The 144,179-nt window shown below is 45.1% G+C and overlaps 1 protein-coding gene across 1 annotated transcript; it reads left to right on the forward strand.

Moving 5' to 3' along the window:
* Positions 1-28,567: 28,567 nt before the first annotated feature.
* On the forward strand, positions 28,568-107,390 carry PLPP3 (phospholipid phosphatase 3). Its single transcript, XM_036257398.1, has 6 exons — positions 28,568-29,190; positions 70,113-70,270; positions 85,464-85,744; positions 86,353-86,410; positions 94,766-94,942; positions 105,469-107,390. The coding sequence occupies exons 1-6, from the start codon at positions 29,052-29,054 to the stop codon at positions 105,589-105,591; spliced, it is 936 nt and encodes a 311-aa protein (XP_036113291.1). The 5' UTR covers positions 28,568-29,051; the 3' UTR covers positions 105,592-107,390.
* Positions 107,391-144,179: the final 36,789 nt, after the last annotated feature.

Genomic DNA, 144,179 nt, shown 5'->3' on the forward strand with positions numbered 1-144,179 from the left:
GGGCTCTAAATTCACATGAGCCTAAGTTGAAAGCACTTCACCTTCTAACCTTGCTTTGTATGTCTCTCCTCCCACCTCTCACCTTCCTACTAGGGGTCTCTATGCACCCTGACATATGCAACCTGGAAATGCAGATCATAGCCAATGAATACACTTTCTTCCTAAGTGGGCAGTCCCGAGAAACAGCATGTCCTAATTGTTAAGAGCAATCTTTGGAATCTAGCAATCACTCCCACTTTGCAACAGCTAACATATAATGTCCTCACTTTGGCTTTCCCGCCGTCCTTACTTCACCCTCCTGCCCTTCACTCTTCTTCCCTGGGATTGCACTCCTTAATAACGTAAGAGCACACATGCCCTCTGCGTCAGGCTCTGCTTTGGGAGATCCAGGCTAAGACATAAGTAAAGTGGAGAATGAAACCCATTTTCTGGTTCTTTCAGACCAAACTCTTGCATAGATCAATTTGGATTAATTCACAAGACAGGGTGCTTGATACAGAAGAGCAGCAATATTGCCAAGGGACAAGTGAAATGAGCTGTCACCACGGTCCAACCAGCATACTCCATTTCACGTTCTCTGAGACATCTGCTTTGTAGACTCTCTGTCCTCATACTTCTGATTCCCATCACCATCACCTTGAACTAACAACCTCACCTCAAAGTTAATTGGGAAAGTAGGAACTATCAGATGGGCACTCTTTCATCATCTTATCAGTAGATCAGCAACCTGTCTGTACCGGCCCTCGTGTCCTCCTTCTCCCCTATTTCATCCGATGAAGCAGCCCTTCCAACTATCAGCCAGTTAGATCTGATTCCTCTGGCCATCTCGGGGGCTTGTGTCCTCACTTCCCTCTTCTTGCAGCAATAATCTCTCTCTCTACTGCATGGATCCCATCAGCATTCAAAATACTCTCCCATCTTTTTCTCAATGTTTATTTTTATTTTTTATATTGTTGACACTATTACAGATGTCCCCCATACCCCCTCCTTCACCCAGCCCCTGCCACCCCTCCCCTGGCCTTCACCACTCTGTGGTCTGTGTCCATGGGCTATGTATGTATGTTCTTTGGCTACTCTCTTCACCTTCTTTTATCCAGTCCCCTCTCCTCTCCCCTGACCTCTGTCACACTGTTCCATGTATCCATGCCTGTGGTTCTAGTTTGTTCATCAGTTTTTGTTTTTCAGTAGATTCCACATATCCTCTCCCATCTTGAAAGGTCCTCTCTACACTGCATACTGTCGACCAGCTCTTTCTACACTTCTGCACTTCCTTTCCCAGTCAAGCTTTGCTAAAGGGGGAGCTGTCTCACCTTTCTCTCCTACTCACTCCTCAACTCACTTTATTTTGTTTTTCTTTATTTAAAAATATTTTTTTTTATCCTCACCTGAGGACATTTTTGCATTTATCTTGAGATAGAGCAGGAGGGAGGGAGAAAGAGAGAGAAACATCACTGTGAGAGAGACACATCAATTAGTTGCCACCCACACAACCCCAAGCGGTGCCAGGGACAAACTGCAACCAAGGTACGTGCCCTTAGCAGGAACCAAACCTGGGCCTCTCTGGTCCGCGGGCCAATGCTCTAACCGCTGAGCCAAACTGGCCAGGGTTCAACTCACTTTAAATTGGCTTCCATCTCCACTACTCCACTGAAACTGTCCTTATAGAAGTTTCTAAAATGCCCTGGCCGGTTTGGTTCAGCGGTTAGAGCATCAGTCTGCAGACCAGAGAGTCCCGGGTTCGGTTCCACTAAGGGCACATACCTTGGTTGCAGTTTATCCCTGATCCTGGTTAGGGTCATGTGGGTGGCAACCACTCAATGTGTCTCTTTCACATCGATGTTTCTCTCTCTCTCTTCCTCCCTCTCTCTTTCCTGCTCTATCTGAAGATAAATGAAAAAATGTCCTCAGGTGAGGATTTTTTTTTTTTTAAAAGAAGTTTCTAATGAGTTCTCTGTTGTTCAATCTAATGATCATTTTTTATGGCTTCGTTTTAACTCTGTCTCAAGCGGCAATCCACACAAGTAAGCATTCTCTTTTTCACACATGCTGCTCCCCACTCACACCTTGTGATTCCTCTATTACACTGGTATGCTCCTCCTCCTCTTTCTGGCTATTACGTCCGTCCTCAGGACTGAGTCTAGGCCTCTCTCCTCTTCGTTACATACTGAGGCCTGCTCATATACACCCATGATTTCAAATTTCCTCATCGCAGAGAGATGGTGCACAAGGGCACACATCAACCCAGACCTTTCCCCTGACCTTTGTTGCCATCTGGTGCTTACTGTCTTACCTCAGAATTTCAACTGAAGCTCAGTCTCAACATGTTAAAACAACAACAACCACTCACTGTCTCGAACCTCCCTTCCTCTCTGCCCAACCTGGCTGTGTTTCCGTGCTTGGTATCACTGCCCATCAACACGTAGAGGAAAGAAACTTTTAAAAATATTTCTCAAACCTGCCACTGTGCTCACTGTGCTACCTGCACTGCAGGCAGAGTGCGTCCGTATCTCTAGCCTGGGGCATCTCTGTATGCGTTCACCCCGCAGCCAGAAGGACATTTACAATCCCCAGATCTGATTGTGTCACCCCGCTGCTTAAAATCTTTAAATGGTTTCTATATATTTTAGAATAAAATAAAAAACTCTTAATCTAGCCTAGAAACCCTGCATGTTCTGGCCTCAACCTACCTCTCTAGTTTATTTTCTTTTACTCTTTGTGCTTCTAATTCATTGGTTTTCTTTCCATTCCTCTTACCCTTTGTGTACCCTCCTACCACAGTACCTTAAGCTATGCTTTTCCTCTACTTAGGATGCTCTTTCTCTAGTGAACACCCATTCAGTCCTCAAGTAGAAGTTTAAGAATACTTTTTTTTTTTTTTAATGCAAACATTCTCTGACCTTCCAACCAAGTCAGATGCCTCTTATGCACCAAGACACCAATAATATGATGTAAGAGCGCATGTCCAAAGAGTGCACAAAGGCGGAAGTTAAAGCAGTGACTTTAGGGATTAAAAGCCAGAACCCACTTTGAATCATCCTTAGGAGGCAAATTATTTTAATTTTGTGTCTACTTTGATGGTGGCCGGGAATAAAAGAAAAGTTGGAGGAATTTTCGAATGTCTCACCTGTTTGACTTGAAAAAGACAGGCTCCTTGAAGGAAGATGGCAAATCAAAGAGCAGAAATGAGTTTAATGGAAATTGAAGAATGAATGCCAGTTAATATTTAATCAAATCACATATTTATTTTTTTGCCTTAGTAATTATATATTTCTAAGACTTTATCCTAAAGATAAACTAACAATGAAACTCTAAAAACAACCCAATGTCGTCAATAGGAGAGTAGATGAACACACTCTATACATTCATGTAATAGAATACCAAGCAAATATAAACCAGGAATAAAGATTTCTGTATATTACTACAGAGTTATTTTCCAGATATAGTGTGAAGAGTAAAAAGCAAGGAAGATAAAGCATACATAGTATGTTACCACTTATCTAAGAAAGGGAGGGGAGCATATATATGTATATTTGCTTACATTAAAAATAACAAAAATGACAAACCATAGATATTTTAATGGTAACCAATAAAGGGAGGGCATAAGATTGCAATGCAGATCCGACAAAACGCTACGGCTGGGTAGCTTATGAATAGCGGAAATTTACTTTTGGAGACTGGAAGTCCAAGCTCAGGGAGCCAGCACAAGCAGGTGGGCCCTCTCCTGGGTCACAGACTGCATGCTGTGTCCCACATGGAGAAATGGGCTGGGGAACTCTGTGGGGTCTCTTTTATAGGAACACTGATCTCATTCATGAGCACTCTACCCTCATAATCTAAGACCCTCCTCTTCCTGACTTAAGCACCTCCTAAAGGCCCCACCTACGAATCCTATCACATTGGGCATTAGTATTTAACATATGAATTTGGGGAGACACAAACATTCAGACCATAACACCTTCATAAATAGGTTAGAACTTTACCATCGGAATTGGTGGGAGGAGGACACAAACATTCAGTCCATAACAGACAGCCACTGTGCTTAGTCTTTGGCTTGGGGTTGCCTAAAAAGTAAGAGCTCAGTTCAAAAACCACAATGAATCCTGAAGGCACTGAAAATGGAGGTTGTCAATTGACTTCACTCTTTGCAGCTGTAGCTGGACAGCAAGGTCTCCCTGGAAGGAATAACTAACCTAAGGGGCTACTACAGTCCACTTGTGTGCCATGCATCCCATTTCTCTCTAGGGAGTATCTCCTCCAGGGATGTTGGGGGATTTCAGATACCTGATTATGCAGTTCACTCATGCCCTTTGGTTCTTACTATGTTTGATTCCAGAGGAAGATGTTGAGTGCCATGTTGAGCACATTGCTATGGGAAATGGGATGCCAGTAACCCATGCATGCAGTGGTGCCACAATTAATCACGCTGTGGTTGACTGTGACAAAGCGCCAGGAGAAGCATGTGCCTCGGGACCTTAAGCGGCTGCTGTGTTTGCACATTTTGGCAGTCAGGATGACTATAAAGGTGGTACGTGACGGATTCTTTTGAGATCACTTCAGTACTTACAGAAAAATAAATGACAAACTCAGGCCCATTAACTCTCAGCTCCTTTACCCATAAATGTCACTTTCTCCGACAACCTGTGCACAACCACTGGTTGTATCTCACCTGTACCCCAGAGGGTTACTTCCTGCATGCCCAGTGACTATGGCTCAGCTCTGGTCTGAAAAACCAGAAAATTTTTTAATCATCTAGTGGGCTGCTATACCTTCTCCAGCTTGGACCATGTTTGCTCTTCCTTGGTTATTCTCCTCAACCCCAAGGAATATTTACTATGCTTATTCTTTTATCATAGCTGGATAATGTTTTATATTGTACTTGCCTTTTTAAGTCATAGTGTTATTCCCGTCTCCTGACTGGACCAGTCTGAAAGAGATAGAATCCAGTTTTGGTATTTGACGCATGTCCAGACACTTAAACAAATGATCATCAACTTTTATTGTGGCAACTGTTCTCAGCTCCCTTCTTGCTTTCTTTTGGTTAGACATATAAAGCAGTCTCTCTTTTTTATTTTATTTTTTTACTGTTTTTGTTTTCCCCCTAGAGACACTATGTTCTGTCCACCACCTTTACAACTCTGTGGGTCAAGTCCTTTTGAATGACTTTGCTCATTATTATAATTGGACCCCTGGGTTTCTTGTGGTTATAAACACGACCACTTGGCCTCATCCCCCTTCTTCTCAATGAAACAAGTTCTGCCTCACCTACTGTCAGACCTGGCCTTTGGAAGAGAGCTACCACCAAACTTCTGAGTGATGCTTGCCTCTCTCATTGATCTGCACCTAAAGACATTGGTAGATTGGGTGATCTTTGGAACTTTGACGAAGCAAAATCCACTGCTGGATTTTTTAGCCTCACGTGATATGTCTACTCCAGCATGTCCATTGGCTGAGCTTTTCATCCTCTGTCCACTGTCTGCCACGTTTCAACTCAGCTCAGCATAAACCAGTGTTTTCTTCAGACAGCCTTGCAGCGAGTTTGCACTTGTCCTCTCAAGGTATTGGAAGAGTGCTAAGTCCATCATCTCAGAAGAGTTCCCCCAAGTCCACAGATTCTCTCTTATTCAATCTTATGTCTCAGCTCCTTTGATAAAATGTTCTCAAAATCCAGTCACACAGGTTCTTCCCCTTGGCTCCATCTGAAACATGCTGACTGATACAGCTCATGTGGAGAACAGATCCTATCCATCTTAATAATCAGGCTCAACAGGAACCTGGCTGGATCATGCTACTGACTTGGCATCTCGAGCCAAGTTGAACGATGGAGGAGAGGTCTCTAGTGTGTCTTCTTCCATGAATAGAGTGCTAGCTCTTACTGAGGAGAGGCAGGCCACCTCGGCAGGCTTGGAAGGGTTTGATAAGTCTAGGGAGCAAAATTATTTAAGGGCATCTATACAGTAATGCCCATCCCATGTTTTCCCAACCTGGGCCCTGACATTGGAATAATAGACCTTCTTTGGTTATGTATTTAATTGTCCTTGAAGCTAGAAACTCTATTCAATTTTGCGTTTGGTTTGTAGCTTTTCCTGCTACTCACTACAGGAGGTAAGGGCATCTTTCTAAGATATCACAGAGGCTTTCTGGTCTTCACAATTAATTTTTCATTGTTAACTGCCTTCAGCTTTTCATTATCCATCCCTCTGCTAGTGATCTTTTCCTATTTAGTTCCCTCTGTAAGACAAAGGATCTATAAGATACAACGTAGTAACAATTAGCCAATTCCATTGTCCTTATATGCATTGCCTCTCGCTCTCACCTGGGTCATCACACCAAAGAAGGTGCCCCCCTTCACCAAAATATTCTTTAAATCACCACCTGAACATTGTAGCAATTAAACCACCATCATGCATCAGGGGCAATCCAGGCCTCAATTTCCACTGGTATGATTTTCCTTCAGCCTGAAGAATTTCCTTTATTATTTCTTGTAGTGCAGGTCTATTGGCAATATATTCTCTCAGGTTCTGTCTGAAAGAATCTATAGTTAACCTTGATTTTAAAGGATACTTTATTTTGATCTATAATTCCAGATTCACATTCTCCTCTAATCCCTTCAATATTTTAAATATATTGATTTTTTTTTCTGATAATGTCCCTTATCTGTAATGTTTCTATTTTCCTCTGGATGCATTTATATATATATATATATTTTTTTTTTGTATCCTCACCCGAGGATATTTTTCCATTTTTTGTACAGACAGAGTGGGAGGGAGAGAGAGGAAGGGAGAGAGAGTGAGAAACATCGACGTGAAGGGACACATCGAGTGGCTGCCACCCGCACGACCAACCAGGGCCGGGGACAAACTGCAACCGAAGTACGTGCCCTTAACGGGAACCGAACCCCGGTCTCTCCGGACCGCAGGCCGATGCTCTAACCGCTGAGCCAAACTGGCCAGGGCATTTAGATATTTTTTTACACTGCTGTTAAGTACTTTGTTTATTATGTGCCTTGGTTTGGTGTGTGTGTGTGTGTGTGTGTGTGTGTGTGTACATGTATTTATTTTGTTTGGTATTTGTTGAACTTCTTGGTTCTGTGGTTTTATAGTTTTCATCAAATTTGAAAATGTTTCAGCCATTACTTCCTCTCTCCTCTGTGAATTGAAATACACGTATGTCGTATGACTTGACATTATCCCACAAGTCGTTATAACCGTTCATTCTTTTTCAGTCTTTTTCTTCTTTGTGCTTCACTTTGGATATATTTCAGTTTACTGTGTCTCTGAAAATCACTCATCTTTCTTCTATACTACCTAATCTGCTAAACACATTCAGTGAATTTTTTATTTGGGATATTGTACTTTTTAACTGTAGAATTTCTATTTTTTTAATCTTTAGTTTTCTCTGTGTTACACTTAAAATTTTCTTTAAATCCTTGAACTGCTTTAAAGTTCCTGCTACATCTATCATTTCTGATTCACCAGTATTAACTTATTTTTCTCCTGGCTATAAATCACATTTTTTCTGCTTCTTTTTATGTCTAGAAATTTTTCATTGGAAGCTAGACATTGTGATATTATGGTATTGGGCATCAATTTTGATGTCTTTTTTTTTTTAAAGAAAAAAATAACTTACCACCTTTTTTTTTAAAGGGTGGTATGTTATTTTTAAATTAGTTTAATACTTTTGAGGCTTGATTTTAAGTTTTATTAGGGTTGACCCAGTGTTGCCTTTATTCTAGAACTAATTTAGTTATATTACTATAGTGTGACTTTTTTCAGGTTGTATTATATGCTGTAGATATTCAATAGTCTCTTTCTCTAGCTTGTTTGAACTTGAATATTGCTCCACGCTTCGGTGAGTTCTGAGTATTGTTCAGCTTGCAGGCCTCCGTCATTCTTTGCATTCACAGCTTAGTATTCATCAAGGCTCAGCGGTTTCTACGCAGCTTACTAGTGATCTTTTCCCATTTAGTTCCCACTGCTCTGGTGCTGGGCTCTGTAAGTTCCAGTCATCTCAGCCTCCCTGACCTCTGGTCTCTTTCTCTTCTCATTTCAGTGAGACTGCTGTGCTATTTATGTTTTCTCTCAGCACCACATTCTGTAGCGTGACTTCAAGGACAAAGATGGGCAAGCATAGGGATTTTCATTTGTTTCCCCTTTTTCAGGGATCTTTGTTATGCCCATTGTCCAAATTCTGAAAACAATTTACATACTTGTTCATTTTTCTAGTTTTTTTTTATGACTGGCAAGTCTATTCCATTATGATGGAAGTACAACATTTCATACTAAATGTTTTGATACATGTGAGCACACTGTAGACTCAAACACACAAGTATTATAGTAGTTTCCCAAAAAGACCTTCCAGAGAATGCAATACCTCTTCTAAAAGAGAAGCCACAAATAGAAGGGGCAACGTATGTTTCACATAAGGAACTAGCATGAGCAGAGGCAGAGAAGGATTCTGGAACTATCAAAAGTGTAGCTGAAGCCTGGAGTAAGGCTTGCAGAGAGTGGGGAAGAGAAGTATACGTTACGGAACAGAAAGTTTGTCTACCTGGTGCTAGCAGAGCCAAACACTAGACACAGAGAACCGCAGTGGAGAAATATCGGCTGTCTTAGTATGAATGGTGCCATCCAAATGAACAGGAAGCTAATGCTCAAAAACTCGGATTCTCCAGTGGTGTGGAGGTTACAGATTACATAGGGCAAAATCACAAGACACTATGGGCTAGGGGTTTGGGGGCCATGCTGACAGCTGATTAGTCAGAAGTGAGATAAGGGTAATAAATCATTTCTTCAGGTCTTGAGAACAGCTCTTTTCTAGTATTCTTTAGTCTGGTTTCATGGGAAAGTAGTCAGGGTGTCATTCCATCTTAGGGCTCAAGAGTTGAAACATAAGTTAGGTCAAGATGCTATGTTTAGCCTGCTAAAAGTCTGGGACCTGGACTACTGTCTTCTGATGCCTCTGGGGTTGCTGATAGTAGGAGATGGTGGAGGGGGCGGGACTAGGTCAAGAGAGGGAGAGAGAGAGGCTTTCTAGAGCTAGAATTTAATACAAAATTTAATCAAAGACATAAGGACCCTCAGCTTTTCATATATGAGATTATTTAGAAGAGAATAAATCATAAATATTCTTCTCATGCATTTAATGAGTGAAGAATGACTAACAAATGATGTTTAATAAAATTATGATATAGTCACTAATTTGAACACTATAATTTCTTTAAAAATGATGGTTATAAAGATTATATAGCAGTGAGCAGGTGCTTATAATATGTTAAATAAAAATTCAGAATATAAACTTACATTTGTGTGCATACTATTATAATCATGTTTACAAGTCAGATGCATTAAAAGGAAATATGTAAAAATATGAAAGGTGACTAATGTGGTGAGAAATGGATAACAGTCCCCCCTTTTTTTATGCTCTAGATATTCTGTAATTTAGTATTATAAAATTTTCATTATAAAACTATCATTATATACATATATGCATACACACACACACATACAGGTCTTTGGTTTTCTACTTCAAATGAAATTTTTGATTGTAGTTATCTTACTGATTTATTGTGTAAATTAAGTGGAATATAACATATAGTAGCACAATGCCTGGAACATGGTCAATACATCATTTTCTTTTCTAACAGAACCACTATTGCATTTGTGCATGACAATTTATTATGCTGAATTCTACCACACTTCTGAGTCCCACACACTATACATAATATATAGGTTGGTACCAAGTCATAGTGACTACTAATATAAAAATCATTCCATGTTTTCAAATATTTCTGGTTGAATGTCATATGTGTAAGAGTTACAGATTAGGAGGCACAGGAATAGACATATTGTTAGTGGCAAAACATCACCAGACTATTATGGGGCATTGGTTCACCAGCCTTGGTATTTGAGTTTGGCAAAGAAGGAATTCAGAACCAAGGAACTCAAATTATAAGAGAAAGTTTATTGAGAAAGTCACAGAGGTAGGAAAGGTGAGCCAGCTGTGCTGTGTGGGCTCAGGAAACAAGTTACAGAGGCAAAAGAAGGGCCCTTGTAGCTTAGGAAAAAGAAAGGCAGAACACCAGGCATGTTCCAGAGCTGGAAAGAGAGTGCACAGAGTCCTTTGTCTTAAGGTGTTTTATCTGGAGTTCTCAAGGGAGTCATCAGATTTTCAAATGTGCTCTTTAAGGGTTGTGGTCTGTCCTGGTTGGTTGGCACCAGGGCAGGAGTTCACTGATCATCACAGCTGGTCCTGATGTCAGCCATGGCTCTGCCTGTCTGGCCTTGCTGCTCTTCTGGGCCTGGAGCTGAAACACAGCTGAGGCCTAAATATCATCTCTAGGGCTTAATGTTTAAGGGAGTAGTTGTACAGGGAGTCATATGAAGCTATTCCCTAGCCCCCTTGTTCCTCCTCTAAGGCGACCTACCGCATGACTTGCGATTTGAAAGGTCAGGGGGTCTTTACCCCTTGACCACCAATATGGTAGGGGAGGAGAGGTCACCTTGTGGACAAGGTCCCACCCTACAATTGTTCATTGCTAGGCAACTGAGGCTTTCGACCTGGTGACCTTTCATACATGGCCTATTATTCCTACTCTGCCCATGCCTGTCTAACTGCCTACTGTAATATGACTGTAATGCTCTTTCTTTCCCTAATTCTTTGTTGAAACATAATCCTTCACATGCAAAAAAACAAAACAGAACAAAGCAGAAACAATGTGGTGTAGTAGTGCATGCACAGGAGGAGGGCTGAGATCTGGGATCGCCTTTGTTTGTTTATTTCTGTTTTAAGCAAGACGCTTAGTCTCTCTAAAATGAGGTCCAAGCTACAATAAAGAGTCCTTTTGGCTCTAAGGTTTAAAGATTTTAATGCATACAAGAAATAATTCTGGTTTATCTCTTCCCCACCTTCTAACCCCCTTCCCTCTGAGGATTGTCAGTCTGTTCCTTACTTCTGCATGACCAGTGGACACAGACAATAGTTTGGGGAAAGCAGGAATGGAGTGGGAGCAGGAAGGAGGAGGTCAATGGAGGAAAATAGAAAAGAAACAATTCAGCTGAAGTGCCTTCTCTCTCTAGCAAAGATGGACACACAGACCGGTTTTGCAACTTGTAAATTACAGAGGCAGGGGTTTAGATTCTATCACCCTTTCTGCTATTTAGATTGAATCAAGTAATCTAGAGGTCAGATAACAAAGCCTAGGAAGAATGTAAACAGCCTACCAGGCTTCAGGTGAAGACTTTTACTGGCCTACCTGATGTGAGCTCGTAGTCTTGTGTTTTTGTCTTTAGCTGTTTCTGTCTGGATGCGTCTCTTTGCCTGATATAGAATATTAAACTTGTTTCCTTATTTCTCTGTACATTTTAGAAACCTGTGCATTTCAGTTAGTTACCAAACCTGAAGTATTAATCCTCCAAAAAGCAATGTCGTTTCTAAGGAGTAGTCCCATTTGGTGGCTGAATGATAAAAAGTTACCATGAGTAGAGCATTTTATTTAACATTTTATGTACATTCTTTACTTAACCTGCACAGGAACACTGTAATGCAGCTATAGCTCACTTACGGATCAGAAAACTCAGAAAGTAGCTTGGCCATGGCTGGTAAGGAGTACAGCCTGTCTGACTCCACACTATCACCGTATTGAGATTAATCAGCTGAATCATTTCGGTAATTTAAAAAGACATACGCTTTTCTCCAAAATTAAACATTCAGAAGCATGCTTATTGAGGGTTAAGAAATTACCTCAAACATTAGCCTTAATGTATTCTCCTGTTTCCTGTTCTGTTTTAAGAGAGCGTGTCTATATCAAATCCTGGAACCCGAATAACTACAGATTATCCCAGGAGAATGATTTCGAAAGAATGCTCAAGGGCATCCATAAGATTACTTTGGGGTCATCGCCTTGATCTCTACTCCAGCCCATAGGTTGAGCTTTGCCCAGATTCAACTGTAAAATAATGACTTCTTTATCACTAAAATACAAACTGAGTTTAAAAGTGAGAGGAAAATAAATTTCCATAATATTGTAGAAAAAGAAGGTTCATTATTTATTTAATTTATTTTTAAAGGATAAATAGGCTTATCATTTTTGTTAAGAGACTGAGGGACAACAAAGTCCCTTTGTGTGACCCTTTCTTCTTGTTACTATGGGACTACCTTTAATATCATTAAACTTTCCCAGGAAGGTCTCTAGGACCCCAAGCCCCCAAGTGTCTGCCTTTCCCCTGGTCTATGGCTGCTCCAGGAGTCCCTGCTGCTTGGGGAGGTGCTGGGCTCGCTGCAACACTGCGCTCTGCCTTACCGCCAGCCCTGCGCACACCTGGCCATGGCAGGTCTTCCCCTTCCAGCGTTTGCCCTTGGCCCACAGGGAGCTTTGTAAATTCCTCCCTGTTGGCTGCAATGACACATTTGATGGTGAGTCAATGTTCTACTTGACACAGTTCTTAGTCAAAAGATCAACTTGAGCTCCAAGCTGACTCATGTGTCTCCATTCTTTTCTACCAAGATAATTTTACCCCATGCTAATTAGGGGTGATCTTTATTTCCCCACCCCACCCCTTTTCTTGAGCTTAACCCCATGCTGGATTCCACACAAATCACATTTTAAGTTTACTTCATGGTCTTTCAGGAGCCCTAGGAACTACAATGAGTATCTGTGAGCCTCTTGAGGACCATTGTTTTGTTCCTAGGACTTAACAAGAGTCCATGTTCAATTATATTTTTTGAAACATAACCAAGTAAGCATAACAGTTACGTTACATGAGAAAAGTTGTATAGCACAACATTTATGTATTTAAATATACCTATGTAATATATTTGCCTATCTTTTTTAGACATTGTGATCTGTTTACTGGGATATATAATTTTTAACAAAGTATAACTGTGCCTTTGTATGGAAACACTTCTTATTGGAGGATGGTATCCAGACAGACATTAATAGAGTGATGGGAAGCACTGAGGCCAAAGATGAATTTATAGCTGTACCTCCGTGTCTGTCCAGTTAGCCACACCCTCTCCACGTCATCTCTTTTCATATTTGTCTCAATGCTTTTTCTTCATGTGTTTAGTAGTAGCAATAATAAAGACTGGCGTATGCAGTTTAAGAATTCATTATGGCCCTGGCCAGTTTGGCTCAGCGGTTAGAGCGTCGGCCTGCGGTCCTGAGAGACCCGGGTTCGGTTCCCACTAAGGGCACGTACCTCGGTTGCAGTTTGTCCCCGGCCCTGGTTGGTTGTGCGGGTGGCAGCTACTCGATGTGTTCCTTTCACATCGATGTTTCTCTCTCTCTCTCTCTGTTCCTCTCTCTCCCTCCCACTCTACCTGAACAAAAAATGGAAAAATGTCCTCAGGTGAGGATTAAAAAAAAAAAGAATTCATTATGAATATGTCTCCTAAAGCCCTCACAGAATGTCTTAGTCTGTACGAAGTCTCTCCATTCTTTCTGGGACCGCATGGCTGCTCCCGGGACCACTGTGCCGCACGAGACTGGGGCCCCCTGGGTGTCCGTGTGATGGAAATCCCAGAATCGTGTAGCCACGTGTGGTGGCCCCAGGATACATAAATTTCCAAAATTTTTATGAACGGAATTCTGTCCATAAATAATATATAATTATATACAATGTATATAAACATTATATTAATATATTCATATTAATAATAAACATAATTTGAAAATTATAGAGCATGCCTCTCAAGTCAAATCCCTGTCAAATCATCACATTAAACTAGCAGTTATTAAAGTATTTCATTGAAGAATTTTGATCATTTTAACAATAAAATATAGTGCAATAATATATCTTCTCAGAAATTATTTTTAAAGGTAATTTTTATAGCATCATTTCAGTCTACCAAGAATTTCCTCATTCATTATCTCATTGTATTCCTATATCAACCCAGTGTACAAGGTCTGTTTCTCACTATCAAATTAGAAACTGAGGTTTAGGAAGAGACAGCAACTTGCCCAAAGTCACACAGCTACACAGTGACAAACTTGGGATTCATTTTGCTGATTTTACTTGCACTAATATTTTCACTGTGCTACTTTTAAAAAAAATCAGAAGTACCTTGCATGTGCCAGAGAGAATTTCATGACCTCAGAGGTGGACATAAAATTGAAGGAGGTATAATGATATTACATAAAAGCTCAAAGGAGCTGAAAAACCACCCACAGACATTAGAAGGGTCCTTCTGGAAAACTTAATTTTATTGTGTCTTAGATTTTTAAAAATATATTTTATGATAGATGGTTTATTGACTCACTTACTAATTCAGTATACATTTTTGGGGTGTCTGTGATTGACAAGGCTATGAGAACTGTAAAAATGAGTATGACGTAGTCACTGATCTCATGAAACGCGTAATCCCCAAGCGCACAAATAACGATAGTAGCGGGCAGAATGTTTAAATACCACACCAGACGTGTTGGTATAGTGTTATGAGACATCAGCAGAGAAAAAGAGAAGCAACATAATTTAAAATTTTTATCTACATTGAAATGGTATTACTCTTGTAATAACAATAAAGAAGATTTTTTTGTTTATTTTTTAACGAATAGAGATTGCTAAGTTCATGGAAGAGAAATAAAGGCATCCAAGTGGCCATGGAAAGTCCAGAATATAGACACTAACTTCTTTTTCTTGACCAGTGATTGAAGGAGAAGGAAAAGTAGCTGCCTTCCCCAGCAAAGTTCCAAGGAAATGATGTTACTTGGGAAAAACTAGTTTTCAAGTAAGATAAACAAGTGGAAGGATTTTTAGGGCTGGGTGGGGAGTGTGTGTGTGGGGGGGTGATCTCGGCTATTATCTTGCACAAACCTCCATTTTAAAGTTTAAGAAACTGAGGCACATACAAGAGAGGATACTTGCCCAAGATCACAAAACCAGCTGGAACAGAGACATAACTAATATTCATGTCTCCTGACCCCACACTGTGCTCACTGATTGCTGGCAACATGTAGAATACTGTCTGAGGCATAACCAGAGTTAGATTGTCTTTATCGAATATCTAGTTATGCCTTATACATAATGGGCATTCACTCATTCTTTACTGAGTGAATAAAAAATTAAATTAGTATACAAGTCATTTGATATAAGGAAAATGAAATTACATCTATACTATATATATCTGTCTGTCTGCTGGATACCCTGAATAACTAATATTCAAATTTTACATGTCCAAAGCTGAACTGATCTGCCCTCCCCAGACCTCCTTCACTCTGTCTTTCTCATCCCTCTAGATGGCAACTCCATTCTTTAGTTACCAGGCTAAAAACCTGGCAGTCATCTTTGATGTCTCTCTTTGCCCCCTTCCACATATTCATTTTGTCAGCAAATCCCATTGGTTCTACTTTTAAACCTTTACAATATTTCCAGAATCTGACCTCTTTCACCACCTTCTCAGCCACCACCACCTTACACCAATCCACAAGTGTCTCTCTCCTGGATTATTGCAATAGTCTCTGAACTAGACCCCTGCTTCTACTCTGCCTACCCTTACCCTATTTTCAAAACAGCCAGAATATTCTTTTAAAACTTAAGTCATCACTTCTCTGATCCTAGCTCTAAAATAGAATTTTGTTCCACCCCGAAAAAAGGCTGAAATCCCTTCAACATGCATTGTTTATAGCAGCATTATTCATAATAACCAAGAAGCAGAAACAACCCAATGTCACAAGTGGATGTATAAACCAAAAGGTAGGATAGCCATATAATGGAATAATACCTGATAAAAAAAAAAAAGTCAAGTACTAATATTAGCTACAACTTGAATTAACCTTGAAAATATGATCTTAAATGAAAGAAACCAGTCACAAAAGACAACATATTGCATGACTCCATTTCTATGAAATGTCAAGGATGAGCAAACCCATAGACAGAAAATAGATGGGTGACTACGTAGGGCTGGAGGGATTGGAGGCAACAGAGAGTGAGTGCTGATGAGTACAGGTTTATTTTGGAAATGATAAAGGGGTTCTAAAGTTGATTTTGGTTATGGTTGTACATCTTGGTGGATAACGTAAAACTTTTTAAAACATTAATTAGTTAATTTAGTTATTTTTATTGTTAAAAGTATTATAGATGATCCCCCTATTTTCCCTTATTGACCCCCTCCTTCTCCCTCCTACCGCCTCCTGCTTTCCCCACACTAATGTCTGTGTCCCTGGGTTGGGCACATATGCATAGAAGTTCTTTCAAAACCACTTTAAATGGACGTATTTTATGGTATGTGAATTACATCTCAATAAAGCTGATTTTTAAAAAATTGAAGGCAATAAAAGAGAGGGAAAGAATATAATAAAAGAACCAATATATGTAAGGATCACATACTGGGGAGGAACTCAATGTCTGTGAAGAACAGAGGGACAGCCAGGGCTCCTAGAGTGGATGATCAAGGTGAGAAATCAGCTGGAGAGTGAGCTAAAGGAGAGAGTTTTAATGGAAATTAAGTAGGTACATGACATAAACAAATTTTCATTAAAAACAAAATCATCTTGGCCGGTCTGTAGAGAATTGGAAGTGGACAAGTGTAGACATAAGAGAGAGCAAATACAACATTATTACAGTAGATGAGGAAGAAAGGATGGTTGAATTGAACACAGAAATAGATTGATTTGGGGGCATATTTTGGAGGGAGAATCAGTGAAAGGTGGTGACTGGATGTAGGGCACGAAGGATGGAGTAGATGAGTAGATGGAGACCTGAAGGAAAAGTGTGGTGTTTGATGGTGTGGTTCTGGATATGCTAAATTTGAGATGCATTAGAAAACAACCACGTACATACGTGGTATGATATGGAGTTTAGATTGGGTTCAAATATTGGCTCTGACCTTTACTAGCTATGTGACATTGAGAACGGGTATTTTTTTTCCTGATTCTTTCATTTATATCTTAATGAAGCTAGCAGTAAATTTTAATAGGCAAATAATAACCTACTGGGTTATTACAGCTTGCTGGTTAAGAGCACAGATTTTGGACCCATTGCCTGATTTGGATCCTGGCTCCACCATGACTCTTGTTGTGTGGCCCTGGGAAAGTTAACCTCTTCGAATCTCATTTTCTTAATTCCCACATGGAATAATAGTAGCACCTAGGTCATGGGGTTGTTAAATAGCATATGCATTAAATAATACAAGTGCTTTGGGCTTGGCATATAGTAAGCACAATGTAAGTGGGAGCTATTACCCTTATGTCCCAGGGTTAAAATGAAGAGATGATACAATACATAGGAAGGGAACCAGTGTGTAGTAGACGTTCAAAGAATGCTATTGAATCTCCTTTCTTATTTTTCCACTTGAATTCTGTCTTAATGAAACTTTTAACTTTATCCAAGTTAGATGAACTCTGAGACACTCTCTGAATAAGGAAAAAAACCCTAAACTGCTCACAGTTCAAGATGGGAGATAAAGGTCAGTTAACATTGCCCGAGGAGAGGATAATGAGGACAAGATTGTCTGAGAGGAGAGGGAGAAGCCAGGTTGGGCAGACAGAATGCAATCCGCAAGTGTGGAATTCAGCATAGACAGTAAAATTCCTGAGGAGAGTGCACGTCCTGGGGGATTGTGACTGCTAAGAGAGGAAGCCCCAGAGCTGTGTCTTTGATCTAATGAATAACAACGAAGTATGCTTCCTCCAGGGAGGACTCTTATTCAATAGTATCTAAAACTATCATTAACTCTCCCTGAAGCCTTCCCATTAATTCACTCACTCACTCACTCACTCTTTTATTCAACACGTATTTGCAAAGTGCCAGGCACTTATTAGATTAAAGGGCAAAAAAGACAAAAGTCCTTATTCTAATAGGTTTGAGATCTGGTGAGGAGGACAGAAAGGAACAAGTGAAATGCATACATTCTCTGAAGAAAAATGAAGCCAGGTGTCAGGAGGGCTGTGGACACGGTGAGTGAAGCAAAGCCTAAGGAAGAACATTGGCCCGGAGGGAGGGAAGGAACGAGAGAGCAAAGGCCGGACGTCCTGCCCTGCCCTTCATTACCCCGCTCTCCCACCCCTACCATTTAAAGAAAGGAACCGGTTCTGTTGAACCGAAGGAAAGAACGCACTCAGTAACTCAATGTATTGGTTTCTTAGGGCTGATTTAACAAATCAGGGCAAGCTGGGCGGCTTAAAACAACAAAAAATATATTCTCTCACAGTTCGGACGCTGGAGGTCCAAAATCCAAATTCGGAGAGTGGGGCTCTGGGAGAAAATGCATTCCTTCCCTCCTGGCCTCGGTGCTCGCCCAGCCTCGCTGGCTGCGTCCAGTCTCCGCCTCCGCCTCCACCTGGTCTTCTCTTACGTGTGCGCATGATTTCTCTTCTGTCTCTTACCGGGACATTTTTTTATTAAATTCAGGTCCCACCTTGGTAATCCAAGATGATCTCATCTCAAGACCCTTAACCACGATATCTGCAAAGACCCTTGTTCAAAATGAGGTTATAGTCACAGTTTCTGGTGCTTAAGACATAAACATATGGTGTTTTGGGGAGTGGGTGACCATTCAATCTACTACATTCAATAAGTATTTTAGATCTTCTTTGCCTTTGATATAGAGTGCCACACATTCCCCATCCTTTATTCCTCCAAGTTGAGAGGTTGGCTTTTAGAAGTGTTTGGGGGCGGGTGGAGGGCAAAGAGGGGCACTGGCTATGCAGAACTAAGGGAGATAGATCATTAAGAATTATCAGAGGTAGCCCTGGCCGGTTTGGCTCAGCGGTTAGAGCGTCGGCCTGCGGTCCAGAGAGACCCAGGTTCGGTTTCTGCTAAGGGCACGGACCTGGCTGTGGTTGGGTCATATGGGTGGCAACCACTCTATGTGTCCCTTTCACATCGATGTTTCTCTCTCTCTCTCTCTCTCTCTCTCTCTCTCTCTCTCTCTCTCTCTCTCTCTCTCTGTCTCTCCCATAGGGCCATAGCCATTAATGTGGTCCAGGAGCAAGGAGGGACTGACATTTATTTTGGAGTTGAGACAGTGAAGTAGGTTAAATTTCCAGAATAATTATTAACTCTGTCAGCTAAATATCAAATAGGTACATTTAATCAATATTAACAATCTGAAAAACTGAAGAAATTCACCCTATTTTTCCCTTTTCCAATTAATATCATACATAACTGTTTTCTTCCTCATTCATACTTTTGCTGCCTTATTATGGTTTAAGTTTTATTGTGATATAATATACATGCAGTAAAGTGAAAACCTTTCTGTTCACATATTAATTTCACACTATTACATTTTATACATGTGTATACTCATATAAGTACTCAGAAGGCTTCCTCTTGCTTTTATGCCTGGTCACCCTCCCCCATAGGTGACCACCAGTCTGAGTTCTATCACTACGGGCTAATTACTTGTTTTTCAATTTCTTATAAAGCAATATAGTATGCACTCTGATCAATATCATTTTCTAACATTATGATTGAGAGATTCATCCTTACTCTTCTGTGTAGATGTAGCGCATTATTTTTCATTGCTGCATAGTGTTCCACCGTCCGAAATATAATTTATTTATTCATTCTCCTTTTGATGGGAATTTGTGTTGCTTCCATTTGTGAGCTATCATGAGTAAAGCTGCTATGAAGCGTCTTGTACTTATCTTTTGGTGAATATATGCTCTCATCTTTGTTGAGTATAGCCCTAGGAGTGGAACTGCTGGGCCATAAGGTATGCATGTGTTTAGTTTTAGTAGATATTGCCAAAGAATTTTCCCAAGTAGCTATACCAACTTTCAACTCCAGTTGGTTCACACCTTAACCAACACTTGATACTGTCAAGATTTTGAATTGTAGCCATAAGTATATAGTATTTTATTGTGATTTTAATGTGCATTTTCCTAATGGCTAATAACGTTGAGCACCTCGTCCTATACTTATTGGCCATTTGTATATCTAACTTGTGAAATACCTATTCAAGACTCCCTCCTCCCACTCTCTTAAAATTTTTAGGGGATTGTCTATATATTTTTTTATTGATTGGTAGTTCTTTATATATTCTGAATATAAGTTTTCTTTGTGGATATAGGTATTTTCCTAATCTGACCTGCCTTTTTCTTTCTTACTTGTGTATTTTTGGTGAAAGCCAGATAGTAAATACTTTAGACTTTGCAGGCCATGTGATCTCTGCTGTAACTACTCAGCTCTGCCATTGTAACACACAAGCAGCTGCTGACGGCCATATGTTAAATGAATAAGCATGGCTGTGTTCCAATAAAACTTTATTTTTGGACAATAAAATTTTGAATTTCATATACATTTCACATATTACAAAATATTATTCTTCTTTTGATTTCTTTTAACCATGTTAAAATGTAAAAACCATTCTGAGCTCACAGGCTATACAAAGACACGGAGCAGGCTGACTTTAGCCCACAGGCCATGGTTTGTTACTTCGAATGTATTTTATAAATTTAAGTTCTTCGTTTTAATGAATTCCAATTTATATCTTTTTTTTGTCATTAATGTTTTCTATTACTATATAAGACATCTTTGTTCTCCTTTTTTTCATTCTAAAAGCTGCATTTTATCATTCACACTTATGTCAATAATGTATCTGGGATTAAGTTTTGTGTTTGATGTGAAGTAGAGGTTTTACACTTTTGTTTGTATGTACTGTATTCAAGTTACTATACACCTGTTACAACTATATCATGAGTGGCTATGACTTACCGGCTCTGTGAAACTTTTCCTGACAGCCTGTGTGGAACTTACAACTCTCTGCCAGTCACTCATTCAATGATTACTTTTGGAAGGCTTATTATGTACCATGCGAGGCACAGAGGTTTGTCTTTTGTCTGCAGGAGTTACAGTCTTTTGAAGAAAGCAATGAAGTCTTTACAGTAAAATGTGATATGTGCCATGATAATGTGGCAAATAATTTGTTTACATTTTACTCATACTAAAAATGAGTCATTTGAAAAAAGGGATCATAAGCTTAATCTTATTATTTCTAGCACCTAACATGAATTCTAGTATGCAATAGGTGCTCATGAAAATTTCATGAGTGATTAAATGAGTGAATAAATACCCATACATATTCAGTAAATAAAACACACATGTATACACTGAATATGTATAAATATGTATATGTGTACATTTAGTGAATAATACACATGAATGTATATATATATGTGTGTACACATACCCACATACACCTAACCTTCCTCCCAGACACACAGCTAAAGTTCCACTGGGGAAATCACTAATCTTTCTCTTATGTACCTTAGACAGGGGACAAAGTTTACTAGGTCTAGATCAGTGATTTTCAACCTTTTTTAAATCTCATACATACATAAACTAATTACTAAAATTCTGTAGTGCATCAAAAAAAATTTTTTTTGCCGATCTGACAAAAAATAGGTATAATTTTGATTCATTCACACTGGACAGTTATTGTGTTGGCTGTTGTCATTTTTTTATTGGACAATCTAAAGGGAAACAGGTCAGCGCCTCTGACTAAACAGTCAGGTATTGCCTGTTTTAGAAGTTCCTGTGCCCTCTCCCACCCCCCATTGAAAATCACTGGTCTAAATAAATGATTCAAGTCCCGGTGGCTCTTACATCACATTCAAACCCAGGCTCTATCACTTAGTAGCCACGTAATCTTGGACCAGTTACTCAATCTCCCAGTGTCCCAGTAACCTCATTTATAAAATGGGGAAGCCTTCCTTGTAGCGTTGTACAGACCATCAGATGAAGTCGTAGATCTAAAACGACGAGAGCCCTAACAGCATGGCGAGGACAGGAGTTTTTCCCTGCTTTGTTCACTGTCACGTTCCTAGTGTTACCAGACAGGGATAGGGCCTGGAGCGGATTCTGGACTTCGTGCAGAAACAATTTCACAACATGCGTCCAGGTCATTCTGAGAGTATGTTTGTTGAAGCCGGAGACAGTGAAACAGGACGGGCCTAGGGCAGCAGTAACAGGAGAGAGCCCAGGCAGGTGGCTTTGGCTCCTAGAAACGTTATGGGAAAGAAGGAGCAAAGACGGGGCTGCTGTCAGCTCACTGCCTGTCAGAGTAAGGGGGCCTCGGGGACAGGTGCAGGGGTTAGCCTGGGACAAGCTCCGCTGCCCTTTGCTCCCGGGACGCAGGTCTCGTGGGGACCCTCAGAGTTTAGGAGGTGCGTGCCTGTGGGGAAGAAAAGGGTAAGGCGTGGGCCTGCTCCCAAGAGGGGGAGGTGAGCTGGGTCCTTTGTCTTGAGGGTTTGAGGACTTGAGGGAGATTTCAATAGCCTATTCATCAGCTCTTCCAGGTGTGCCATTTCAGGGTCGAGGTCTCTACTGACTGGTCAGCGCCAAGGCTGGGGTCATTAGTCACTGCAGCTGGTCCTGGCACCAGCCACTTTATTTTGCTGCTTTTCTGGGCCTGGAGCTGAAACACAGCTAAGGCCTAGATGTTATCTCTAGGGAGGAAAGTCAGGAGGTCTAAAGCGCATGGCCAGCTATATGCCAGGGGAGTGAAGGCCACCGTGGGATGAGGTCCTACGTCAGCTTTGCCCATTTCTAGTCACCGGGGGCCTCCAGCCCTGGTGACCTGTATCTGACTGTAAATTACTGGACCTGTTTGTTCAGCTGTCTCAGTTTCCCCATTCCATTTGCCAAGGAATTTTCCTAGCTTCTTACTAACCTGCTTCATTAGCTCCTAGAAGAATGCTTGGTAGATAGTAGGTGCTCAGTAAATACCTGTTGCATGAATGACAAATACCTGTATCAGGAAAAGCTCAATAACTGTTGGCAATTATTATCTCATGTATGATATAAACGTTCTGAGTTCTTATTCCGGCCATTCCCCATACCTCAATTATGAGTTTTCACTTTAGGAGCCATAGCACTTTTCTACAATGACACAAGGTGGCAGCATCGGTCTCCCTTTGAATTATCAGCTGCGCTCTAGTTTGACCCATTCTCCAAACTGAAACATCTCTATACGCCAATTCATCTATTCCAGATGGTTTTTTATTTAAATAAACAACATTAACTGTTTGAATTATCGTAAGTTTATCGCTTACCTGCTCCAATTTCTAGCTAAAGAAAGGATTACTGCTTGTAGAAAAGTAAAAATATTCACATGAATGGAGGCTGTTTTATACTGACACTACTGTTTTGTGTTCTTAAAGGTCCCTTTTGGTAACAAATAACTGCTTGGTAAATAATGAACCCAAATCTTCCATTTCAGTGACACAAGATGCAACAATGTTGTTGCTTTCCAAGTCTATAAGAAAAGACAAAACATAATAAAACTTTTTCTCCTCTCCTCTGTCTTTTAAATAGACTTGAGGCTAATTCTGTAATCCTTCTGAATTGTTCTGTGAAACCACTGTAGAGAAACAGAAATTTCTGAGCACCTCTGAGGGTGAGACATTGTGGTGTAAAAAAAAGAATCATGTTTTTTGTTTTTTTTTTTAATCCTCACCTGCAGATACTTTTCTATTTATCTTCAGGTAGAGAGAAAGGGAGAGAAAAGGAGAGGGAGAGAAACATCGATGTGAGAGGGACACATTGACTGGTTGCCTCTTGCAGGATCCCGACCAGGGCCAGGGACCAACCACAATCGAGGTACTACCTTGGCAGGAATCAAACCCCGGGACTCATTAGTCCGCGGGCCAACACTCTACCGCTGAGCCAAACCGGCCAGGGCAAGAAAAGGATCTTGGTTTAGAAATTGAGAGACCTGAAATCCTGATGGTGCTTCAGGAATCTCCTTATCTCCAATTTTAATCTCCTTACCTTGTATGTTTTCAACATTCAGTATCTTTATTTCTAAATAATAATCTCTGCCTTACCTATTGAAATGAATTCAGTGAATGTAAATTCTTTTTTTTTTTTTCTTTTAATCCTTACTCGAGGACATTTTTCCATTTTTTTTGTTCAGCTAGAGTGGGAGGGAGAGAGAGAGAGAAACATCAACGTGAAAGGAACACATCGAGTGGCTGCCACCCGCGTGACACGACCAGGGATGGGGACAAACTGCAACCGAGGTACGTGCCCTTAGCGGGAACCGAACCCGGGTCTCTCGGGACCGCAGGCCAACGCTCTAACCGCTGAACCAAACCGGCCAGGGCAATGAATGCAAATTCTTTATAAATTGTAAAGGGATCTATTTTATACTATGTAAATTTTTTATAAATTGTAAAGGGATCTATTTTATACTGAGTGAACTAATGTTAGAATCATTTCCATTTCACCTATGAGGGAAACCAGTTTTAGCCAGTTTGATGGGCTTGCCTCCGTTTTCTCATCTATGAAATGGGCTGATAATAGCAACCCCACCTACTTCAGTGAGTTTTAAGGATACATAAAATAATAGGGGTGAAAGTGCCTTTAAAATGAAAGTGCTCTCACTTGCCCAAGATGATTAGTTGAAGCAAATGGCTTTTCTTGAGTTTCACAAACAATCCTAAAGAAAATAGAATGTAACTAAGTTGTCCAAAAAATAAAGTATGTTTTATTCACTACCTTCAGAAATCTCAAGAAATTGCACATTTAAAAGGAGACAGAAATAGCCCTGGCTGGTTTGGCTTAGCGATTAGAGCTTTGGCCTGCGGACTAGGGAGCCCCAGGTTTGATTCTGGCCAAGGGCACGTACCTCGGTTGTGGTTTGTCCCTGGTCTCTGGGGCCATGTGAGTGGCAAGCAACTGATATGTCTCTCTCACATTGATGTTTCTCTCTCTCTCTCTCTCTTCCCCCTTCCACTCTGAAGATAAATATAAAAATATCCTCGGGTCAGAATTAAAATAAAATAAAAAAAGACAGGAATAGAGATACTGAAGGTGTTATTGCATTCAGTGAAGGATGAATAAAATTAAATGGTCAGAGTTATGTGGAGTATGGAGAGTTAGTAGTTGATAAACACTTTGAATAAGTTAGGTGTCTTGTGTGCCTCTGTAGCACACATACTAAATTAGGTGTATTGAGAAACAAAGTGCTCATTCAAAATATTAACATTTAAGTCACATTTGTCAACTGCTTGTTGTGTACCAGCTATTTTCAAATGTATTACGTATTTCATTTTGGATGTTATAGTTCCCAGAACCAGAGAAAAATGTCAGCCCCGTTTAAAAGTCAAGGAAGCTGAGATTCTGGGAAGTTGTGTGGCTTGCCTCAAGTCAAACAGCAGATCTAAGATAGTCAAGATCCTCTGCTCCGCCTGCCTTTTATCAGGAGTGTTAACCGTGGAGGCCTCCAGTAGTCCTCCGGAGCACCTCGGATATACAGTCCAACAACAGCAGCTAGCCAGCAACTCTTATGTAGTAAAAACCAGAGGTGGAATGTAAATGTAAAACCAGAGATTTTAAAGAACCTGGATAAATGGGTGCTTAGTAGCCCAAACTCATCTGTCTTCTTAAGTGAATTTCAATGGCTTGGGAAATTTGGGCTCTGACCTTTGGACTATGCACCTTTACGTAAAGGGGACTTAGTTATCTCTCCCTTAAATATTTCCAGAGCCAATTCATGCCTTTTTGAAAAAAAAATTTAAAAATGATTAATTATTGAATGGTAGGGGTTAAAAAGAGAGAAATAAAATTATGAGGTAATAGGAGATCTTAGAAATGAAGGCCATTTATGTCTCTTGGGAGGTGTCAGTTATTTAAGAATGATGGGCTGTTGTTGCCACACATAATAAGTTAATCTTAAAAAGGCATTTACCTCGCTGTGCAGTAGTTTTTATACAGACTAGCTGAGTGATCTGGGTGTCATTTTAGGTGTGAATTTAGGTAAGCTACATTTACTGGGAATTTTAATTACTTAATTACTTAGAAATGACACATTTCTAAACTATCAAGTTTGTTCTGTGGCATTTTACTTGCTAGTTAGATTGTTCAGTTTTAGGGTTAAAAGCAAAGAGGCCTTCACATTTATATATCTGGTAGGCTGTTTTATTTCCTATTATCTAAAGAATGATATTGACACTGTATTTATTACTTGTTCAAGTCCAGTTTAATGAGTCTCTGTAGTGTTCTGTTCCCTTGAAGAGTCATTCAAATATACTTGTTTGCATATAGCTACATGCATCAATTAACACTATGATCTTTTTGTTATGAAAAAAAAAAAGGCCCACAGATCCTTGTAAATGGAAATATAAAACTCTCATTTGAACGTCCATTGATTTTCCTTTTCCTTCGCCCCTGGAATAACTGATTTTTATTCTTCTTAATAATGATCTGAGTTTAGTCCAGAGAACCTTGAAGCAAAATGGGTTCTAGAATATTCAATCTAGTGCCGGCTGAAGTTAACAATCTCACCCTGTAACTTTAAAGAGACCAACAATGATTGCTGAGTTATGATGCCATTTAATTTCAGTAAAAGTCTGACTTTTAAACATGTTTATTCCTAAATTAAGAAAAGTCATTTCACAGTTAAGGTGAAGGGAGTTATCTATGAAATTCAAATAATAAAGCAGAGTAGTGGTATACAGTGGGTTATCAGTGGCCTTCTGAGTGGCAGAGATGCCCAAGGACTTCCTGAAATCAAGAAGGAAAAGATCAGAGTGGGCTGTAGTTTCAAGAAGGCTAGTACTTTTAAGTTGAAATTCCATAGATACCGTTTGGCGACTTAGAACTTGAAGGATGACTATAATTTCAAAGAGGGCTGCATGGTCAAGGGAGAGACACCGGAATCCCTGAATTCCTTTTACAATGTCAATGATGGTGAAATAGGCCTTGTATTGTTTCTGCTACTTTAACATTTCAAGAAAAGGTATTTATTTCTCACTGAAAAGCTATCTAAGGAATCTGTTCTGTTAGTTACCCTGGCTTTTACTTACTGCTACATTTTTTTATTTTTTTTTTCTTCTTATATACTGTGCCCCAGCTTCAGCATTGTCTTGGAGATTCATTTACTCTTGCTTCCAGAAGGCAACAATTTTGCCTTTCTTTGTCAACCCCATTTATTGTTATCCAGTCTGGACTTGAGCTTAATACAGCAGCCACTAAGCTGTGTGCCAAACACTGGGGAGATGCTGTGAAGTTGATAACTTACAGAGTGGACTAGGCTAATAACAGCAAATCAGACAGTGATAAGTGCTACCAGAGTGTTATAAACAACGTGTCGAAGGTGAAGTTAATTCTGTCTAAGGTCAAGAAAGGGGTCACAAAGAAGGTGACCTATCAGAGGACCCTAAAGCAAGAGAGCATTTTGGGAGCTAGAGAAGGGATGGATGTGCACTGTAGGCAGAGGGAGTAGAAGGGCAAGGGTGTGGAGTGTCAAAAGACTGTTTGAGAAAGAGCAAGTAGTCAGTGTGGCTTAGTTGGTTAGGCATCATCTCATGCACTGAAAGGTTGCTGGTTCGGGTTTCAGGCTCAATCCTTGGTAAGTAGAGGGGGCGTGCAGGAGGCAGCGGTTAGATGTTTAGCTCTCACATCAATGTTTCTCTCTCTCTCCCTCCCTCTCTCTAAAAAATCAATAAAATAAAATAAAGGGCACAAGTCTGATAGACTGGATAGAGGGTTATGGAACCCCATAACAAGTCAATGCAAATGTATTAAAAAGGTACAGGATGCATAAAAAGGGACATCTAGAAGAAATATTCATTTATTGCTCACTGTGTGCTTAGAGCTTTGCTAGGCACTATAGAAAAATATAAGGGAAGTCCCTTGCCCTGGGAATGTTTATCTGAAAGAAATATTAAGTGATTAAGTCACATTAAATAATTTAAAAAATAATATGAGAGTTCTGAGGCAAAGCATTAGATTGTCCCCAGCTCCAACTAAAGATGATACCTCCAGTGAGTACTGCTGCTGCTGGCAGGGGCTCCCCCCACCCCCAGCCCGACTTCCACCCATACCCTCACAGTGGTACAGGCAGACTGAGGCCAGCTGACCTAGCACAGGGGCTTGAGACTCCTTCACCCCAGAAACAAGAATAAAACTCATGGAACCCATATAGCACTTCCTATGTACCTGGCATTCTTCTAGGTGGATTAACTAATTAAATCTCCACAATTACACTATTTGGGGAAAAAGAGTTATCATTCAAGTGTACATGTGGGGAAACCGAGGCACAGAGCCACAGCCAGGAATCAAATCCACGGGAGCTAGCTCCAGAGTCCTGTAGTCTTTTTCATGTTACTGTCTTCGGAATCTCTAGCACAGTATACAGTGCTGGGTGTTAGGATCGTCCAAAAGCCTAAGGTAGTTTTCCTTGAATACTCTCAGGATAATGAGATTCAAATTTTAAAAAGTCTTGGAGGGAAAAAGACTTGTGAGCCTTACATTTGTGAGAAGTGCATTTTAGCTATACAGCCTTAACTTTTGCCTGACCCAAGGTCAGCAAGAAAATGTTTGCTTTAAAATTTACATATATATATATTTCTTTTATTTCTTTTCTTTTCTTTTTGTGACAATCTGATGTTTCTGAACGCTAGGGGCTCCCTGATTCTCTGGTTTGAGAGTAACTTTTCGTTTTAGAATTTTTTTTTTGAAGGGGGTGGGGGAAAATGTGGCCTTAATTATCCTACGTCTTAGGCAGCTTAAGGAAGGGGCTGTACTTTCTGAATCCCTTCAGAGCCAAGTGAGGAGGTCCCTCTCGTTCCCTCTCTCTTTTTAAAGGACCTCGTGAAATAAAAGTGCAGAAAACAAACCCGAGGCGTTCACAACAGCAGCCGCGGCGGCGGCGGCAGAGGAAAAGTTGGAGCCGGGGCAGGCGCTCCGCAGTGGCTGGGCTCTGCGCAGCTCCCATTCATTAAGTCACCAGCTGCGGAGGAAGGTGGCCGAGCGCCCGCGCTGCCCACTCGCTCGCTCGCGCTCACGGACACACGCCAGCCCAGCGCGCCCCGAGCAGCGCCGCTCTGCAAAGGCTTCTGCTCGGGATTTGGCTCTCTTCCCCTCGGACTTTCGAACGATTTGGGGTTGAGAGAGGAAAGAGAGCAGAGGCCCCCGGGGGGAGAAGAAAACGCCGCCGTCTGCGTCGGAAGCAGGCAGCGAAGCCGCACTCGCGCCGCCGCGCCCCAGCCCGGGCCGAGCCGCCGCTCTCCCGAGCAGCCTCGGCCAGGAAGCGACCCCGCGCCCGGCTGTGTGGCTGCCGTTGCGGGCGTCTTCGCGGGGCGGGAGGCTCGCGCCGCAGCCAGCGCCATGCAAAACTACAAGTACGACAAGGCGATCGTCCCGGAGAGCAAGAACGGCGGCAGCCCGGCGCTCAACAACAACCCGCGGAAGGGCGGCAGCAAGCGGGCGCTGCTCATCTGCCTCGACCTCTTTTGCCTCTTTATGGGTGAGCCCAGCCCCGCTGTCCTTTGGCCCCCTTGCCCCGCGGCCCCTCGGGCTCGGCGCGGGTCCCAGCCCGGCCGGGTGCCTGCGCGGGGCTCGGCACTTCCTCGCTGGCGCGGGGCCGCCGGCCGGCCGAGTCTCCGAGCACCGCCGCGCTGTCAGCCCCGGGAGGCCCCCGCAGCCTCTCGGGGAGCCTTCGCTCCCCTTCCGGCCCCCTGCCCCGCGCCCTGCCGGATCCCACCGACTTCCTGGCCTGCGCGTGAAGGTTTAGGTGTGCTTGGGCTTTCGCGGGCAGCTGTAGACCCGCTCCTTACAGGCGGTCTCCATTCGGGAGCCCAGGTGGAATCCCTTGGAAGATGGGGTTCCTCCTTTTAGAATGGGGGGAGTTAGTTGAACCATGATCGAGAGCCAGCACATAACTTCTTGCCCTCCATCCAAGTAAGATGGATCTGCCCGAGCGCCGGGCTCCTGCCTGGAGCCGAGCTGCCTTCCCCTGACTGTATGTAAACATCCAACCCCTTCCGCCGCTGCTGCCCGGGCCCCGCCAGACCTGCCAGCCCGCCTGTGCGCGCGCTCCCCTCCTCAGCGCCCCCCGGGGTTTGGAGGTGCTCTCTAGCGTCTTGCTGCGGGGTACCCATTCTGCTATCACTTCTTAGGCGCCTACTGTGTGCCAGGTGGTCATTTTAGCCAGCCCTCTCCCTGACTCGGGGCAGTTCGCGCGAGGACCCCCATTTCACCGATGAGGAAACTGAGGCACGGGGAAAGCAAGCTGTGGTCAAGTTTTGGGACCACAATTAACGCACCCCAGAAGGTTGTGGCTATAGTCCACGTCTGTTTATCGAACTAGTTGGAAGGGCTGTGGGAGGGAAAGGAATCGGAGTGGAACAGCAAGGGTTTATGAACTCCGTGCGGGGAGGTAAAAAGCTATTGACACGAATCTACAGGAGTTCCAAGGTTGAAGTCAGCGTAGTTTTTTTTTTTTTTTAAGCGAATCATGTGTAATGGAAAACGCACAGGACTTGTCATCAGAACACTGCCACTCTGCCACTAGTTGGGTGTGCCACCTAAATACTACCTTGGCCTCAGTTTCCTCATCAGTTGAGTGAGTGGGTTGAACTAGATGCTCTCCAAGGCCCCTTCCTGCATGAACTCGGATTTGGTCCAGAAGCTCTTCTGCCAACTCTGCTAACTGAGGAACATCTGTGTTCCCGATTCAGTTCCCTTAAAATAGAATTCCTACACTGAGACTTAAGTCCCCTTTGAAATGGATTTGTCCAGGCAGATTGTGCAAACCAGAGACTTCTGGGGCTGGATTTACATTACCTGTGTTGATGACTTTTGTAGCAGAATCCTTACTGAGGTCCATTGGTCCATGGCTTGCCTGTCCATAGTAAATTCTGAGAGTCACGGAGTTTAATAGTAAAAGAGTTTAAAAATAAAAATAAGAATAGCCTCCTCTAAATACAGAGAAAGAGAGTTTAGGGAAAAACTGTGCTCTGTGCAAAGGAGGAAAGATGACTGCAAATCCCATTCCCACCTCTTCATGGAAATTCAATATTAAGATGCTATGTAAAGGAATTGTCACTGGGGGGCCTACCTTCCTGAACGCGGCTGGCTTATTATCATGCACAGTGGAGAGATTAGTACTTTCTCTGCCAAGCTGTTGAATTATTAAAAGACCCTTCCTGGTGGTGGGGGAGAATCTGGAAGCGCTAAACACATTGAAGCTGTTTGCTGTTTGCTGTAAACTTGCCTGGAGCTCCCAGTGTTTACTGGCTGTGTGGTTGGTAGTAGAGGGTGAGCTCTTCCTTGCCAGCCGGTGCAGTGTACCCTTCTACCTCTTACTTGGTGATTAGGAAAGCCCAGCGAGAACCCCTTGACAGCCTTTGTATAGCCTCATTGCTCTCCTCCAGTCCCAAGAGATGGTGTAGTATTATTAAAAGAGAGTGTGAAGGAATTTGTGAAAAGACACTCCTATCAGCTATATTGCAGGCAGGGACACAAACCCCAAGCTGCTCTGTTGCGCATGGAAGGTGTATGTTTCATCTGCCCCAACTCTCTGCGTCCCTCCCAAAAGCTAATACCCTAAACCTAGTTGTTTATTATCTTTACTCACTGTTGGCTCATTTGAATCAGTGAGTTTATTTACCTTAAAAAAGTATTGATAACAGGACCTTGTATTTTATTATAAGACACACGTAGATATCCATTTTATGTATGTGCCTTGCCATTAACGCTATGTCAGCTGTCATTTTCAAAGTGACTTATTATCAATGCCAACCCTATGCATAGGCCTAATTACAATACCACTAATTTAATGCCTCTAGCAACTTTAATGGGAAAAACTGTAAGATAAATATTTACTAGAGAAATTTGTGCAAGAGAACTCTTATTTGGCTTCCAAAAGAAAATTAATAACACAACATGTGATTTTAATATTCCACACAACACATTCCAAAAAAAATAATTGCTTCTACTTGCTTCGTTTTTTTGCCTAAGACTGTCAATATGATTTAATTTTAATGTAGTTTATTGATCATATGGTCTGCATTACGGGGTACTAATATATTAAAAAGAGAGACATAGTTTTCTGTGTATTCTCTCACAGGAATATATAGCAAGCTTCATCTTGTATCTGGAAAAAATAAAAGCTCATGTGTTTTGTAAGTGGAAATATACAAGCAGTTTAACTTGTTCCACATACCTTTTTGGAATGTATCATTCTTGGTGAAAAAACAAAAGTCCACTCTTATTTGAAGACCAAGAGATTCTGGTGTCAGTGAGCTCCCGTGGGAGTTGACCTCCCATTGAACAACTATTTTCGCCTTCACCAACTAATTGCTTTTAGAAATTCAGTTATGAATTTTTGCATGGTAGTTTTTCTGATGATTTTGTTTTCCTTGCCATTTAATAATACATATGCCCCCTGTTTTCTGTGCCTCCTATGTACTCTTCACTGAAACCCTCATGAAGAGATTATCCCCACTTTATAGATGAGAAAACCAAGTGTCAGAGAAGGGAAGGACTGAGATTCATACTGAAGCTGATTTGCATTGATCCCTAATTCTCAATGAGCATGACTGGAGTCCATCCCCCTTTCCTGGCCTATCTGAAGAATCCTGAAACTCAGATTTCTCATCAGAAAATCCTGAAGCTCAGTTTGCAGAAAATCCTGCCTCTCCACATTCCCTAGTGCCCCATCTGCACGTAAGCAGATGGATAAAGACACTTAAGCTCTTCTGGTCAGTGGTGTGGCCTTGTTGCTTCCTGGTGGTGGTGTGATTTAGGGATAGTTCTAGTACTAAGCGATTCCCAGATTTTGAGGGCAACTTTTACCCTATGAGACAATGGTTCCGAAAAGAGAACACAACACAGTACATGGCTGCAGCAGAATGCAGAGATGTGGTAAGTCCACGTTGAGCTTCTTCTACCTCTGTGGCCTACCTTCCCTCTTCCCTGTTCCCCTCCCTAGATATGTATTGAGTTCCTTCTTCCAACCCACGTGCTTTGCTGGGTGGACAGTTTTCAACAGGTGCAGCTATTTCTCCTGAGACCCTGTTCGGTTATCCTCTGAGATCGGTTAGCTCATCTGCATAACGGTGCTCATCACAGCCACTAACTACGCTGCTATGAGGATCAGAAGAAATATTGGATATGAAACTTATTTTGTCATATCTCAAGACTTAGACAAAAACAAAGGATTCATAATATGGAGCCCTGGGTGAGGTTTTGTGATTGTCTTCATATATTGTGTCACATTGGTAGATGAGACCATGAAATAAATTCTCAGTAATGATGTTATAGTGAAGACCATAAACCATTCACCACAAATAGCAGAATGGCATATTTGCCCACTATGTTGAGGACAGATGCTTTCCATTCATTGTTGATCTAAATGTTAGCAGAATTCTTGGGTCCTAGATTACCATCTAATTGTCTTTTTTTTTTTTTTAAGGCAGATTCTTGAAATTATTTATTTATTTATTTGAATGGAGAGGGAGGGAGAGAGAGAAATTGAGAGATTTGTTTCACTTATTTATACATTCATTGGTTGATTCTTGTATGTGCCCTGACTGGGAATCAAACCTGCAACCTTGGCTTATGGGGATGACACTCTAACCAACTGAGCCACTCGGCCAAGGCACCATATAATCCTCTTTAGAGAAAGAACTTTTGTTCAGAAAGACTGTTCTTCATTTGGCTTTTGATACCAGGAGGTAGGTTAGCTGATGGTCAGGTTGGTCTGGAGGTCCCGAATCCTGTTCCATTCCCCACCAGAAAACAAAGTCAATGGGTGGAGTGTCATGAGGCAAAGGAAAAGAGGTTTAAACAGGTAGAAATGTTGAATTTGGATAGTCAGTCACCCTGCTATATAGTTTATTGGCTCCAGAATGTTTTTGGGCACTTCTCAATTTGCAATTAACTGGTTGAAATTTAACTCTAGCACTGGCTGCATATATGGGATACATAAAATCATCATGTGTTATTAAACTATTCCCTTTTAATAGTGAGAGGGAGGCAGTGTTGCGTAGTGAAGAGAATGGGAGATTTGGAGGCAGAAACTTCAGCTTCCAGGCATCTAGTTTTGTAGTTGTGGATAAGTAGGCTTTCTGTGGATCTCAGGTTTTTCTCCATTGGTATAATGGCTGGTTAGGTGAGATTATGTCTAATGTGTAAGGTTGCTGTGCAACATTCTGTGACCGATTTCAAGAAGAGAGCAGTGACACTCAGCATTTTTTACCCTCTACCTCACGCATGCCGCCTGTTTAGCTCTTCGTTGAATCTTCTGTTGTTGTTGAGTCCTCACAACAGTGAGCCTAGAAAAATGATTTCTGGCCTTGTACTGCCTCTGCGTGCTGTGTGGCTTTGGGAAATTCACTTGACGTTTCTGAGTCTTTGTTTCTTTATCATTGCAGCAAAAGGAAGGGACTAAGTCATCTCTCAGACCCTCTCTAGCTCTAACAATTTTAGGGGGTCTGTGCTGGTAGGTATTGTGAGGTAGAAACCCAGTCATTACTTCTCTTGTAATTATTTGTTACCTTTTGTACCAAAGAACTGGTGCGGACAATTTGCTTTTGTTGGTGTGCATTCAGGAGAGATAGTAAGCACTGTGCTCGAGTTAATCCAGCGTGCTGAGAAACTGGGTAGCTTTTTCCTTGGCTGGATGTGCCCTTCCAGGGCTCCCTGAAAGTTATAGTCATCCCCAGCAAACAAGTAAACACCGTGACTTTCTTTCTTTCCGTTGCTGTTATTATATTCACGTAAGTATGTGTTTTTAATAACTCAGTAGGTTTTGATAATTGAATCTACCATGTGAGCCACAGAATATAGAAACAGATTTTCATTCATCAGCTGGTGAACGACCTACCTGGGCGTCCTGCATGGATGGAAATAAAGCAGGGACCCTTCATTTAGTACGTAAGCCCCTCTGACTTTCCTATTTTCTCATTGTCCAGAATGACTAGTCTTTTTCTTTGCTTCTTCTTCCCTAACTCTCTCATATAAATACATACATACATTATTTAACCTATCCACGGGGGTTGGTGGGCGGACTGCTAAACCCAGAGTAGGTGGCCTTTTCCCCTTTTAGCTTTTGCTTTCCTGTCTATTTCAGACTCTTTCCTGCCCCTTCCTGTGCAGTTGTCTGGGCTGGCAGGCCCAGTTGGTCACAGGATGATGCTAAGGGGACCATAGTCAAAGACTCCTTTCCTGTGTAGGCAGTTATATTTACAGAGAAACCCTTCATGGTGTGTCAGTTCAATCCAGTACACATTATTTGAGGAGTAAGAATCTATTTTGGGGGTACTTACTAGGTCATATACACACATTTACCCAATAAGGAGACCCATCTCGTGTGAAATACAGATTCTCAGACCCCTTCCTGGGAGAGTCAAATTCGGTAGACTTTGGGCCAGTGCCTGGGATTCTGTAGTTTATCAAAGCTTCTGGTGATTCTTGCCAGGCCAGTTTGAGAACTATTATGCTGTTTAACAGCTGATGTCTTAAGGGCAGTTGACTTATGTAGAGGGTTTTTTGTCCCTGCACTGAATGTTCTGTCATTTTCCACATTGTTAGATTGTACATTTCCCCCCCATTTGTGACCAGTGTACCTGTCTTACTCAGAGAAGACAATGAAGCTTGTTACAGTTCTTTCAAAAGAAAAAATTACCTCTGGATGCCACCCTGAGGTCTCCTGTGATTTTTAGTGCCAGGACTTGGTGGTGTCTTCTGATTGCTGAGAGGCTGGGATTTGTTTTTTTGTTTGTTTTTTTTAAATCCTCACCTGAGGATATTTTTCCATTTATTTTCAGACAGAGTGAGAGGGAGAGAGAGGGAGACACAGCAGTGTGAGAGAGACACATCAGCTGGTTGCCTCCTGCACGACCCCGACCAGGCCTGGGGACCCAACCGAAACCGAAGTACCTGCCCTTGACTGGAATTGAACCCGAGACGCTTTGGTTCGTGGGTCAATGCTCCAACCGCTGAGCCAAACCAGCCAGGACTGGGATTTGTTTTTATTTCTGGGTTCCGAAGTGAGTTCTACGGAGTCGAAGTTGCCAGCTAACTGACCACTTTGGATAAATGAGGTGTTAACTCTATAAATATTTTCTTTTGAGATACTGAAGTTTGTGTATGAGTAAAAAGTGAATGGAATAAATCAGATCCCCCCAACAGAGCCTTTCAAGATCAAAGTGAGCTTGGCAAAGTATTGTAGACACAATACAAGCTTTGGACTCACGCACAGATGGGTTTGCATCTCGCCCTAGAGCTGAGGTAGGTGTGCCGTGGGCAAAAAGAGTTTAACCGTCCCATGCTTCAGTTTCCTGATCTGCAAAAGAAACACGCAAACCTAGTGACACCCGTGTGTGAGGACACTCAGATGAGGTCATGGATCTGCAAGGCCTTTGAAAAGTTCAAAAGCACGGTATCATCTTCAGGTACCATGCTGCTAATAGTGTTCATAGTCATAGTAGCAATTTCCCTTCCCTCCCAGTGCCCTCCCTCCTCCATGGTCCTATGGCATTCTCTTTCATTTTTTTGGCAGCAGAGTTGCCTGAAATATACGAGGAGAAATCGTGAGGAGGATCCTGAGCAGAAACCAGGCAGCAGGAACACAAATGTTTCCCATTTGCTGAAGAAAGAGCAGTGGCAGTTCTGTGGTCTGGGAAAGTTATAGTGTAGGAACCTCAACAGCCTTGGGGGCTACATCCGCCTCCTTTGAGAGGAAGATAGCCTTATCCTCCTAAAAGGACAGTACACCTTAGAAGGGTGGGAGGGGATTTGGGCAAATGGTCTGTTTCAGCTTCAGCTCTTCTCTGTATCTTTCGACAGCCCAGGGAAATACCCAACTAAATAAAACAGCTGTGATTGAAAATGATCAAAATGCTTGTTCTCCAGGGCACTCCGCTTATTTGTTGAAGAAGGAGTAACTGTTTTGGTTGTCATATGTATTACTCATGCTAACCATGTGGTACAGATATCGGATCCCTTATATAGATGAGTCAGCTGCAGCTCAGAGAGGTTAAGTAACTTGCACAAGGGCACCCAGCTACCATGTCCTCACCAGAGCTCTTGTCAGCTTAACTTGTTGCCCACTTTTTAATGCAATTACTGCAAAGAAGACTATTTTCTATTTCATTTATTTCAACTTTATTGAGTCTGAATATGTTCAATATGGTCTGTAGGGCTCAACAGAGGACCCAGATAGGAGCCTTACCTCAAAGATCCTTCAGGGCAGTGGAGGCGGAAGTGTTTTACGTTAATAATTGCAAAATAGCCTAGAGTGTACTGAATGAGCATCTCTGGACATAATAAAGAAAATAGCCTCAGAGCAAGTCCTCATTGCTGAGATTCATGGGATTTGCAAGTACCTTGGAAATGCCATTATTAACAACACCGAGGTCATTTTTTATTTTAATCTCAGTCACAAAAACAGGCCTCTCTGAACAGGGGACGGTTGGGAGGTCTGAGGGGCAAAGCCCAGGCTTGAGTCAGACAGATGGAAGTTTGCTTACTGTTTTTAGCTACATAAGCTTAGGCAAGTTACTGAGTGTCTCTGAGGCCTCAGTCTTCTCGATTGTAAGGGGATAGCGTGTGCAGGTGAAGTTGTGAGGATACGCCTGGTGCAGAGCGTGGTGCGTACACACTCAACACGGGGTAGCTGCCGGCGTCCCTGGTATGGAGTCCTACTGAGTGCCCTGCCTTCACACATGGGGACCTGAGGCCTGGGTTGCTTAGTCATTAACGTCCAGCCTCAGTGCAAGAGCAGGACCTACAACCAAGGTCTTGGCTTCCTACCCTTTTGCTTTTCTGGTGTTTACTTGTCAGTCTGAAATGTGATACCATTTATGAGGCAGAGCTGTCCAGAGACCTATGGCCTCGTCTTTCTCTTGTCTGTGTCAATTGAAAGAGGAACAAGGCAAACAGGTTTAACTTTTGATCCAGATCTGTGGGTGATAGTTGAGTGAGGCCAGAGATACATGGGGCAAATTTGAAGGACTGGGCTATTTCTGATCTATTACTTTTCTTCAAACTGGCACACCTTTAGGAGGTGTTAATTACCAAAGCGAGCTCTGATTGATGGGAGCTTGACTAGGCGCCATCTTTTTCAAATGATGTGTGTGGGGAGAGAAGAAAGAGAACCCATGCTTTTGAAGTTCTTGCTTTTCAAAAGCTTGCCCACTTCTCAAGGGAGAAGTTATTCTAATTTGACTGAGGAGGAAACTGAGTCTCAGATTCAATAATTTTCTCAAGGTCATGCATGAATTGGAGGTCATTCTGAAGAATTCCTCATCAGGTTCTCGAACATCCTCGTGAAACTATTCTTCCCTTAGGTCCAGATTAAATTCTAAATTACGATCTGCATTAAAATCCCCAAATTTAAAACAATCCAAACTAAGTAACACACATAAGACCCAGTTGGAAACTTTTGAAAGGAACTTGGTGATTTCTATGTGCTTTGAAAGTATATATTGCAATCAGAGTATTGGTGGTAAGTGTGTTTTTGAGGTTTGTCACAAATTAACAAAATTATATGCCTAGAGAGTTCTGTAGAGAAATGCAAATCAGTATGAGCGCCTTGTCATAATAAGCACTGTGCTTTGGTTCCTGTTTATGTGTCCCTAAAACATATAATACACATGATTATATTGACACGAAGGAAGCCGTTCTCATTGATGGTTTCTTTCTCTCTGGCCCCCAAATTAGTTTGCGGTATCAATCATATAATTTCTAGAGAGTCTATTTAATTAAGTCTGTGTTGTATCTGTCTTTTCAAGTGTACATCTTTTGCATATATCTCTTGACCACTTTCTATATGCTAGATCCAGGGGGTTCCATGCCCTTTAAGAATTCCCAGGCTAGTAAATGGGAAACTTTTGCACGATTTTACACACACACAGTGCTGCTGACTTTGTAGTGGTAAGGAAAGGGTAGAGCAACTTGATGAAGTGTGATGAAGTTTGTTTAAGGGCATAGACCTGGATTTTGCAAGAGAAATAATAGCTTACAAGCCATGAAGGGCAGAGGGTATTGCAGCCCAGGGAAAGCAGTGCTGAGACGTGGAAACACACCTGGGAAGGGCGAGTGGTGGGCGTGTAGGTATGGCGGATTTGCACTGAGTGGGGCAAAGCTGAGCCGGGAGATGAGGCTGGAGAAAGAGGTTGGAGCCAAATTATAAAGGCAGACTGTAAATGGCAGGCAGCTAAGGAACTTGAACTTTATTCTGGAGGACCAGCCGAGCAAATAAAGTTTTATTTTTGTTTTCGTTTTTCTTTTATTATGGAAAATTTAATATAGAAACTAAACACAATATAGAGTGAGGAGTGGAATTGCTGGGTCATAGGGTTAGCTCCATGTTCAGCTTTTTGAGGAACTGCCAAACTGTTTTTCCACAGTGGCTGCACCATTTTAGAAGTAACTTAAGGTTAGTTAAAATATGTAAGAGCAAAATACAGAAGTTTTATAGACAACGTTTAGATGAACATATTCATGAAAAAAAACAAAAAAAAAACGTGAGAAGGGAGACCAGTTGGGAAGCAGGTGAGAGGTGAAGCGAAGGCATTGAGGAGCGAGAAGGGAGGGATGGGCAAGAAGGCTTACAGGTGGCTCCTGATCTCCTGGCTGGGAACTTCTGAGCTGTGGGGCTGCTGCTCCCTCCACAAACATGTTGATAGACTTAGAAAATCCATACTGTAGGGTTAGCAAACGCTTCTTCATGTTCATAGCCTTATTAGAAAGATGAGGCTGTCAGTTATCTTTTTAAATTTCTCAAATGCCCCTTAAAATAAATGAACTGTTAGAAATCCTCTTGGGTTATAGAGACGGTTTTTCTTGGTTAGTAATGGTATTTTTAAAACAGTTCCGTTGAGATATAATTCATCATACCATACAATTCATCTATTTAAAGCATACAGTTTACAGGCTGGTAGTGTATTCTCAGAGTTGGGCCGCCATCACCACTATCAATATTAGAACATTTCCATCATTCCAATAAGAAACCTGTACTCATATTATTCACTCTCGATCTACCCTCATCTCCCCATCCTGTGGCAGCCACTAATCAACTTTCTGTTTCTACGGATTTGCCTATTCTAGAAGTTTCATGTCTCAGCGGAATCATACCGTGTTTTTTTGTGTGACTGGCTTCTTGCACTAAGCATCATGTTTTTAAGGTTTATTCATCTCGTACTGTGTATGTTCAGCATGTATCAGTACCACATTTACTTTTATTGCCAAATAATATTCCATTGTATGGACATACCACATTTAGTTTATACATTTATCAGTCAGTGGACATCTGGTTTATTTCCTTTTTTGGCTATTACGCATAGTGCTGCTAGAAACATTCAGGAATAGATGTTTGTGTGGACATCTGTTTTCAATTCTCTTGGGTATATATCCTGAGGTGTAGAATTGCTGGGTCCGATAGTAACTCTATGTTTAACTTTTTAAGGTACTGCCAAAGTATTTTCCATAGTGGCTGCAACCATCTTAGAAACATGCTAAGATTAATTAAAACATGTGAGGAAAAAATACAACAATTTTACTAAAGACCAGAATTAACATATTCATGTATCCACTATAGTGTTGCTTTGTTCTTAGGGGATTTTTCACAAAGAATCAAAGTTTTTCATCAGTTTAGCTCTGTCACTGGATTGCAGATGAGTGAGCCGACAGGGGTAGGTGCTGGGCGGTCAGCCAGACCCACTCACGTGCTCAGTAGCAGCCTTGGATCTTCAGAGTTCCTTGAAAACAGTTGAAAGGACAAATATTAGTATTAAAACCCATATATTCTGAGGATCTGTTTTAAAAGTTTTTTTATGTGTTTGTTTTTTGTTTTTATCCTCACCCGAAGACTTTTTTTTTTGCATTTATCTTTAGATAGAGCAGGAGGGAGAGAGGGAGGAAGACAGAGAGAAACATCGATGTGAGAGGGACACATCAAGTGGCTGCCACCTACACGACCCCAAACAGGGCCAGGGACAAACTGCAACCAAGGAACGTGCCCTTAGCGGGAACCGAACCTGGACTCTCCGGTCCGCGGGCCGACGCTCTAACCGCTAAGCCAAACCAGCCAGGGTGATTTTGTTGTTGTTTTTTTTAAAATCCTCACCCGAGGATATATTTCCATTGAATCTCAGAAAGAGAGGAAGGGGTAGAGAGAGATGGGGGAGAGAAACATCGATTGGTTGCCTCCATACGGCCCCCAACTGGGGATCAAACCCAAAACTAGGTATGCGCCCTGACCAGAATCAAACCCTTCACCTTTTGGTGCACGAGACAACGCTCCAACCAACTGAGCCACCCGGTCAGGGCATATTTACAAGATTTTTAAGACCATGCACTAGAACTGTAGTTTCTGATAAGGTTAATTATTCACACCTCCCCCTCTGTGTACATAATTATCATCTCAGAAATTAAATTACCATGTATATTTTAGACTCACGTGTTGGAAGCTTGGAGACGTGAAAGAATATGAGGCACGAGTACAAACCTTTAAGAATTAGGTGGAGCATCACGCTGTACATTGCACTTAAGAGTGCATGAAAAATTAAACCCCAAAGGTGCAAGGAAAAGGCGCTCACCTTTATTGTTAGGAGCTTTAGATGATGCCTCACTTAATCTTTTCAATAACAGAAGAAACAAGATGTCCATAGCCTGGTTTTGCAACTCAGAGAGGTAAATGATTTTCCTGTGTTCACATGGCTAATGTGTGTTGGGGCTGGTGTTTGGACTCCAGCATAAGTAGTGACAGTTATTAACATGTATCCAGAGATAGCTGTGTACCTCTCACCGGGTTAAGCAGTGTGCCTGCATTCACTTACTCAGCCCTCCTATGAAGTCCTTACTACTGCTGTCTTCATTTTACAGAACTGAGGCTCCGAGCGGTTAGAAATAACCTGCCAAAGGCTACGCAGCAAGCGAGTTGGAGAGTGGGGCCAGATCTAAGACCTAAGAAGTCTGTCTTGTGAGGCCAGTCTTAGCCCCTGGGCTCTTCTGCGGATGTTCTCCAAGTGTCTCTGAAGCCCCAGGGTTCCCAGCTCCGTGCTGGCTTTCACATCGGCGACACATGATGTATTGTCCAAAGTTAGTGAGACCTGTGATTCTCGCCCTGGGCTCTTTGGACCTATAAAGATCAATCGGGGCAATCATGAGGCATCTTATGCTTTTTTCAGTGCTTCAGATATATCTAATGTGTATTATAAGGGGTCCCAGTAATGAACTGGTCCAGACTAACTCAGAGCATGAGCCTCTGCCTAGACCGGTCAAAGCATCTGCGGTCTGCTTGTCATTTGAATTTGGAATGGCACCTGCCAGCTCTCTCTGGGCTCGCTGGTCCTTTTCATGAAGCAGGAGGTAGGACTGGCACTTTTATACTTTGATTAACCAAAGTGGGGAAATTATGTTAAGTCATTTACTTGATGAAGACACCTTCCAGACATAACAGAGGCTGAAGAAGAAACAGAGGCGTCTTTGTTGGTGAAAAGGTGGGGCATCTTTGAATGGACCAACAGCTCTGTAAATGTAGAAGAGAGAACTGGGGCCTGGGCAGGTTCCCTAAAGGGAAGAGGGATTGGAACTAGGCCTTTGTCTCTCTATTCAGGCAGCAGTAATGGGTCGCCGTGGGACCAATCTGCTGTCCTTGTGGTCTGGTGTAACCTCTGGGTCACATCGAGAAATTTTCAGCTTGTCTGGTTCATGGCTGTGGATGCTGAACTTTCATTAAATGCAGTAAATAAACTTTCCTCCAGTAGCCTCTTCCCCACAAATGACCCCCCATCGTTGTAAAGTTAGCAACCACTGACAGGAAGTGGCAGACATGATTCTCAGCTACACAGTGGATTTCACTAGACGCTTGCCCTTAGAGCTGTTTCAGTTCATTCAACCTTAACCACTGGGCCCTTCTGCTTAGGTTCTCCAGTGTCTCTGAAGCCCCAGGGTGTCCCAGCTCCGTGCTGGCTTTCACATCGGTGACGCTTGATGTGTAGGATTCTAGGGACAAATGGCCTAATACACTGTCTCTCATCATTGCATTTATCTTGCCAACATCTTGGCCCTAATAGATATTTTGATTAATATATAGTGTCTTCTTTTGCCCTGGCCAGTTTGGCTCAGCGGTTGAGCGTCGTCCTGTGGACCAGAGAGTCCCAGGTTTGGTTCCCACTAGGGGCACGTACCACACATACAAAAGAGATTCTATAGTGTCTTCTTTTGATGCAACTGCATTCCAGATTAGAGGAGGAACTGGCAGGCTGAGGTTTGAAACCTATTCCCGAGGTGTCACCCATTTGCTTGAGTCTGTGGTTTAGTGGGCTTCTCATTTAAATCTGTTTGGAAAGCGGGTTCCAAGGATGTGGCATACCTCGGGCACTGTGCTGGGTGCAGGGTTCCCAGGGGCCGGCCGGACATGGAAATGTACTCCTTGGGTCAAAACATTCCTAATACAGGGGAAACAAGCCATCTTTTCCTAAAGCCGTTGATGGGGTTGAAGAACCTATAATTATAAGTTTGCCTGAAAGGGGTTATTTCTGGTTGTTCTGGCCTCTGCCGAGAAATTCACACATTTATTATTCATTAATATTCTCTTTTACTGAACAGTTCTACCAGATGATATGGGTGCCTCTGAGATTTGCATGTAAATATGCTATCTTGCCTGCATCGATGTTTCTCATTCTAGATCTCCAGCTCTCCAGTCCTGAAAAGCCAACAAAACAAAACATAAAACCACTGGGATATCATTATTTTCCAATGTCAACTGGAAAAAGAACATTTTTGAACCTTTAAAGTTAGGCGTATCACGTATCCCATAAAACCGTACAGTCCTGAAGGGGAGGCCCTGCTCGGAGTGATTCTGCAGGCGAGGCAGGTGCCCTTTGCAGAGATCCAGGGGCCTGCTCGGGATCCCGCAGCTGGAAAAGGGGAGCGCGTCTGGGACAGGAACCAGCCAACACCTGTGCTCTTTCTTCCAACAGTGAAGACCGGCATTGGAATCTGCACTGACTACTATCTTCCGTAATAAGCATAGGAAGAAAGCAGGCACACCAGAAAGTTTTAAAATGAAATTATTGGGTCTTATTAAGTGTTCAGCTGTGATTTGGCGTTTAAAGCCATTTGCTCATTTTAGTGTTGCCTGTTTCATTGTAAATTCCTAGAGGATAGAGATTAGACCCAGAACCTCTGGGCTGGAAGGGGAAAGGGTGTGAACTTGACTGCATACCTCTGTGGCAGGCAGTCGTGCAGGGGGCTTTACATGCATTGCTAACTACTTGAGTTTCCCAACTCCAAGAAGGAGGAGGTTGGAATTCACTTCAGTTTTCCATAAGCTGGTCAGCAGTGCTTATCTCAACTCTCTGGGTGGGTGAGCGGTGACGCTGCATTAATAAACGAACTAGTTAATCACCAGCAGAGATGGTTTACTAAGATAACAGGGGAAGTGCTTTGCTAGAATCTGCTTTGAGCTGGTCACTCAGACCATGCATCCACTTTTATTTTATTTTTTTATCCTCACCCAAGGACATTTTTGCAGTTATCTTCAGATAGAGAGGGAGGAGGAAAGAGAGAAACATTGATGTGAGAGAGACACATTGAGTGGTAGCCACTCACACAACCCCTGGGGCCGGGGACAAACTGCAACTGAGGGACGTTCCCTTAGCGGACACTGAACGGGGACTCTGTGGTCCACGGGCCGACGCTCTAACCGCTGAGCCAAACTGGCCAGGGCCATGCATCCACTTTTATTGAAAACATGTCAATGACAAGCTCAGCTCCAGTGATGTGGAGCCTGAGAAGAAAGGGGCAGAAGCCATGGCAGGAGACTACTTTGCCAATTTCATACGGAAATGGAGTGACTTTTCTGCAGAGGGATAGAACCACAGACTGTATTGTTCATTCTTCTTCTTATCAGTCTTCCCCAAAGGAGTTAAGAAGCCAGGGAAATGCGGCATTTGGAGTGAAGGAGCCCACACTTCGGTTAAAGGCTCTGTGTATTTCCCAGGCTATTGTAGGGCTGCTATTCAGTGGGGATTTGAATGGTGGTGGTGTGATTAGCATGAGAGCAAGTGTATAAAGTAGGTCTTTTTTTCCCTTTCCTAAAAGAAGTTTTGTGGCATTTCTTTTTCTGACAGAGTTGGCATGCAGCTTTGACAAACACAGACCCATGGAAAAGTTAAACAGGACCTCGAGAAGGCCCATTTTGTACAGAGCCTCGTACTTAGAATGCAGAGCAGCACAGCTCAGGTCACAGGGGTCAGAGCAGGGCCTGGTCCTCCACTCCGGACTGGTGATGAATGGGAAACACACACAAGACTAATGGGAAAGTATACTCTGGGCTCTTGACTATGCCCGGTTGTCACAAAACTACAGATGAGAACATGCCTGGGACTCGGTTGTCTATTCCTCAGTATTTATGGAGATCAATCCAAAGCACTGAGGGAGATACAGGAAATACAAGTGGTGGATCCTGTCCTCAAGGGGCAGGCGAGAGGATGAGACGTTAGACACACCAACAGCAGATGGCGAACACCTGGCCAGGTGTCTTGAGCTGATCATTAAATGTAATAAAAAAAATTTTTATTTTTTAATTTAGCTGAGTGCTGAGCCGGGCTGTGTTTCCTGCTTTGCTACATTAGCTGGGTGACCCTTGGCAAATCACTGCACTTTGGGCATGATAAAGTGAGGGTGAGGATTCACTTCCTGCTACCTTGGAGCGCTGATGAGACCAGAGGGGATGGCATCACGAATATACAGCGAAATGCTCGGAAGCATTATGACGATAAAGCACTGTTTGTACAGTGAATATACTTTTCTTTCGTCTTCTGAATCTGCTCTCGCTCCAGTGAGTTTCTGCCTCGTTTTAGGGGCATGCTATTATGCACTGAGAGCGGAAAACATTAAAACATTTCTATACAGTCCCCACCCCCCACCCCCAGGGTGATAGTTCTCTCCTCTTATATCCTTTATGCAGTGAGTACACAGGAGTCGTTTCTCAAAACTGCAGTTCTATCGTGTAGGTCTTTCTCTTCAGAACAGGACTTTTATGATCCCCTCGTTAACTACGGAATAAACTTCTTAGCACATTTGAGACCCTTCAGAATCGTGGCCCCACCAACCCCTTCTACTCCCCATTCCTGCCCTTGTTTCTCATCCTATCTGCTCCTCTCAATACCATTATCCCAGACAGCGCCCTCCGTGGCTGGTCTGAGCACTTTCCCACTCCATCCTTCTTTTGCTTGGTATGTGCTACTCACCTCTTGACGCTCCGTTCAAATCCACCCCCTCCGTGAAGCCTTTCCTGATTTCCTCTGGGCACAATTAAGCCTTCTTTGGGGTTCCACAGCACTTTGATCTCTCTGATGTAAACTTCTTGGTTTGTTTCACAGTTTTGTATGGTTCTATCTTAATAGATGATGTCTTCCGTTTACATAATAGGTACTCAAAAACATTTTTACTGAAGAAAAGGTCAATAAAAAGTTTTTTTTAGAAAATACAGACAAGAAGCAGAGAGAAACATAACATTTTGTTGTCCACACTACTGCAACCCTCAGGTAACCACTGGCGCAGTGTGTCTTTCTATATATAGCTGCATTACTATTAAGTATAATTATAAAGCTAAACGCTGGGTGCTTAATACATACCTCCTGCAAGTCAGTGTGATGAAATGGAAAAAAACCTTCACTTGCTAGAGTTTGTAACAGCCCATAATGAAGTATTAACCAACCTGGGAGAATTGGGAGCATGTAACCATAGAGCAGCCAGGTATTTCAAGTTCAGTTTTGTATTTGTATAGTGTTTTGAACTTGGTCAACAGACTGAATTTGTACCAACCATGATGGCTTCTATTAAAAAAAACACACAAAAAGTTTAACTTACCTTAAAAGCCAGGGCTGTATTTAGAATGTGTGATTTTCCCCATCCTTGTCGTGCCTTAAGGAGGGCCTCTGAATGGGATAGGAGAACCCTCCCCCGGAGGAAAGACGCCCGAGCTGGGAGTCAGCAAATCCGGGTGTACATCCTGACTCTGTTGCTAATTTACTGGGTCACCTTGGCCAGTTAACTTTCCCTCTCTGTGACTCTGTTGCTGCATCTGTGACACAGGACAAGGAAATCTTCCAGCATGAAGAATTCTTTAATTCTTCTGCCCAACTGGATACTTCCTCTGAAATCTCTCCTCCTTAAAGTATGGTGACATTCTCACTTCCAGGGAGGAAGGTAACGATTGTCCCCTGTCACCTTTCTCTGCTGGATCATATTGCCATACTTGTTCTGACTTCCATCACTTCTGAAGTATTTGGATCATTGTTTTTACCTGTGGAAAAATTTTAAAGCAACCCCCTAGGTACCAACACAGCGCATGCTTGTATGTTTGTCTTGTTAACATATTTATCTGGGTTTCTCTTGCTTCTCGATTCTGAGAGGCTGAGGTGGAAATACCAGCATGTCTCATTCGGAAGGGAGAGGGCCTCGCTGCACAGAGCACCAGATGTGCTCCTGGTGCTGCATATGTTTCATCCAGTCCCTGCCATATCCTTGTGCACTGGGTTTACTCCAGTTTTACAGATGATAAAACTGAGGCCCGAAGAGGTGATCTTATTTCAAGACTCAGGCTTTAAGACCTCTCCCTCTCACCCCATCCAGGGCACAATCTCTCTAAGTCATCTCTCCTTGGTTAGTGTTAAGCCTCTGCTTAGTACTCCCAGTGATGTCATCTTTATTCCTTGGAGGCAGTTCTAATTGTTCAAAAGGTTATCTTAATATACAATCTACCTCCCTATAATTTTAGCCCAGCATCGACTATGTTTGGTTCTATGTTGATGGGTAATTATGAGCATTAATAATGATATTAATCCGTTTTATAATTAAAAGCCCCTGAGTAAAGAGTAGCGATGTGTCATTTTATAAACACTCATTGCGCACCTTGAGTGCACCCCGTACCTGGTGATGAATTAGATGTGGCCCCTGCCCACTCCTATGTTATAGATGGGAAACTCAGAGAAGTTAACTGGCTTAGAAAATGGGTAAAATCCAGAGGAAACAAAATTCTTACCTTGTGTAGATTCAAGTTGAAATCCAGTAAATACCATATTTTAAAGGATCCCTTTACACTCTGGATTTGGTTATTCTGCAAATTAGATATTGGCCCCATGTGTCAGTAATCTACAAGCCTTTTAAACCTTAACATAACATCCCAAAGCACAGTGATACAGGCGTGGGCAAAAGTAGGCCTACAGTTGTTCGTATGGAAAATACTCCAATAATTAATAACACAAGAATAGACTGTTTCATGTACTTGCAACTGTAAACCTACTTTTGCCTCACCACTGTATATTCTTATTATAAAAATATTCCAGAAATATGATGACATTAAAAGGGAATGACCCTCTCAGCATCCCTCCAAGTTCCTGCCAGCCTTAGTTTGAGTGCACGAGTGTTCTTATTGACACCCACCTTCAGATTGGTCTCATCGTTTCCTAGACCCACCCCACAGGTGTCTGCCTTCTGGCCTTTGATCATGTCTTTTCCCTTCGAAGCACCCTCCCCTTCTTCTCTGCCTCTGGGAAAGGGTGTCCAGGCTTAAGGCTGGTTTCTCCTCACCCCACTTTCTCACTCACTTCTACAATGCTGGGGTACTTTCATCTCTTTTCTTTTTTTTTGTTTTTTTTTATCCTCACCCGAGGATATTTTTCCATTTTTTGTACAGATAGAGTGGGAGGGAGAGAGAGGAAGGGAGAGAGAGAGAGAGAAACATCGACGTGAAGGGACACATCGAGTGGCTGCCACCCGCACGACCAACCAGGGCCGGGGACAAACTGCAACCGAAGTACATGCCCTTAGCGGGAACCGAACCCGGGTCTCTCCGGACCGCAGGCCGACGCTCTAACCGCTGAGCCAAACTGGCCAGGGCACTTTCATCTCTTTTCAAAATCATTTCTAACTCGGGCTCTAGTTAGTGACCTTAAACAAATCACTCACACCCTGTTGGTCTAGCTTCTCCTTACCTAATAATGGGGCAGAATTAGATGGTCGTTAAGATCTGCTGAGGTCATCAAATAGAAAAGACTGCACACCCAGGGCACTGGGTCTTGACCGTGTTGAATGGCAGGATCCTGTCACAGGGTTTTGACATAAGAGGAGGCAAGAAGAGATTCACCATCAAGAGGTTTCACAATTTTAACTCGGAGTCATAAGGTGTTACACTTATTTACGAGGCAGTGTTGCTCAACGGAAAGAGGATTTTGGCTTGGAGTCAGATAGTTCTGGGCTCAAATCGTGGCCCCACTCTTTGCTAGCTTACCACCTGAAGCAAGGGTTGTGACCCCCCTGAACTTCAGTTTTCCTCATCTGTAAAGTGGGGACAGTAATTCCTGTTTTACCAGTTGTCCCAAGATTAGAAGATTCCTCGCAGGGAGCAGCAGGTTCTTCCACATCAACCTACCCTATATCTTCAGAACTTTTTGTTTGGAAACTGTTATCTGTCATAGATAATAAGCAAGCTGCAGAACACGCAAGTGTGTGAGAGAGTGCTACCTGGACGTGCAGCACGTGGAAGAAACAAAGTGTGGATGAGATGCAGCTTATCTGATCTTTGAAAAGTAGCTTTGGAGTGCTTCCAGAGACTCCCTTGGCACCTGCACCCTGCCTCCGCCTTCCCATCTGCACTTGCTTCAGGAAGGTGTTTTCCAGTTGGAGAGAACATGTTGAATATTTGTCTTTAATGCATTCCAGTGTTCTGAGGCAAAACTTGCCAGAGATTGAGTAGAGCATACTAACCAATATCATTTAAAGTTGATTAAAACTATCATCTTAATTAAATACAAGAGAACAAGAAGTTCTCAGTCTTCTGGTCGCAATTAATGACTAAAGAGTCAATTTGAAGTTGTTTTTGCAACCCTTAAAATAATACTTCCCCCACCCCCCCATGAAAAGAGTTTCTTAGCTAGAGACATGCCCTCACATTGAGGTTTCTGAAAGCTGTTAGGACCACAACCCTTCTGGCAAAGCCTCCTGCTGCCAAGGCATTGGAGTTCTCAAAAGCGAGAGGGTTCAAGCTCAGGATACGCTGCTTTGGAAAGAGAGCCCAAACAAAGGGCCTTTGAGGCAGGAAACTGGGCTTTGGCTTCAGCACAGAGCGATGTGGGATTGGAAATGCGCCCGGGGACTTGTGGAGTTGAAGAGGGACTAGAAGATCGATGGATGGCCGAAGTATCAGGTTTCTCCATACAGGGAGAGTTTATTTCTAAACCCTGGAAAGTTGGTTTCAGATGCGTTATCTGTCCCCTGTCAGCTTAATCAGCGTGCCTATAAAATGAGGCCGTATCTTTGAGTACAAAAGGAAAGTCACCCACGGAGGTACGCGTAGATGTTACTTCTAGCAGAGGAGTCCGACCTGAAGACCATTGCTTTCCTTTCAAGACCTAAAGCAACTACACTCATGAATCCATCCGTTCACCTGCTTAATTGTGCAATATTTATTCATTGCCCGCATATATAAGTTGATGTAGTTAAAAACGTACAGTTGCTACTCAAGGAACTCAAAATCTAGTTGACCAAAACGTGAAGATTTGAAGTGAAGGAGATGGTCTCTCCTAAGTACTTCTCACCATGTTCATATACCCAGGACCCTCTTCCCCCACCACCCAAACAGGTTTTCTAATTTATTTGACTTTCCCTGGAAACTTCCAGTACTCATCTTCTGACATATCCTAAATAGCAGCAAACTGACCGACAGAAGAGTCCGGCAGGGACAGTTCCCTCCTTAGACAAGGGCTGGAAACATGGGGGGGGGGGGGGGGACTCAGTGATGCAACTCAAGGGAGAGGAAATCATTTAATTCCGGTGGGGTTCATTCTTCCTTTGCCCCCCTGATTTTTATTTTTGCGTCTCTAAACTTTATCTCTTAAGCAAAAATGTTCATGATTGGAAAAGACCCACTTTCTGTCCACTGCTTGGTAAGATTGGGGGGTGGGATGGGAGGAGAACAGAACAACAGGAAGGACCGAAGGAAAAGAACCTCCACAAGAGGACCTCACTGTGAGGACCTGGGTTGACTGAGCCCCTTCACCCTAGAGGATGAGCAGTGACTTTGGGTCGCCTGTTTGGACAGCTGATTCTTCTGGAGCCGAGAGGGCTCAGATAAGTGACAGGAAGGGGCATCTTATGAATTAGTGATATTAAATGTTTGCTCTGTGCCCCAAATGTGCAGCGGTCACGTGGCCCGTGCTGTGTGTCTCCCGAGTATCAAGAATCTAAGCTTATATTCAGCCTCTGTCTTACAGTGTTATTTATATAGCAGTTAACTCTGTTGTTCCCACTCAGGTTTACAGAGATCGGCTTGATCAGCAGACGCGGGCATACTTGAATTCACAGATGCCGGGCCATATATCTGCAAACAGCTACCCTAGCATCCGTCAGGAGCTGTCATGAGCTGTAAGGACGGCTTTCCCCTCTCATTGGATTTGCACTGCTGGTGCAGTTTTTGACAGCTGGACCCAATCAGAGAAGTGACACTGGCTGATTGATTTATTGAATAAGAACATTAAGAAGAAAAGTTTATAGATACCTAGGCCACACACAACTTTTCTCTCCCGCTCTAAGTTAGTGTGTTTGTGTGGCAGGTTAAAATCTAGTGAAGATACTGTGTTTCTATCCTGTCTGGAGAGGTGTGGATAATAGGCGTGAGTTTATGAGGGGCCCTGGCAGTGGCATCTGAGACAGGGACCTCATCTTACTTCTTCTGTATGCCTAGTGCCTTACTTGGGGCCTGGTCCCTAGAAGCTGTTCACTGAAAATTGAATAAAATAGTAAGACCCAAGTAATTTTTGACACTTAGCGTAAAACTTGTAGCCATTTTTCTAGAAGGCAAATTTGCTTTTCATTGCTGCTGTCTTCAACTACATCACTGCAAATGTGAGAAAGGAGGGAAAGTTGCCCGCAATCCACTGCCTACCACAAACGCCATCTGGGCATATTTCCTTTTCGTCGTTTTTATTTGCGTTCCTGTTGGTTATTTAGGTACACCTACACAGGATTTTCTGGGTCACTAAGAGTTATTTTATCTTTGTTTGACCAAATGATTCCTATCATTCAGAATTGAGCTTCCTTTATTCACTTTGGCTCACCTTTGTCCCACTGCCCCAGATCACAGCTCTGGTGGAGGCACAGCTGCCCCCGTTTGCTGGGGCTGCTGTGACAAAGTTCCACAAACAGGGCGGCTTGAGCAGAAGAAACGTCGAGTCTCCGGCCTCTGGAGTCGAGACGTCCGCAATGAGGGTGTGGCGGGCGATGCCTTCTGAGGCCCTGAGGAAGGAGCTGGCCCAGTCCTCTGTCCTTGGCTTGCAGGTGGCTGTCTTCACGTCCACACGGCACTGTCCCTGAATTCACATCTCTGTCCAGGTATCTCCTTTGCATCAGGTCACCAGTCATGTTGGATAAGGACCCACCCTAATGACATCATTGTAGCTTGATTACCTCTGTACAGGCCCTATCTCCAAATAAGGTCACACTCTGAGGTCCTAGGGTTAGAACTTCAGTATAATCATCCTTTTTGGGGCGGGGGACACAATTTGACCTATACAGCCCCCTGCCCCACCCCAGGTATACGTGAGGAAATTGAGACCCAAGCCCAATAGTTTGCGATTTGACTTGAGGCCCATGCAGCTCTGAGATGGTGAACTTTCATCACATCCTGTTTTCCACCCGTGAAGTAAAAATACCACGAACAAAGAAAAAGCCTTCCTTGATCTGAGTTTGATTAGTGGGAGACAATGTTTGATGGTTATTAGCTGCTAAATTTAACGGAGTTTGGCCAATCAACCTTAGAGTCAAGTTGTTTGAAAACAAGGCTGAGGATAGCACACTCTGCTTAGTTAAAATTTTTGTATCGTTCTAAAGCATTTGCTAAGCCTGTAGCAGAGATTGTTTCAGTCTTACTTGAAAGTTCCAGGGAAGACGGGGACATACCAGTCAAACCAGCATGAAGTGCTAAGAAAGTCTCCAGTTACTTTGTTTAGCTGCGAATAAGCAACCATCGAAAAGACATTGACATTTTAGAAAACTCGACATACACTGTTGCCCTGGCTTCCTTTAAGCCTTAAAGTTTAAGGGCAGGAAGTGCTCCCACACGGAGGCAGAGGCTACCCTGGGTATCTTTCTTCATTCCAGTGTTTTTGGAGGGACAACCACCAACAGTAACAGGAGCTTCCAAGAAGCTGAGGCACGCTCTGTGGTACTGTCTCTACACTTCACGTAACCCCTCAGGGTCGGCTGTACCAGCCCCATTGGACAGGTGGCCTAGCGAGGTTACATCTTGCCCAACGCCACGGGATGAAAAGCAGATCCTAAGCTCCAAACGCAAATCTATTTTGACCCCAAAGCCTGTGCTTTTTAGATCGTTTGTATTGTCAGTCACCCGTGAAGCCAAAGGCGGTGGCTTTCAGAATATGTATTTAGTCATTATGAAGTAGAGAATGGATTTCTTTATGGGCCAAAATAACACTGGCCTCTTCCTACAGGAGACACACCATCCCATATTCATATGGTAACATTTTTGAGCATTGTATGAAGCATCTTCGCACACAATATTATTCCTCTCCCCTGGACAGGTAGCCCAGTTGGTTAGAGTCGTCCCAATACACCAGGGTTGCAGGTTTGATCCTAGTCAGGGCATATACAAGAATCAACCAATGAAGGCATAAATAAGTGGAACAACAAATCGATGGTTCTCTCTCTCCAATCAATCAATCAATAATTTTCAAAAATCTTATTTCTATCATATCACTGTGAGAGATTAACTGACTTATTTAAGGTGGAGACAGGGCCCAGGGGTATCTGCCCCCAAAATCCCCGTGCTCAGAGCCACACCGTGCTACTCCTTGCTCTTGTACTTCAGTTTCCCACAGGGGGACTGTCCTCTTTACCTGCTTAGTTCTAATCTACACCTAAGTACGCTCCTAAATAGTGCTAGGTGTGGAGCCTGCCGGAGCGTGTCTGAAGAGGGAGACTCGCCATCAGTCCCGGGGAGGTGTTTGAGGCGGAGGGAAGCAGCCCCCGACGCCCTGGAGGCAGGCAGTGTTTGAGCTGTGCTGTCCAGGGCCTGGCGTGGCGTCCTGGTCCTGAGACGCTTCACAGATCTTATGCAGGGTTGGTGGGGGTGCATCTAAAGAATGCAGAAGCCTTTTCCTTGGGAAGGTGGTTGGTCACACCTCTGAGCAGGACCTTTGCAGTGAAAGGTCCCGTGCTCCTGTCCGTCTTTCACATGCGACCAGAGTGATCTTTCTAAAGCACAGCCTGGCCATGCCACTGTCTACCCCAGACTGCTTTCTTGGAGCCTCTGCTGTATATCCAGCACTGTAGAGGATAAACAAAAAATATTGCCCCTGCCAGCTAAAAAAATCAGTCCGTTTGAAAGCCATGCACACAAAACATACTTTTAGAGTCGGTTAAACCTCCAAACGCTACCGTTCAGGCCACATTTTCTTAGGGAGGGTTCTGGGTAACTGGTTTCTCTAGGTTGTATGTTTCCCTGTGGAAGCTCAACAGTGAACTTGGGTGAATCCTCCAGGAAGAAAGGTTCATGCCAGATATGCTCTGGGATGTGACCCAGTGATCCAACCTCCTCTCTTTAATAGACAAGGATGCTCAGTGAGGAAAGGGGACTTAACATCGCTAAAGAGTCCAACCTGGGGCTCCAAGACCCAGCCCAGGGCTTTTTCTGCTGCACAGAGCCCTCATCAGTTTACTCCCCATTCTGTTTCTCTCTTCAGGCGAAGGCACATTTTTTTCTCCTTTATTTTCAAACCATATGCTTCTCAGGCTTTTACTCCCCCTGTAAGATTGGCCCCTGCTGTTTGGTGTCTGAAGTCATTCTGTTTCTTTTTTGGAGTCAGCCAGGCCAAGGTATTGGAAAGGCTAGCTTCACAAGGAGAGGGAAGAGAGGCGGGAGGAGAATTGCAGGTTTGAATTCTTACAGGCTTCCTGCGGAGGCAAGGCAGGGTTTCAGGCCACATGTTACTGGCCCCCTCGCGAGGGAACTCTGAGGACAGAAACTCTGCTTTACTTACCTCAGAATTTCCCATCCTACACACACAGTAGGTGCTTAGTAAACATTGACATTCAGTGTGGTTTAAAATTGTGCTTATTTGGAGGATGCATATATAAATTGCATTTTATATATATAATGCATCAGTTTTTTTTTAAGTCCCTGGAATTAAAAAATAAAATTGTTTTTCCTTTTTGAGCAGTGACTACCAAATTACCCTGGGATAGAAGCTTCTCAGAGTCCGATTAAAAACGAGAATTGTCATGCCCTTGCCCCGGAAATTCTGACTGAATACTTGCGTAGGTCTGGGCAGTGCCTGGAATGTGTTTTGTAATAAGTGACCCTGATGACTTTGATGACGAGCCAGATCTGAGAATCACTGTCCAGATTGTTCATTTGTTCAGATCGTGTTCCACCTCCAATTTTACCCGTAAAGACAGATGTGAAAATGCGCACTAGGCTTCAGGCCTGCAACCTCCAAACGGACAAGCGGACATGTGCATAAGAATACAGATGGGATGTCTGTGAACAAGTGGCCAGTGTACCTGGTGTCGATTGAGGAGGGCGATGGGGAGAAATGATTTGCAAGCCTAATTAGACCTGCTCCCGGTTCTCCAACCTGCAGCTCTAAGCCTCCTGCTAATTGGCAGTCCCTTAATAGATTAGGACTTGGCATCGGGTTTGCATGTTATTATAAACCACACACAGAAAAACCCAGTGGCTGGGGAACTCCTGCCAAACCCAGGCCTGGGTTTTTGTGAGGCTTTTGAAGTGCACTGGTCTTTCAGTATTTTCTATAGTCCGTGTGCTGAAAGGCATCAAACCATTCCTTTGGATGGGATTTGTGAAGGGAGAGTTTGTTGAATAATTAATTCCCCCAAACCCATTCTGTCAGCTTGATGGACATGCTGGAGCCCGCATGGCGGTTGTGCTCCCCGGGTACTTGGAGCACGATAGGAGCGATGGTTTCTCAGGGATCCGGTTGGAGTCTCGGCCCCTTACCTCCGTGCGGTGGGGGGAAGCATCCGAGTGCTGCCGCTGCGTGCCCCGCTGCTGAACGTGCCATCGCGGGAAACCCTCACCGCCCGCCAGCCTGCGGAACCTCTTTGCCGGTGAGGACCCCGAGGTCCTGAGAACTCGCTGGTCCAGGGTCACGCTGCCGCAACCTGGCAGGGAGGGAGGGACTTGCACCTAGGTCTGCTAGTGACAAGCTGTCACCAAACCGGACTCGGAAAACTCCTTTTGGCTTTTCTGGCTGCTCATTTGATTAATTCGGGCGGCGAAACAGTTTTCTGCAATTTACCTGGCACGCAGGAATACCTGTTTGCTTCGTGGGTAACCTAGTAAATGCCCCCATCCCTCCTCAAACGATAGAATAGGGGCCCCTACTCTGCGGTGAGGCTACCCGCGACAGAGAGCCACCTCGAGCGTGGGACAGGGGCTGGAGAAAGCGGCCTTGCGGGGCGGGAAGGCTGGTACAGGCCCCGAAGGGAAAGCAGTACCCTGAGGTCAGAGCAACTCCAGGGGCCTTGCTCTCCGCTCTAGTCCGCCCAGTTAGGTTCCAGGTGGGGATCTTTCCATTTCTTTCCAAGTCCCTTTCCACAGAGGAAGCGCTATAGCGGAGGCCGAGATTTCCATGAAAACCTTCCATTTTCCCGACAAACATACCAGGCAGTGCTCGTGGCCATGCCATGGTGAAGGGGACTAATGTTATTTGGCATTTTGCCCTTTAAAAAAGTGGAGGGTAGGTGGGGGTTGGGAGGATGGGCAGAGAGAACAGTGGGGGCTTTGTAATTTAATGCAATCGAGAGGTCAGGTGGGCAGGGTCATGCGGGTAGGGGTGGGGGCAGAGAAGGCCTGGACACCCCTTGGCCAGACCCTCCTCTCCCCCTTGGCCTGATTCACGCATTTTGGGCCTTTCTGCAGGGGTATTGGGGAGTCTTTATGTTTCATTTGGAGGAAGGACTCTAGACATCCTGTCCCTCTGAGAGAAGCTGGCTCCTAGCTGCTCTGCGAGGATTAAGAGCCTGGTTTCCAGAACCGCTGAAGAAACATCCCAGGAACTGCCCCTTTCTCTGCACAGCTGAAAAATGCATCACAGAGCAGTGGCTTCCTGGAGAGTTTTGGCAAAAGAGCTTCCCTCTGGAACAATAGACTTCCTGTAGCCAACCACCTAGGAGTTTTTACTGCAGCCGGTTCTCCCACGAGGATCTGGATGCCCACATTTCATTGTCCCACCCTGGTGGGGGGAGGGGCGGGGCTGCCAGAGCAACTGAGGCTGGCCCAGAGCGCATGGATTTCTGTCCGCAGAGGTACACCCTTCTCGGGTCCAGTCAGAGCACCCAAGGCCGGGGAATGGATGGCTGCGCACGGCTGTGGAGAGCCAGCCGGGCTCCGCGTCTTGCTGCTGTGCGGCTCTGAAGCCCCGGCCCCAATCAAGCGGCTACTGCCTACCCGGAAAGGAGTACCCGGGGGGCGAATAAATGGGGCCCGGCTATGAAGCACCTAGCACAGTACCCAGTTTGCAGCCACAGCTGATGCTAATTCCTACCTGCCTCCAACCCACACCACCTTTTTGCTGATACCTGCTGCTTTGACAGAGCCAAGAGCTGCCAATCATTAATTTAGTTTATATCTGAAAGTTGGCAGATTTGGGAATGTCTTCTGGAATTGTTCTTTATAAAGGAGCATCTTTGAACTCTGAGGGCTCTGCTTGGCCCGTCGACCTCTACAAACTGATATAAAAGTATGGTGCTCCTCTGTTTCCTAGCCGGGACACTGGGCGAGGGGATGCCATCTGCTCTGTATAGATGCCATGGACACGGAACTTTCAGTTTGTGTCTAAAATGCCCTGCACTCCTCAGATAAAGGTGAAAACTCCTGAACTGAGAAAGGCCCATGACACCGGGTACCACCACCCCTTTCACTCGTCCTTGAAGAAACAGAGCCTGGGAGAGCGGCAATGTGATTGTGTAGGTAACAGCAGAATGAGCACTGGGGAGTACAAGTTATCATCAATCTTTGTGGCCTAGCACGTGTTTCTTAAGGTTGTCTTGGCAAAAGAAACTCAACTAATAATACTCCCAAACTCACCTGTTATTTTATTGATATCAGACACGTGTTCACTGAACCAACCACTGGGGTTGAAATGCCTTTCCTTTCCAGGACATTGGCTGGGCTGACGAAGCTCAGACTCCCTGAGACTGTTAGGACTCAGTAGGCGAAAGGCTGGCTAATTTGCTAGAACAGCCACGTAAAGTAGAATGACCCCAATATATTTATTTGGCATCAACTTACTTTAATTTGTAGTGATTCTAGTAATGATTAAACTAGAAATCTTTTCCCCCAATTAAGAAATGTCTTCTGGATTGAGTAACATTTTTAACTGCCAGTTTTTTTTTTCTTGTTTGCGTGTTTTCAGCATCCATGTTATCGTAATCAGATGGGCTCCTCAAATGACTTGCCTCCTTTCTCCTCAGGGTTGAAAGTTGGATAGGGGATGAGAGTGGAACACAGCAGCTTTGTTAACTTTTTTTTTGGGGGGGGTCACTTTCCAATTCTGGCTCTCTTTTTTTTTTTTTTTCTTTATAGTATAGCCTTAAATACATTATTGCCATTCAAAGATAGCAAAGAAATGTCTGACGTGCACTCACTGGCTAGTCAATAAGCTGGTATTGCATCCCGGCTCGCTGCCAGGTCATGTTTGCAGGGCGTCCTCTGCGCTCCCTGAACATTCTAGAAATGCCTCTATGGGAGTTCCCGTCATGTTGCATCATGGGTAGTTGTCCCCCGAGTCTGCATTCTTTGAGGGCGGGGTCCACCTCTTATTAGTTTCTGTAGCCCGTAATTCTCTCCAGGAGGAGTTCCCTCGGTCAAAGCAGCCTTTTTCTCCTTCACTTTCTTGCCACCCAGCGCCATGTGTAAAACTCGGTGAGGCACACACCAAGCCTCAGATGTCTGGGAAAGAAGTTTGACTTGTACTTTAATCAGGTGTTTTGTAATACCATTCACTCCCTGGATACTTCTAAAGTGAAAATGGAGCCTATAAGGACAGCAGAGAGAGAGGAAATAAACTACAAATTAAAAAGTGATTAGTGAGTGTTTAAGCAGAAGGTCAAAGGGATTATTTTGGACTTCAAACTTTTCAGCTTTCAGGCCTTGTATTCAGTTACAAAATTACATCCCTGAATTATTTGTGCAGGTGGCAGCTGTCATAGTTGAAGAAGGTTTCAGCGTTTCACAAAAGGAACATTGATAGGGCTGGGAATGGGGAGTGTGCTCCCGGAGTGAGGGTTGTCTTATCCGCAGCCCACTGGAATGGCTCCAGTCTGACGGTCCTTGTCGGAGCTGACACAGCTCTGTCCAGGTTAGTTCAGCCACTTTCTGGAGGAAACCTGTCAAGCCGGTTGATTGGCATCTTGTAAACAGCTGGATGGTAGATTTTCAGGACTGGGAAGGCTTAATACCTACCATGTGAATGGCTATTGCATCCTCTTTACAACTAGGCTTCAGAGAAGTTGAACAGGCTGCTGCAGATCGCACAGATCATAAGTGGCAAAACTGGTTTCCAAACGCAGGTCTGAGTGGCTTTGTTGAGATTGGTGCTCTTTTACTTAGAGCTTTCTTCAGGGCAGACATTCTCAAGAGGATGGGATGAGGGTGGGCTGATACTGATCCATTCACCCCTGGGGCCGCTGCGCAGGGTGGGGGTGATTGCGGAATCACTGACCAGTGGCCTCCTCAGCTTACCTGGGCTGCCCTACAAACTATTGTCTGGTAGTTTCACTATGTGAAAAAGACCTGGGCTCAACCACACATCTGAGACTTGATTGGTGAGGTTCCCCATAAATTACTCCTTTTGGAAATGACAGTTCTTCGTGAAAGTCTGTGGTATTGTGTTGCCTTGGGGGACTGTCTGAAGAAACAGGATTTTGGGGTATGAGAGAGATTAGATAGGGGGAGTTCAGAATTCAGGAGGGGGGAAAGAATCTACAGGTCGTAGAGTGTATCAGGGGTGAAGTCAGATGCTCTGAATTTTAGTTTGTTTTCTGTACATTTATTCAATACACATTTGCTGAGCACACACTAAGTGCCAGGAATTATTCTCTGTGCTGGGGATACCGAGATAAATGAAATATATGGACCCTTTTCTGAAGAGACTCTCAACTAGTGAAGGAGACTTACAGGAAAGGAATAATTAGAATTTGAGAATGTGGTGTCTTCCCATCTATTAAATGGAGTAAATGACATCTAAGATCTGTAGTTCCAAAACTTGATCAGCATTATCACTGCAATGAAAATTTGTAGTACCAGCAACTATCTGATGGGCTTTAGTTCTTAAGTCTTGGTTTTTCACTTCTCACTTGGTTTTTACTCTTTAGAATTCATGAGCTCACCCAGCCAATGTGACTCAGTGGTTGAGCGTTGACCCACACAACAAGAGGTCACCAGTTTGATTCCCGGTCGGGGCACATGCCCAGGTTGTGGGCCAAGTCCCCAGTGGGGGACATGCAGGAAGTGGCTGATGGATGTTCAATCTCATTGATGTTTCTATCTCTCTCTCCCTCTCTCTTCCTCTCCCTCTAAAAATCAATAAAGGAAAAAAATAAATTAAAAAAAAATAGCTAAAATGTAAAAAAAAAAAAGAATTCATGAGCTTCTATCAGAAGGAGGTTGTTTTGTTTTTCTTTTAAATACCTGTTGCCTTGAAAAACAACTCCCTGAAAACTCCACCCACTGCCAGCCCACGAAGTAAACTTGCTAAGGTATGGGCTTTGTAGTTGAAGAATCCATGGCTCTGACCTCCATTCTTTTTCCTAACTGGGAGACCTTTGGCAAGTCACTTCACTTCTGAACTGTTTTCCCATATCTAAAATGCAAATGGTATTAACTGCCTTGCAGTGGTGACTTGCCACGGTCCTTGGATTTATCGTTGAAAGCATAGATAGGAGACTCACATAATAGGTAGTAGACTTATCAGGGTGATCACTTCATAAGTTATATAAATGTCTAAGCACTATGTTATACTCCTGTCACTAACAGTATTTATGTCAACTGTAATTGAAAAATAAAAAATGTAATTTTTTTTTTTTAATTTAAAGAAGCAGCACACACACATCAAAAAAGACATACACATAAACACAAGCACATATCCATTCACGTACATACACCTGTCCAATGTGGCCATGATCTACTGTGGAGGACATGGCTGAATCAAGAGTTAGTTATTTCTGTCTTTATGGGTTCATGCAAGGACTTGCATATTCTCTAGAGCAGGGATGGAAAAGCCACGTGTCTGCAGGGGACAGGCAGTTCAACATAAATGACTGAAGCCGACCAGGTACAGGGAAATCGACAGTGCGAGCTCCACCCAGCCTCAGTGTCCTGGAGTCCGTAGGGGATGTCAGCACCCTGGGGACTGCGAGGAGCCAAGGTCACCACTACCTGTATTGTATGGCACAAGAGCTGGTTGAAGAAGCTGGAAATCTGGAGGTTATGTGAGACCTCCCATTATTAAATGTTAACAACTAATTTTAAATGTTAGCAACTAAATTTTTAAAAATGTTAAACCCTGGGTGGGCCAATCAGAACATTTCTGTGGGCCAAATTTGCCATGGGCTGCCAATTTGTGACCTTTGATGGAGAACTTGGACCAGGCCGCTTGATGGGTTACCTTGAAGTGCCCCGATGGCCTTGGAGTGCCAACTAGCATGATGTTGGCCTCCAATAATGCTTCCACTCTTCACTTTTGGCACTCCCGTCTGGCCTTTGACTATCTCGAACTCTGGCCCTCCCAGGTGTCTGATGTCCTGCCAGTCCACATGTTGCTTATTTTACCGCCGTGTGAACCTGGGGTTTTGTGTACACCTGGGCAGCATGGCTTGGATGGGGGCATGTGTGCTGACGAACATTGGAAAAATAAAAAGAAATGTTTCTTTACACCCTTATTAGAGCTTTACCTCCCGTTCAGCCTCATGTGATCTTTGAGAATGCATGGCAGATTTCCCGCTGCGACATTTCTTCTCTGGGTCAGGGTGCCAGGTCCCGCTTACCACTGTCAAAACCCTTCTGTTAGTACAATTCCCCAAAGTCCCTGGAATTATAGGATTTTATGAGCATGCTTTTCCCTTGGGATCAGATTGCTTTTGGGGGAGTGGCTAGCAGGCCTCCAGCTACTCTAGTGGGCTTTTGACAGAACTTTGATCACATCTGACTTCTGCTTAAAGGTTTTTAGTAGCTTTCTGTCACAGACAGAAGCAGGAAAGACTGTACAGGGAGCCAGGCAATTACTGGATACTTAACTGTGTCTCAGTTAGTCCTCATGATGAACTCTGTATGTTGGAAACTCTTGTACTAAGTCTTACTGTGCAGTGATGAAAAGGAAGTTCAGGAGGTAAAGTGACTTGCTTAAGGTCACACGATGTGATAGGTGACAGAAGTGGGAAGTGAAGTCCTGTCTGCTTGACACCGAAGTTCATGGGTAAATTGGAAATTAAGTAACTGCAAATGAGTGAACCCTGTGAGAAGAGATATTTCAGTCTTGAAGGATGAATAGGAGTTCACCAGTGGTACTTTAATCCAGATGTTAAAAACATTACTTCACAGAGTTGTTGGGAAGATCAGATATGATTATTTATGTAAGAGCTATAAGACCCTATGCACATGTGTGATTCTTGCTGTGCCCTGCACAGCCATATTGCAAATAAACTCATTTAGGTCATAAGGGAAACTGAGGCAGGAAAGTGGTTGGATCTGTATAAATTCACCTCAACATCTAAGGAGGAGCTTGCTTTCTATCCTTGTTCAAGGTCAACATATACTTTCCGGAGCTTTGTAGCTTTGCTGATATCTTCATGGACACAGTCCCTGTGTACTTAGCGAGAAAGGCCAACCGGCCCCGTCTCTGAGTGAATTTGGAGTCAGAGTGTCCTATTGCGTATGCTGGTGATGGCCCTTATCAGCAGAGTGGACACTGAGGCAGGTTGTAATCTCCCTGGGCCTCTGGTTTTGGGCTGTATACTAATTAACTTAGGGGATTAGTTTCAGAGTTAAACCACCTGATGCATCTAAAACTCCTGGCACATAATAGATGCACAATGAATGTAAATGTATCCTCGTCCTTATTTAAAAGATGGATTAAAAGAGAGGACGAAGGTCTTGGGAAATGACCCAGTTTCACCTGGGGTACAGCAATCGTGAGTCCTGCTGGTCTGGTAGCTGTGTGTTAGTACCAGACATAAAATAGTCTGGCTCTCTCAGTGAAAGGCGTGAACCACGGGCTGGTGGTCAGTTGGATTGTAGTTCCTGGTAGATATGGCAGCCCTGGAAAAATCCAACTAAAAAGCCCGACACAGCCAGAGCTGGGAGTGTTAAGGCAGCTGATATGAACTCTATTTTAAAGAATAAAGTGTTTTCACTTTAAGCATTTTCAAATCAGGAAGGCTGTCCAAAGTTCTTTTTCCTACTCACGATTAGACTGAAGACAGGTGTCTCTCTGTCATGGAGCCTGAACCTTGCTGAAGCTGAGGAACTCAGAAGCATGCAGGGCCTTGATCATCGAGGGTCACCAGCACCTAACGAAGTTGCTGCGCTCAGGCACTGGCCATACACACTTGTGCAAGGGGACTGAACGCCTTCGACCTGGGGTCAGGAATCCCAGGCACCAGGGCCAGATCTGCCGTTAGTTCCTTCCTTTCCACCATGTCGGAGTTTTCGGTGCTGACAATCTCCTTGTGAAGAAAGGGCCCGAACTTCCCAGCACGGAAGACGTTGAGCGTGTGTCAGAGGGAACCCCTAGACCCGGAGTGTTGCCTGCTCACCCAGCCAGCAGCGAGTGTTTTTCATGGCAGCTCCTTTCAAAGGTGGGAACGCCTTCATAGTACACCGAGTTTTGTCTCATCTGGATTGTGTCCAGTCTAGAAATCTGGACAAATATTGTAAACCAAAGAAAGTTTGCACACTTCTAAGACAAGTAGCAATTAATTACTTTAAATAGAAACCCTGTCACTTACAAGCAACACAAATATTTGTATTTTGAACCTCTAAGTAGTAGTTGGGTTGACCATTCTGCCCTTAAGTGATTGGGGAAAAAAAATCAGTTGGTCCTATTTTAACAGGGAATACATTTATAAAGAAGGGGAGTATCAGGTCACGAAGTAAGAAAACATGAGCCAGAAGAAAGACGACCCGGGTTCAAATCCCATGACCAATCGACTCCCTGAGGACCCTTGGACAAGTTATAAAATTTCTGGCCGTAGTTTTCTGTTGGGTACAAATGAAAATAATAACCCATAACTTTTCATGCGATGGTGGAGACTAGAATACATTAATTTTTAATTAGATGCCAAACTCTTTGAACTCAGAAGCCCAGCATCGTCTATCTGTATCTCTGACGTCCGGTTCAGATCGGTGCCATTCACTGGCTGTGCACTTCCGATGAACTGCTTAACCTTTCTGAGCCTCAGTTTTTCATTTGTAAAGTGACAGAACTCTGCAGTGCAGGTGAGATGGGTAAATCCTTGCCACCGAGTCCTAGTAGCTGCCGGCTCAGAGCAGCTTACTCCACGCTTGATCCTTACACGCGTGTTCTGCGTTTGGTATTATTTTATGGGTAGGTGTGTGGGTTTCGTGCAGATGTGAGTTTAATTATTACTCTCATAGATCCTGGACCTTGCTTATTTTAAGGTAAGAGCCGATCGAGGGAAGCGGAAAGTTGGAAAACTCTGGAAAAGGCACTTGAAGGACTTGGGATGTAGGAGACATGGGACGCCCCTCCCTGATGCTTTGATTTGGGTCATGCAGAAGTGCCAAGATTTCTCATTCACTCTCCGACCCCCACTCTTTCCCTGCCCAGGCCCAGGGCTCTCTGAAATGCACTCTGAGAGCAGCAGGCTGTGTTTAATTTTGTGCAGAGACGAAGCTGTGGCTGAAGGGAGCAGGGGGCTCTGGGGCTGGGTCACTTTGGTAACACTTCCCACATGACTTTATCAATGGGTGGGCCACGAAAACTTATCCTCTGTTTTTTTACACTCCACTCCCAACCACCCAACCTACCCGAGTGTTAGTTTTTCAAAGCCCAAGAAGTTTCAAAGGCCTGAACCCAACACAGGGGCCTTTCTTCATGCTTTGATTTTCTGCCCATTAAGTGTTTGTCAGCGAGTTCGTATTTCGCCTCCTCTGCAGCTTACACATCCCAAGAGGTCCCTGGAGGTATAGGAAGTTAATTGATCCTTGATTAAAAGGAGGAGAAATACTTGAGTCTGCGTCTGGAATCACCAGATGGGGTGTGTGTGTGTGTGTGTGTGTGTGTGTGTACGCGCGCGCGTGGACACACACTTTTGGTTCTGCTTTGCAAAACGCTGGTAATCTATCTTTCATTATAGATGCATCTAAGTTCTGGGGTACTGGCTTCCGAGTTTTGTTAAATTAGATTGAGCACATGCGGCTTGTGGTGAATGTTCAGTGGACAGTAGCCAGTGCTGTTGCCTGGACTGTTCTAAACAGACCATTATTTTTCTTCAAAGGCCAGGAGGTTTGCTGAGCTTTAATTTATTAATCCTCATAGCTGCTTTCTTCTCTCTGTTTTAAGTGACTCACTGACTGTAGAAAGCACCCGCAAGTCAGATCATTTGAACCCTGTCCAACTCCACTATGTACTTGCAGAGTAGCTGGTAAGTCACTTTAATCCCTTGGAAACTTAAGGTGACTTAACGTGTTCGTTTTTTGTTTTTGTTTTTCCTTTAGAAATAACTTTTTTACTTTAAAGTAAATGTGTGTTCATTGTAAAACATATAGGAATTACAGCCAATAGGAATGAAAAAAAAAGAACAATATCTGTAATTTACCATTTGGAGGTGACTACTAATGTGTCACTATTTTTATTTTTATTGATTTTTGAGAGAGAGAGAGAGAGATTTGTTGTTTCACTTATTTATGCATTCATTAGTTGATTGTTGTATGTGCCCTGCCCGGGGATTGAACCTGCAACCTTGGTGTATCAGGACTGCTCTCCAACCAGAGCTGCCTGGCCAGGGCCCTACCATATTAGTTTTTATAACTGTTTCTCCCATTAGCTTGTGGGCCACCTGAAGGTTGGGACATGAATTCCTTCATCTCAGTTGCCCCGTCAGTACCTAGAACAGTGTAGGCAGCCAGTTTGGGAGACTGCAGTATATGTAGGGATCCTCAGCACAGCGTGCGCACATAATAGCTGTTTATTAAATGTTAGCTCTTGTCCTGGCCACTGTGGCTCAGTTGGTTGAGCATCGTTCCATGTACCAAAAGGTCATGGGTTTGATTACTGCTCAGGGCACATGCCAGGGTTGCAGGCTCAAGGCAGCCGATTGATGTTTCTCTCTCACATCAATATTTCTCTCGCCCTCTCCCTCCCTCTGTCTCTGAATCAATAAAAACATACTTTAAGAAAAGAGAAAAAGGTTAGCTATGATTGCTGTTCTTTGTGCTATTTTTTCTCTTTCTTCCTTTCCCTGTTTACTTACGTACCTCTTCAGCCCTGTAGCCAGAACTAAGGGTGTGTTTTCTAACAGCCATCTGTTTCTTCACTTGCCTTATTGAGATTCCTACACTACGCTGAGTTCCCAGGAGTGTGCCTACCCCTGGGCCCCAGAAGCCTCTTGCTCATGTAAAGTCTACGGTGCCCGTCGCAGAGGGGTCTTTTGTGCCCTTGCTGTAGGCTGTACATGTCAGTCCACACGTTAGAAATATCTCACTGCACTTGCGTTTGTGTCTTTCTTACCATGGCCTCTTGAGGACAGGTACTATGACGTATTCACCTTTAGATTCCTGGTGGTTGGTTCTGGGATTCTCTTGGGATGAAGTGATCGGGGGCTGTCGTGGTGGGTAGTAAGGATGGCACCAGAGTTAGAAATGGAGAGCCTGCTTTGGAAAGAAAGTAGCCTCTTCTCTGTGTCGTGGAGAAGGAAGGTGTGGTGCTCTGTCGTTTGAGGACTGGATGCCCCATTGTGGAAAATGTCTGTGCTTTTCCCATCGACCGAAGGAATCTGGGGTTGCTCTCTTCCTGGAACAACTTCAAGATTTGATTGGATCACCCCCAATCAGACCACACTTGGTAGGGAGACAGAAAAGAGGCCACTGGGTTTTCTAAATGCTATTTCAGTGCCTTTCAAGAAAACAAACAGAACACATTCAGATCCAACTTCTTGTCTGTTTGTGGTCGTCATCCACACAATCAGAACCGGAAACCCTCCCGGAACCTTGAACAAGGAAGGAAGAAAAGGGGTCTGGATTGCTCCCAGGTTAGGAAGGCAAAGGCACTGACCAGACGTTTTCTTTCCTAACCTTCTCCGTGGGACTTTTCCCCTTCTTCCTTTTAACATTTATTGAGTGTCCATAGCATGCGCCTCCTTCTAACATTTATTGAGTGTCCATAGCGTGTGCCAGACTGCGCTCACATCACCAGTGCTGTGGCCTGATGTCTTCCAACTAGAGCAGCGTCCGTACTGATTTTAAATGAGTGTGTGTCTTCCCTTCTGGATCGGAAGCTCCCTGAGGGCAGGGCTTGTGTCATGGGTGTATTCCTTGTCCTTCGTGAGCACAGTAAAGACTCAGTACTTGTTGAGTCAATGAATGAATGACTGCGCTCACGTATTACGTCATCTCCGCAATTCCGAAGCTAGATTTCCTTCTCCCCATTGAACAGATGAGAAGGGGCTTTTGGAGATGTGAAATAGCTTCCTTCCTGCTCAAGCAGAAGGAAGCACAGTTGAGATCATTAACCCAGTTCTGTCTTGCTCCACGGCCCTTTTATATGTGTTTCATTGTCCTTAGAAACATGTGTTTTACAGGCCTATCATGTGAACGCTATTAAAAATAGAAATTGGGGGCCTGAGAGTGTAGCACAGATTTAAGGAACTCGGGGTCTGTTCCCTACCTGAATTTATTAGCCACGTTTAGGCTCCTCGGCACCACGGAGGCTGCAGCCGGGTACAGACACCAAGCTCCCCGATTTTATCACGATGTGTGGAACTTAAAAGCGGACTATTAATATCATACTGCTGGCTTCTCAGCTACTTTTCATAGCCAAGTTGGCCACACTTCAAAATGTTTAGGCCGTGGAATGAAGATGGTTCGGGCCCATGTGATATCTTTCTCTCCCATCCCCCACCCTCACCCCACCCCCAAAAGATCAGCTCGCAGCTCTTGCCGTTTCTAAGCCAGAACATTTATCCACGGCCTCCCTTGCCCCCTTGACTGCGTTGCAGAGACAGACTTTCAAGAGCTAATGCTATTGCCTTCCAGGGCCCCCTGTGTTTACTTTGAGAAGGTCAGGCCCAAGCGGTGGTGTGTTGCTGTTCTTTCTTTTCAAAGCACCAGTATGAATTTGATAAAGTAAATTGTTGTTCTAGCAGGAAGCAGTTAGGGGGTCACAAAATAAATAGCCGTAGAATTCAAATAAATCCAGAGAATAAAACCAAATAAATCCATGTGCGTATGCACAGTGATACATAAATACACATTTTAGAAAGTGAGCATTTTTATCGCTGCCGGTCTGGACCAAACTAATTGAAAAATTGTGGAGTTCATGGTACTTTTTTTTTTTTAAGAGGTGGTCTGGGCCCTTGAGCAACGTGACGTGAATTTAATTCTCTCTGAAAAACATGAAAATGGAATTTTATCTTTTCAACAACTGCTTATCTTGGGATTTTTATTTTTTTAGCTAATGAAATTCACAATTGGATAAAACCAATTTGCAAAGTCAAATTAGGGATTTAGGCATTTGAGGATGGACTAAGAGGCTCTGAGTGAGCTAGATAGTCTCTCTGACCCTCATTTTCTAATTAAAGATGAGTAACAGTCATACTTAAGTGATGCCTTGAATGACCTCTCAGGGCTGTTGAAAGATTCGATGCGAAAATGGATACGAAGTACCTTACACGTTGCAGTTGCCCATCACTGGTGTCTGTTTCCATGCCCCAGATGTTGTTCGTGGTCTTCCCTCGTCCTAACATTCAGCGGCTCACCTTGTACGTGGTGAGGTGGCATCAGGCTTGGTACTGAACTTGGGTGCTAAGGGAGAAATAGGTCTTCAGTCTAAGAAAAGAGCCTGAACCAAGATGGAGTCTCTGTGTACTGTTTCCTGTGGGATGCCGGGGATGGGGGGTAAGGGACCGTGAGTCCGGAGGGCGTACTTTATCTTGTCCTGTGCGATGGGGAACCACCGACGAGGCCGTGGCAAGGCAGGGTCATGGTGAGGAAGTGAACTGGGGGGTGTGTAAGAGGCAGTGAGGGCCAGGAGAAAGATTTGGAGGCTATTACAGCGTCAAGGCAAGAAATACTGCGACCTTTCACTCTTTATTTCAGGGCCATGAGGGACTTTTTCCTGGCAGGTGATGAAATCCATTTGCCATGACCTTTAAAAGCATGGCATCTGAGCTGGCCACTGATTAAACCAGCAGCAGCTGCGCTGGCGGCCTGTGCTCTCAGGTGCCCTTGGGCCCTGCTCCAGGGCTGCAGCTGCAGGGCCGGCTCAGCTCTGCCAGTCTTCTCAACCACCCTTTGTTTAAAAAAAAAATTTTTTTTCTTTATTGATTTTAGAGAGTGAGGAAGGGAGAGGAGGAGAGAGATAGAAACATCGATGAGAGAGAGCATCGACTGGCCACCTCCTGCATGCCCCCCACTGGGGATCGGGCCCACAACCTGGGCCTGTGCCCTGACCGGAATCGAACGGGCGACCTCTTGGTGCGTGGGTCGACGCTCAACCACTGAGCCACACTGGCCGGACCTCAACCACCCTTTGAACAGTGTGAGAAAAAGACTGAAAATGGCATTCATTGAGCAGCTACTGTGTGCCCGGCACTGTGCTAGTGACTTCCTATGCTTTTTTATCCGTTAGTCATCACCACAGGTCATTTGACACTGGGGAAACTGAGGCCAAGGAAGATAGAGCGAGAACCTAGAGTCACACTGGTAGGAAGTGATGGATCGGGGGTTCAAATTCAAGCTATCAGACCCCAGGACTTCACTGCTCCATGTAACATGGCTGTAGGACGAACTCCTCAAAGGGGGAATAGTTCCGACTTAAGGGAAGAATGTACATGAACGCGTAATGAGGCATCGTTAGATTTGGGGCTGTGTTAGTAATTATCACAAATTGGGGGTTAATTTTGAGCAGGATGTGGCAGAAGCGTGGACAAGCGCCTGCCTGGCCCTTCCGCTGCCCCCCTTGGGCTCAGACAGGAGGGGCAGCCAAAGGAAGAAAGGGGGTGTGTGGAGTGCAGCCCCCAGGGGGGAGCATCACTGCCCGGGTCGTCCGGGCTGGTCTCGCTGTAGTGGTTCTCCAGCCACCTGGCATTGACGGTCTCCCCTTGGTTTTGTTTTTTTCCTGGCGTATGCGATGGTTCCATCTCGACCAGCGGGCCTGCCCTTCCTGATCATTGAGACCAGCACCATCAAGCCTTACCAACGAGGGTTTTACTGCAATGACGACAGCATCAAGTACCCTCTGAAAACCGGCGAGACCATAAATGACGCTGTGCTCTGCGCCGTGGGGATCGTCATCGCCATCCTTGCGGTAAGAGCCCAGACAGCCGTGCCCACGCTGACTTCCCCTGCGTCCTGGTACAGAATACCGGAGTCAGCAGAGACTCGGCAGATCAATCCGAAGTGCATCTGATTAACACTATTTATTTAATGCAGTTATGCCATCATTAAAGGTATTTTGAAATGCTAAACACCCACGCACACATACATGAACAGCAGCTCTTCGAATAACGTCATTTCATTCGGTGTCTTTTCCTTATAGCACCGGGGAGATGCCACAGGAACTTAACTCTTGTTTACATCAACTAGCCTGTGGTAAAATTGGTTTTGCTGTACATCATTTTGCTCCAAGTCACAGAGCCTATGGTGAGGATGTACTGAATACTAAAAGTATTATAAAAGCACGCTGAGCACCCCTCTGGAGTCTTTTGCATGCAGTGTCCTCACAACAATCCAGTGAAGTCTAGCTATTGTTCTTCTCTTTCTTCTGCATATTAAGAAACTGAGGTCCACAGACTAAAAGTATGTGCCCAAGGTCACTTGGTTAATACGTGGTAGACTTGGGATTTGAACCTCGTTGTCCCTTACCCCGGAGTCTGAGCTCTGTGTCCCAGAGCAGGGGAAATGCCTTGTCAGATATCATAGGCACATTTTTCTGGGTTCTTTCCCCGTCATCGCTGGGCTGCTGTAACAGTGGTAATGCCACCGGCATTCTCTGACATGTAGTTTAGTTCTCATCCAGTGGCTGTGGGGTCAAAGTGAAAGTAAAATGAAACTTGGAATCCAGAGACCTCAGTTCAAGACCTGGCCCTCCACTGATGGGCTGTACATCTTTAAAACCAAGGATAACCATCTTGCCTCATAGCACTGCAGGAAGGAGGAGAAGAGATCATGGATATTAAAATGCTTTGCACACTCTTAATTGCTGAGCAGGTTACTCATAGGCAGGTGTAAAGTCCAGACTTACATCCAGGTCTTCCCATAGAGGACTAAGTCCTCACTGAGGATGCAAAAATGTGCCACAGATTTGGACAAGGTTTACAATTATCCTGAGCAATGGCAGCCTCGTGGAAATTGGGGTATGACCTACCAGGGCTCTACTTGGAAGGTCACCACCATGTTTTAGATTATCCGTTTGGGGCAGGCGAGGGAAGGAGTCATTGATGGTGATCCAGTCTTATAATTTGTGAGTCATACATTTTTCACAGTTGTCCCTTCCACATCTCCAGTATTACTCTAAATTTGTTCTTTGCTCCTGAACCTTAGCCATGTGAATGCAGTGTACACATAAACATCATGTCTGCCAAGATCATAAATTCTCTCTCAATGATCCTTGAGTCACCTATGGATTAGCCGTAGCCTGGAAGCTTATCTTTGACATATTTTAATAAGCTGAGAAGAAGGAAGGTAATATTAAGAACACTGGTACATGTAAAATAAATGCTGTTATCCCCATTATACAAATGGAAACCAGAAGGTCTAAGGGGTTAAACAATAAGCTCAAAGTCTACAGCTCAGAAAAGTTGGGGTTCAAACCCATGCCTGGCTTATTTGAAAGCCCTCTTGCCATCTTGCAGACTGGATTTCGGAATGGAGGTTGTCTATTCCAAATGAACCGCTCAAGGATATAGGCAGTTAGCTAATCTTGCCTACTCCGGATCAAATGTAAGCTGCTGATGGCACATGAACCACGTTTCATAAAGTTTTTCTTTTGACTTCCCCACTCTGGGGGTTGGTTGTAAACTTTGAGACCCCTCTTTGTTTTTTAATAACATCGTAAACCAGGCACACAATCAACATTTTGAAATTGGGGAGGGGGAAGGGAGGCTAGTAGAATTCTTTCCAACCTTTAAAAGAAAAACAGTCCATTTGGCAACTGTAGTAGTTTCTTAAAGGTGGACTAAGGATCTTTGTGTTCAGAGAATGAAGAATTTAAAATCTGACTTTACTATTTGCTCCAAATTGACAGCGTGGGGTTGAGTTCTCAAGGAAGAATGGCGTTTCCTGGCAAAGTTGTTTGTACTAGAAGGGAAACAACTGTATTTAGGTTTGAACAGGTGTTTTTGACCCTTAGAGGATCAGTTAATTGAATGCTTTTAAGAGTCCAACTATACCCCGGGAGTGGTTATGATAAGAATAGCACAGGGATGGAGATGTCTGGTACTCTTTGCTCTCCTTACATGTGCTTATGACTGGCTTGCCTGGTGAGATGCTCCCAGACACAGTGCCTTGGAAAGAGACACTCTTCAGAGGCTTTGTCACCCGCCAGCTGTGTGAATGGGGTGAATCTCTGGTTTGTCTGGCCCCCGTTTTCTTCATCTGTAAAATGGGGATTTCTGTGAGAATCAAACACCGTCATTCGTGGGAACGCACTTTGTAGCAGCAGGCTATATGCACAAGGAAGCTACTTTAAGCTTTAAGATCCACGCTTCCTTGAACAGCACTCCTGGGCAGCAGGCTCTCCTTGCTGTTTGCTGAGATTGTCCCTTCCACCTCACAAATGCTAGCATTTCCATGAAAGCACTGCTTTTAAGAGCTTAATTGTATGTTGGCTGTCTCCTCATGTCATGTCAGTGTTTAAATTAAAATGCTCCCCGACCTCCCAGGTTTCCTTGAAATAGTCATGTGCTGCGGTCTTGGTTATAGGATAAGCCACAGCGTTGCCCCGCATCCCGTGCACTATGAGCAAAAGAGGTTTGCATAGTGCTTCCCTATAGTTCCGAGAAGGACCAGGCAAGCAAGACTGCAGTAATGACCTTTGTCAGGTGCTGCTGTCTGCCACAGGAACCTGTGGCCATGTTCAAGCATTTCGTCCTCACAGAGACCCCGAGAGCTAGGTATTCGTATGGTTCTTAGTGTAGGATGTGGTAAAGGCATGTGCTCTGGTGCGTATCTGAGCCCCCACCCCCGGGTGGAGCAGCAGCACGTTGAGCCTCGTTGAGCCTCAGTAGGCTCATCTCTTAAGTGGAGATAATAGGTCTACTTATTAAGGTTAACAATAAGCTAATGTGTGTAAAATAACTCAGTGCCTGGCCCCTACCATATACTCAATGAAAGTGAACTGTTTTTATTATAAATGAGTAAACAGATTTTAGATGGTGAAGTGACTTAGCCAAGACCCCGTAGCTGGTGAAAATAGAATCAGGAAAGGGACTCCAGCCTTCGGACTCCTTCTTCCCTGCTCTTCCCCTGTAGCTAATGAATTAGAACCCAGGTCTCCCGTGCTCTTGGCAAGAGGACCTTGACCTCCTGACCCAGCCGCCTTTGCTTTGCAGCTGCAGGCATGGCTGAGAGGTAGGCTCCTAATGGGGTCTGCCCGCCCATGTAAGTGCCAGAGTCCTCATGGGGAAGCGTCAGGCAGAGACCACAGAGGAAAAGTGCATCAACAAGGACAGCAGTCTGGTGACGCGGCGGGGAGGGGGTGGGTGGGAGTGGAGGAGGGTATAGTGAGGATACATGGTACTGGGGGAAAAGAAAGAAAGAAAGAAAAGCGAACCATTCACGATAGTAGACTAGTTTCTGGAAAAGCTATACAGCTTACATTAAACAACAACAATAGCCTGTTGCCGCTGTCCCATCATGGCCAGTCCTAGAGCCCAGCTGGCTCCATCCGGAACCCACTCCTGATCAGAGGGCACGGGTGACAGTCGGGGATGGCGATAGACACTCAGAGCTGGACATCTGTTCACCCTGCCCGGCCACATGCCAGGTGTGTTTCCATCACAAGGGAAGCCTGGACTCCCTGGGTGCCCTTGCTGCAGTTCGAATGTCCCCGTAACAAAGGAACGGACCGGTGGTGGTGGAGATCGGCAGAAGTTTATAAAGAAAGCAGACACCCCTCTGTGGCAGGAGACAGGGAAAAATCGAGTCGTGTTGACCTCTTTTTTTTTTTTATCCTCACCCGAGGACATTTTTTTCCATTTTTTGTACAGATAGAGTGGGAGGGAGAGAGAGGAAGAGAGAGAGAGAGAGAAACATCGACGTGAAGGGACACATCGAGTGGCTGCCACCCGCACGACCAACCAGGGCTGGGGACAAACTGCAACCGAAGTACGTGCCCTTAGCGGGAACCGAACCCGGGCCTCTCCGGACCGCAGGCCGACGCTCTAACCGCTGAGCCAAACTGGCCAGGGCGTGTTGACCTCTTTTTCAGATGTACCTCAGGTTCTGGAATTAGCATAATAGGAATTCCTTCCAAATCCACAAAGCAGTGGACTCTGTCCCTGCCTTATAAGCGCTGAATGGCTCTAGCAGCGGTGGGATTAGGAACAGACAGTAAAATATCATCTCCCATCTAGCCTCCAGTCGTGTTGCCTGGCGCTGTGCTATGAAGAGTATTATGGGCAAAGATTTTAATATGGAAAAATGCGCAGTATTCTTTTTAAGTAAACCCGGGATCAGGGATTGCCTTGGACAAGCCCTGAAAGAGGTTTGTATAGATTCTTAATATCTGGGAGTCGATGCATGGATGCATCCCCTTGTCTCTCCAGCCATAAAACGGCTGCCTTTCCTCTTACATCCCATCGAATGGAATCCTCTGTAGTAACAGTCCTAACTGGAGAAAAAGCTCAGATTTTGGCATCACCTAACTTAGCTTCATGTCCTGTCAGCCGAGCTTGCTTGTTCTGTGACCTGTCCTCAACCTCAGGCGAAGCCATCGACCCCCTTCGCAGAGCTGTGCTTCTGTTTCTGTGTGCTGTTGACAACGGTTCACCAACTCCACGGGCTTGTTTGGGGGGACACATCAGTGGCATTCTGATGGGTGTCATCAGTGAGAATTGTCCTTGCCACGTCTGCAGTGCCACATCGTTTACAGGTGGCCTTTCCTGCATGTCCCCCGTTTGCCCCGGGCAGTCAGCTGGGGAGGTTGATTCTTACAGCTTGGGCAACTGAGGCACAAGGACAGGAAGTGACTTCCCGTAACTAAGTAGTGGCAGGGTCCGCACAGGAGTCCACGGACGCTAAGGCCAAGGCGTTTTGAAAATGACGACACCACGGCTGCCTTCTGAAGCCTGCCTACCTTCCACGATGACTTTTCAGACACCCATGGTGTAGCCAGTGCTGGGGACGCCGTGGTGAACTTGATCCCAGCGAGCTGCATGGTTTCTCTCACCACTGACCTGCCACTGGCTGCCCCATCTCAAGAGGACAAACAGCACCTTCAGTACACATTGCGCTGTGGTGTGACTTGTCTGCATCTTGTCTCTCCATCTAGATAACAGGTTCCAGGAAGGCAGAGCCCAGGCCTGTCCCGATGCACACGGAAGGGACGAAATAAACACCAGGCAGACACTTCCTTCTTCAGCAACCGTACCTTGTCTCCCCCCACCTTCGAAAGGCCCCCGAGACCCCTGGGCCCACCTCCGTCTTTTTGGTTACTGCTTTCCTGCTTACCCTGTTACCTGCATCAGGATTTGGACCGGTCTGATTTGATTGTATTGCCAGTCCACGGCAGACTCTGGTGCTCAGTGTGCGTTTGTAAAAAATCACAGGAGGCCCTATCTTTGGGGCAGAAAATTCAAAAAGTATTTTTGCCAAAAGATGTCAGAGGATGTCGGGAGCAGGGAAACGTGTCCCGTTTGCCTCCCTAAAATCTTAAATGTGGTCCAGGGTGCACACGGAGCACGCTCTGTACCCCATGAACCTCTGAACATTTCTTGCTGGAGAGGCATGAAGAAGAGCTTAATTCCTCCAAGACTTGTTTATTCAGGATCAGGCTTCAGTGTGCCTACATCTGGACTTCATTACTTCCTCCCCGCCCCCACCCCCCTTTATCTGAGAAAGCACTGCCAGGGAAACAAGCCTCCCCGAGATCGCCTCCTCATTAAAGGTTAGTCTAGTTTTCAACTCTGAAAAAAGCGGAGTCGTGCTGGCCTGGCGGTGCCTTAGTGGGAGACCCCGTCCCCCAGTTTACAATCCACTACATCTGTGCAATTACCAAGACCACCAACAGAGAGTGGCCACATTAATCCTTCCACGGTGTCATCCCCTGATCAGATGGCGAGGGAGGTCTTCTGAGGCCTGCTTGTCCCTGGGGGGTTGGTGGGAGGGGGCATCTCTTTGTGATTTAGCAAAACACAGGCCCCGGGGTTGGGATGGACTGTAATCTGTGCCCTTTCCCCACCACCCCACTTCTGTGCTGGAAGAAGCGAGAGCTGCCGCAGTGTTTCCTCGTTAGGTAGAGCTCTGAGGGTTAATGACTGAAAAACGTATCTCGTGCGAAGGTGACATTTTCTTCATTGTAAGTGATAATGCTTAAGCGGACTGAGAAATCCAACCCGTTCCTGTGAGGCAGGGTGTGTTAGGGGGTGGGGCAGGGAGCTGGATAACATTGGCCAGCCATGTAATGGGCCAGAAACGGAGATGCCTTATCTTAAATCCTCTTCAACAGCTGCATGAGATAGGTATTATTTACCCGGCTCACCGTGAGGGAGGGAGGGTACTGAGGCTGACACGGAGGACGTGCCCAGTGTAAGGTTTCTCTGCTTAGTGAGTGGGGGAGCAGGATAAAACTCAGATCTGCCTGGCTTCAAAGCCCAGCGCTTGAACTGGCGTTTATTGAAGGCCCACGTGGTGCTCGGTGCTGTGCAGAGTGCTCTTTATTTAGTGAGCTGTCAGAGCTTTTAGATCTGGGGCTTGGAGAGCTCGGTGTGTGGAGGAAGACAGAACATCGAGACCACCGGGCAGGTGGCTAAGATGGACGGTGTGCGCTAGTGTTTTGTACGACGTGGTCTGTGCACAAGGTGAAGACCTGCTGTAGGTACATGCTTGCAGACACCTCCCCTGTAACAAGCAGGCGTGTGAGGCAGCTTGGCCTAGAAGCGGATGTGTAAGACACACGTTGCCCTCAGAGCACATGGTCGGAAAGGGAAGTAGGGCAAGTACAAGACTGACTATACTGTTAGGCCCGCAAGCAGATTCAAGAATTGGTCAGAGAATATGAAGAGTCAGTGCAGAGCAGGGCGGTGGGCCCGGGACCTGAGAACTTCAAGGACAAAGAGGCCAAATGCTACAAATGGTCTGAAATAAATGCAGTGCTCCAAGGGTTCGGAGGAAGAGCACTGACGATTATTTTTATCATGATTCATTGAGCACTTCACCCGTTTAATTATCACCACAGCCCTGGAGCTGTTGGTACCGCATCATTCTGGTTTTTACATATAAGGTAACAGTCCTCAGCTCTTAGGTAAAGAGCCACAACTCGAACCTCCTACACCAGTTGGCCCTTGAGCTCTGCTTGGAAGGATGGTTGGAATTGTCAGAAACCTTGACCTTCCAGGCAGAGGATTGCATCAGGGGTGGTAGAGACTGAACAGTAGATAAGACGGGAAAGGTTACTGCAAGATTGTGAAATTCCTTGAATGCTGAGGAGTTTTTCCTGCGATTCATTGGCTAGAGATTGATGAAAAGTATTTTGAGCTAGTTTGGTCAGTTTTTCAACCCAGGTACAGGTGAGACCTGAGCCTCCGTGGTGGCGATGCAAAGGGAGGAGAGAGAACAAGACCATACGCACAAGCAGGATGAGCAGAATCGGATGACAGGGACATGGGAGGTGGATGCGTCTATGATTTCATGTCTTGAAGTTGCAGGTTTTGTGGCACCTCAAGCAGAAATGGAGGGAGGGAAAATAAGCTCTGGGGAAGACGTTGGAATGATTGGGAAGAGTGGAATGGTTAGGATGACGTGCTAATCACATTGATGTGATAGCCAGTGGGAGATTTACTGAAGATTAGAATAGGGCTGATAGGGGTGAGGTGTACGTTGAACCTAGAGAGGAAGAGAGAGAGAGAGAGAGAGAGAGAGAGAGAGAGAGAGAGAGAGAGAGAGAGAGAGATGCCTTTGTGGAAGTCATCTTCACAAAATGTGACGGGAACTACGGAAGCAGCTGAGCTCACAGCAGATAGGGGAGAAGACAGCCTTGGGGAAGACCCGCATTGAGCCATCGAGGAAGCTTAGGAAAGTCAATGTCAAAAAGAAATAAGAGATGAGTAGCAGGCAATGCTGGGGAAGAACAGCCAGGAGACTTGCATGGACAGGCAGAGCTAGTCATCTAGGAGACCCATGTCTTTGAATCCTTGACTTTAAGGGAAAGAATGAATCTTCATGCTTCAGGCTGCCTTCTTCACAAGACTATTGGGCATAGGGTGGTTGCTGCTGATTTCAACCATGAATAGCTTCTGTGGCCTCTCTCTGGCCTCTTTGTTGTCCACATTCTAGATATTGGGGTTTTGACTTAGCCACAGAGCCTACTGGTGGCCTCATTGCCTTTCACAGTCTGTGAAGCATGGATCTCCTTCCAAAGAAGCTGAAGACAACCAAGTGACAGAAGAATCAACAATACAATTTTTCATCAATTATTTGTAGTCACAAAGATGCTGCCTTTTCAAACTGCAGTAGATGGAGCATTCAGCTTCAGAGAAGACACAGCTACACTGTCTCCATCCTTAGAAGCCGGACTGAGATACATTATACTTTTCCCTTGGGGCTGAGAAGTAAATTAGAAAATGTGCTTCTCCCTTTATTATTCTCCATCATCAAATGTTTGTTGAATGAATCTCTTCTGGACTGAAAGAGGTTTATTAATGGGCACCACTGAGAAGGGAAAGAACAACTCCATGCTCTGTGGCTAGCAAGGGCTTGTCCGTCCGAGTGCCTGACGGTCCCATGTCCTCACTAGGTGCAACGTCCGTCTCGCTGGAGACATAGACCCTGCTGCCTGCTAGGACTTCTGAGGAAAAGCCAGCTTGACGCCCTCGGACAGAGCATGAAAACTGGACCGAGGAGGTCCCGGCTGCAGTGATAGCCCTGCTGTGGCCTTATTTCTGACTGAGAGTGACTCACTGGCCTCTCTGCCCTTTACCGTACTCACTTACAAAAGGTCACAACAGCAGTGCACAGGCTGTCATAGAAGCAAATAACACAGTAGATGTGAAAATGCTTTGTAAGCTGTAAAGTGCTATGCAAATATTATCATCCAAGCAGATCAGAGTATAGGGAAGTTGGTCCTTTGAACTCAGTAGGAGGAGATGAGTTCTCTCTAAAAAGAGGGGTCTTTGAGATACTGCAAAAATCTTACTGTTCTTGAGATCATTTAAAATAGAGTGGAATGCCCTGGCCAGTTTGGCTCAGCGGTTGGAGCATCGGCCTGCGGTACAGAGAGACCCGGGTTCGGTTCCCGCTAAGGGCACGTACCTCGGTTGCAGTTAGTCCCCGGCCCTGGTTGGTCGTGTGGGTGGCAGCCACTCGAAGTGTCCCTTCACATCGATGTTTCTCTCTCTCTCTCTTCCTCTCTCTCCCTCCCGCTCTATCTGAACAAAAAGTGGAAAAATGTCCTCGGGTGAGGATAAAAAAAAAAAAAAAAAAAGAAATGTTAAATAAAATAGAGTGGAATGGCCCTAGCCAATTTGGCTCAGCAGTTAGAGCTTTGGCCTGCGGTCCAGAGAGACCCGGGTTCGGTTTCCTCTAAGGGCACGTACCTCGGTTGCAGTTTGTCCCCAGCCCTGGTTGGGTGGTGTGGGTGGCAGCCACTCAATGTGTCCCTTTCACGTCGATGTTTCTCTCTCTCTCTTCCTCCCACTCTACCTGAACAAAAATGGAAAAATGTCCTCGGGTGAGGATAAAAAATAAATAAATAAGTAAAATAGAGTGGAATGTTAAAAAAGAACACAAACAGTACCATGTGCCCTTCCTGCCTTGGGTTTAGACTTCTCTTCTTCTGTGTTCCCTTGTTAAGGTCATGTCAGATAAAATGTCGAAGCCCACCTCATCCACACACGTGTTTCCCGGTTCTACCCTGGAGGGTGGGACTTCTAAGCTACTTCTCGGAATGTTCTCTTCCAAGGAGCTTTTGGAAGTATCCGGGAAAAGATATTCTCTACAAATATTTGTTAATGTTTTGTTCCCCCTTTGCAAGAAGAAATTATCTTTCAGAGGGCTCTTCTGCTAGATGCGGGGCATTTGACATGTCACCTTCTTGAGTCCCCTTGGTGATCCCGCCAGGATCTTCATTTGTAGACCAGGAGACCTAAACCCAGAACAGTGAAGTCAGCTTGCCTACGGTTAAGAGATGGGACTCAGATCGAGGTTTTGCTGGCTCCAAAGACAATGCTCTTTCATCGCCCTATGCTCTCTCCTACCCAAAAAGTCCGTCCTAATGTTTCTCCAAGTTTCCTCTCCACAACAGTTCAGTATTTGTGAACAGGTGGGCAGTTGAGCTCTTTTTCACCAGAAAAGACAGGAAGAGTGGCCCTCTGAGGGCTGGAGACAGCCTACCCCAAAGCTGCAGGGGTTCCCAGGTCCCTTTCTGTCCCCTGGCAACATAATTGCAGTCCTTTCCCACCTTATTAGTTTCCAGATTCTGTGCCAAGTGCTTTAAGAGGCCGGTAGGGAGAGTCCTCTGCCTGCCTGGACGCCTGCCATCCCCCACCCTAGAATCTGTTGCTTGTTGTTTCAGAAAGGGATCAACATTGAAGGCTTTTTTCTCAGCAGTGCAATTTACATATCACAACCTTGCTGACTGAAGCAGAAGTAAGGGCTCCAGGGGCACGAGTCTGGGGGTGGGGCAGAGCCTTTGGAGGGGGAGAGGGTGGGGGAGAGAAGAGCTTATTTTATTAACCAGGAATAAAAACATTGTGAGTAATGAATAAAGTCCGAAAGCAATAAATCTGGGACTCCAGAGTTAGGTGTGTAATGTGTCAGAGAACAATTTAAGCCCTCGCCTCTTCTGCAGAGGTGAGGTATGCGGGCCGTCATTCACAGCCCAAATTTCATTAAATGGTCTTTTAAGGGTTAGGATTACAAGAAGCCAAGTCCGGCTGGTTCATAATGATGATTTATGGCTGTGTTGTCGACTCCCCGACCCTTCTGTACAAGGGGAGAGAGAAAATACATAATTTGTTGCTCATTAACTTCAAGATCTGTCAGGGCTGGCCCAGAAGCCATGTAGTCCTGGAGTCATGTGTCTGCTAAATGACTTCAGCCTGGCCCAATCCTTGAAAATATACAATTGCTATATTACAGTGGATACTGTTTTTAATAACAATAGAAATAATAAAATCTCAGTGTCGTCTACCATAGGTCTTGGAACTTGAGAGTTAGACTATCCGAACTCTACTCTTAATCCTGCAGATAAATCAATGTTTCTCAGAGCTTCAGTATCATCATCTGTAAAATGGGTGTATCTTCGCCACAAAGTTGCAGATTAAATGAAACTGTGAAATGCAAAAGAAATGATTGCTGCTACGATTAGCATTGTTATTAGGAATTGGAGGTACCATAAAATGTTCTTACTTCTTTATCTCCCCATGATTGGAAGAAGCATTTTAATAAGCAGTTTACTGTTTGCAAGACCGGGACATGGAAAACTGAAGTTTTATAGTGAAGGGGTGTTAGGCCAGAAAGAAATCTTCGAGTTGTAATCGAACCCTTCCTCTCTAAGCCAACTGAAGCAGAGTGGTGACTCACCTGAGATTCCTTAGTAAATTCAAGAGATGCTAATTTGCATTGGAAATCCATGCCTTTCTCAGCATCAAACAGGAAATGACATCCAAGCTGAGTCAATTTAGAAACAGTTTCTTTTTCTTTTACTTTTTTAATCCTCACCTGAGGATATTTTTCCATTGATTCTTTTTTCAGATAGAGTGGGAAGGAGAGAGGGGGAGAGAGAGAGAGCAAGAGAAAGAGAGAAACATCCATGTGAAAGAGACACATCAACTTGGTTGACTCCTGCACGATACTGACCAGGGCCAGGGATAGAAATGCAACCGAGGTACATTCCCTTGACCTGAATCAAACCCACCACTCTTTGGTCCATGAGCCGACGCTCTAACTGCTGAGCCAAACCAGCCAGGGCTAGACACAGTTTCTTAATCTGCGGCAGTGGTATGGTTCAAGGAGCTGATGAAAGACCCAAGGGCAGGGATCATGCACAGGGCCTTGGTTCAACTCTTCGCCTGTGGTCATCTCCAAGGAAGTGCTGTGCTTTCCTACTGCTTATTACCTGCTGGGCTGGGAGGTGAGTGGTGGAGGTAGCGTGGGAGAGCTGAGAATAAATGCCATTGCGATTCTGAGGTAACACATCATGCAACCCAGTACCCTCATTTTGCAGGTGGAGACCCTAACTTGTCCCAAATTCACTCATTTGAGTAGGGACTTGAACCCTGGTTCTTTGACTCCTGGTTTGGTGTTCTTTCTCCTGTATCTAAAGTCATGTGAGCATGATTTATAAATACAGAAAAATAAGAGTTAGAGAACATGATGGCGGTAATAAACATCTGGAACTTGTTAGCCTGTTAAGGTTATATAGGGTAAAAGTGTAAACAGGTTCAAAAGGGGAATTAGACCATGAAGGGTAGGAAAGAATGCTGGGTGGGGACTCGGAACACCTGGGTCTAATCTTTAGATGTGCCTTAACTTGGACCTCAGTTTCTTCTGTGTATAATGGACCCTTTCATTTCTGACTGGCTATGCTTCTCAGATTCTAATCTTTGCAATGTGTTATCAAAGGACTCTTGGTAATGTTTAGAGGATATTTCCAATTTTGCAGTAAGGCAGTTGCGAGGACTACTGTCCTCCCTTTCATTCCTTTGTTTATTCAACTGATGGTCTCTGAGCACCTCTGTGGGATCAGGTATGGGTTCTGCTCACACAGCGGGTGGCTAAGCCAGGATGCTGGGCTGGACTGGCCTTTGACAGTCTCCCTCTAATATAGAATAACACTCAGTATGCTCTGGGAAACCAAACTATAGCACTTAGAAACAGCAAATGCTGCCCGGCCGCTGTGGCTCGGTTGTTGAGCATCAACCGATGCACCAAGAAGTTGCCAGTTCGATTCCTGGTCAGGGCACATGCCTGGGTATGGGCTTGATCCCCAGTAGGGGGCATGCAGGAGGCAGCTGATTGATCATTCTCTCACATGAATGTTTCTATCTCTCCTCCTCCCTTCCTCTCTTTCTAAAAATCAATAAAAATATATATTTTTAAAAAGAAAGAAATAGTGCCCGGCTGGTGTGGCTCAGTGGTTGAGCATCAACCCATGCACCAAGAGGTTGCCAGTTCGATTCCCAGTCAGGGCATATGCCCAGGTTGTGGGCCCGATCGCCACTGAGGGGCATGCAGGAGGTGGCCAGTCAGTATTCTGTTTCATCGATGTTTCTGTCTCTCTCTCCTTCTTCCTTCCTCTCTCTCTAAAAATTAATAAAGAAAATTTTTTTTTAATTTTTAAAAATTTATTACTTTTTACTAATTAATTTTTGTTACAGACGGTTCTCCTTTTTCCCCATTGACACCCTCATCCCAACTCCACCCCCTACGCCAGCATAGTTGTCTATGTTCATTGGTTACACATACATGTTTTTTTGTTTGTTTGTTTGTTTTTTTATCCTTACCCGAGGACATTTTTCCATTCTTTGTTCAGGTAGAGTGGGAAGGAGAGAGAGGAACAGAGAGAGAGAGAGAAACATCGATGTGAAAGGAACACATCGAGTGGCTGCCACCCACACGACCAACCAGGGCCGGGGACAAACTGCAACCGAAGTACGTGCCCTTAGCGGGAACCGAACCCGGGTCTCTCAGGACCGCAGGCCGACGCTCTAACCGCTGAACCAAACCGGCCAGGGCCATACATGTTTTTTAAAAATAAAAATAAAAAGAAGGAAATCTTTAAAAAAAAAAAAGAAGCACTTCTAAACAGAATCACTGTATGGATGTTAGCAGTGGAAGTAGCTCTTCTCACTGGCGCACCTGTTGGCCCCTGGGCGCGGCTGGCACGCCCCTCTTTACACTGCCGTTGTGTCCCCAGACTTCGGAGTCCTTGAGGACTTGGTCAGACCCCATGCCGTGATGCTGCGCCCGCTGGGAAGAGCAACAGGAGGCTTTGGGAAGGAGTGCCCGATCTGTCAGCCTGGTGCTTCCCCTGCGGTTGGGAGCATGCCCTCTGCTCCCTGAAAGGGCAAGTGTGGCTCATCTTCCTGCCCTGGGAGGAAGAGCGGAAGGACTCTGTGGTGGGTGATGAGCTGAGCACTGCTCTCGCTGGACTGTGGTCGCAGCCAGGAAGTGGCCGGCGCTGTGTGTGGAGTTAAGACGAGGGCAGCAGGCTGTGTGGTTTGGTGCATCACCGGAGCAGAATTGGTCCTCTGCTGCATAGGCAGTTCTCGTGCAGGGAGTCAGCTGGCCGCACGTGCTTACTGTGAAACCAGGCCGCCTCAGTTGAAGTGCTTCCCCTCTCTGAGCCTCATCTACCGTGGTGGTTGTGAGGATTTCACAGAATAAAGTATATAAAAGCAATGCCTGGTAGAAAGTAGGTATTCAGTAATTGGTGGCTCTCTCTCTTTTTTTTTTTAAATATCCCCTGAGTGTCAAGGAGTAGACATGTAGACATTATGGGATGGAGGAAGGGGATGAACATCAAGACTCGCTGTCCTTCAGGATCGGAGGGACATGCCGGCAGATGAGGACATTCACAAACACTGAAGGGCATTGTACTAAAAGTTCCTTGGTCTGTAAACCAGAGTTCATTCCATCGTATCACACTTCTAAAAAGGAAAATGGAAGAGTCGCTTTCTGTGACCCGGTTCATTTATCACATGTAAGCCAACAATTCCGCAAAGGTGCATAGCTTCCTTTCATGGAGGAGTCTGCAGCTTGGAGAGGTTAAGTTTTTGCTGAAGGACACCAGGCAGGTGGCAGAGCCTGGACTCAAACCCAGGGCTCTCTCTTGGGGCATTCATCCTTTACCACAGAAACCCCCACTGTGGCTCAATGTTGGCAACAAGACTGAGGCTTTTTGTGGAGTTAGACTGTTGGTGGTGATCTTTCACCCCAAACCCCAGGATCCTCACATTTGCTCAGACCCTCTGATATTCTGATCACTAGTAACTGTGTCCTTGATTCTTTATCTAATTGTATTTCATATAACTATGTTCTTATTTCTCTCTTATGTTAAAAAAAAATATTTAAATAACAATAAATATTTTATGGTTTTCTTATTATGAAGGTACTATATGGCTACGTAGGACTTTCTTGAAAAGGGGAAATAATGACCATGTTAGCACTTTGAACTTTGCTCCCGTGCATGTTTGTATCTTTGTACTTCCTAAACAGAACTTGGGGTGTCCTAGGTTATAACTTGCAGATTCATCCTGAGCATTCTCATGAAATATCGCTTACAGCATCAGTTTTGGTGACGGGTCTTGATGCTGCCTAATTCCCTATTGCTTTCCTTTTAGATCATCACAGGGGAGTTCTACCGGATCTTCTACCTGAAGGAGAAGTCCCGGTCGACGATTCAGAATCCCTACGTGGCAGCCCTCTATAAGCAAGTGGGCTGCTTCCTCTTCGGCTGTGCCATCAGCCAGTCCTTCACAGACATCGCCAAAGTCTCCATAGGACGTCTGCGTCCTCATTTCTTGAGCGTCTGCATGCCTGATTTCAGCCTGATCAACTGCTCGGAGGGCTATATCCAAAACTACAAATGCAGAGGCGATGACAGCAAAGTCCAGGAAGCCAGGTGAGACACACCTCCTGTGACCACTGTATGCACCCCTGTATGCAGGCAGTTCAGTGAGCATCTGCTAGGTGCCAGGCCCAGCACTGGGCTCTGGGTTTGATGGGCGAGTACGACAGAGTCCCTGTTCTTGAGGAACTCTCAAATGATTGAGACAGATCTGTAAATAAACCATTGTGGCTCGGCCGATGTGGCTCCGTGGTTGAGTGCTGACCCATTCACCAAGAGGTCACCAGTTCAATTCCCAGTCAGGGCACATGCCCAGGTTGTGGGCCTGATCCCCAGTGGGGGCATGCAGGAGGTGGCCAATCGATGTTGTCTCTCATCGATGTTTCTCTCTCTCTAAAGTCAATAAAGATAAAATATTTAAAACAAAACAAAACAATGATGACATAGTATTGGTAGGTTCATTCATTCATTCATTCATTCATTCGTTTATTCATGCAATCTTGGGTGCCTGCGAGGTTCCGAGCAACTTGTGCAAAGCACCATCAAGGGTGCAAAAACCAATGGGAGGGCTGCTCTCAAGGTCAGTCTAGGAGGGAAGCGGCGGATGGACATGTATCAGGGGTGTGAGTATGGCCCTTTCACAGCCCTCTCTTGTCTTGCAGGAAGTCCTTCTTCTCTGGCCACGCCTCCTTCTCCATGTATACGATGCTGTATTTGGTGGTAAGTACCTGCCCTCTGACTCCAGCGTCCAGCATTCAGTCCCAGCGTGCCTCCCTTCTGTGCAGAAAACCCCCAGATTTGTTAGGAACAGGTTTACTGTGAAATCCTTGAAAAAGATTAGCTAGAAAATTAAGGTCTATTCTGAGCTCAGCCATTGCCTTAGCAGAAGTTGTTTTACTTTCTAGGATTTTCTCATTTTTCAAATGAAAATAATATTTACCGTAGCTGCTTGATAAGCATTATGTACCCATTTTGCAATTATAAAGTGATAAAGACCCTTGTATGACATTTTATGGTAATAAGCACTGTTTTCTGAAAATCTGTTAACTCAGTTGATCATTACAGGAACCTTATGTGATAAATAATATTATTTCTGTTGTGTGAGAGGATTACCAAGTAAGGCTCCGAGAATTCAAGTAAACTGCCACATTTACAGACACCAGCCCAGCCGGAGTGGCTCAGTGGTTGAGCATTTTCCTGTGCACCAAAAGGTTGCCGGTTCGATTCCCGGTCAGGGCACATACCCGGGCTGCGGGTTTCATCCCAGTTGGGGAGTGTACAGAGATGCTGGGTGCTTTTATTAACACCACCTGTGATCCTCAGAGTCCCTGGAACGTGGGGGAGAATCACATTTAAACCAGCTGGGTGTAGCATTAACAGCTATTGGCTTTCGAGTCATCAGACCGGGATGCTTCTGGCCAGGCCAGCTCCTCACTATGGAACCGTGAGTGGGTTACTGAGCTCTCAAGTGTCAGTGGACTCATCTGTAAAACGGACACAGTCACTACCACTTCTCCAGATCCCACTTCCTCCCTCTGTTAAATACACGAGTGGGATTAGGTGGTGTCTGCTTGTCTCTCAGTCCCTATGATTCTTTTGGAAAGAAGTTTGAACTACCCTAATGCCGATGGGGAGCCCTCAGGGACAGACTTGGCGCACATTACCCTGGAGTTCAAAGTCAGCGGCCATCCGTGTTCCGGGCCTTTTAACACCAGCCGCCCTCTGGAGCCCCCAGGCTCTGAAGGCCATGCCATATTGGGTTTTGACGTACGAAATGGCTAGCTTGGAAAAACCGTGCCCCGGACACCGAATTATCTCTGGACATGGAAGAGTAAGAAAAAAAACCAAACCTCATAGACTCAGTATGGTGATTACCAGGACTTGGGGTGGTGAACACAATACAATATACAGATGATGGATTATAGAATTGTATACCTGAAACCTATATAATTTTATTAACCACTATATCCCCAATAAATTCAATAAAATTTTTTTAGAAATGAAAATTAACAACAACACAAAAATAGAAAAGTCTCACAGCACATGTAAGCGTAAGCGGTGCTTCCTGACCCTGAGCCGCGGCCTAAGCCCCGGGGAACACATCGGAGTGGCCCTGCCCTTGCACGCTCAGGGGCTGAGGACACTTGGCTGTCTGCATAAAACGCCCGCACCAGGGCAAGCACCGACTCATGCGGCTACCTGGTGTCTCCTCTGTTGTGCCAGGTAGTCTGCCACCTTCTGTGGCTACCTGGCTGAAGCAGGCCTGGGCCCCGCCCTCCAAGGACTCGCCTGTGCGTTCCACATTGGCATCTAGCACGTACCTAGTGAGTGACTGTTACGCACCAAGCACCATGCTAGGGGTGGAAATACAGAGGTTAGCCTGGTTACAGTCCTTCGGGAGTTCGGACTCAGAAGCAGGCAGACCATGACAGCAGACCGGTTCATTGTGTGGGAGGGGCAAGGGGTGTGCAGGTTACCATGGAAGCTCAGGCTGTGGCAGCTCGCCTGAGCGGAGGGTAGCAGAGCCGGGGGAAGATGAGAGGACTCTGGAAGGACGACCTGTGTGTAGGTGAGGAGGAGGAAGGTGACGGGGGAACGGCAGGTGTTCAGTCAGTCAGCGCTGAGGACTGTAGGAAGCAGGGAGTGGAAGGTGTGTTGAGAGTGGAGAAGACCTGTGGGATCGGAGGCCCAGCTCCTTCCGCAGCTCGCATGTGGCTCAAGTTCCTGCGGAGGCCTTTCCCTGGGTCCTGTGTCTCCTCTGAGGAACCTGCACGCCGCCCCTCGCCTCCTGCAGGCAGCCCGGCCTTCCCTGGGCAGCCCCCGTGCACACGAGAGTGGACTGGCGGTTGCCAAGTGAAGGGGCAGTGGGGGACTGGGTGAGAGAGTGAGGGGATTCAGAAGCACCCGCTGGCGGTTACAGAGATGGGAGCATAGTCAGTAATGCCGCAGTAACGATGTGTGGTCCCAGGCGGGTGCTGGGAACCGCGGGGAATCACTCGGTCAAGGATATGATTGTCTCACCACTATGCTGTACACCTAAAACCAGTACAAACCGATATCAAAAGCAAACTGTAATTGAAAAAAAATTTTTTTGAATGGCAGCCCCCTCCTCCGACACTCCTTAATTTCCTCTGAAGCCTTATTTCCCCCCAGTTTCTCACCATCTGACATACTGTACATTCACTTCTTTGTTTATACCCACCAGAGAAGCCCTAAGCCTCCGCATTGCCATCGCAGCTCCGTCGCCTCGTCACTGAGTGGGTAGATCACGCGGGGCCTGCGTGGTTAAGGAAGCCCTTGGCTGCCTCTTTGCTGGGTCCCGTGAGAACTGTTTGTGTGTCAGAGGGTATGCTGGGGACCCAGGAAACAGGGAAGAGGCTGTACTCTGACCGCTGTGTTCTCGGCCTGTGGTCGTTAGTCACTGAGGTTTTGTTCAACATGTTTAGAATTCTGGAGCAGTGGGGTCTGGTGTACCCACGAGACGTACCCACAGATCCTGGGACTGTCTGCTGAAACTTTGCAGGAGTGAGATTGTTGTTTGCAAGGGCATTCCAGCACTGTGCCAGATGTTTTTTCTCTTTTCCCTCTTTACCTCATTCATCCATCCTTCTATCCCTCCCTTCCTCCCTCCATCCATCCATCCATCCATCTTTTCATCCATCCTTCTATCCATCCATCCATCTTTATTTACATCCATCCTTCCATTCCTCTCTCGCCCTCCCCGCTTCCTCCATCCATCCATCCTGCCAACCCCCCTCCCTCCCTCCATCCATCCATTCTTCCCTTCATCCCTCTATCCTCCCATCCTCCCATCCTTCCGGTGTTAGTGACCTGTGATTAGACCCTGCGAGCACCTGGGGACATTGAACGCGCTCCACTTTGTGTGGAAAGCCAGAAAAGTACATAATTGCAAAACGGTTGGATAAGTCTCTGATCCGGGGGGGCTGAAGGGTCGGAGCGCGGAGGAAAAGGCCGCTCGCTCTGCTGTGAGGGGCCCTGAGTCAGTTCACAGGCTCTCCCGGGCTTGAAAGCAGGTCAGAGGTTCTACCCTTACAAAAACTGCACACCTGTGTTTCAGTCAGGGTGTTACGAAAGTGTGTGACAGGTAAATGAGAGGAGCCTGAAGTTCCAAATGTCCCGTGCAGATTGTCCTTTAATTCATGATGGCTCTGGAGTCCCCTCTTTTCTCCAAAGACAGGAGTCCAATACAAAAGACCCCAATACTTGGTGTGCAAAGCATTAATTTCCCAAAGAAGCCAGGTGGTTCTGTGGTTAGAGCTATGGACTTAGAAAGAAGCAAATCTTACTCCGTGTAAATCATGGTTCTATGTTGCCTTGAACAAGTGGCATGACCTCTTTGGCCTTGTTCTCTGTATCTGCAGAATGGGCACGGTGGTGCCAAACCTGGCAGGATGACGTGACTGTAAGTGATGTCCATTAAAGCACCTAGTAGCACAGGGTCTAAAACAGCGCTCAGCAGAATGGTGCTTCTTTTTCTACCCCTGATAGCAACAGAAAGCAAGGCCTGATGTCCTACGGGAGGAGAGAAGTCCACTAAAAAGTTCTCTTTTGTCCTGAAAGTAGTTGAAATAACTTCCTAGAGAGAAATTCCAGTTCTGCACCATGTAGGCGAGTCACCAGGCCCATGAACTGGAGCCAGTGTGAGCCCCTGAGGAGATGAGAAAAGGGAGAAAGTTTTTCCCTGTGGGTGTCAGTGATCTGGACAGACTTTCAGGAAGAGAGCAGGCGGGGACAGAAGGAAGGACAAAAGCCTCCTTTTCACTCTGTCCCCAGAGTGATGGAAATGAGTGCGAGGACAGTGTAGACCTGTTTCACCAGTATGCAAATCATGTAATGAAACAGAAGTGACTTAGCAAAATCGGAGTGTGACTCACCCCACATCTGACTGCCAGTGCAGTGCAGGGGAGCCGGGCTGCGTCCAGCCAGAGCCTTCTAAGGAGCCTTTGTTGGAATTCCACGGGACCCCGGTTCTGAAGGGAGGACCAGGAGAAAGAGAACTTCATGCATGGAGCGAGTTCTCTGCCTCAGGAACTTCCACACCCTTCGTGGGCTGGTGCGGGCAAGGAGCGGATGCACCTTTCCATTGCGTTCTACAATCAGACTGGAAGATTATTATTTTACATGAAGGAACTTATTTTATTCATGTCTGTACTTTCACAGAGTTTTGAATAGAATCGATGCACACAACCTTTTTTTTTTAAATGAAGAAATCTCCATATGTTATATGGGAGAAAACAGAGATTCAGAGAAGTGGCGTGACTTGTGCAGCGTCACCCCGCTGTTTTCAGCAGAGAGAGGAGTCAAAGCTACTTGCTCTGATTGCAAGTCAAACACTTTTCACTGTAGGAAGTAGGTTCTTCCAGCCCAGACATCTTCCCACAGATGGGGAAGTGGAGACGATTAGACAGGACCTCAGAGCTGCTGAGCAATATGAAAGGTCAGGGTGAGCTAGGCTTTCTGGTTTTCTCTCCAGCTCTGCTCACCCCATTCCTCAGTGCTGCTTTTCAGGGTGTCTGGGACTTTGATGAAGCCCCTATGGGAACTGTGATTCTGGGAAAGTCTCCTTGCTCTCTGGTTCAGGACAAGGGCATTATTACATCCTTGTGGTCAGGAGGTTTGACGTCCTCTCCTGCATGAGGGGTCCCGCCCTTGTGGAGTGTGGGTGAATGGAGCCTCCTGACCCACACGGTTTCCCAGGCTCAGGTTTCCAAGGGAGCAGGGTAGTACAGAAAGTCCTCACTGATCATGGACAGGCCTCAGCCTGGATTGGTTCCTGTGAACTGGGCTAGGAACCCACAAAATTCAGTTCACTTGCAGTTCGTTTGGTGGGGGATGAAGGGAGTTACCAGGTCCTTGATCAACGGCAGAGCCCGTTGCTGACAGCTTGCTTCTCAGATCGGAAGTAGCCACCGAGTAGACGGTCCTTGTATAATCGTTCTTTAGCAGTTTACTTGCTTTGCTGAAATCAAGCATAGGCATTGATTAAATCTCATTTACCAAGGCAGAAGGGTGCCTTGCATACCCATCTTAGGCCAGGCAGGGTCCACTGCTGTCTCACTGGGTCCCGGCAACCCCGAGAGGGAGGCGCTGTCCGACCCATTTCAAAGATGAGGTGGCTTAGAGAAGTTAAGTGACCACAGTAAATGGCAGATCCAAGGCTGGGATCAAGGCTATCACCCCAAAACTCACTTTACGACCACTGTACTTTTCCCTGAATCCCCAGCTGCGGACACCAGGACCAGTCCCGAGATCTCGAGACATTTCTCCATAAATGTGTTAGTTACTGATCGGTATGGGGGTGGTGGGGGACAAACTCCCCTCCGCAGACTGTAATTCCATGCCTGACTGCTTCCCCAAAAGATTCTTTTCCCATGGCCCCTGGTCCTTGCTCATTCATAAGCACTCTCTTCCTGAAGCTATTCTGATGGCTGGTCTCTCTTCCTCCCTCCTCAAGTTCCTCTCATTTTTTTCCTTGTATTAAGTATCTGAGTCAGGGGAGGGGGGGTGTGCGCCTTGTCCGGTTGGGAAACCCACCCTTCCTCTGCCCCACCCTGATTTCCATGGCCTCTGACCTTAAGTCTACATGGAGGGGGCAGGAGGACTTTTTGGAGGATGTTGAACAAGCATTTTCTGAAGACCTGCTGATTTTTCAGTTGAGGGAAACTAGAAAATCTTGGGGCTACTAGGTCCAAATTGAGCAAAACGGGTGGAGACTAAGATCCTCTGCTGGGCACTTGGTCTGTGACCAACGGTCTGTACTCCAGGCGCAGGGTGGTGGTTTTCCACTTACCTGAGAGGTGAGAAAACAGGCCTGGTGAGGTGGTTCTCATGCAAATCTGTGCTCTTTCTGTTCCTCCCTCCCCCCCACCCGCTGGCAAGACTTGCTGGAGGGGATCAGGCCCCGATGGGCTCCTTGTCCCCTGAACTTGCCACTGTTCTTAAGACGTGTGTGGGGCTGGGGCAACACCAACACCGTCCCAGCCCGACTCCCCACGGGGAGGGAGCTCTCCATTCATGACTGTCACGTCATTTCAGCAGAAATGAGGGGCTAGCCCTTGACCTGTAGACTATTTTTTTTGGTGCTGGTAATAAAGATTTCGTGTAGAGCATGTGCCAATCTTGTTTAACAAGGACCCCTAACCGTAGGCTGACCTACTCATCAAGACCAAGTTCCCGGTTTGACATCCAAGTGCCCTTCAAGATCAGCCTCCGCTTGCTCCAGCCCCTCTCCCCTCAACCCCACACGCCCTCTTCAGACGGCTGGATGGACGGCTGGATGGACGTGATTCCGGCTGTCTGCCTGGAGCGCACGCCCCTCACTGCTATCCCCTAGGTCCTAGCAGATGCCCGTTCACTTTTACTGTCTCTTCCTCTCAGTATCGACCCCAGCTTCTTTCAAGTCCCTGTGAAACCCTAAGTATACTTATTTTTGTTTTCATGTCTCCCCGGCCCCCAACTGTGTGATCCACAGGGCAGGAGTTGTAGCTTCTCATTCCTGTGCCCTTTGCACATATCATAATGCCTGGTTTGTTCATTTATAATTTAATTTTAATTTTATTTTATTTCTCCCTAGTTCCACAGATTTGGTCTTTTAGGTTATTTTTGGAATACTTTTTTTCAAGATTTTTTTTCTCCAAATTTTTATAGGATATCCATGGAAATCTGAATTTACATGCCAATTTATGGGTTTGTAAGTAAAGCATTCATAAAAATCAGTGTTTTTTAGAAATAAAGGTGTAGGTCTCTGTTTAAACTGCCCTTTACGTCCCTTACTTCATAAAAGCTATGTGGTGCTTTGTACGCTGATTGCTGTTTATTTAATCAATCATCTTTGCTCTGATGATGATTTTTACCTCTTTTGGATATTTAGCTGCATATTTTTATATATGAAAAGCCACTGATTTTTGTCCCTTGGTTAGCAGCCAACAATTTCAACACATTTTCTTTATGATATTATCATTTGTTAGATTTCCGATAACACATTTGCATCATTTCGAAAGGATTCTAAAGTTGCCGGCTGTTGTCCAGGCCTGGGTTTTTAAATCAATCGTCTCCCGAGTGGTGTGGGATTCGGTGCTGGACACTCTGCTCGGGCAAGAGGGAGTCTGGAATCTTCCACCCCGTGCCGCAGGGCGCCCGGAGGACAGTGTCCCTCCGGCTCAGGAAGGGCAGAGGTCTGCCTTCACTCCGGCAGCCCCTCCCTCAGCACCTCCCTTTCCCCTGGCCTCTCCCAGCGCTTTGCTTTGATTTGTAGTCGGAAGTGCTCCCCGGCTCCTTGCCTCTTCCCCCCGTCACCCGAGTTCCCACAGGAACCTGGAAGTAGGTTGTGCCCAGAGGTTAGAACGGAAACGGCAGCGAGATAACTGTTGGGGACAATGCCCAGTTGACGTCATTTCAGCATTTTTTGCTTCTGCCAGAGGTGCTTCCCCCCCACCCCCGTTCATTTTTCTTCAGGTTACTCTCCTGCCCCACCCAGCCCCGTGTCTGTCAACCTCTTTCCGCGGGCCCAAGCAGCGCCTTAGGAACCTGTGCTCTGATAGAGTTGCTCTCTTTTGAGCAGAAGCATCTGCCGTGAAGGTCTTGAAAACCGGTGCTTATTAGGGTGCATTTGACTTCCGTGACGCCCGAGAGGCAGGCAGGGAGGGGTTGCCTAGCCCTGACCTCCAGGAGAAGACATTAGTGCATCATTTATGAAAAAGGAACCTCTAGTAACCCTGGTTACGATTCATTAATTAGTTTGGATCAAGAAGTGAAGAAAAGGAAAGTAAACCTTTAGTAAGTGTCTAGTATGTGTTGGGTTGCGTACTGAGACCCGTTGCCATGCATGACCTTCCTCAGTTCTGTCTGGCTGATCTCCCAAGAAAAACTCCGGTTTCCTTATTTCTTAGTACAGGACTCAAGGTTTAAACAACTGGCTTGAGGTGGGTCATGCCCAAGTTGAATGCTTTTTCTGCAACATGTCAAACCCACAGTTCAGGTGGAGTGTGTGTCCACGCGGCGCTATAATGCTGGTGAATGACGGTCACTGAGCGTCTTCGTTTTCTCCGCTTCCAGCTGTACCTTCAGGCCCGCTTCACTTGGCGAGGTGCCCGTCTGCTCCGGCCCCTCCTGCAGTTCACCCTGATCATGATGGCCTTTTACACAGGACTGTCCCGCGTGTCTGACCACAAGCACCATCCCAGCGACGTCCTGGCGGGATTTGCTCAAGGAGCCCTGGTCGCCTGCTGCATAGTAAGTAGCATCTTGTCCTCTGGGTGCAATCAGAGTCCTGGGCTGCTGCCGCGGAAATTTCCAGCTCAGTGACCACAGCCAGGGAGCTCTGCACCCTCTTCTCTGCTTGGTACCTGAAGAGTCACCCTCCTCCGGGACCCCTCCAGGAAAATGAGCATAATGACTGCTTCTTTCCAGCCTGTGTGTTTTCACCCAGCTGGGTCTGCAAATCCTCTGATCCATAAAGAATGGCAGGTTTGGGCTCGTAGAATGTTGCAACTGGAAGAGATTGTGGTTATTGTCTAACTCACTTGATCTATGAGGACATTGAGGGCTAGAGAGGGGAAGAAACTTGCCCTAGGTCACAGGTCACATCTAAGTCCCTGACTCATGGCACTCAAATGCTGCTTTGCTGGACTCTTACTAGTTAGTAGAACTCAGTAGAAACTTCTGTCTGTCCCACTGTGACTTTGGTCAGACTCTTTCCGCAATGTTGGCTGGAGAAGAGGGATGTTGGTGAAGGCTAAGGCCTCCCCAGCCTGAGGGCCTGACCCATCAGGTCACAGAGCTCCGTGGAGAATGGCCTTGGGACAGGCCACACCCTCTTCAATACTGGTGGGTTAAGGTATTCCACCTCTCTGAGCCTCCACCTCCTCAGGAAAATCTGCTTTCCCTGCCTGCTAAAACTTCTGAGGGACGTATTCAGCCAACATGAATGAGCACCTAATCTGATACTGTGCCTTCTGGGCCCGCAGGGGAGCTCACCTAGTCCAGCAGGAGGAATTCCAGAGTGCGGTCCAGACGGGGTGTTTGGGCACCATGCACACAGGTTGTATTATTGTTAGTATAACCCTTGCACGGTGAGAATCACCAACGATGGAGAGGTACAGACCGGCCCCTGCTCTTCCTAATTTCTACGCCGGCTGCAGCCCCATGTCCTCTTTACAGCTCCCTCTCTCACTGCCTCTGTGCGGGCGTTTGCCTGTGTTGAAACTGTTGATGTGTGTCTCCTTCTAGAATATGCGTTCCTGGGGGCAGGGACCCTATGTAAGTAACATACATGTGATTCTCCCTGTCTCACCAAGGCCTCCCGGGGATCCTAGCTTAGAGGAAATCAAGGGGTGCCCTGTCAGCAAGAAGCTAGGCTCGGCGAGTTCATGTGCCCTTTCTTGCAATCACACTCGGGGGCATTCTCTTGGAGGCAGAGGGTTGGATGAGGCACCGCCCTTGCTCCCAAGGAAATCCCAGCCTAGCTGCTCTCACATCAAGCCACGCACAGGAGTCACAGGGCCATGCCGGGCTGCGGTGGGGACAGGGGCAGGGTACTGCAGCAGGCAGGGGACAGCCGGGCTCAGTGCATGGGCAGGAGGGACTGGGAGTTGGGACAGTCAGCGTGGGCACCACAGAGAAAGTAGCATCTGAGCCGTGTGCGAGTCTGGCACGGGAGTCCTCACCTAAGGGACTGGCTGTTTTGGTGGCTTCATTCATTCCTTTCCGTTTTTTGGTCAAGGCCGGAAGGGCGAGGAATTGGAGGGGCAAGCGCTGATGTCTCTGGCGGCCCGTGCTCTGAGGCCTGGCCGGGGGAGGGGTCTGCACTGCTGGGTCTCCTGTGCTCTCTGTGCCCTTCTCAGCAGGAGGAGGCCCAGGGCCTGCGGTTGTGTTTTCCTTCTTGGCACCGCTGCCCTAATTAGAGTCTCCTGCAGCCCCAATTAAAAAAAAATTAAAAGATCGGGATCCTTCCTAGGCTTCCTCTCTTTTATTTCCTGGAGCACTGGCCGCGCACAGTTAGACAAAGGGCCGGGACAACGAGTGTGTTTTCAAGAAGGGAAATGAGGGGTTCTGACTGTATCCCGTGAACCTCTGCATAGGAATCTGGTCCGAGCACTGGCAAAGTACCTACTCTGCGCTGGCACTGTCCTCGTCCCCACCCACCATCTCCTTGGAGGCCCGCGGAGCCATTTTACAGATGAGCTAACTGAGCAGGTTTTCAGCTTGATCAGGTGCTTTCCCGGGCCTCTGCGCTGTGGTGCCATAGAGGACTTTTCCCCAAGGATCAAGGCTGGCTGTCCTAGTGAAACCCAGGAAAAGCCGGGTTCTGTCCTCACCCGTGGATGTGGCTGCATTGAATGGATTTTCAAACACAGGGGCATCACCTGAGGTTGGTTAGGAGGACCAGGAAGGAGGCAGGCAATGCAGTAAGGTACAAGGCCACAGCACGGGTGCCAAGAAGCCCAGAGTCCTATTCCCACTCGCCTGACAGCCTCCTGCAAGCTTCAGTGGACGCCCATTAACTTAACACAGACGTAATATTTTCAAACACGTGTTGAAAGCCTGGTATGTTAGCCACTGTGTTAAGTACTTTACGTAGATCATCTTCAGTCCTCCCCAGATCCTCTACTGAATCTTATATCCCCCGACGAGATGAGAAAACAGTGACCAAGACGGTTTAAGGTACATGGAGAGAAAGTGGAGATGCCAGGAGGTGGGCACACACAGAGCCAGTGTGGCCAGACCCAGCGTCTTCCCAGGGCCTGGTCCCCTGCTGCGCTCCAGGCACCCAGCTTGTCGCTCTCCAGCGCCCCGAGCTCTCGCCTCACGCGGTCGTGCCCTTTGATGTAGCAGCTCCAGTTTCTCCACATCCCCGATGAAACCGGCTGTCAGTTTCCCAGGTTGCTGCAGCCACACAGGACCACAAACCTGGCAGCATAGAACAACGAGATACATTTCCTGAGAGTTCTGGAATTTGGTACTCCAGAATGGGCCTTGCGGGGCTCAAACGGAGGTGTTGGCAGGGCTGTGATCCCTCTGCAGGTGCTAGGGAGAACACATTTTCTTAACTTTGCCAACCTCTAGACGCGGCCTGCATGCCCTGGCTTGTGGCCCCTTCCTCCTCCTTCAGAACCAGCAGCGTGACATCGTCAAATCTTTCGCGCGCTCTGGCCCCTTCCATCGTGACATCTCCCGCGATTCTGACGCTCCTGCCTCCCTCGTGTGAAGGCTCATGGTTGCATTGGGCCCACCTGGATGATCCAGGGTAATCTCTCCCGATCGCAAGACCTTTAACTTAATCACATCTGCAAAGTCTGTGTTGCCAAGTCAGGTAACATATTCACAGGTTCTGGGGATTAGGACAGGACATCTCTGGGGGCCATTGTTTAGTCTGCCACACCTTCCTCGGGTCTCCTCTGAAGACAGGATTGGCCTACTTTCTTCTAGTGCCCCCACGGCCCTTCGCACGTTTTTCCTGCTCTGGTATTCAGCCTGGTTCTATCATAATGGTCTGCTCATTTGTCTGTTGCCCCAATATGCTTGCAGGTGCCTGATTAGCAGACTCCATGGCTTAACTTTGTGGTTAGTTATTACATAATAGGAGCTTGATAAGCATTTGTTAAAGAATGAGTGATGCATTAGCTCGTGACCTCGGGCAGGACACTTCCCCTCTGGGCCAAGTTGCCTCCATTGTGAGTTGATCTTGGAGACCCTGTGGCCCTGGCCTTCCCCACAGAGATTCTATAGCAGGACTGACTGTGGTGACTGAGCTGGACTTGCTTTCTCAGGCGTTACCATCTCCTGGAATGCCCATGAGGATGGCTTCTATTTGGGGGTCACAGCATGTCTTAAGCCCCCAGTGAGTTCAGTGTGTCACCCTAGAATGTCAGCTTAGTCACCGTGGAGCCTAGGCAACAGGCCGTGACAGCCAAGCACTTTTACACGGGTCTGTTGCGAGGACGTCCTGTCACAGCGAGCAGACGTGTCTAGACTAAAATCACATGCCAGGCAGGAGTGGGTTCCCTCTCCCACTGCTCACTACTTGAGCCCTTTCAGAGAGAAGACAGTGGCACCCAACAGACAGCAAACCTCCATGGCGTCATGGACTCAATATGAAGACATGGGCACGTGGGGTCAGATGGGCCTGCACAAGGATGTACACATTCACACGTGGGCAGAGGTGCACAGGACAAAAGTAGAGACCTGGGGCACATGGGCAGAGGCAGTCATCCCAGACACACAGACAGACAGGTCTATGTCATACCAGCCGTCCCCGTCCCCCTTCTCCTCCACACATACACACAGTCACTTCTGTCAAGAGGTGAGCTCTTCAGCTGGGCTCACCATACCCCCTCCCTGGAGTGAGCCAGGGACCGGGATGAGGGGACAGACATCAGTTCATTTCCTGTCTGGTGACAACTTGCCTATCTGGTCACCTCCCCCTTTGACCCTCTAACAGATGGAAAATGATGGGGCCCTGGGAGGGGGCAGGGCAGGGCCGGGCGGCCATTGCTGTGGGTTCAGCAGAGGAAGCAGCTGCTTGTGAATTTCATAAACACACAGCAGCGTCTTTCCTGATTTTCCCCTTCCCTGGGGGTGCGGCTCTGCGAGCTACGGCTCTTTGTGTGCTGCTGTCTTCCTCCAGGATGTAGGGAAGGGCAAGGGTGTTCTTTGTCTGTGCCCCCGTGGAGTAGAGAGACCAGCGGGAATGTGAATGTGGAGAGCAGTCCAGAGAGAGTGTGTGTGACATGCCCGGGGACCACGGAGTCAGAGTGGAACCAGATCCCGGGGTCTGCATTCTACCTCAGAGGACTGAAATAGTAAACTCCAAAAACATTCTTGGTCTGTGCATGCTTGGCCATGAATTTGTGAGATCTCGTTCTTCTCCCACGGGAGAAATTACCACCTATTCCCGCAGGATTTAGTCTACTCTGTGATGGCACAGGGAAGTGGATGAAATGACCTCCCAAATCTGTTCTGGCCCTGCAAATGCCTAGCTCTTTGCCAGCTCAGGTTCCTACTCTTCTCAGGTGTTCACGGTGCCAGGAATGGGGATGTGGGAGAGAGAAGGAAGCCAAGGCAAAGATAAATGTTGGCCCCCAGTAGAGGATGACAGTATCTTTGCAGTACTCCCCAGTCTGCGGTACTTCCCAGTCTGCGGTACTCCCCAGTCTGCGGTACTCCCCAGTCTGCAGTACTTCCCAGTCTGCGATACTCCCCAGTCTGCGGTACTCCCCAGGCTGCAGTAGTCCCCAGGCTGCAGTACTCTCCAGGCTGTGGTACTCCCCAGCCTGCGGTACTCCCCAGGCTGTGGTACTCCCCAGGCTGTGGTACTCTCCAGGCTGCGATACTCCACAGTCTGCGGTACTCCCCAGTCTGCGGTACTCCCCAGGCTGCAGTAGTCCCCAGGCTGCAGTACTCTCCAGGCTGTGATACTCCCCAGCCTGCGGTACTCCCCAGGCTGTGGTACTCCCCAGGCTGTGGTACTCTCCAGGCTGCGATACTCCACAGTCTGCAGAGTGGTTCTAAAATCTCTTTTCGTGTTTGCTTCTGAGGTGGATGGGGCGGTATGAGGGAGGGCCAGAGACTCAGAAAGGGGAGTTGGATTCCTGCCACTTGCTAGTAGGCAAGTTGCTTCCTGTCATCCACCTTTTCCCAATCTATGAAGTACAGACGGTAATAACCTTACACAATCTCTGGGTTGAGAGTTCAGTGAATAACAGACGTATTGTGCTTGGCACATGGGCACATTGATTGAATGTGTATTATGTGTTAAGTACTAGGTTAAAGATTTGTGCTAAAAACAGTTGGTCGTTGAAGAGCTTAGAGGGCAGTAGCTTTCCAAGACTTGACCACAATCCATGATAAATACACTTTACATCACAACCCAGAGGAGGCAACCACACATAACTGAAATATTTCACAAACTAAGACCCTAACTGTATGGGATGCGTTATAATATTTTTAATTTAATCTTTAAAAGTGCTGGTGGTGACCACCCAGTATATTGATTTTGTAACGTACTAATGATTTATGACATGCAGTTTGAAAAACACTGATCTAGAGCAGACAGACCTGTGAACACACAGGCCATCGAAGGGCACTGCTACTAGGATGGGACCCTCCTCTGGGGACAGTGGGGGCTCAAGAGAGGGGATAGCTCATTCTTCTTGAGGCTATGAGAAAGCCAGAAAAAGTTTCTGGGGGAGGTGATTCTTGAAAAATGAGTGGACATTTTCTGTGAGATGTAAAAGATAAGGCAATTTCATGCTGGAGGAAGAACTCAGACTTGGAGACGGATGGACGAGTGTGGTGCGCCCTGTGACCCGAGCAAATGACGGAACCTGGGGCTAATGGGAGAGTGGGCCCAGCTTCCAGCTTCGGAATGTGCTTTCTGGGAGTGGGGGTCCCTGCCTTGGCCAGGTCCTGTCATCCTTTGGGTACCACACTCCTGAACTCTGGTTCCTGCTGAGTCTAGCACCCCTCTGACAGAACCGTCAGCCCTCTGGGTCCTCATCGTCCTGAGTGCTGGAGTAAATCAGACCATTCTGACCCAGGAGGAGGGCAGAAGCACTTCCCTAAGACAATATCAGAGGGACCCAAACACAGTAGAAGGCAGAGGGAAGCAGAGCTGGAATTTGTTTCACCGGCATAGCTGCCCAAACGTGAAGAGTTTTGATGGGAACACGTGCAAAGATTTCTGGAGGGGAAAACAGCTGGAGAGAAGCAGTGCCTCCTTCTGCGCATGTGCACACCACCTCCCCCCCCCCCCGCAGCATCCTTCTGCGCATGTGCACATCATTCCCGCCCCCCCCCCTCCCCCTGCTGCAGTGTTCTCTACACTGCGTGGTCGCAGTCCGGGATGCATCCTCCCCCTGCCGCAGTGCTCTCTACTCTGCGTGGTCGCAGTCCGGGACGCATCCTCCTGGATTCTCCAGTGGTGTCCTGACTGGGCTCCCTGCATCCTTTCTCACTCCTTCTCTGTCTTAGGTCCCATCGTGAGCTTAGTGCGCATCTTCCCAGCACACTGCTCTCCTGACTCAGCCTTGACAGTGGCTCCGAAGGCCAAGCTATCCGAGCTCCTGAACGTGTCCTGGGAGGGTTCCAAAGATCTGGCTGTCTCCTCGCCAGTCTCGCTGGCTGCTTGGCCCTAGCCACGTGAGCTTTCTGCAGCTCCCGACGTGCTGGCCTTCACCACCTGCTAACTCCCTCTCATCCTTCAAAGCTAAGCTCAAATATACCTCTTCTGGGGAAAGCCTTCTGAGGCCCTGGCTCCTCCCCTTCAGCCTTGGTTAGATGCCACATGCTCTGTTCTTTAACACCCTGGCTTCCCCCTACCCTAATCCTCCAACAGGGCGATTGCAGTTGTCTGTTTACCCAGCTCTCTCCCTCATTGCCCCGTGAGCTCTTGGAGGGCAAAGGACACTGTCTTATGTATATTTATGTTTTATAATCTCAGGACTTGGCACAAAACAAATGCTTAATAAGTGTTTACTGATCACATTTTGCAAGAAAGCAATTTATAAAATGCAAACCAAAGGAGAGATGGAATTGAAAGTGTGTATCAGGGCAGTTTAACGTAGAGTTCTTCGTGCTTGCGGTATAGATTCTGCGTTTGCTGAGAGTGTACTGTCTGATGTGTTCCTTCTTCCAGGGGAGAAGATCTGTGGAGTGGGACTGGGGCCAGGAGGGGGTTTGTTCCGTAGACGTGGGAGAGCTACCTAATTTATGTGGAGCCTCCCCAGCCTGGGCCTCTGGGTAGAGATCATCTTCTTTGGGTGATGGAACTGTCCAGGCCAAGGCATTTTGCTCTTATTAGCCCTGTTTGCGTTCTATTGTCCAGGCATTAGGAAGGCTGAGCCCTATTTGAGTCTTGACAGAATCATGTTTTATGATCCCAAAAAAGTGTTTGTGTAACCTCAAGCCACACTGAACGTGAAATACAGCTTTGGGGGTGGGGGCAGGGATTCTGCTGGACCGTACTCTTGCCGCTTGGCTGTGTGCACTGGGGTGTGAGAATGTGGTTCCCCTGAAGCCTGTCCGAGTTATGTGTGCTGATAGGCTCCAAGGCCAGAGTGCTTGCTCCAGTAGAGAGTTTAGACTCTTAACCACAAACATTGGTTGAGCCCCTGGTGTGTGCAAGGCTTAATGCTGAGTGCTATGGGCGATGCAGGATGATTAGGCCCAAGGCTCCGTCCTCAGGAAGCCTCCCACCTAGGAAGAAAGGCTGATCAGCAAAGTTTTGGAGATCAGAGAGGGCATGGCTGTCTGTCGGTTCTGCCATTACTTTGGTGCCCAGGGCATCACAAAAAGGAACGCCTTTTATTGAACTGTGTACCAGATGTAGGTGTAGGTCTTCCCAAGTACATTGCTGCTTTTACCCTTCATGTGATTTCTGCCTTGCAGTTAGGAAACGGAAGCCCTGGTATGCAGTGGGTATGAGCTCAGAAAATTAAATTGGGAAATAAGTCACTAGCTTAAGGTGGTGTCAGGATCTTGAAGAGGGGATGTTTATTTGGGGGTGGGGGGGCTGCCCCCTGCTATATTTGCCCTCAGCAGAAGGGCGGGAGGCTGGGAGAAAGACCTCTCAGAAATGAGGGCAGTAAGGTCCTTACTTGGTAGAACTAGCTGCTGGCTGGAAGAAATGGAGTCGATGCCCTGGCCGGTTTGGCTCAGCGGTTAGAGCGTTGGCCTGCGGTCCAGAGAGATCTGGGTTCGGTTCCCGCTAAGGGCGCATACCTCAGTTGCAGTTTGTCCCCAGCCCTGGTTGGTCATGCGGCTGGCAGCCACTCCGTGTGTCCCTTTTCACATTGATGTTTCTCGCTCTCTCTCTGTTCTTCTCTCTCCCTCCCACTCTACCTGAAAAAAAATGGAAAAATGTCCTCGGGTGAGGATAAAAAAAAAAAAAAAAAAATGGAGTCAAGGTCTTGCAATGGCCGGGGTGCCTGAAACCGTCCTCTGGACACAGTGAAGGCGGGAGGCAGAGATGAGGACATCAGCTCTTAGCTGCCAGAGGAGAGTTGAAGTTTATCTCCACATTTCAGTGTAGTCGTGTTAGCTCGTATTCCCTTCCCTGAGCACACGGACACTCCTCTGAGCACGCTAAGGTCCGCACAGGCGAGCCTGGAGCCTCCTGGCAGGGCTGAGCACGGATCTTTTCGTTCCTGGTCCCCACGTTTGGCTCTGGCTGGGAGACAAGCCCTCTGTGCACAGTTCTCGCTGGGCAGACCTCCTTAGAAAAGACGGACACAAAGCTGAATTTCTTCCTTTGCAAAGTGGTACATTTCAAGAGCACTCAGGCTATAAATGTATTAAAATCTTACATTTCTTGACTAAAATTTTACTTTCTCATAGTAACATAGAAATAGCCTGGCCTTTTTATTTTTACAATAATAATAATGAGAATAATATGTTTTGATAGGTGATATGTGGAAACAATTCATGTAAGGGGCATACAATTCAAAGGGCATGGAGGGTTTTGCAGAGACCAGTAGGTCTCCGCTGTGCTTCTGTCTTCTGGTCACTCCATACCCTTGGTCACCCCAGCCCCCTGGTCACCCCGTTTCCCCGGGGTAATCGCGTCACCAGTGTCTTGCTGTGATTTTGGCGGCACTTTGTTGATTTTTCCATCTCTACAGAAGGGACACTGTGGCGATTTGTTCAGCAAGTTCGTGTGGCCAGTCCCTGGCTGCTAGAGCCTGGCGGTGGTGGAGTTTTGTTAAGAACTTCATTTTGGGCCTAGAAGGTGTCCGCAGTGAGTCACAGTGCCACCATCAATAGTGAGAACATTACCCCCTGCAGGACAAAGGCTTTTCCATCCAGAAACCTATTAGACAGAGGAACTTGGACAGTGTTTTAATCCTCATTTCGAAACCCAAACATGTGTTTCCTATTAAATTACATGACTGATGGGTGCCACTTATGGTTACTTAATACACACTCCTGTTGCTACATGGCTCAAATTGATGTCTGTATTTACTTTGCCATCTAATACAAGGCATACATTTTTCTTACTCCTGTAACTCATCAAATTCTAGACTCTTTCATCAGAAGCTAGTTGAGACAGGACCTACGTCTGAGCCATCCTTATGCCCTTGCCAGTGGGTGTTCGGGAAATGTTTCTCCCTGATTTAGGAGAGGCCCAGTGAGGTCGCATGCTCAGAGGGAGGAAGGACTTGAGAGGAGCGATAGGCGAGTTTTCGTTGACATTTCCTCCGGGTTCGTTGCTGACTCCCTCAGCAACAGACCTGGCTTCTTGACCCCCATCGAATTGTTGATATCACTAGGCTTCCAGGAAAAGTGGTCACAGCAGCTTCCTTACTCCAAGTCCTGCTGATAGGGATGCGTAGTGGCCGCTAGCTTTCAGTTACACCCCCCGGTCCTTTGTGAGGCGAGGGAAATGATCGTGGGTTAATGACTGGCCAATTCGGACTTGCTTCCTTTGCTGAGGAACTTATCTTTCATTGCTGTCCCTGTGCCCTGAGAAATAAGGAAGCGGGGGGTTGAAAACATGGAGCACGGGGCTGGGAGCCCACAGACCTGAGTTCTATTTCTACCTTGGCTCTATAATTTGGGGCATGTCACAGTCCTGCTCTGGGCCTCGGTGTCCCCATCTGTGCAGTAAAAGCTGGGCTGATGCCCTCTGTGGTCCTTCCCTATTCAAAGGCCTATGGGATGGGGCCCCTTTTCCTCACACCCAAGCTCTCGTCACCTTGCTTTCGTTGTCCCCCGACCCCGGGTTCCAGTTTCTGATTTGGATCTCTGATTTGTCCTTCTAGGTGTTCTTCGTGTCCGACCTCTTCAAGACCAAGACGGCGCTCTCCCTGTCTCCCCCCATCAGGAAGGAAATCCTTTCCCCCGTGGACATAATTGACAGGAACAATCACCACAACATGGTGTAGGCGACGGCGCCTCCCGAGCTGTGTTTGTGAAGTGACTGCTGACAGCAAGGTCTTGCTGCTCTCCCATCTCATCAGACAGTAGAATGTAGGGGAAAACTTTTTACCCGACCGATTTTCAAAAGGTGGAAAAAAAAAAAAAAGTCTTACTTTGTGGCCTTCCAAACAGGTAGTGCGCACCTACGTGGAAACAGCAGCAAACTCGCCGAATGCCGGAACCCTGGATGTGCCATTGGTTTAAGTGTTCATGTTCTAGTGAACACAGGCTTGTTCTGGAACAAACACTAAAATGTTTTGAGTAGAGTCCGCCGGTCACCTTTGTGGCCGGAGGCGTCCCAGGCCTGGGAGAAAAGCTCAAATTCACATTGTGTAGCACACGACGCGGGAAATAGCACTGAAGCCAGAAAATAGCCATTGGGGGGCTCCCCTCTTGTGTCTCTCTGTCCACACCACTCTCTTTTCTACTGTGACTTTGGTTCAGGACGTTTTTTTGTTTTGTTTTTTTATACAAAGAAAGAGCAAATGCTCTGTCAAATGATCAGATCCTGAACCCAGATTCCTAGACCTAAAAGCCTTATCATTCACTTCCTGGCCCATAGGCCACCACCACAGTCCCTCACGTTAGTGATTAGGAGACTCTTTGTGGATGAGTGAATTTCACAAATAGCACAATGGCAGAAGAGAGCGAGGGTCCAGGCCCTCATCTGTCTTCTTTTGACACGTCATCCTGCAGCGCTGAAACGTCGGTTGCAGGATGCTGACGCTGTACATCAATCACCCGGGCACTTGCACACTCTTAGTAATGATTAGCTTTGGTTACTGCTTTTCCCCTTGAAATCCTTGCTCTGTGCCCACAGGGATTTCCCACAAGGGTCCAGAGACGAGCCAAGGCGTGGTCTGCCGCTGGCTGACGGAAAGCAGCCTTCCGTACAGGAGACGGTTGAGTGAAGGGGCAGGAATGGAAAGGGACAACCTTCAGGCTCCTCAGAGTCAGGATGAGCCAGAGTAGCAGTCTCGCGCCTGAGAGGCTGCCCTTCCAGATAACAGCTGACGAGGGTCTCTGTGGGAGTCGCTCTGGCTGGGCGGTGTAAAGCACTATTGTCTTGGGGTTGATCTCTAGGGCAGATCTTGGTAGGTTCTGCTGGGCAGAACACATGGGTTAAATCTCCGTAGTGAGTTTTCCTCCTCTGTCCGTAAGTGTCCTCTCCTGCAAGGTCCACTCTAGGTAGTAGACGGGACCCCTTCTACTGAACCTTTGAGGAAAGGAGGAAGGAAGAAATGCTTTCAGATCTTGGATGCACACCTTTCAAAGGGCTAAATGTAACCACACGGATCAACCACAAGCACATCTTACCACAGAAGCCGTCCTGTCATTTCAACGTATAGCAAGCTATGATTTTTATATATAAATATTATATAAATAATGTATAAAACATTAAAAGTTAACTATGTAAAATATTATTTCTGAAACAATTTTAGCTATATCCACTATGATCATAAACTGTGTCTCGACCTGTGTTATTTCATTAGCTGCTTAAAAGAGCATTGAGTTAATTTTTTTTAATATCAACTAAAATATTGTAGTTCTGTGGTAGACATTGTTTTACAATAAGAGGAATAACAACTAGAGAAAACTGTATAAAAACATTAAAGTGTCAGTATTTTTGTAAGGTTCCATTTTGTAAAGAGATAATATTCAAATACTTTTGTAGAATACAAAGTGAAAACTTGTATCTGCGAAACTATACTTGTATTAAATGTGCTTTTTAAATAAAAGCTTATAACACAACTAATTAAGGAGGTGAAAGCCTGGAATGTTGGGGTGTTATTTGACTTGGGTATATGGGGAGTGGGGGCATAGCAGGTCCATCTGAACGGGCTTGCCTCAACTCAACGTGGGGAGCCATTTACTGATTTTTTCCATGGGAAATACGATGGCCACCATGTGGATACAGATGTTGAAGCTGTTCTTTATCTCTGAAAGTCTGTTTGCCAAGTGAGGCTCTGGTTCTGCTCTCATCTCAGACTCTTAATTTTCTATTACAGTTGTCATTCAATATAATTTTATATTAGTTTCAGATGTACAGCATAGTGGTTAGACAAGTACTCAATTTACAGTGATCCCCTCAATAATTCGAGCACCCACCTGACACCACACAGTTATTACAGTGTTATTGACTATATTCCCTAAGCTGTACATGACATGCCCTTGACTATTTTGTTACTACCAATTTGTACTTCTTAATACCTTCACCTTTTCACCCAACCTCCTCCCCTCTGGCAACCCTCAGTCAGTTCTCCGTATCTATGAGTCTGTTTCTGTTTTGTTAGTTTATTTTGTTCTTTGGATTCCACATAATAAGTGAAATCATATAGTATTTGCCTTTCTCTGTCTGACTTAATTCACTTAGCACAATACCCTCTAGGTCCAACCATGTCACAAATGGAAAGATTTCATTCTTTTTTATTGCCAAGTAATATTCCATTGTATATATGTACAAGGTCTTCTGTATCCACTCATTCACTGATGGGCACTTGGGTTGCTTTCATATATTGGCTATTGTAAATAACCCTTGTTCTCTCTCCTCCTTCTGGTACCTTTAATATGCGATGTTGTTATGCTTGATGTTATCCCAGAGGTTCCTTAGACTATTCTTTTTTTTTTTTTTTTTTTTTTTGCTTTTTTGATTGGGTGTCTTCTGCTACCTTGTTTTCTAAATCCCTGATTTGATCCTCTGTTTCATCTAATCTCTGTTGATTCATTCTTCATTTCAGTTCCTGTAGTCTTCATTACTGACTGGTAATTTTTTATGATTTCTGTCCTTACTTTATGGTTTCTATGTTCTTTTTTTGCTTACTATCTCTTTGTGGAAGTTTTCACTGAGTTGATCTGTTCTAAGTTCCTTGAGCATCTTTATAACCACTGTTTTGAACTCTTACCTGGTAGATTGCCTCCATTTCATTTCACTCTTTTTCTGGAGATTTCTCCTGTTCTTTCACTTGGGGCATGTTTCTTTGTCTCCCCATTTTGGCATCTTCTTTGAATTTGTTTCTATGTATTAGGTAGATCCGCTATGTCTCTCAGTCTTGGCAGTGGTTTTTCGTAGTAGGTGGCCCAGTGGCCCTGATCGCCTGAGCCTGGTGCTTCAGGTTGAGTTGGGTGGGGTGGGTTCTCAGAAGCGTAAGAGTGGAGCTAGTGAAGTTCACTAGGCTGATGCAGGTTGACATTTGGTTGTGCGGTGGGGAGGGCTTACCACACGGACAATGGTGGTTGTCTCACCAGATGTCCCCTGAAAGCCAAACAATTCAGTTTCTCTCCGTATGTCTCTGGTGCTCCCCAAGCCTCTGACCCTCCTCTGGAGCCCAAGGTGAGTGCCTGGGAGTAAGCGCTTGAGTGCTGGCCCTTTAAGAGGATGTCGGTTTCCAGAAGCCCTCCTTCTCACCCAGATAGACAGAAGCCCTGCTTTTTCATAGCCAGATGTTAGGTTGGCTCCTCTTCCTAGCACTGGTGTTCTGTTGCAGGGCTGAGACCCCTTGCTTTTTAGGGACCTCTGCTGCTAAGATAGCCCTTCCAATTCTCAACCACCACACATGGGTGCGGAATCAGCCTGTGTGCATCTCTGTCCCTCCTACCAGTCTCAGTGTGCTTCTTTATATCCTCAGTTATAGGACTTGTGTTCAGCGAGCCTTCAGGTGGTTGTCGCAGCTGATGGTTCTGTAATGTAGCTGTAATTTTGATGTGGTCGCAGGAGGAGGTAAGCTCAGCTTCCACCTACTCTGATCAGACAGCGGCTCTTCTAAAGGGCTTTTGTATTCTAAAAGGGTTTCACCAGGAAGGGAGGAGCTGTGGGTCCCCCAAAAGACAGATACGAAACATTGCTCTAGATAAGGGTGTTTGGGAGCTCACTGAGGGAGTCCTTCACACAGCCAACATCAAAGAAAGGAGGTGCTGAGCAAGGCCCTCGGCCCCTCATTTCCTTCCCTGCCTTCCCTCAACCTGGAAGGAGAGGGGAAGCTGGAAATTCACAGTCATTGAGCCACCTGTGTGCCTGGCTCTTTGACACCTTGGATCCTTAGAGCAGTTACTTATTTCGAGAAATAAGGAAGACTAAGGAATGCAAAGATGAAACAACTTGTCTAAGATACTAGAAGAGTAAACTGCAGGCCAGGACTCGTATTCATTTTCTGCCGCTGCTCTAACATTGTACCACACATTTGGTGGGTCGAAACAAGTGTATTATCTTACAGATCTGGAGGCTGTAGGGAGGAGCTGTTTCCTGGCCTTTTCCAGCTTCCAGAGGCCACGTGTATTCCTTGGCTTCTGGCCTTCTTCCTCCGTCTTCAAAGCCAAGCAACACCGGGCCCTGTCCTTCTCTTCTGCCACTCCTCACACATCTAGGGCCCTGGGGACTACATGGGCCCGCCCAGATAATCCAGGACAATCTACCTTTGTAGAGGTAAACTAACTGATTAGCAACCTGAATTCCATGCGCCAACTTAATTCTCCTTTGCCAGGTCACATAATATGTTAACAGGTGCCAGGAATAAGGACATGGACCTCTTTGAGGGGGACATTCTTCTGCCTACCACCATTTACCCTCTAGCCTTAAATATTCACATATAAAACACAGCAACATTCCTCCAAGTCTCAACACATCAACTCTAAATTCAAAACGTTTGACCTAAAAGTCCCAAATTTCATCATCTAAACAACACCATCTAAATCAATTAAAGCCGAGGTTCTGGGTTTAATCTACGCCAGAACGATTGTTCTCCATCTGTGAACCTATGAAACAAAGAACAAGTTATCTGTTCCCAAAATGCAATGATGGGACCTGTATAGAATAACAGTTACAAAAATTCGTGTTCAAAAGAGAAAATGGAAGAAAAAGAGGAGTTTTTGGTCCCAAGCAAGTGCAAAGTTCACAGGCAAAGTCCGTTTTGCTCAGGGCCTGGGGAATAAATAAACCCGTGTGGCTTGTGGCTTCCCTTCCTGCCACAAGCTCAGCCTGCGTTTGCGGCCAGACAAGCCCCATCTCGGCCCTGCACTTGCTCAGCGCTTTCTCAGCATTTTGCTGTAAGTGGAAATGTAACTTTGGGCCCCAAGATGCAGCTAGGGAGATGCTTGAGGCCAAAGTCCAAATGTTCCCCTTCAAATCTAGGGGAACAGAGGTCTGGATAGACAGAATAACTTGCTGGCAGGAGAAGAGGGACACACAGCAAGTTAGTGGGAAAACTGGTGAGCCCAAACCCCCAGTCTCCCCTTACTGCTAGTCTTCCAGTCTTTTTATTATACCTTTCCAATCGTACTTGATGAACTAAACTAGTCTCAAGAAGAAATATAACCCCATTGCCAGAGGACTTCAGGGAAAATGAAGCCATGCCATATGATGGGTTAGCTCTGGGATTCAGATCCAAACCACTTGAGTTATTTGTTAACTAGTATTAATTACTTACTATGTACCATACACTGGTAAACACATGAGATAGGATCGTAGGTTTACAGTTGTAAGTACGAGAAACAGTTTATTCTTGTATTATTATTTATTAATTGCATTATTGTCTATACAAACAACTGTATGTTGTTTTTTTGCCTCACACTGTATAAAAGCATGTTCAGTTGCACTAGTCATGGGGAAATACAAATTAAAACCACAATGAGATACACTACTTACCTGGGACATCCTTGTTTAAATTAAAAAACTGAAAACCTGATAGTACCAAGTGTTGGTAAAGAACTGAAACAACTGGAACTCTGATTCGCTGCTGGTGGGGATGCAAACTGGCACTACAACTGTCTGGAAAGCTTCGGCGGTATCTACTGAAGCCGATCATAAATATATCCTGTCCCCCAGAAATTCTACTCCTAAATATACACCCAACAAAAAGATGTGTATATCTCACCAAAAGATGTGCACAAGAATGCTCAGAGAAGCCTACCCCAAACTGGAAACAACCCAAATCCCCACCCACAAATAAGTGGTAACTAAGTAGTGGGATTAAATGTTCCCATGACGAATACCCCTTACTAATGGACATGAGCAAACTTCTGCTATGCACAACAGTATGAGTGAATTTCACAGAAACAACACTGAGTGAATGAAACCAGGCACAAAAGAATACATGCTGTGTGAATTCATTTGTATGAAGTTCAAAACAGGCACAAATCATCTACAATAACCAAGGTCAGATTTGCGATTACCTTTAGGGGGCATATTGACTAGGAGAGAACTTGACCTGGGTGGTGATCACTTTGTGAAAATTTATGAAGCAGTATACTTATGATTTACGCAACATTTTTTTTTAAAAAAGGACCAAAGGAAAAAGAAAAAGACCGACAGTATATTGGCAATTTTATCTCCCAACTAGCTTTTAAATCCATCTCTTCCCTTTACTCCCTGGCCACTAACTTTTGCCAGGCCCCGTTAACTCTTTCTCAGCCTATGGTAGTAGTCTCTGTACCAGGTATCCCTGCCTTGGTCTGCCTTCTGATAAGAATGGTCCTCACAGGGGCCAAAGGGAAGGTTCCAAAGCGCAATTCTAACCACGTGACACACCTGCTTAGCGAATAAAATCCTTCACGTGGTAGTTATTCCTATTTTCTAATTTCTATTCAATTAAAAATTATAATACAGAGAATAACATGAGAACCATGTGCCTACCACTCAGAGATAACAGATTAGCATTTTTCCCTATTTGTTCCAGATCAAATATTGTTGTTAAAAAGGTACAATTTATGCCCAGGCCCTTCCGTTCCACACAGTCCCACTCCCGGTAACCATTATCCTGAATGTCGGTGTGCATCCCTTCATATCAGGTTTTCTTACTTGACCCAACATATGTATGCATCCATGAACTATATGCAGAACTGTTTGTTGTGTGCATTTACATATGTATATATGTAAATATGTATGATCAAAGTAGTTGTATTTTTATAATCTGCTCCAACCACTCAACATTGTGTCTTATAATTTATACAAGTTGGCACATAGATTTAGAATGTTCATTTTAACCACCCTGTGCATCCTTGTATGGGAAAACCATACATACCTTATTAATTCATGACAAAATTGATGGACATTTAGGTTGCTTCAAGTTTTTCACTATTACGAACAGTGCAGCAATGGCCACCCTTACATCTTGCTCCTTGTCCAAGTAAGTGGGAGTTTTAGTCCCAATATCCATAGAAATGAAATCGCTGTACATCTCAACTTGGATAGACCTTATTGCCAAAATGCTCTCAGAAGTAGTTGTATCAAATTTACTCTATTGCTAACATCATAAGAGATTTCAAATTGATTTCCATTCTTAATAATTGGTATTCTTACATTTTAATGATCTGATAAGTGCGAGTAAGTAAAATCCATTTGGGTTTTCATTTCTGTTTTGGATATTGAATAGGTTGAACTTGCGTGGTTGATAATTTTTTATTGTGAGCTTATCTACAGCAAGACGTGCGTTTTCTGTGGGTGTCCCATGCACTCTGGTCTCCAAAAAGCAGTTTTGTATTTACTCCAGACGGAAGGAGTCCCAGGGCCTTCACTGGACTATGCAAATCTAATCAAGGTATTCTCTTTTTAAACTCTCTAAAGAAGAATTTCAGAAAATAGTTCTGACTTCTTAGGTAGATATTCCAAATGGTAATTTGCCCTCAACATACCTCTCCAACTTCAACTTCAGCCTGATGCATCACCTTGGCTTTATACTCTCCTTTCCGTTCTGATATATGGAACTTCTTTTGATCTGATCCATGTATTCAGGGGGAAAGAGAACTGTTGTACTTTATTAAACGGAGGGAGCTGTTATATTTTATGCGGTATTTCTATGTGTTTTTTCAGGGAAAGATGGTTTTACACTGATTAAGTCGGCCGTGTTGCTAGATTTGGAATTTGAACGTGGGAGTCCTGTCCTGACCTGGGCCTTTCCATCTGTCTACCCCTATTTCTTTTGCTGCACCTGCCTTTCTCCTTATCCCCTGAACTCCAGCCATGCTGCCTGCCTGCGGTTATCCCAATCTCATACCACTTTGCTATTGCATATGTAGCTACTTCTTCCTAGCTGTCTTCAAGGATCAGATCCGCTTCCACCTGCACTGAGAAAACTGTGAGCCCATGAGTTGGTTTGGATGGCATTGTTGGCCTTCCACTGTCTTCCTGCTCTGTGACTACTGTATGTCTGTCTACCTTAGCTATGAACTGTGAATTCTTTGAGGACAATCTCATTTTTTCTTTAGAACTGAGCACAGTGGCCAGCCCAGAGTAGGTACTCAATTTTTTTTAATTGAATAGATGCCTAGAGAGTGTATCCTTAATTTACATATGTAGAAGTATGAGTGTATATGTATAAGTGTATATATATACAAGTACATATATATATGAATTTGCAAATACATGATTGTGTATCTCTGGATATTCATTCAAGTTTGTGTGTGTGTGTGTGTGTGTGTGTGTCCATGTAATATGCATGTATGTGCATATTTGTGCTGCTTCTTCTGAGTGGGTGACACAAACCCTTAGGTAGCATTTGTGGAGATGCTGTGATGTTTGCGGTGACAGTGGAGAGGAGAAATAAAGGATAATTACCACGTTGGTCACCAAACTGTGGAATATGTGGTCCAAGCAGCTCTCAGAAACTCTCCCAATGGAAGGTGCCTGTCATGGGGCGTGGAATCTATTGCACACTGCTCTTGGGTTCAAGGTGTACGGAGGAGGGGGCAGAATGAGTTTTGACATCAATGGGAAGGTCTTGGTGGACAACAATGGTTCCTGTGGACCTGATCTCTTTGATTTCAATCAAAGCTTATGTGCCAAGTTTTTACTTTTCATTTTCATTTTAATCCATTGAAACCAGTTCCAGCCTCATGCAGGGGCCTCTTTCCATTCTATTAAGCTTCTGACTTTTTATTTCTGTTTCTCTTCCCTTCATTACTCTGGCATGCATGGGCAAACAAAAGCTTTCTATTGGGGCTCCGTCTCAACAACTTTCTTCTCTGCTTGATTCGTGGGCTTCTGTCTGGAGTCCACCATTATTGGCAGAGGAGTTCTATGACCATGATGTCACCATTGCTCAGTTGGAGGACCCCAGCATGAATCAAGACATCAGAGGAAATGAGCAGTGATCCCCCAAGGCGACAAGCTCATAAAGTCATCATTGGTGACAGCAAAGGAAATTAAGGAAAACCGAGGTCAGGGTTATAAGACATAGCCATTGTTTGTGTATTCATTCCTCATTCATTCAATGAATATTCACTGAGCTCTGACACTGTGAATTAGACATAGTTCCTGCCCTCAAAGAATTTACAGTCTAATAAGGGAGACTGATATATGGACAAACAGAAAGACAAAGGTGAGCCCAGCATACTATGGAGACCCAGGGAAGAGGAATCTATCTAAGTGACAGGAAGATCAGAAGGAAAGCAAATCGTACACACACTGATAAAGAACATGGGCTTAGAATCAGATAGACTGGCTTTATATCTCCACTCTGCCACTTAGCCACATAAGCCACTTACTAACTAAGCCTCTATCTCTACATTTGGGCATTGGATACAGCATATCTATGCAAAATAGTTGTGATGATTAAATCAGTTTTTAGCATAGAGCCTGACTCACTGCAAGCACTTAAATGGAAGATTAATTTTATCTTTATACAGATGATGCTTAATGCTATATTTTGAAGCAACAACTAGGAGTTGGCTAGATGAAAAAAGGGATTATGGTGTACTAGGCAAAGAACATGGCATGTCCAAAGGTCTGACGTATTTAATGAGCTGAAACTGATGTGATAAGATTTGCAGTTTTAGAATTTTACCTTTATTGTTGAAAGTATTGCAGATGTGCCCCTGTTCCCCCTTGACCCCTTCCACAAGATTTGCATTTTTTAAGTTACTCTGAGAAACCTTAACAAAAGTGTCAAGAGCCTTAACCACACTCATACAACTTGATCTAATAATTTTACTTCTAGGAATTTATCATAAGAAAAAAATCAGAGATAAAAGCAAAAATTTTGTTCAAGAATATACTTTGAAGGCTATTTTATAATATTGAAATTGGAAACAGTCTAAATGTTAAATAATTGGAAAATGATTAAATAAATTATGATACATCCAATTGATGTAATATTTGAAAGCATTCAAATGTATACAATATTTAATTGTATAGGGAGTCATTCATAATAAAATGTCAACCCCCCCATCCCCAAAATTTCTAAGCTTAAATACAATGATTCTGATTTTGGTTTTAAATAAATAAATAAAGTACAACAAAACTATTGAAAGGAATTGTATCAAACAAACAAACAAAGCACTATATCTTTGCAGAGTGGGCTTACTGGTAATTTCTGTTCTTTTTAAGTTTTTCTGTACTCTTCGTATATTTAGAATGACTATGTAGATTTTATAATTTAAAAACATTCTTAAAATTATCACTTTTACAGGCATTGTCAGAATACAGGTTTATCTAATGAAGACAGAAAGAAATAAGACAATTAGTTAATTATTATAATAATCCAGAGAGAAGGGGTAAAGTTTTAACAAGGCATACCCAGATAGAATGCAGATACAGGATTCTACAACTACAAAGAGTTAGCATTGGCAAGACTTCATGGCCCGTTAGCTATGGGTGAAAACAGAGGGAAGAAATTAAATGCGATGCCCAGGTTTCTAACTCGGGCAATCAAGTGGAGGATGTACTGATTTCAGAGAAAGAAAACAGAGAAAGGGCAGTTTGGAGGAGAGAGCAGTAGAGATGGCGAGTTCTCTTTTGCATATGTTGAACTTCAGGTGCTTGTGTGATGTTGAAGTAAACACATCCAGGTGGATAACTAGTTGGATAAATAGGCCGGCAGTTTGTTCGTTCGTTCGTTCATTCGTTAGTTCGTTCGTTCGTTCGATCGTTCATTCATTCATTCATTCATTCATTCAACACATATTTATTGGGTATTTACTATGTGCCAGACAGTGCTTTGGTTTTGAACATACAGTAATGTACAAAACAAAACAGAGTTTGTATTCCCAGTGTGGGCTAGAATCTCTAGTTCAGAATAGATATCTGGGTTGAAAACAGACTTTTAGGAGTCAACCCCCTGGACATGGTGAAGGTGAAGACAATCATGAGCAATGGATGAGATAGATGGCCTAGTGGGGGAGTGGATTGGATCAGGTTCAGCCAGGCTATTCTTTTCTATAGCTTAGAGGATTGAACTGCTTTGATAAATGTTTGCAAACCCCTTAAGTATTGTTACTTTCTGACTGTATGCAACTCCTGATCTAGCTACTACTTCTGTGAGAGGTGGACAAATCACTGCCTCTCTTAGATTTGGTTGTCTTATTTCTAAAACAGGCGTAGTAAGATTTTAACTTGCATCAATATAGCCTTCCTGCTTCAGAACCTCTGCACTCTCCATTCCTGCTTCCTCAGTGCCCTTCCCTATAACCTTCCCTTGCTTGGCTCCTTCTTGTCGTTCAGTCTCTGCCCAACTAACACTTCTGTGGAAAGGATCTCCCTGACCCTCCCGTAGAAATAGGTATAAACCCAGGCCCTTGCTATTCCAATCACTGCCTGGTATTTTACTCATTTGTGATTCTCCCACCACCCCGGCCAGAATGTGTCATGAGAGTTTGGATCAAGCTTGTCTTGTTCTTTGCAACAGTCCCATCCCCTAGATCAGAGCCTTGGCACAAATAGGCAAGCAGTAGTTTTGAAATTATTTTGAATAATTTTGAATGAATAAGTAAGGGATTTTCCAGATTTAGTAATAAACATTAAAAAACAATTATTGAAGATTTCTATGTGCCCAATGTCCTGTTAAAGTGTCAGGGATACAGAATTAAATATTATTTGCTTCTTGTTATCGACAGAAGCACAATCTTATGGGCGATTCAGACCTATGCAGCTATTATAGGAGAGTGAATGCAGGTAAGGCAGAGGTTTGGGTGGTGTGAGGAAGAATCTGGAGATGTATTGTCTCCATGGAAGAGGAAACTAGGCAGTCTCAGCTTCCAAACTGGAATATGAAGATTGTGGTGCCAACTTGATATTCTGACCTAGAGGCTTGGTGATAAAGGAAAAGATGGGACAGGAGAATGGGACCACTTTAAATCTATGCTAGATTCTGACTGTAATATCTGTCTGTCGCACAGCAGATGTCCTATACAGACATACATACACACCCATAGTTGGCGCTCAATAAACATTTTTTGAATAAATAAAAACCTCATCTCAATGTGGAATAAAATTTAGAGTTGGTATATATTTACAATGGAACATAACTCAGTCTTAACATGAGGAAATGCTGACACTTGCTACAACATGGATGAACCTTGAAGACATTATGCTAAATGAAATAAACCAGTCACAAAAAGACAAGTGCTATATAATTTCACTTGCATGAAGTATCTAGCATAGTCAAAGTAATAGCAACAGAAAGTAGAATGGTGGTCACCAGGGGCCGAGGGGAGGAGGGAATGGAAAGTTGCTATTTAATGAGTACAGGTTTCAGTTTTGCAAGATAACAAAGTTCTGGCAATTGGTTGTACAACAATATGAATATACTTAACACTTACTGAACTGTACATTTAAAAATAGTTAATATGGTAATTTTATGTTATCTTATGAAGTACTTTACTACATAAATGTTGTATTTTACTACATTTAAAAATAAAATAATAATAACAATAATAATAATAATCAGAGTGCATGGCTGGTGATTCAGCCGCACCTGGATCTGCGTTATTTTGTTATCCTAAGATAGTAAAGAACTCAAAAAGTGTGGGTTCCCAGTCAGAGTTCCCCCAGCCTTCAGATTCTGTAGATCTACATGAAAGGAGAAAAGGAAACTGAGGATCAGAGAGGTTGCATAACTGGTTCAAGGTCACACAGCCAGCAGGGTTGGTCCTGTGACTAGAACTCAAGTCTTTTGATTCCAGGGCAGCACTCTTCCCATTCCACTGGCAGTCAGGGTCAAGGCCAGGCTCAGCCTCTGCAGCCGCCTCTCACATCCTGGTCCTGCCAGGGCACCTGCATTACTGCCGTAGGAGACAGAAGATGCAGTCCCTTGAGGTCTCTGCTTGAATGTCTAAGAGGCACCTCACACTTAGCACGCCCTATACCAAGCTCCTGATTTATTCGTTATCAGATGATATATTCTTCAAAATAATTTTTGATGCTAGTGCACTATGTGGTTTTTGAATATAGCTTAGATGAAGTTCAAAGAATGAGTCACATTCTTCTAACAAAACTCTTTCCCCACATACTTATTTTTGAGAATAAGGTCTCTTAGTGCTGACATTTGTAAATATGGGGGAGGGGAATAGAACTGATGTTTAACCCTGTGTCACCCTAGCAATAAATATTATATGCCAATAGATACATGAACTAATTAAAAAATCTCCATATATCACATTATGAGATGAATTTCCCATAAAATTGTACGGTATAGGTTTAATAATTATTTTTTTAAATTTGTAGTACATTCGTTTTGATCATTGTGTACTACTGATAATTATAGTGGTGTCAGTCCAGAGGGAATTTTATAATACTTAGAACTATACGGTTACAGGAAAACAAAACATTTTATATTTCTGTTTATATTCATATTCTTGTTAGTGATATACATGATTGATGATCAATAAAAGAATTTAAATCATATTCTGGAGGGGAGGTAAACAGAGTGGAAATATGAGGCTAAAGGAACTAAAACTTTCTGATTGTTAGGAAGAGCTCTTTCATATATTTTAAGTAAATGTAAGCATTAGAATGCTATGAGACTTAAATTCAACTAGATGCATTTAAAAGAGTGACTTAGTACCTTTACTTCAAAATTTTAATATTTACAAATTGCCATAAATTACATTCCTTGCAACTATTTAAACTTAAAATGAACAATTTTAGATGTCAGTTAAAAAATGTGTTAGAGTACATAAGGTTTCAACATTCTTTTTTGGACTAGGTGAACCAAACAGTTTGAAAACCACGGGCACAGACAGTTCTTGATGAGTTGTCCTGTAAAGGGATGCTGAGAAATGGGTAGGTAGTTGGAGGAAGACATGGAACCAAAAAAAGATTTTTCGTTTTAGCTTGCTGTTGCTTCACGATGGGAGAAATTACAGAATGTTTGTGTGTCGAGGACAATCCTTTAGCCAAGAGAGGAACGGTGACGGTGCAGACAGGGAGTGAGGGTCGCCGGGGCGGTGAAGGGCCTGGGCATGGAGTACTAGCAGAGCCCAAGCCTATGGAGGACAAGACAGAGCACGCTGCACCTCCGGGGAGGGAGGGCGCGAGGGTGGGCCCAGGGCAAGCACGGATGTAGATGCGGAGGGTGAGGGCACAAGGAGTTCTGGTCTGATTGCTTCTGTTTCCTCAATAAAATCTAAGCAAGATTCGCAGCTGCGAGTAAGGATGGGGGAGGAGGAGGTGTTGAGGCTGACGAGAAAAGAGGGTGTAAAATAGATGTTAGAAGAGTGAGAGAGAGTCTACTCCAGCATAGTAGGTTCTGGGCTTGGTGTCAGGAATGTATTGAGACCAGTGGGCAAAGCAGTGTGCTGCTTTGGGTGGGCGCAGGTGAGGGCGGGCAGCAGAGCTGGAGTTAACCAGCTTCGGGGTGACAGGCGCGAACGCGGATAAGGAGCCTGGCTAGGGAGTCGAGACCCAGTAAAAATATGGAGGCTGGATTTGAAGCTGCCGAAGGGGAGAGAAAGGATGGCATGGGGACGGGTGATGGGATCGATGGATTAATTATTAAACCTCTGTGGGTTACCCAATTGCTGCGTTTGGAGCATTGACTTTTCTTTCTAAAACTTCATCCATCATATATATGTATGTATGTATGTGTGTGTGTGTGTGTGTATATATATGTATGTATTTCCCCAAGAACACTTTCTGGCTCTTCAGCTCTCCTCTTTCTTAATGACCTCTGCCGTCGTTCTCAAGGGTGGACTATTTCCTCACTTTTCCGAGGAAATTAGTTGCGTTTCCTCAAATGGTCGTTTTGCGGCCAGCGTGGCCAACTTTGTTGGTTTCGAGGGAAGTCGCGGTTCCATTTGTTCTGGCCCCTGGGCGTTCCTCCCGCCTCGCTGCTCGCGGCCGCCCAATCATATTGCAGGAAAGAGAGCGCTGATTGGTAGTCCCGCGTTTGTGGGCGGGGCTGTCACCGGCTAAGGGAGGCGGACCCCGCGGTGATCCTAGGTCCTTTATCTGCAGCTTGGGCTCCTGCCGACTCCTCTGTGCCCTCCTGAGTGGCAGGCGGCTTCGAGATGGGGGGTCCCGGGACTGGGCTGCTGGGGGGCGGGGAGTTTCAGAGTTCCACGGGCCGACTGGCACCTCATCCGGTTTTCATTCCCAGTCGGGACATTTAGCACGCAAGTGCAGCATGCTTAGGTAGCTTTCGTGTGTCTGGGAGAGGGCGGTGAGGTCACAGCAGAAGGGTTTTGTTTGGCTCCCCTCTAACCCCACCCCCACCCCCACCTCAACAGAGACCAACTCGGATGGGAGGGTGCGCGGGCTCGGGCCCAAAAGGAGCAGCCCTGGGCTTCCAGCCAGTCCTTGTTTTGAAAGGAAGGGGTCAGAAGGTTGGTTGAACATTAACCCTTTGTGGTGGTAGTTTAGTCGTGGGGAGGCCTGGCGGCTGGGAGATTTGGATTTCTAAGCAGCTCAATGCACGCGTTTGGTATGCCACACCCTGGGATGTTTCCGGAAAGAAAGGCAACTTCCAGCCCTTTCAGGGATTGCTTCTGCTTCTCCTGTCCCAGCACTTGGCTCTTTCTGCATTGAATCCTCACAACCCTGTGATAAACACACGTCTACCTTTTTTAAGATAAGGTAATTGAGGCTCAGAGAGTTGAAATGACTTACCCAACATCACCTAGCTAGGAGGGACAGAATTCTGGTTTGGCCTCTATCTGCCTTCAAAGGCCAGGCACTTTTTATTACACTACCCCAGGCATTCCCTTCAGGGGTACCTGGTTTGCTGAGTGAGAACGGAGAAAATAACGATAGTAGGATAATTAGTGCTGTATGCTAAAGGCTAGGAAAATACCCATTTTTTGTTTGCTGGTTTCTGTGCTATTCAGAGGAAGTGAAATTTAACCCATCAAACAGTATGAGCAGGGAGTACCGCAGGCAGAGTTGGATAGTTCAGGCCCAGAGAGCAGAAGGTTCCCAGGGGCAGATTCTGGCATCCATAGAGTGTAAGAACTGGAAGCCCCGTAGATAGCCTCCACCCCTTCCTTGTACCGGGAAAATAAATGGAGGCCCAGTTAGGGTAAGTAATTATTTCAGATTACGAAACAAAAGAGTGACAAAATCCAGGTGCCGTACCCTGTAATCTGTGGTCTGTCTTCTTAATAACTTAGTAGTCAGATGCAATGTTGTTTAGCACTTACTAAGCAAGTACTTCATACACTTTCATTTCTTGTAGTTCTTGTGACAACTTCGTGAGGTAGACAGTATTTCACCAAGGAAGAAACTGAAACTAAGAGGATTAATTTACCCAAGATCACACAGCAGGTGGGAGCCCAGGCTCTTCCCTGCCCTGCTATACTAATACGTAGATAAGGAAAAAAGGGTGTGACCAACAAAACTTTCAATGTAGAAAGTTTTATTCCTCCTTCAGATGTGGAAACTGAGGCTCAGAGATGTTCAGTGACTTGCCCAAGGTCCCAGAGTGATAGTAAGGTGGAGCCAGCATTGGAGACCATGCCTGGGTTCTCTCGTCTCAGTAGAACACAGCCCCCACCTCGGGCAGAGAAGCAGTCACAGCCCTCCTTCTCCTGATAGTCTTTCAAATGTTCCACACAGCTGTGCCTTGAGCATCTTGGCCTCTGCAGGCAAAGAAACTTTACCCCAGGTCCAGCTGTATTGTCAAATCTCACTTTCCCAATGAGGAATTGCCCACCCAAACAGGGTAGGGACCTGGGTCTCCTGGCTGCTAATGTAGTGATTTCCTGCATTCCTCCTGTGCAGCATGTCATCAGGGGATCTGGGTCACTTTATCCTAAAAGACCAAAGTGTGAGATGCTTTTAGTTCTGGGACCTTTAGAGAAGCCTCTTGGTAAAGCAACTTTGGTTTAGGTTTCCAGGATGAGTCCAAGGGGCACAGTCCATCAGGAAAGCAGGCACTGGAGGCCTGGGGCCTGCTCAAATATAGTTAGCACCTCTCAGATCTGGGTAGGGGATGATGAGTAGACAGAATTATGAATTGGGGTTGGAAAAGTGAGTCTCCCCAAATATTTGTTTGCCAGTAACCCTCATTGACTGAGTGAATATCATGCATGAGAGTACTCAAAATTAATCAGGTTTATCCGGCTTGTCTTCAACTGTTAACTAGGTGTCCCTGAGGGCTTGGCTTCCAGAAGGGATATTTGGAAGGAGGGTTTCCACTGTGCAAGGAAGCTCTGGACTGGGGGGCCTGAGCCAGCTTTGCCAATTATTGGCTGTGTGACACTGGAAAGGGAATTCACCTCTTCAGGCCTCAGTCATCATTCATTCATTCATTCATTCATTCAATAAACATTTCTTGAACTCAACTCACTCGAAAGTTCACCCGTGTCCACTCAGACTTGTGGTTTCACTTCTTTCCCAGCTGCACCCCATGAGACTTACAACCAGGGGAGCAACAGGCAGCAGCAGCCAGTCCCAGGCATACCCCCTGATGCTCTCTCCAGCAGCCGCATGCTGGCCTCTTTCTTTCTCTACCTAAATAAAACTTTCGTTTTGTTTTTTCAAACTATAAGAGAAAGTTTATTTAGAAAGTCACAGAGGTAGAAGAAGTGACCTTTAGAAGAAATGGGCTCAGAGCAAAAGAATGGTCCTGATCCTTAGGGAAGGAAAGGTAAAGGTAACAAGGCTAGAGGGAAGAAGAGAGAGGGGAGAGGTCCAGGCATGCTCCTGAGAGAGAGATCAAGCTGGGTCCTTCCTTCTAAGGGCTTTTAAGAGTGGGGATTTTAGGGGAGGTCCCAGGGGAGGGTCTCAATAGACTATGCATCAGCTTCCCAGGTGTGTCCTTTCAGGGTCGTGGTCTCCACTGATTGGTAAGCACCAGGGCAGGGGGTCATTAGTTAATGCAGCTGGTCCTGAAGTCGGCCATGGCATTGCTAGTCTGGTTTTGCTGCTTTTATGGGCCTGGAGCTGAAACATATTAACATTTGCCTGCTGTGGGTCCTCTTCAGAATGGCTTCTTTACTTGAAGAATTTCTTATTTCCTTGAGCTAAGATTTGTTTCCATCTTGGGAGACCCTCAAATCTCTCTGCCTGTCTGCTGCAAGGAGTTTGCATTGCTACCAATACAACTTGCTTTTTTTTTTCAATCCTCACCCAAGGACATTTTTCCATTTTTTATTCAGATAGAGTGGGAGGGAGAGAGAGGAAGAGAGAGAGAAACATCGATGTGAAAGGGACACATCGAGTGGCTGCCACCCACACGACCCAACCAGGGCCGGGGACAAACTGCAACCGAGGTACATGCCCTTAGGGGGAACCGAACCCCGGTCTCTCTGGACCGCAGGCCGATGCTCTAACCGCTGAGCCAAACCGGCCAGGGCACAACTTGCTTTTTAATTTAATTTAATTTAATTTTTTCTCTCCAATTTTTATTAATTTATTTTTGTTACAGATGTTTCTCCTTTTTCCCCCTTAGACCCCCTTCTCCCAACCCCCTCCCCCCCAGCATTGTTGTCTATGTCCATTGGTTATGCATACATGCATATAAGTTCTTTGGTTCATCTCATCCATCCCACCTACGCCCCTACTCTGAGGTTTGTCAGGCTGAATCATACTCCTTTCTATGTCTCTGGGTCTATTTCATTCATCAGCCTACCTTGTTCATTATGTTCCACAAATAAGTGAGATCATATGGAATTTGTCTTTCTCTGATTGGCTGATTTCGCTTACCATAATACTCTCGACACTCGAGGTCCCTCCATGTTGTCTCAAAGGATAAGAGATCTTTCTTTCTTACAGCTGCATAGTATTCCATTGTATATATGTACCACAGCTTTTTTATCCACTCATCTATTGATGGACACTTGGGCTGTTTCCAGTTCTTAGCTGTTGTAAATAGTGCTGCTATGAACATAGGGGTACATATATTATTTCTGATTGGTGTTTCAGGCTTCTTAGGATATATTCCCAGCAGTGGGATCACTGGGTCAAATGGAAATTCAATTTTTAATTTCTTGAGGAAACACCATACTGTTTTCCATAGCGGCTGCACCAATCTGCATTCCCACCAGCAGTGTACTAGAGCCCCCTTTTCCCCACACCCTTGCCAGCACTTGTTGTTTGATGATTTGTTGATGGCAGCCATTCTGGCAGGTGTGAGGTGATACCTCATTGTTGTTTTAATTTGTATCTCTCTGCCCATTTTTTTTTTTTTTTTTTTTTTTTATCCTCACCCGAGAACATTTTTCCATTTTTTGTTCAGGTAGAGTGGGAGGGAGAGAGAGGAACAGAGAGAGAGAGAGAAACATCGATGCGAAAGGAACACATCGAGTGGCTGCCACCCGCACGACCGTACAGGGCCGGGGACAAACTGCAACCGAGGTACGTGCCCTTAGCGGGAACCGAACCCGGGTCTCTCAGGACCGCAGGCTGACGCTCTAACCGCTGAGCCAAACCGGCCAGGGCTCTCTGCCCATTTTTAAATTGGGTTCTTTGTCTTCCTTTTGTTGAGTTGTATGAGCACTCTATATATTTTGGAAATTAACCCCTTTTCTGATGTATCATTGGCGATTATGCTCTCCCATACAGTGGGTTCCTTTTCCATTTTCTTTTGCTGTGCAGAGCTTTTTAGTTTGATGTAGTCCCATGTATTCATTTTTCCTTTGTCTCTGCTGCCTTAGAATACAACTTGCTTTTGAACTCACTTGGACTTGTTCTTGAATTCTTTCCTGAGCCAGTCAAGAGCCTGAAGGTCCCAGACTATGGCAGGGCAAGGCCTGCCCCAGTTTGAAACTGGTCTGGTGACACAATCACCTTCTAACATGATCCCAAACTGTTAACCCATGGTGTTTTGTGATTTTGCCCTATGTATAATCTGTAACCTACATGCCATTGGGGGTTGGGTCTTTCAGGAAACGAGCTTATATGTTCTCTAAATTGGTTAATCCTATAACAAACTATTTCCTTTCTCCATTGCAAAAAAACACAAAACAAAACAAACAAACTTCAACTCTTACTGTGAATCTGGCTCAGTCTTAATGGATGAGACAACTTCTAACTAGACAGGCCCTGCAATGGAAGAACATGCAGCCTTAAGGGGGAAATAGACAAGGACAGAAATCGTGAGTAGATTCTAAACTACCCTGGGGTGCGGGCAAAGGTTCCCCGGAATAACTGATATTAACAGGACCACTGTTAGCCCTTTTGGAATTTCTGTGAAAATTTGAATAAGGCAGCCCCATATTAGGAAGCACAACTGACAAGCAGATCCCGAGCAGATATTTGTGCGCCTGGTCACTTGTGCCTGGGCTAGTCATTACGAACAACCTGCATGTCTGGACACAGCAGCCCTGAAGGTCAAGACTGAGACATAAAGGTCTAGTAGAAGGCAAAGTTCAAAGAGGAATGAGCATGTACAAAACCTGCAGGCTTGGGAAAGAATTTATTATACTTGGGAACCTGTTCTTGGTTCAGTGTGACTAGAGGGAGTAGTGTACTGGGGGAAACTGAAGAGAGATGAGGTTGGGAAGATTGACAAAGGCCATTTATTGTTCACTCATTAAGCAAGTGTTTATTCCAAGTTTAGTGCTATACATACTAGGAAAACAACAGTGAACAAAATTGATATAATCCCCTGCCCTTAAGGAATTTACATGCTAGTGAGACCCTGATAGGCCTCCAGTGTCTGTTATCATGAGGGAATATTGATTACTAACCCACCCCACATGAGATAATGTGTGTAAAAGCCCTTTAAGAATTGGTAACATCTAGTGAAGTATCTGCTTGTATGACCACTACGTTGTACGCCTTTGGTTATGATCACATGGTACAGGAACTGTGGTGCTCGCCTCTCTCTGCTGTCAAGGCCCGTTCTGACCAAGAAAGAAACCCATTCCTTCTTGGGGCAGCTGAGCAGGCTGGAGGGCCTATGACTTCCTGGAGCCTGTTTAGGTTTTCTCCAGCTGGTCCTTAGGCTATGGTACCTGTTATGGTCAAAGGCTTTTTCTCTTCCGGTTAAAATACCAATGAAGACGAGAGAATCACCTAAAATGATGAATCAAATGGGAGCTCTGCCTCTGGGGTAGAGAGGTCGGAGGGATTTTAGGAGACCTTGTCAGGTTGGCTCCAAGTTAGAAACGGTGGGACCTGATCAGTAAGTCTGATTCAGGTGAGAGAGGCTATTTCTAGGCCTGGGAAGGTAGCCTCTGCCTTACTCTGTGGCTGTGGGCAAATCACTTCCCCTTACTCGGCTGGTTTCTTCCTCTATTAACCAGGAAGTTGGATTTATTCAAACTTGAACAACATAGCCCTTTAAATTCTTCTAGGGAACCCTGGTATATAAGCCAGATAAAAACTGTGCTGAAGTTGGGGCAAAGGTTGGGGCCTAGAGTTCTGTTTATTTGAACTCCACCTTGTCCTGCCTCATCCTCCCAGGATTTTTTCCACTATTAGAGATAGCCCTGGAGTCCTAGTAGAATTTAGTTGAAATGATTGAATTAGAACTCCCCCATCCCCAATTGGGCTCCTTTGGCCCCTGGGCTTAGGGTAGGAATAAAGACAGTTGAAAAGTTCTGCAATCATTTTTATTATTTTTGTGTTTACATTGAAATAATTATCTAATGTTCCTTCTAGTCAATATAACATAATCTAGATGAACCCCCACCTTGATTTCCTGGTATAGACTAAAAATTTCAGTGGTCCCATTTGAATTTGTATTTATGACTGTTGTTGACCATAAAAACATTTAAAATAGTTCCCATTTCACTTTTAATGCAGTGTGTTTTCAAAATTGGAAAATCTGTAAAAACTTTTAAGAGATGTATTTGTTAGAAGACAGTGGTATAAACAAGATAAGAATTTACTTCTCTCTCATATATAAAATCCAGATAGGTGGTCCAGGGCTACAAGGATGGCTCCGCAAGCATCAGGACTCCAGCTCCTCATATCATGTTGCTCTGCAACCCTCAACATGGGCTTTTCAGTTTGTGATCCAAATGGTAGCCCCGGTTCCTGTGATCAAATCTGCATTCATTCACCAGGAAGGAGGAAAGGAGGAAAGGGGAGAGTCTACCATTTCCTTTTAAGGGCAAAAAGTTGCATATATTACCTTTTTTCACATCTCACTACCCAAAATTTGGTCATATAGCTACACATAGCTGCAAGGGACTCCAAGAAATCTTTTTAGCTGGGCAGTTTTCGTAACCAACTAAAACTTTTATTACTGTACAGAAGAAGAGACTAGATAAAGGGACCAAATGGAAATCTCTGCATGTCTAATCATTTCTCAAGTTTGAGAAACATTAATTTCTACAATTCTTTCTGGGTACAAAATTCTGAAGATGATTAGAATCTAAGGACTTCAAGCTGGAAGGGAGCTCAAGAATTGAGCTAATTCTCTTTCATCAAATGATGAAGATATTATAAATTCATTCTATAGATAAGACAACTGGGAGCCTAGAGAGGTTGGGTGACTTGCCCAGGGTGAACTCAGTCAGTAGCAAAGGGAAAAGTTAACTTTATGTAGATAATCACACAAGTGGTATTTCACTGGGAGCCCGGAAGGCTCTTGTCTCTGTTCTTTATAGTCCTACTCCCATGATGCCCTGGCTCTTCAAACTATACCTACCACTTATGCCATCACTGGGGATAAAGTAGACTCTGCTCTGGGGATCAGGATATTCTGAAAGAAGCATAAGCTTTGGCTGGCTTCAATCTTGGTTCTGCTTCTTATTCTGAGATGCCTTGGGCAAGGCACATCCTCTCTTGGCTTTAGTTTTCTCAGTTTAAACAGAAGATAATATCTATCTCACAGGTTTCTTTTTTCTTTTGCCCTTCCTTTGAACTTTCTTCTTCCCTTCCTCCCCCTCCTCTTTGTTCTCCTCCTCCCTTCCCCTCTCATCTCCTGTTTCCTCTCCTCCCCTACATTCTATTCTCCTTGGCCTTCCTTTTCTTTCACCCCTGGAATGAATAAATGAATGGACCTAGTATGGAACTCAGTACAGAGAAGTGTAAACCAAAGTTATTCCTTCTTTTCTTCCTCTTCTCCTTTCCATTTTTTTTTTTATCCTCACCCGAGGACATTTTTTCATTTTTTGTTCAGGTAGAGTGGGAGGGAGAGAGAGAGGAACAGAGAGAGAGAGAGAGAAACATCGACGTGAAAGGGACACATCGAGTGGTTGCTACCTGCACAACCGACCAGGGCCGGGGACAAACTGCAACCGAGGTACGTGCCCTTAGCGGGAACCGAACCCGGGCCCCTCAGGACCGCAGGCTGACGCTCTAACCGCTGAGCCAAACCGGCCAGGGCCTCCTTTCCATTTTTTATTTTTTAGTGTCATATGATTTTATTTTTTCCCACGAGGCTTAATAATCACAGGACCCTGAGAACTGAATAAATGTAGCAGTTGGTTTTCACTAGATTCTCTTCAGAAAATGAATTGGATGCCCAGAAAAGTTTGCCCTGACTGGTGAACTTCTAGATCCTTTTGACAAATTTTTTGCTTGTTTTTTTTTTTGTTTTTTTTTTTTTTCCTTACTTGTAGGAGAACTACAGTACTTCTTGGGTTTCCCCCTCTGAACATCTCATCGCTGGACCCTGACATGACTATTTCCCTTCTTCTTCTTCATGACCTCTGAATGCTTGAGAATGTTTATATAATTCTTTGCTTACTATGGGGTTTTCTCCCTTGTCTTCAGTTACAGTTTTCTATGTGTTCCTTGAGGACAGGGAATATACCTCTGTGTGTCTCTGCAGCGTGGCCCAGGAATTGGCCATGAGGGGTGGTCGACAGTCTGTGCTGAATGCGTATCGACTTATGTGATGATGCAGAAATAGGTCAAGGGAGCATGTGTCTCCAGAGACCATTTCTTCCCCCCTTTACATTTTATGGATGCAAAAACTGAAGCCCGATTGGAGACAAATTTCCTTTGAGCCTCTGTTATACTTCTTTGCATTCGTCATAGTACCTATTGAGAACAAAGAGAAAAAGGACTGGTGGAAAGGAGAAAGGAAAGAGGGATGGGAAAAGGGAGTGGGGAGAAGGAGGGAAATCAGCATTTATTCAGCACTGAAAGTACCAGCTTTTAAGTAAATGCTATCTCACTTACTCTTGAAAACACACATGTGTTATATCCTGTCCTACAAAGGACAAAATTGAGGCTCAGAAAGTGAAGTCACTTGTCCAAGTTCCCACAGTGAATACGGAACAGAATGCGAAACTGAAACAAGTTCTATGAAGCCAAGGTCACACTCTTGTTCTTGAGCCACGAGTCAGAGTTACTGACATGGTCAAGTGTGAGAATTAAATGGACTGTGTAGGCAGCTAGATCAACTGAAGAGATTTCTTTTAACAATAATAATTGCAAAGCTATATGACCTCAACAAGGTCATTCCATGTCTCTGAGCCTCAGTTTCCTCTTCTGTAATGAAGGGTGCCCTCTGTGAGTGCTGAGGTCTCTCTTGGCTGTCAAGTGCTTGGACTCAGTCAAACTCTCCATGAATTTCTCAACCATCAGCGTGAGCTGTTTAAAAATGATAGATTCTTCCAGGAGGAGCTATATCTCTTTAGCTGGAATCCTCAAGGTCAGGCCAAGCACACTTATTTGGGATTTTTTGATGGGATTTCTCTTAATTGATTGGGGTGAAGAGTTCAGAGCTAAGTTGGAGAATTGGCTTTTCAACTCTGGGCTAGAAGAGACTGGGGGCTGGCGTGTAGCTGACATGATTTGAGAGTATCTGATGATGGCTGTTCCTGCCTCCTCTTAAACAGCTGACTGGAGAGCATTCAGCACCCAGCAGTGCACTCTCCTCCCTGGAGTAAAAATAAATATGCTGCTGGGTCACCAAAGAACTCATGTCAGATTTCTGGGGCTTTCCTATTTTAACTTTTCCCACTGCCTGGAGGGTTTATAGTATTCTCCCTTCCCTTCCCTTCCCTTCCCTTCCCTTCCCTTCCCTTCCCTTCCCTTCCCTTCCCTTCCCTTCCCTTCCCTTCCCTTCCCTTCCCTTCCCTTCCCTTCCCTTCCCTTCCCTTCCCTTCCCTTCCCTTCTTTTCTTTTCTTCTGTCCTTCTTCCCTCTTTCTACATGTTTTATTATTCTAGGTTTAAAAACATGTAGGACAATAAAGAACTTTTGAATTATAATGCTCTTCAGAGTCTAGTTAACAGTGACTTTATGTCTTCTGACCATTGGTACTTTCTATTACTTAGTCATTTAACTAAGATTCATGAACAATAGCGGTAGTTACAATTGGGAGAATGTACTCACTGATGGATACCAAGCACCGGTCTGTCAGATACTACAAGGTACCATATTTTTTCAATCAACAAATATCATCTATTGAGCATCCAACTATTTCCAGGCACAATCATGGAACACTGGGGATTCAGCAGTAACCAAGGCCAAGTCCCTCTCTTCATGGAACCTACCCTATAGTTGGGAGCACAGTTAGCAAGTAAACAAATAGTTAACACATTTTCAGGCTATCTAAGTATATCTTTAAAACCACCTCACAGGGCAGGCATTATAAGCCCATTTTACACATACAGAAATACTGAGCTGCACACAGTGACATCATCTGTCCAAAGTGAGATGAAAAGTTAGAATGCAACCCAGCCTGTGGTCTTTCTAGTACCTAATGTTAACCAAAATTCTCAAAGAGGTACAGTAAAGGGAAGAGACTTTATTCAGGTGAAACAGTTTGCAAACCAGAGACATTAAGCCTCTGGAGGAAACTGAAAGTGTACCCCACCAAGACAAAGGGAAGCTCACCTTTTATATAACAAGTTCCTTCTTAGGTTCCCAATTGGTCCAAATTTATGCAAATGAGGTTTCCAAATTCCTATAGTTCTGATTGGTCTTAATCGTGCTATTGATTGGTTGGTATCACGGATTCTGGTTGGTTGTTATAGAATTGTTCTGCTTGGTATAGATGTAAATGAAGATGTAATTGGAGGGGCCAGGTGTCAATCTATTGGACAAAAGACAAAACCAAAGCTTCCCTGCAGTGGCTGATTCAGTGTAACCAAGTAGGCCACAGTGTGTGAAGCCAAGAGTTCAGTCAGATTGTTCCCAGTATAGACTACATGAGGAGCACTGTCCACAAATAGCGGCTAGACTCATTGTTTGTAAACTTTGGGCCCTTAATCGACAATAGGAAGGCTATCTCCTCAGAGAAATTCCTTGTCGGGGTTCCCATCAAATGAATCTTCCTTCTCAGGGTCCACATAACAAGCCTCTTTATTATGAGCCCAGAAGCAGATCATCTGTGAAGCTATAAAGCTTAAGTTTCAGGGCCCCTCACTTGCGTGAGCCCTTTCTAAATCCAGTTCATACCCAAGTTTTAATCATTTTCTCAATGAGGGACTACCACATTTTATAAGCCCCGGGCCTTGCAAACTTGGACCAGTCCTCACTGATATAAAGATTTAGAGATGATTCTATGTTCTCTCAAGAACTCAGAAGCTAGAGGATGAGACAGACATGAAAACAATGGTAACACATAGAGATAAGAGCTATACACCTGGAGTTGTTATGGCCTATATTGTGTCCCCTTCCCCCAAATTCATATGTTGAAGCCCTAGCCTGCAATGAGACTGTATTTGGAGATACATGAGGGCCTTTAGGGAGGTAATTAAGGTTACGTGAGGTCATAAAGATGGGACTCTAATCCCACAGAATTGGTGTCCTTACAAAGAGGAAGAGACATCAGAGAGCTCCCACACAAAGGGGAAAAGAAGCCAGGTGAAGACACAGGGAGAAGGCGGCTGTCTATAAACCAGAAGGAGAGATCTCACCTGAAACTAAAGCTCTCACTGACACCTTGAACTTGAACTTATAGGCTCCGGAACTGTGAGAAAATACATCTTTGTGGTTAAAGCCACCCAGTCTGTGGCATTTTGTTATGGTCGTCTGAGCAGACCAGGATAGGAGGGACGTCTAGGGCTGAGGGATCTGATGGTGGGAAGCATTCCAGGCGTAGGAAGCAGCCCAGATAAAGGTGTAGAGACTTTCGAGAGCATAGAGATCTGTAGGACTATGAATAATACTTGTGCATGCTTGTGGAGTATGAAGGCCGAGACGAGCAATGACAGGTGGTTGGGGGAACATCACAAAGGGTGTGTGTGCCACGTGGAAGAGTTTGGGTTTTACCTGATAGGTGGGGAGTGCCCCTGGTTTGTCAAAACCAGCATGGTGGTAGCACGGAGGAGAAAGATAGATAGGAGGGAGGGAGACTAGTTAGACAACTAACACAATAGCCCAGGAAACCGAGGGTGTGGCTTGGAAGCTAGTCAGTGGGGATGGAGAGAGGACTGTGTTTCAGAACTGGAATGAGAGAAGGGGAGAGGCAGAGAGGGAGGAGCTAGAATCACACTTGCATTTCTCTTTTGGAGCCGGGGTGAATGTGCTTGGAATATTTTGGTTATGTCCAAAGTGACTTGAATATACCCATAGACTTAATTGACTTATGAGGAAAAGGTTTTGGAATTGTCATATTTCAAAGAAGCGTCAGACAGATGTGTGCAGTGGTTTTAGATCTGCAGGTCTGGCCAGCGGCCTGCTCTGGCGTTTGGGAAGCAGCCAAGTGGGAACACGAGGCCGGCAGGCTTCATTACCAACATCACACTTCTCAGTAAGGTGCTGGTTTTGCCTCCTACTTCCCTTTTTTTTTTTTTTTTTTTTTTGTAATCTGATATTTGGGCCAGGGAGTTTACAGTGTCTTGGTGGGAGATGAGGTCAAACTCGGTAACTTGGTCAAACTTGGGTTAGGGCAAAAAATATATCCATTTTGGCCTGAGTCTTGGTTCTAACCCAACTTGAGGGATAACTTTTGGTGGATCATTTACTGTCTCTGTGCTCCAGTCTTACCTTCTCAGAAATAAACCACTTGGATTAAATGATTTTTTTTTTTTAATCCTCACCTGAGGATATTTTTCCATTTATTTTCAGACAGCCTGGGAGGGAGAGAGAGAAACACAGACGCGAGAGAGAAACATTGATCGGCTGCATGACCCCAACCAGGACTGGGGACCGAACTGCAACTGAGGTATGTGCCCTTGACTGGAATCGAACCCACAACTGTTTGGTCTGTGGGCCAAATCTCTAACCACTGAGAAAATCTGGCCAGGGCAGATTAAATGATCTTTAATTTTCCTTTTGGTGCCAATATTCTATGCATTGATGTTTAACCAACTTATGTAAAAAATTTACAGAAATCAAGAATTGGGGGAAGATTAAAGTCTCATTTCCAAGGATCATAGTCCAGAAATGACAAGCTCTAACTTCTACATCATTTCTTGTCAGCCTAGACTTACAGACTCATAGAGGACTCTAGAGAGAAGATGATATCTGGAAGCCATCAGTCCAGCTTCTTTATCCTACACTTGAAGACACTGAGAAATAGGAAGAGCATTGTCCAATAGCTAGTTAATAGCAGATCCAGGACTTGAACCCAAGTCTCTGGGCTAGGGCCATGGGGGCATATCACCACCAGGTTTTGCACTCTATGATTCAATAGACTGTGATGTGAGTGGTACCCCTGGAATTATATAAGGCAGAGTTCCTGTTCCTAATTCCCATTTCAGCATTCCTCTCTCTCTACGTATCTAATTGTATATAATACCTCCTCCACCCCTCTGGATACCTGGCACCCTTTCTTCCTCTCTTTTACCTGCCTGGTAGAATTCTATTCCTCCCTTAAACTTAGTACCAATGTTACCTCTGTGGTCCCTTTCTTCCCTTTATCCATACCTCTATGGCTATACACACTTACCACGTTACATGAAAATTGGTATTTTACTCATCTGCCTACAACTGACCCAGTAAGAGTGACAATCATGTCTTATTTACCTCCATACTTCTAACATCTAGTCCAGCTACTTAGTTAATGTCAATGGAATGAATAAATACAACAGATAATGATGGAATGAATGTAAACTGAGGTTTTCTGGAAAGTATAGAATCAAGCAGAAAAAGCTTAGGAAGCCAAGTCCTACAAGGTGTAAATAAGACTGAGGTTTTTCTCTCATCTGGTTATTTCTTGGATCTACAGGTCATCACCCTCATTAAGGATGGCTCCCCTAAGCTGTAAGCAGGAAATGCCTTGGTATCAGGCCCAATGGCCCATATTGAAGACATAATCCTTTGGCTCATGACTCACCAATGGATTCCAGAAGGCTCAGTGTGGGTGGCCTTCCACAATCAATCAATGGCTGGATGTCCTGGCTTGTGATTGGATCCCCTGCCTGCCACCCAAGCTTATAGGTCTCTCAGATGCAGCTTGATGGAGACCTCTGGCCATCATGCTTGCTCAATTTCTAACCACCCACCAGGAGACGCAGGGAAGCATCCATAAAAGTGAGATTTTATGACCACTTACACTCCCTTGAGCATGGTCATTATGATTATTTAACATTTATGAGACATCCTCAGTGCAATAGAGGTGAGGGAAAGGCAGTTTAGTAGCCTCAACACAAACGGATGTTTCTATATAACCCCACAAAGGTGCTGCCTCCCACCCAGACTATTTCATTTGCAACTGTGTTCAGGAGCCATACAGGCCAGAGCAAAACTCACTTAATATATCTTGTACAACAATAACTCGGGCATTTCTAGAGGAATCTCAGTTAACCAAATCTCAATAAAGAAGAACCTTCAATTAACCAGATTTTGATTTTTGCACTTTTAACAATATGTTCTTTGGTCAGGCAGATGTGCAAAGTCCTTCATTTATTCTTTCTCGTTCAATAAAATATACTGGCTTCTGACTTTATGCCAGACCCTGTGTCTGGTAGTGGCCTTTTAGAGATAAATAAGATAGCTTGTACCCCCGGACAATGCAATCATGTGGAGTAAATAGGCATGGGGACAACAATATAGTACTATAGGTGATGAGTTAGAGCCAAGTTCACAGAAGAATAGAGGCCTGGAGAAGGGAGTGGTCAATCACTCCACTGGGTGGAGGCCAGGCTGGGAAGGCTTTGCAGAAAGAAAAGCTCAAGATGGCCTTGACTGATAGTGGGGTGGGTGGATGTATGTGGATGTGGACCTGACAGGTGGAGGGAATGGCTGAGCAAAGGTGTGGGAGGGTGAAAGGACATGAAATATTCAGGGAATCTTAAGCTCTGCAGACAGGTTGGAGCCAACAGTGCAAGAGGTTGCGATGGGAAATGCAGGCACGGGTTACATTATAAATGAGACTTGCCCATCATTTAAGAAGTGTGGCCATGGCTGCTGCATTTGGAAACACTGGTCACTCTTCCCGGAATGCACTCCTCACTTGGTTTTGGTGATATCACACTCTGATGGAGCAGGGCCCACCTCTCTGGCCACTCCCGGTCTGTCATTTGCATGGGATTCTCTCTGCCCGCCCTGCAATGCCAGGGTTCTTCAGTATCCCCTCTACAGTGTTTCTCACTCTCGACCCATCTTTGAGAAATTTCCCCAGTGCAGTGGTTCTTTCAACATTATCTCTCATCCAGACACGTTCTTTCTTGAACTCCAGATGGTGCATAGATCCAACTGCCTAGTGAATGTCTCTAGCTGCTCTCTAACCTTCATTTATTTTGTATTTACTATGCTTATGAAAACATCAATATCCGGCCACTGGTTGTACCCTCAAACCTGGAATTATTCTAGACTGCTTACTTTCCTTCATAAGTCACATCAAGTCCATCAACCATTCATTCATTCATTGGACATTTACTTAGTTCTTACTTTTTGCCAGGACTTTGGTAATGTGGAGATACACAGAACAGAGTCCTGGCCCTTGAGCAGCTCACAGTCAAGTGAGAAGAAAGGCATGTGAACATGAACACGAGTCTATCACTCTGGGCGCGTTATGTCGTAAGAGACTGTCGTGGGGGCCTGGAGAAGGCCCGCACCCCGGCCTAGGGCTGGGGTGGAGTGAGGGAGATGTGGCAAAACTTCCTCAAGAAGACGATATCTGTCTCACCTCAAAGGATGGGTAGCAGTCGGCAGGGCAGTGGAGGTGGGGCGGGCGGTGGTGAGGGAAGAGGAAGCAATCTAGGAAAAGGCAGTAAGGAGAGGAAATGAATGGAGATGATACACGCTGTGATGTGGTTATAACTACAAGCAGTTCAAGCTGCTGGAAAGAAAAGTGGAAGGCAGAGGTGGTAGATACAGAGATGTGGTTGGGTTATGCAGGGCCTCATGTTTTCTGATCAGGAGCTGAGACGTATCTAAAGGGAAACAGTTTTGCAGCAGTTGGAGCAGAGGACTGACCTGGTCCGTTTATTGTGCAGAAGATCACACCTGCAGGTAGGGCGGGTCGGCGGGGGGAAGGGGGTGCTGCGATCAGAAGGCCGAGAGAGGCGGTGAGGCCTGACCCAGGGCAGGTGCTCCAGGGAGAGGAAGTGAAAGTGGGGAGACATTTCTCAAGTCGAGTCAGCTGCCTTGACTCGTCATTTGAATATGGGAATGATAGATACAGAGATAAAATTAAGAGACTGAATTTTTTTCCTAGCTGAATGATAGGTGAATATTGGTGTTTACTGAGAACACAGGAGTGAAAATAGGCTTGGAGGGGTTGGTGAGCAAGAGCCTACGGTTTTAGATCAGTCTTGAGATTCTTGAAGCCAACATGTTTTGTCAGCTTGAAAGACTTTTTCACACGGGGGACTGGGGCTGACTCCAGCTCTTGGATCTGACTTTGGCCTCTCCAGGCTGAGTCCATATCCTTGACTTGGGCAATCAGAACAGAACAGAGGGCGGTTTCACAACGTGGACAGCAATTCTCAGACGGAGAGCAGGCCTTTGTAACCTTTGCTGACCCACAGTCTGCTGGCTTTGGTGGGACCTCTGCTCTCTGCCATTTCCTGCTAGCAATGCTGGGCTATCAAGACACGACGAACTCCCATCCGCAGCAGAAAGGGTTGTGCAGGGCCTTGAATCCCGTCCATCCTTGCCTTCGTCCCCGTCTACCTCCATGTGTTTCTCATTAAAGGCTGATGGAAGGGGCTGCTGTGGTTGGTGGATTTATCAGCTCTCTGTCCTCCTTCCACGGAACCCTCTAGAAAAGCCGATGGCATTAAAGCGAGGGGGCTTTGAAGGAGAAAGTGCAGTTCTCAGGGAAAACGGATTTAAGGGCTATGTCTAGATAATGGTTTCCTTTTTTCTTTTCTTTGTTTGGTTGGCTTTTTGTTTATTTTGGTTTAAAGGGCAGGTGTTTCCTGTTGTCTTTGGACAGAGCAGCATCTCTCCGGTATTTCTTTGGAGCAGGTGAGCTGAGGCTAGCCCAGGGTGAGGATGCTGAGCATGGCGTTGCCAGCACTGGGCCGTGTCTTCCTAGCCAGCAGGAGTTTGCACCAGAGGAAGTGGAAGGTCCTCTCAGGTCCGAAAAGCTGAGACATGGTTCTGAGGGTCAGTTAGTTGTGGAGGCAGCACCGTGAATGGAAACTGCAGTGGCTCAGAGTCCTTGCTCTTCCCTCCAAATGTGAGGTCCCAGGCCCTTCAATGTACCTCCTCGAATCAAGCTTTTTCTGTCTGTCCAATGAAGACAATTGTCCCGGTTGCGTACTTTTGGGCTGCTGTGAGGATAACATGGAAATGTCAACGTGCAATTTGTAAAATGCTCTGCACTTCCAAGGAACTTGGGTCTAACTGCTGACGGGCCAGCCAGCGACTTCACCAATTCAGTCCAGTGGGATCGTGGCCTAGAACACGGTCCATGTCAACAGCCAGGATGACCTCATCTCAACTAATTACATGCGGTGACCCCATTTCCAAACAACATCCCTAGGTGTTAGGACTTCAAGATGAGAGTTTGGGGGCAGGGGAATACAATTCAACTGGTAAAAGACGTGGAGTAGTCAAAGCGTGTTTGTTGAATGAAGGAATGAATGGATAAAAGCATAGAGGCAAGAATCGGCATGGTGCCTGTGGGGAGCTCTGGGTTCTTTGGGGTTTTCTGAGCTTCAAGAGCAAGGCAGGGAGGGCTGAGACCGGACACCCGAGAGGTGTGTGTACCTCCACCTTAGCACAGGGAAGTTCTCAATCAAAAGTAAGTGCTGTGATTGAATTTCTAGGTCGTTAGGCGGATACCTGACTATGAGGCGATGCAGCCCTGCTCCGGGAGACTCTGCGCAGCGCGGGCGGAGCTGACGGTCAGCGACTTGGGCCGGCACCATCCTGTTTCCCAGGGACCGCGTGCACACCAGCTGATTCAGCAGCAGAGGCCCACATCTTGCACCAGGCCTGCTAGCCTGGTCATCTTTCCTTTCCATCCCAACAATAGGCTGCCTTCTGCCCTCTGATAAGCAGCTCCTCATTCATGAGCTGAGATCAGGCGGGGGCTGGTGAGGGTTCTGAAACATTTCCTTCAGGGTCATAACCGCTGAGATACATCTTCTGATTAATCAGCCTTTGTGATACAGCCTGGGCAAGGTAACAGAACATAAATAGCAAAGGAAACCAAGATTAGATACCAGGATAGGAAGTTGCAAAGGAACCAGGGGCTCCTTGGAGAATGAGGTGGAAGCCAGAGGGAAACAACCTAATAGTGGAATAAAGGGCTTGGGTGTTGAGCATCTGACGTGAATACATCCTCTGCCACTTACTAGCAATGGGAATGGGGTAAGTCATTCTCCCACCGTGAATCTCTTTCCCCAGCCTAAAGGTGAGGATAATGTGATTCATATCATTGTGAAAATGAGAGAGAATGCATGAGAGTTTAATACAGAGCCTGGCATTTTGCAAGAGCTCAATGCATAGTTACAATAACAATAGCTTATATAATTGAGTGATTACAATGAGTGAGGCATTTTTCTAATGATTTAACCCCATGAGGTAGGTGTGATCATAAAACTCATTTTGCAGTTGAGAAAACTGAGGTTCAGAAGGTTGAAATAAATGCCCAAGGACACATAGCTACTAAGTCGTGGAGCTGAGATTCAGACCCACGCATTCTATCTAGAGCCTGTGCTTTTAACTACTATGCTATGTAATTGTTGGCATAATCATAATAGATGTTAATATCCCTTAGCTATAAAGTGAGAATTCAGAGCATTTTCAATTAAAAAAAAAAAGAAAAAAAAGAAATAAAAGTTATTAAGCAATTTCCAGGAGCCAGGTAATAAAATACTTATATTATTTCAATTAATCCTCACATACAAGATGTATTATCACGTGAATTTTAGAAATAAGGAAGCCATGACTCAGAAATATCACCCAGGTAGGAGTCAAACCTAAGTCTACCTGGTTCCAAAAAGCCCCTGTTCTCTCCATCACATTCACATCCAGGAAATTCACTAAAGTTTGTGTCGTAGGGGCTGCGTGACATCCACAGCCCTGTTCCTAAGGGGTGACTACACACAGGGGCTTTTCCTGACTTGTGTCAGGGCTGACAGTTAGGTAAGGAGGACCATAAACAAGTTCACAAGACAGTGGGTCCAAAATGAGTAACACATCAGACTCCCACAGGAAATTAAGAGGGCAATAGGAAAAATACTGCTGGGGTTTGATGGTCCATGAAATGCAGAGGAAACATCCGTGAGCCGGGAAGATGGATAGGAGAGTCTTTATTTAAAACTGGCTGGAGGTAAGGAAGGAAGCCATCCACCTAATTTTAGAAACCCTCAGACTCTGAGGCTCCTATGGTACGAGGAACTGGGGTGAGTATTACTTGTCAGTTATCATCCCCTGGCCTCCAGACGACAGTTGGGGGTGATTCACCTTGGAGGCATCACCCACTGGAGCAGAAAAGGGTGAGCTTTGAAGTCAGATAGACCTAGCGTTGAACTACATTTGGGCAAGTGACTTATTTCATCTCTCTGAGGCTTGGTTTCCTCATCTATAAAGCGGGACAATAGTCGGCCTGACAGTTTTTGTTAAGGATTAAACGAGAAATGGTGGAAAGGACCTAGTAGATGCCCAGTGATTGCTAGGCAGTCATTTCAAGTTCATTGAATGAATCTCATGGGGAGATGAAATGTTTGTAAAAGGAAGTCTTCATTGAATATCATCAGTAGATTCTCATTTCTTTAGATCAGAAAAGAAGATCCACGTCTCCTGTGTCTGGCTTTTCCCTAATTTAATGTCTAAACCACTCTGAGGGCTCTAAGGATGCTTGGTACCTGCATGAGTATAAATGCATATACTAAACCCTAGCAGGACACATTGCTGCTAATTACATAATGCACCCTGAAGTTTCAGTTAAGGACTTTAACACTGTTGTCTCTTTGTTCTTCAAAACTAAGACCTCTTTATGCTTTTTTTGTGTGTGTCTGATTCTAAAAATAACATAAGTTGGTTGAAAATAATTTTATTAATGCAGATAATATGAAATAGCAAGTGAAAGTATGCTCTCTAATTTGATTTCCCAGACATAACCATTTTTTGTTGTGTGTATATGCTTCAGACTTTATTCTGTACTCATATAAACACATATGTTGCATTACACACTCTCTCTCTCTCTCTCTCTCACACACACACACACACACACACACACACAACTTAGTGAAGAATCTAGTAAAGAATTTAGCTCCATGCATTGGTGCCTGGAATAAAGACTACATTTCCCAGCCTCCATTCCAGTGAAGTGTGTGCTCGTGGCTAAGTTCTGACCAGTAACAAACAAGCGGGCAGGTTGTATCGCACTAAGAAGGTTGCCTAAAAGAGGCTAATTCACACGCGAGGTGTGTCTTTGCAGACTTTTGTCTGTCTTCTTCTGACTGACAAAGCGGATGTGAAGGTAAAGGTCCAGGCGTCAACACTGTAGGCCACAAGGATGCAGGCCACACAGTGCAGCCCCAAAGAAAGGTATCTGAGTTATTGGTAACTTCAAGGAACAGCCACACCAGCCTGATTGCCTTTCCTCAGTCCTGCTTGAACACTGAGAACAAGTCCGTGATTTCAGGCCACTGGGATGAGGTCTCCTGTTACTGGTACCTAGATATAATTTCGAAATGAGAAATTACCACCTCCCACCCCTTTCACTTAAATTTGTATTAAAGATATTTTTCCCTGTCAATGTATAAAAAAATCTCCTCTATTCTTTTTCATGACTTTGTAAATATTCCATTGAAAGAATTTACCTTAATTTACTCAATTCCTTCTTGATAAAAGTCATACATACTTTGCAATTTTTGAAAATTATAAATAGCGTGGAACATAAATCTTTGTGTGCATTTTATTTTTTATTTAAAACAATTTTTTTCATTGATTCTTTAGACAGAGAGGAAGGAAGAGAGATAGAAACATTGATGTGAGAGAGAAACATTGATCAGCTGCCTCCTGCATACCCCTACTGGGGATCGAGGCTGCAACCCGGGCATGTGCCCTGATCAGAATCGAAGCGGGACCTCTCGGTCCATGGGATGACGCTCAATCCACTGAGCCGCACTGGTGCCAGGCTTTTGTGTGCACGTTAATATTTTCTTAGGATAAGAAGAAGAATTTTAGGGCTAAAAGATTTATGCATTTTAAATGGGTAATCTAATCAATTAAAGTGATGTCAATTTGTGTATTGCGTTGTATTTGATATGTACTGCCAAAATGTCTCTAAAAAAATTGTTCCATGCTCTGCTTTTACAGGTAGAATTAAAAATATATATTGTGAGCTCTGGACGGTTTGGCTCAATGGTTAGAGCGTTGGCCTGTGGTCTGGAGAGACCCGGGTTCGGTTCCCACTAAGGGCATGTACCTCGGTTGCAGTTTGTCCCCGGCCCTGGTTGGGTTGTGTGGGTGGCAACCACACAATGTGTCCCTTTCACGTCGATGCTTTTCTCTCTGTCTCTTCCTCTCTCTCCTTCCCACTCTATCTGAACAACAACAACAATAAAAAATGTCCTCAGGTGAGGATAAAAATACACACACACACACACAAAGAGAGAGAGAGAGATAGATTTCATACATGCAAAGCACAAAGGATGGCATGGCAGAAGACACACTCACACCCACTCTTTAGTTTAAGGAGTAGAACATTTCCAAAATTCCTTGAAGCGTCCTGTGTTTCTCATTTGATGGCATCATCCAAGCCTTCTCACTCAGCTGGTTAGTGTCTCTTGATATTTCAACAACCCCTCGAGGCCAGTGGGTGAATCTGTAGGACTATTCACAAGTAATAGACAATCTCCCCTATCCAAACAATCATCTATTGGTTAGCACAATTTAAATGTCCTGGGATAGAACTTGCTGAAGTGGGGAGCTCAAATGGTGTCAGCAGGACCCCATCTCTCTTCCTTTCCCAGGGCTCCGTCATGCCCACCAGCACCTCCAGGTCTCATTCTCTGTGTCACATCCAGCAGAAGAAAACAGCGCGCTTCCTAGCACAAGATAGAGATTTCTTCGGATTAGACTCACTGGAGCACAATGCCCATCCTGAACACACCTTGCTCCCACTATGGATTTGTCATCTGGAATCTATCAAACCCTGCTAATGCTTATTTAGATTTTCTGCCTGTATTGGGATAACAAACCCCAGGGTCAACTACCTTTATGGTCACGTGGTCCCTGGCGGAAGACAGTACAAAGATAACCCACACTGACATTTACCACCTGCGGCAATGCGCGGGGTAACTCGTTCTATCTTCCCAGCAAATCTTCCAGGTACCCATGACGCCTGCTTTATACACGAGAACGTTGGAGGCTTGGGGAAGATTAGTAACCGGGCTGAGCTCGTACACGTGTGCGTGCTGCAGCGGGATCCAGCCCTGGATTTGCCTCACTCCACTGTGCAGCGAGACATGGCCAGACCACGTGGCCGCTCTCGCAACAGGCATGTGTTTACCTCACCAGGCTGGTGTAAATGTAACATGAAAACACTGTGTAAACTGAAGTACTTCACAAACATCGTTCACTGAGCTCACTGATATGTCCTAAATTTACCTCCTTCGAGGCCCTAAGGGGAGGGAAGGGGACAGCTTGGTAACCCAGTAATCCTGGGGTAAACAGATTAAGTAAGTAAGGGAAGAGGGAGGCAAGTTATTCCCCGAACTATTTTTCTTTCTCTACAAATCTGTTTTTGAAAGGACAGCTACAACTGTTTAGGGTTTTAAGAATAATATAAAACACTTTCAGTCAATGTTTACTCTGTTCAAACAAAGTGCTTGAAAGATGTTGCAAAGGGCAGTGGGAAAAGGTGGAATTCGGAGTGGGCACGTCGGGTTGCAGCCCACCTCTGGCCTCTGCTGGCCCTGCTGTGTGACTCCGTTTCTGTTGGTTTAACATTGGATAAAGACATCTATAGACCACTTATGGGGTGAAGGTGATTAGGAGGTGATGCTAACCCCAGGCTAGCCAGGTGTCTTCCCTGAGAGTCTCAGGAAGAAAGAAAAATATCTTCCATCTGCTGAAGAGCAAACTTTCTATGAGCTGAGGAGGAGCTAAGGAATGGGACCCTAGGGGTTTTCCTGCCTCTGGAAATATTTGGCTTTGGGTAATTCCCAGCCAAACGCTTCTTGACTCCTGCAAGAGTTGCTTG

The sequence above is a fragment of the Molossus molossus genome, unplaced genomic scaffold (assembly GCF_014108415.1).
Source record: "Molossus molossus isolate mMolMol1 unplaced genomic scaffold, mMolMol1.p scaffold_m16_p_12, whole genome shotgun sequence".
Lineage (NCBI taxonomy): Eukaryota > Metazoa > Chordata > Mammalia > Chiroptera > Molossidae > Molossus > Molossus molossus.

Bases quoted from the DNA above. Each gene is read 5' to 3' on its own strand.
- PLPP3 (XM_036257398.1), top strand. From the start codon at position 29,052: ATGCAAAACTACAAGTACGACAAGGCGATCGTCCCGGAGAGCAAGAAC. The intron at 29,191-70,112 runs GTGAGCCCAGCC...CATCTCGACCAG, and splicing joins CCTCTTTTGCCTCTTTATGG to CGGGCCTGCCCTTCCTGATC. The intron at 85,745-86,352 runs GTGAGACACACC...CTTGTCTTGCAG, and splicing joins AGCAAAGTCCAGGAAGCCAG to GAAGTCCTTCTTCTCTGGCC.